The following is a 144,179-nucleotide window of genomic DNA, read 5'->3' as shown; positions in this document are numbered from 1 at the left end:
GTACTTTAAACTTTTATGGTCTAAAATATTTCACATCTCTCACCATACAAGTAATGTCTCCAAATCTTTAGTGCATGTACCACTATAGTCAATTCCAGATCGTGAGTAGGGTAGTTCTTTTCATATTCTTCCAACTACGTGGAAGCATACGCTACCACCCTACCATGCTGCATCGATACACAGCCAAACCCTTTCAAAGATGTGTCACTGTAAATTACATAATCATCACCTCCTAATGGAATCGTCAGTACTGGTGTAGTGACGAGCCACTGCTTTAATTCCTGAAAACTCTACTCGCATTCATAATCCCATGCAAATCTGGAATTTTTCCTGGTCAAACGCGTGAGAGGCCTTGATAAAGCTGAAAACCCCTCAACAAATCGACGGTAATAACCTGCCAGCCCTAAGAAACTTCTGATTTCCTGAATGTTCTTCGGTCTGACCCAATTCACCACTGCATCAATTTTTCTGGGATCCACAGAAATACCATTCCCTGAGATCACGTGACCCAAAAACAACACTTTCTCTAGCCAAAATTCACATTTACTAAACTTGGCATACAACTTCTTCTCCTTGAGCGTCTGCAGTTCTTGCCTCAAGTGCGCCTCATGATCCTTAAAACTCATCGAGTAAACCAGTATATCATCAATAAAAACCACAACAAATTGATCTAAATACTGGTGAAAGACTCTATTCATCAAGTCCATGAACACAACTGGGGCATTCATCAAACCAAATGGCATAACGAGGAATTCATAGTGCCCATACCTGGTCCTGAAGGCTGTCTTCGAGACGTCCTCTGCTTTTACCCTCATTTGATGATAGCCTGATCTGAGGTCAATCTTGGAATACACTCGTGTACTTTGGAGTTGATCAAACAAATCATTTATACAGGGTAGAGGATATCTATTCTTAATAGTTACCTTGTTTATCTCCATGTAATCAATACACATCCTCATAGACTCGTCTTTCTTCTTTACGAACAACACTGGAACTCCCCACGGCGATACACTGGGTCATATAAATCCCTGATCCAGCAAGTCTTGCAACTAATCCTTTAATTCTACCAATTCAGCTGGAGCTATACGGTAAGGAACCTTAGAGATCGACATTGTCCTTGGAGGTAAATCTATAAAAAAATCTACCTCGCGATCAGGAGGCAACCCAAGTAGCTCTTTTGGAAAAATATCTGGAAATTCCCTTACCATTGGTGTACTATCAAGCTTTAATTCATTTCCTGACACTTCCTTCACAAAAGCTATAAACCCCTGACTTTCGTTTAGGAGTAGTCTGCTCGCCTGCATGACTGACACTAACTGCGACAAAGCACGTACATGTGAACCAACAAATCTGAATTCTTGCTCGCTAGGGGGTCTAAAAATTACTTCTTTCTGATGACAATCAATACTGGCATGATTAACTACCAACTAATCCATACCTCGTATTACATCAAACCCATACATATCTAATACGATTAGGTCAGCTGGTAACACTCTCCCTTGAATTTCTATTGGATAACTCCTAAGCACTCTTCGACACCTCATCACTGACCCTGACGGTGTAGCTACTGATAATTTTACTTCTAATAACTGGGTCTTATTTCTAGACAATTTGACATAGGTTGCAAGGACAAAGGAATGAGTAGCATATGAATCAAATAAAACAATAACTTGATATGGTAGAACAGTAAAAGTACCTGTCACTACATCTGCGGCAGTCTCAACATCACCTGGCGTCAAAGCATAAACCCTCGTCGGGGCTATATTCCTCTGCTGGCCTCCATGAGGTGCTTGATAACCTCCCCAATAGGATTTGGGAGTTGGGACCTAGATCGGCGGTCCTGGGCATGCTCGTTCCATGTGGCCGGGTCTCCCACAACGATAACAAACATCTCTCCCTACCTAGGACTCCCCCAAATGTCGTCTCCCGCATGTCTAACACACCGGGTAGGTATGCATACCCTGATTCTCACGAGGTCTTGTTGTTTATCTCTGATTTCCCTTATAACAGTCTCCTCTCCATGGGCCCCGACTGGAACTTGCCTGAAAACCCTGAGGCGTGGGCCTTTTTATCTAACTCTGAGCTGCAATACCTATCTGCATGCCACTCTCAATAACCATAGCCCTATCTACGACCTTCGCAATTGTCTGAGCCCAAAAACCAATAACCTGCTCAAACAAGTTCTACCTCAAACCTTCTTCAAATTTTCTTGCCTTTTTCTCTTTGTCTGGTGCCAAATGTGGGCCGAACCAAGACAACTCAATAAATCGAGTTGTACCACTGCTTCCTGGGTCCATCCTAAAAACAAGAACACACTTTAAAGACCCTATCTCCCGTGCAAATCTATTCCATTTCATTCAACTGAAATCTCATATTCACACTTAACTACCCTCCTTGATCTTAATTCAAAATTCAATTCTGCAACCTAGACACACGACCCGAAAATAGTTTACTATGACTTTCCTGAAATCGTAACCCCAAGAAAGACACAGAAACCATTACGGAAATCATGTATCCAGACCACAGAACAAACCTCAATCCTTTCCTATACTCAGGTATTGCTTCCGCTGCACTTTAAAATCTACAGAACCTAGAACCTATGCTCTGATACCAAACTGTAATGACCTGATTTTTTTTCCCTATATATATACTGTGAAATTTCATTGATCTGATACCTTTTAATATAAATCAAATGCTTATCACGATCCAGATAAGACCCATGGAATATGAAACACAACAAACCACCTAAGCAGCGAGAAGCTGAATTCATAAACCATAACCATATATATACAATACCAGAGTGTCAGAATATTTCACCAAAATATACATACACAACTATTCCCAAAAATACCCTCAACTAAAACTAGGGCTTACAAAAATAACCTCCCAAAAAACTTACCCTACAGATAGAGTAGTACTGTAGCCCCCTCTATCTGCGAGCCTAATTTGCTCGCCTAACTGGATAACTTGAAAAATGTTAAATCACTGGGATGAGACAACGCTCGGTAAGACGAAATATGTTATTGCTAGTGTGTGGCAAATGAGTTATATATTTGTAAAATATGATTTAGAAATACCATAGATAACTGAATTTGAGAAAACATGTATGCATGACGTACAGTATAGCTCATACTTATGTTACTTAACATAATTGTATTTATGAATTTTCTATTCATAATACTTCTAATATTCATAGATACATCTACTGTTTCTGTAAATCTAGATATACATATAATAACTGAGAAAATTTCCCTAGATGGATATTGTATGTTATGATTTAACCCCTCGTGAGAGGGTTGTGTGGCCCGTAGGCAGGACCTATCACTGGCTAGCCTACGAGCATAAGTCACTATTGTAACGACCTGCTTAATTTTCATATAAATTTTTTTCCTTAAATAATACAAATTAGTATAATAAATCTAGCAGGTCATAATCTACCTAAACCCGTGGGTATCAGGGATATATCAGAAACACAATGCAGAAGCCTAAGCAGTAGGAAACATAAAATAACTAGCTTAGTTTATCCCTATACCTGATTCCTGAAAAAGCCCCTTAAACAATCAACTCAACACTCGCTGGGTTCCCTGGTCAACACCCTAAAAACGACATTTTTCAGAACCAAATTTCAGTATTTTTATGTGTACTATGCTTTATACAACTGTCAAGAAGTCAAAGATTGAGTAGAAAACATTATCCTGATTTGAGATGAATTCCGAACTCGACCCATCGACGATCCACCCCAGCAGATATGCAGAGAACTTCCCTAGGAGTGTCATGGTGGCTTTGGATCGTCAATCCAACGGCAGATGGACCCAAAAATTGAGAGAGAAGGAAGGAGAACCGAAGAGGAAAGAGAAAATGAGAGTTGTGCGTGAGTTTTGCAGCCAAAAATGAAGATTTGGCCTATTTATACACTGGCCTTCATCGACGAGTCACGTCACCTCGTCGACGAGGTCAATAGGCAATTCGTCGACATCCCCTTCACTCGTCGACGAAATTCAAGGATGCCCAAAACCCCCTCTTGGTATTTTCTCATCGACGAAACGTACCCTCATCGACGAGCCCAATTGTAACTTCGTCGACGAATGCGAGGCCTGCTGCCTCTTTCTTTTCTTTTCCCATTTCTATTTCCTCCCTCTCTATTATTATTTAAATATTATAATTATTTAGGTCACTACAACTATACTCCAAAAATCATATTAGACTCCTCAACCCTAACTGACGGGGAGCTTGTCCACTACATAGGCACGATCGACTGTTGTAAACCCACATACTATCTGAGTTATGTGGTTGTACTCTGAACTGTAAATAGCTATGGTATTGTGCTCTATAAACTAATCTGTAATGATCCATCAGGGTCTGATACTATATAATACATTTCTATATAAAATCTATTTGTTTTACCACGATCCTATATAAACTGTATTAACCATGACGCTGTAGTAAACTGTATTTCTGTATCAATTGTATTTTTGTATGTCATGGTTCTATGATCTGTATATTATGGTTCTATAAAACTATATAATCATGGTACTATGAAAACTATAAAAACATCTTCCTGTCTGTATATACTGTAAATCATGATCCTGAAAATAATGTAAAAATATTTTTTGTATATATACTGTAAATCATGATTCTATAAGTACTATGTAGTCATAGCTTTGTAATAAAATTGTATAATCTGTATATCATGATTCTGTAGAAACTATATAATCGTAATTCTGTAAAAAAAACTGTGTAGAATTCTGTACTATATTAATATTCTCATGCCACACAATAATTAAAACTCATTAAATATAATTGATAAAACTGTATAATTTCCTACTCTGAAAACCCATAAACATATATTACATTTTACTAGTAAAAATCTCTATTTTAACTAGCATAGCATATTTTCCTTACCTGACAACTGGAAAGCCCCTAATATGACTAGTCCTGCACCTGCAGGGTTCCCCGTTTAACACCCTGAAAACAACATCTCCCTAAACAAAACTTCAGTATTTTTTTGAGTACTACATTTTCTACAACTGTAGGAAAGCCAAATACCAAATAAAAAACCTTACCTTGATTTTGGGATGGAATTCAAGTTAACCCTGCCAACGATCCACTCCAGCAGACTTGAAAAGAACTTCCCCAGGAGTGTCGTGGCGGCTTCGGATCGTCAATCCGGCGAAGAATGGACCCAAAATCTTAGAGAGAAGAGAGGAAAATCGAAAAGAAGAGAGAAAATATAATTTTCTTGAGCAATTTGCGCTGAAATCCGAGTTTAGGGCTATTTATACACTGGCCTTCATCAACGAGACACGTCACTTAGTCGACGAGGCCGCGAAGGAAGTTAGTCGATGAATGCTCATTCCTCGTCGACGAAATTCAGAGCTGAAAATAGCCTCTCGCTAATTCCTCATTGAGGAGACATGTCGCTTCGTTGATGAGGACCTGCTATGACCCCTTTTTCAATTTCCTTCCTCTCCTTCCATTATTATTTAATTCATATAATTCACCGGGTCTTTACAGTTAGGTTCGCTGCATTCACTGGATGTATTAGTGGAATTTTTCAATGCAGTCATCTTCTTCATCCTATTATGTTCATTAAGTCTCTCATTTATAGCTAATTCTTAGGTGATCAGTGAACCTATCAATTCATCTAATATCAAGGTCTTAAGGTCTCTATCCTCAGAAATGGTCGTAACCTTAGCTTCCCAAACAAGAGGCAAGCCTTTAAGGATCTTCCTAATCATCTCATATGTAGGATAGGTCTTACCTAATGGATGCAGTGAATTTATAATGTGTGCGAATCTAGTGTACATACTCTGAATGGACTCATCTACATTCATCCTAAAAGCCTTATATTCACTAGTCAGCATATCTATCATACTATCTTTTACATCCCTAGTCCCTTCATATATGACTTCTAATTTATCCCAAATTTCTTTTGCAGTAGCACATGCCATTACTCTATTAAACTTATTTACAACAAGATCACAATACAAATTATTCATAGCAGTGACATTCAAGCTAACAACTTTCATATCATCATCATTATATTCTTCCTCAGTTTTAGGAACTCTAGTCTCACCCTCTGTTTTCATAGAAACATAATTTCCCTTAAAGACAATCCTCCACACCTTCCAATCTATATTTTGAAGGTAGATGTGCATCCTCTGTTTCTAGAAGGTGTAATTAACACCACTGAAAATCGGAGGTCCCGTGGAAGATGGTCCCTTAGGGAAATAGGTCACGGTGCTATGAGTCATCTAAGATCTTTTGCAAATTAACTATTACGTCTATGTTACGTGGCTCTGATACCAATTGTTAGCTTTACCGTGAACCCAAGAGGCAGGGTGAATTGGTATTTTCAAAAATTAATGTCCTAGGTTAATCCCCTAATAGCAGTATTACACAAACTTAAGGTTAATTTATTGTAGATAAATTAAATTAATTTAAATATGCAGAGGAAATTAAATCGCATAATAAGATTAACCAAGCATGCATCAGAAAGCGATAAATACGAGATGACACCCAGAAATGTTATCGAGGTTTAGAAAATGGCCTATGTCGCCGCCTTGGCTAACAAGCACAAGGATTACCACTATAAGGCTCGCTTAAACGGGTGGAGCGACACCTAATATACGAGGTCAATTAGCAGGGCTGACCTCAACCAAAACAATCCTTCCGAGCTAGATTACCGCCCCCTCAGGCCATGCTTGGAATACAACAGTATTTTCACAATATGAGAAGGTACAATGATTATGCTTCTTAGTAAAGCAGATATGTACCAAACGTAATCAATCACAAGCACATCAACAGTATAGAATATATAAGCTCAGTGATGTGAATATTTGTGCAAACAACACTCAACAAGATGTGATCATTATAATGTTCAAGAGTATTTTAAACAAGCTATATCTTTGAAACAAGTTATATCAAATCTCAATAACAAACCAAGGTTTCAAAGATGCTAATCAGATAATCAAATTATCTTCAAAAGATTTCCTTCAATGAAATGAGCACAAGAATAGTTTGAAAAATATTATAGTTTGTAGGAAATATTTTTACACAACAAAAACAAAGCTATAGGAATCTTACAATGACAATGCAAAGATCCTTAAGCTTGCTAGTTTATCCCAACACAAGATTTATAAAGTTCAAATCTGTGAGATAAAACTTAGCCAAAATCCCCAAAATCAATATCAAATAATCAATCAATACTATGTGAGTATTAGCAATATCTAATAATCACAAGCACAATCAATAAGCTCTCACACTACTTAAATGTATCAAGAGAGTGAGAATATGAGAGTATTTGAGCAAAGTAGGATTTTGAAAATAAAGAGAATTTTTGGCTAATGATTTTCTTAATTAGTTGCTAATCCACACAAATGAATCCATATATATAGACCAAGGTCAAATTATGACCGTTTAGGACATGTAGGGTATTATTAGGATAGTTTTAAAACACATTAGGACTTTTAACCCGGTTTAACCCTTTTATCCTCAGTAAATAATTAAGTAACCCAAGAAAATTTGGGTGCCTGCACTTCAGTTCGGTCGCCCGAATAGACTCGGCTCAAAAAGGCCTTTTAAATGGTTCGGGTGCCCAAGTTTAAATTTGGTTGGCTGAACAAAAGTCAGAAAGTTTTGGTGCACGGTTCGGGTGCCCGAAAATACGTTCGGTTAACCGAAAAGAGGGATTCGGTCGACCGAGGCCTGTTTTGAACTGAAAAGTTTGGCAGCCTGAGTTGATGAAAAGTCACTTTCTAAGGGTTCGGTTGCCCAAAGGAGATAGAGTCAGTTTAGGTTCGGTTGCCCGAAGCCTGATCAAACTGTTGACATCCTAACAGTTCGGGCGCCCGAGGTAATTTTAACACCTGGGGTTCGATCGCCCGACCTCTCTCATTTTGTGCCTATTATGTTCAATCCATTTCAATTTGATCCACTAATTAAGCAAGTTATTATGGGGAGTGATTGCGCATTTGTGTTGGGACCTAAGGTCTCACTAGGGTTTTACTAAGCTTACAGTATATCCTATATGCATGATATGCAAGTAATTATTACAGACCTTATATCTTAATTACTATTACAGACCCATATTACATAAAATGAATTACAACATGAAACTAATCTTCAAGGTCATCATGCTTTGCTTTCATGTGCCATTACTTGATCTGCTAAATTGAACCTGCACATACACTTGAAAGCCATCAAATACCTGAGTATTTGTCTTTATCGAAATCAGGTGTGACCTATAAGGTCAACATAATATTTATCAATGAAATAATCTGGGATCAACTCAAGCTAATTCTCTAAAAATAATTTCAATAATGAATGGGAGAGTATACTAGTTATAAGATAATGTATGAAGCACACAAATATATTCACTCTTCAAGTTGCAACAATAATGCCAATGAAGAGAATGCAATAAACAATCTCTTATCAAAGATGATTTTTGCAAATAAGTGTTTGAGAGAGTGAAAGTGGAATAGTGAACCCAAGAGGGGGGTGAATTAGGTTATTAAAATTTTAAGTTCCTTTTTAATTTTTTTTACTTACTTGTTTGATATACACAACAAGGCTTAAGCAAACCAATGAATTCACAACTAAAACAAACCACAAATTAACTGAAAACTTAAACAACCAATCAATTTAAGAATTCCAACCACAAATACCAAACCAATCACAATTTGGAGACCTTTATGGAATTTCAGCTTTTGCTTTTGTAAGCAGCCCTATAAGTAATTTGAGAGCCCTGTTTTTGAATTGATTTTTATTGCGTTCTCTTAATTAAGATTTTCGCAAATTAACCAACATATTCCCTTATGAGTTTCCGCAAACGGTTAATTGAAACGTACTTTCGTTAAATTAAGGGTCTTCTTTTTAATTCAACATTTTAGCCCTACAACCTACACTTAGCACATACACACGCAATATATGAAGTACTGAAATTTAAAAGAGTAGGGCAAAAAGAACACCACGATTTTACGAGGTTTGGCTTATCCCCAGCTTACGTCCTCACTTTTAGTCAATACTGTTGACCTTATAGGTTAGATCCCTTTTTGATTATGACAAATACCTTGGTACCTAATGTTTGATGAGTTTGTGTGCAGGATCAATTGGAGGTTTCTATATGATGCTCATGGACTTGAAGAAAATAAAGACCATGAAGGCTACTTTCATGTTGTAATTCATTTTATGTAATATGGGTCTGTAATAATTACCTGCATGTCATACATATAGGTTAAATTGTAAGCTAAAAAAGACTTAGAATGACCTTAGGACCCACATGCATGCATAAACAAATGTGCTTATATGAGCAAGGTTATTGTATAAGGGGATTAGAACCGAAATGCATGTTTGATCGACCGAACCAGAATGTATAAGAACATTCGGTCGACTGAACTGATTAGAGGTCAACAGTTTGACCACAGTACGGTCAACCGAACCTTGCCAAGTTTATACAGTTTGGTCGACTGAACTCCCACTAGGTTAACGTTTTGACTCCTCGGTCGACCGACCAAAAATGTGAATTAACTACCTGGTCGATCGAACCCCCACGTGGGAGATTCCAACCGCTCAGTCGATTGTACCTCAAAGTTTAAATTGACTTAGTTAACCGAACCGCGTGGATTTTGAAAATCGCCCTTAAACCATACATGTACGGTCGACCGAATTCTCAGTTCATTTTTTGCACAGTCGACCGAACTCTGTCACTCGGTCAACCAAACCTTAACTTCAGTTAACCGGTGCTCTAGTGTTGGAAAATTTTTTACCGAGGTTAAAAGTTTTTTAAATGGGGCTAGCTTTGCTAAATTGTTTTAGAACAATTCTAATAATTTCCTATATGTCCTAAACGGTCATAATTTGGCCTTTGTCTATAAATATGAGTTCATTTCTGAGGATTAGACACGGATTAGCAAAAATCATTAGCCAAAATCATCTCTATTTCAAAATACTATTTTGCTCAAATACTCTCATTTCTTCATTCCCTTGATACATTTTAGCATTGTGAGAGTTCCTTTGATTGTGCTAGTGCTTATTAGATATTGCTAATACTCTCATTGCTTTGGTTGATTGTTGATATTGATTTTAAGGGAGTTTAGTGAAGTTTATCCCACAGATTTGAATAAAATAAATCTTGTGTTGGGATAAACTCATAAGTTTAAGGATTCTTGCATTGTCATTACAATATTCTTAGAGCTGCATTTCATTGTGCAAAATATTTCTCACAAGCTATAATATTTTTAAACTACTCTTGTGCTTATTTCATTGAAGGAAAATATTTTGAACTAGTTTGAATATTTGATTAGCATCTTTGAAACTTTGATTTGTTATTGAAATTTTATATAACTTGTTTCAAAGATATAACTTGATTAGAACACTCTTGAGCATACTTGGTATCATATCTTGTTGAGTGTTGCTAGCTCAAAGATACACATCACTGATCTTACATTTACCTATACTATTGATGTGCATTGATTGATTGATATTGGTACAAATCTTCTTGTTAGAGAAGTATACACTTTGTACACTGTTTGTATTGTGAAATCTGTTGTATTCCAGGCGTGGTCTGAGGGGGCGGTAATCCAGCCCGGTAAGGATTAGTTGTAAAGGTTGAGGTTAGCCCTGTGTTAATTAACCTGGTTGTAAAGGTTGAGGTCAATTCTATGCTAATTGACCTGTTTGTATTAGGTGCCACTTCACCCGTTAAGTGAGCCTATAGTGTAATTCTGGTGCTGGTGAGCCAAGCCGGGGACGTAGGCAGTATTGGCCGAACCCCGATAACATTTCTTGTGTTGCATTTAATTTTCGCACTTAAATTTACGTACTTGAATTTTTTCATTTTAATTATGGTGAATGGTTCAGAAATACTGAGATTGCTTCAATTACTTTACATTCTTGCTCAGTTTGAATTATGCTAAATTGGTTAATGGTTAGAAAGACCCTAGGTTGGCAAATACTAATTGTAATTTGAATTTGACCTAGGAAAGTTTGAAATTCCAGTTCACCCCCCCCTATTGGGAATACGCCAAAGCTATCAAATACCATGAAAGGATTCCACTAGTAACACTCTTTCCGAGTAGAGCAAACCTTTTGCAATTTTCCCTCCTTAAGGGCAGAGCACCCTCTCCAAGCGATTCTCCTCGCTCAGTCCAACGATCCAAACACCTTGGAATCGTCAACAATCTACAATAAAATAATCAAGAGATTTTGAACACAATATACTCTCAAAAGAGCTGATTAGTACAATTTCAAAACTATATACTTCAAAGTAAATCAATATGAAATTGAAATTGAAGCTCAAGGAAGTTTATCGCCGATTAATTCTTTTAATGATTGAAAGATTCAAATTTGAAGCACAAGATCAGTGATTAAAAGTCAGCAACACTCAGTAGAATTCGTGCACAATATGGTAGCAAAAGAGCCTTTGAATGATGAGAGCAGTTGAGAGAGATTGAGAGCTAAATTGTATGATTGGGTGTTTAAAATCATTGATCTTGAGGATTTATAGACTTGATAAAATGAATTTACTTGATCCCCAAGTTGACTTGGAGTAGTGCCCAAGTTTTAATTAAGTTTAAGCCCCAAGCAATCTGATTTGTAAAATCTTTCCATTATAAAAATTTAAAATTTCCCGCATGGCAGTAGCCTATCACCTTTTGGTCAGGCGCCTATCACTAAATACACAGTTTAATTTCAAAGTTAGTAGGGTGGCAGTCGCCTAGTAGAACCCAGTCAGGCTTCTCAGTTTGTCTCATTAGGTGGCTATCAGCGTTTAGGCAGTAGCCTAACGACCTTCTGTCTATGCATTTTAAAAATTTTTAAATGGTCAGCCGACTGAGGATTTCGATCAGGCTGCTGTCAAGTACAAGAATACTGTTTATATGATATTTTTGTAAGAACTCTCTTTGCTTCTCAATTCTCGGATTTTTAATTTGTTTTCTTAAAAAATATGTTCCAAGATTAAGTTTTAGGTCTCTAGGTCTCTTACACCTAATGAGCTTCAACGAATTTCATATTTGAGTATACTTGAAGTACTTACAAAATATGTCCTACAGACTCATTCAACTCTTCATTTCTTGAACTCCTTGAAGTCTTAAAGTTATTGCTTTGAGCTCTCTTGGTCCTGAGCTTCATTATTCTTCGAGCTTTCATTCTTGATCACTTGTACTAATGTGAGCTTTCAAAATGTTCCTTGTGATCATATGAATTATGCTGAGTTCCAACATCTAGTTTTCTTGAAACATCACAACTTTGAAGTATATTAAATTACCTTACTTTGTTATCATCAAAATTAAGAATCGTAAGCTTTGTTAGGCCAACAGAGAGAATGAACAATATTTGCTTGAAAATTTTGGGAGTATAAGCAAATAGGAGTGTAAAAATTTGAGAGAACTTTTTGCTAATCTATTTGCCAATCTTGTTACTAATCAAAGCAAATGAATGAGTATTTATAGGTAGTCCACAAATTATAGTAGTTGGGGACTTATTTGGTATTTTTAAAATGTTTAAACAAGTTTTAACCCTAATTACCGTATTAAAAATGTGACAACACGAGAGTTTTGGTCGTCTGGTCCTTAGGGATGGTTGCCCGAACAGACACATAGAGAAAAGGTAAACTTTTGGGTTTGGGTGCCTGAGGGAGAGTCTGGTTGGCTGAAGCCAAGGCGATTTTCCAAACGATCAAGGTTCAGTCACCCGATGAGTAGTTCGGTTTGCCAAACCTTATAATTCGGTCACCCGAGCCTATTTTGAACTAAACGTTCTGTCGCTCGGGGACAATGGAAAAGTAGTTTTTAAGCGTTCGATCGACCACGGATAGTTAGTTCAATTCAAGTTTGGTCGCCCGAGCCTCATTCAACTTTGTTGACTCTTACCTATTCGGTTAACCGAGACATTTTTAACGCGCTAAGTTCGGTCAGTCGAAGCCTATTCAAAATTAAAGGTAGGTCCTGCTTTTGATTAAAATTCACCCATGTTTGCATAGATATGACTTGTGAGTTTAAGGGAATTTTGCAAGTGATGTTTTAGGGACCTAATAGTCGATCTATGGCCTCTTGAGCATTTAGTCCTATCATGCATGCAGATGCATTATTACAGATCATATTATACTACAGACCTAAAAGAATTGAATGCAAATACAATAACAAAGAGGTCTTCATCCTTTTGCTTCTTCAGAGCCATATATGAACATGATCTTTGTGGTCCATATGGCTTTCTTGAGTTCCTACCATCAGTGCATGCTAAGGATGAACCCGTTCAATATGCTCAGTGCATAGGTGAGAAACATTGGTTTTGTTATTATCAAAACGGGATCAGGCTCATAGAGTCAACACAAATCCACAAGCAGTATATCACAACCTAGGGTCTATCTAGAACATATACCAATTCAATATATAAACAGTATAATCAGAGTAATGAAAAATATCATATAGGTGCGAAAAAAAAATTGCAGATAGATAAAGTTGACACCAGATATGATATCTCGGTTCGGCCAATACTGCCTACGTCCCCGCCTTAAGTCACAGCTCAAGGATTCCACTAGTTGCTCACTTCACGAGTGGAGCGACACCGTTTACAACACCTTACTAGAATGGTGCACCTAGTTCTCTTAATCGGGTCTTAACTAGTACAGTGCTCTCCTAACCGATTCAGAGCAATACGGGACTATTCACAGGGCTAGTCTCCCTCTTCCAACAACCTGTCGGGAATATAACAGATAATCAATAATTTTTGTGTACAACCAGAAAGCTTCTCAAAAGCAAAGGTGTACAACAATAAAGCACAAATACACTCACGTATAATATGCAAATAAGTTCAATGTGAGAATGGTGATTTTTCTCAAAATAACTTTTCAAAATCTTTGAGTAAAATGTATACTGAGAATATTTCAAAGATTCAACCCCCAAAGATCTCTTCCCAAAATATTTTTAAAAATTTGTTCAAAGGAAGCTAGGGTTTTTGTTTTCTAATGATCTTACAAAATAATGTACATCAATGCGAGAACAAATGCAAGAGGACTTTCCCAGCACAAAATATATTATGATATATATGTGCTCAAGTCTTTTGAAGATTTGACCAATAAAAGTTTTCCCAAAAATATAGGTCAAGAGAAAATAAGTGGGAGAAACTTGAATAATACTGTCAAAATAGGATATGAAAGATAAATGCAATATGAGAGTAAATAAACTTCTATTTTGTAAAAAAAAATGCTCAAGATAAATAAAACACTCTCTTGAAAACAATTTTTCAGAGTAATAACAAAAAGAAGACGAAAAATAAGCTTAGGAAGATGAAAATATGATATGAAAATTTGAGGGGATTTTCTAACTTTGAGTTATGAGGGGGTATATATAGACTTGGGTGAAAATATGACCGTTGGAGACACGGAGGTCATTTTGAAAAAAGATTAATGATGTTTAATTTAAAAATAACCTCGTTTACTATGGTAAAAAATTATTCAACCCGAGAGGTTTGGTCGACCATATTACTCAATTCGTTCGACCATGGCACTTTTGAACTATGGATTCAGTCGGCTGTCTCAGGGCGATTTTGAACCATTCATAGGTTTGGTTGAAATTGGCTAAGGTTCGGTTGACCGCTGATATGGTTTGGTCGACCATAGCCAATATGAACTACACAAACAATCGGCCGAACAGTTGGGGGGTCAGACGCGTTCTAGTTCAGTTGACCAAGGACGATACGTTCATTTTAGAACGGTCGACCGTGAGAAGTCCACTTGTTGACTTCTGACCGGTTCGGTCGACCAAGGCTTATACACTGCGAGGGATTCGATCGACCGACACTTAGTCAACTTTTGACTTTTCAACCATCAAGGTGTTTAGTCGACCAAGCTAGTTATTACCAGAATGGTTCGATCGAGTGGAGCTATTCAAAAACCTAAATTTGACCCCCAAGTTTTATCCCTTTTTGTATAAATGTGATATTTTAGTTTTAAGGGATTTTTCATTAAGTCCATGGGGTCCTAAGGTTAGTCTAAGGCCTAGACTTTTAAATTAAGCCAAAAAATCTGGTGTTGGTCAACCAAAGTTTTTGTAAACTTCGTTTTAACCCTAATATTTGACCCTAACCAATTAGTTATTTAAGAAAAGAGTTTCTATTAAAAGTGCTAGTCCCTAAGGTCAGTCTACGGCCATCCTGAGCTTATCATCGATATCATGCATGTGATGCATTAATTATTATGGACTAAATATAAAACTAAATGCAATACAATGAAATTTAAATGTTTTCTTCTTGATCTTTTGCTCTTCACTTCATGAAGTATGCCAAGTATGTGTGCATTAAGATCCGTTTTGACCTCCATTTCCCTTAAACCTTATGTGTGTGCTAAAATATGAACTTGTTCACAAACTAAATACACATATAAGATACAAATGCTTTGTCAGTATCAAAACAGGGATCAAATTCAAAAATTCAATAATCTCCTACTTTTTGATGATGACAAACGCATTAGAGTAAAATGAGACAAGTCTGAAAAGGCTCCCCCTAAGAATATGCATAAATTAAATTTAAGCAATATAGCACACGCATATTAATGAAAGAAGAAAATTCAAATAATTTGCATCCATTTTTAGCAATAAGGCACGAATACAGACATGCATGCAACACAAATGATTACCCCATTTAGAATATTGCCCTTAAAAAAAATTCTCCCTTTTGGTCAAACATTTTGCTCAAAAAAGTTATCCCCCTTTTGGCATTAGCAAAAAGGGATAGGCTAAATATATAAAAAAAATTTGTCATTTGAAAATAGACTTAGTTTAAGAGAACTCCCCTCCTAAAAAATATTTACCCCCTTTTTAACGTTTAAACACAACAAAAATTCTCCCCCTTTTATCATATAATATTTTGGGCATTAAAACAACTTTAAAGATATAGCATTTAGGCACATAAGTAAGAAAAAAAGATATATCACATGTAAAATTATTTCTTGCCAAATAAAAAAAATATATGTAAATAAATAAATATATATATCCCCCTTATGACATTTTTAGGAAATACTAGGGGTGTTTGCTGAAAAAGAAACTTTAAAGATTATGCAAGCAAAATTTTTGTGGTTTAGCATTTTAAGCGTATTCATAATATAACCAGAAAAATCCAACTATATAGATCCGAAGATATTAAACAAATTCAAAACAGGGATCATATGGCAAACCAATGAACTGTGGCTAAGAAAACAATTTTCAATAAAATTTTTCTATAAAATTATCACATTTACGCACAAGCCACAGGAAATTTAAAAACAGATCTAAACCTAACATGTTGGTGAGCATAACGAGATAGAAATTTGTTTTTAGATGCTCCCCCTTTCAATTGGAATCCTAACTTAGATGTAATAAAATGCTTATACCAGTTAAAGACTAATTTCAATATGCTTAGGAGTATAAGTCATTGAATTTAAATCCTTTAAACCAACCATACCGATAATTTATTCAATTATATTCTGATTAGTATGGTCGTCCCTATAGGCCACAAATGCATCGGAGAATATACATTAAGGTATTTCAGTAGTGCTCATAACCTAGAACAATCTATATACATTTATAGATCTTTAAGCACTAGATATAATGTTCAAGGTTTTTCATAAGAGCCTCAATATTCAAAAAGTGAAGTGATGCATGTGAGTTCTTTACGCTTTTTCCATAGGGATGGAGCTGAGCTCCTTTAAATATTTGATGATTATGACATGATGAAATTTAATATTCAATTAGTTTTCACTCATCCTTTCAAAATATTAGAACATTTATTTTATCATAATCATCCTTAGTACATAGTTTTATTTTAGGAAATTTCCACCAAAATTTCGGCAGCATGTCGTCTGTAAATAAAACATTTCCCATAAAACCTGTACCTGATAGCTAGTTGTTTTCAACAAAATATTCATATAAATCATGCAACAACCTAAATTATCTACAAGCATGCAATTCTCATCACTGCATCCGCTATGCAAGAGGCATTCTAGACAAACATGCAATCAGGTAGCTCAAATACAAATCATGTAAAATAAAACTATCCAACAATTTTTATCAATCAGTGCATTATGGATAGCAATGTGCAATTTAGTTCCCATAAAAGCATATAAGCATATAATATGATATAAGATCAAGAAAACATTTCAAAATTTCGGCAGCATGTCATCTGTAAATAGAACATTTCCCATAAAACCTGTACCTGATAGCTAGTTGTTTTTAACAAAATATTCATATAAATCATGCAACAACCTAAATTATCTACAAGCATGCAATTCTCATCACTGCATCCGCTATGTAAAAGGCATTCCAGACAAACATGCAATCAGGTAGCTCAAATACAAATCATGTAAAATAAAACTATCCAACAGTTTTTATCAATCAGTGCATTATGGATAGTAATGTGCAATTTAGTTCCCATAAAAGCATATGAGCATATAATATGATATAAGATCAAGAGAAAATTTCAATTTATAACCATAAAAGATACATGATCCCCCTGAGTTATACACTTAATCACTTTATGCCTTTTTCATCTCTAAATATTTTAGCCAAGGTTCTTAAGATTTTCAATGTTTTAATCTTGGCGATGAATGCTTTAGGCTTATCGGACCAAAAAGTCACAATGAATATTCGTTAAGATGCTAAGCCTATGTCTGCCTCTTTTCTTATGAATCTCAAAACGTATGAAGCTCAAGTTTGAATGGCTTTTAATTTTAACTGCTCGTGTGTAGGTTTCTTAGACATTTAAATTTCCTTTAAATTGAAACCTAGTGCAATCCTTTTAGCCGTTCAACTTCATCATAGGGATATGAAGCTCTAAATGATTTGATTTAAAGTTTAAGAGCTTAAGAAGGGAAGTTTAAGCACACACCACTTCCCAAGCCTATAGTCATTACAACCCTTAAACCTAGGAACTAAGGAAGAATTAAATAATTATGTAATTTCTTATTGAAACCATCCTTCCTCGTCTCCTACTAGGTTTGCTTTCAAATTACCCACATCATTTCTTTTTCTAAGCCTTTGACACTTTTGGATGAGTAAGTAAACTAAATGTGCCTTTTTCTTTTACAGTGTAAGCAGGTTTTGTAAATATGTGAAAGATTATGCTTACAATTCTTATGATTGCTCGATGAGGCATGACAGTGGGAATCACATGATAATCCTAAATCCTTTTTAAAATGATTTTTCTTTTTAATTTCTAAGGATTTATTATGATTATTCTTTTTATTTATAACTTTGAGTGTAGCTCTAGAATAATCATCTGTTTCTTTCTCTAAGCAAATAATTTTCAAAATTTTCTCTATCTTTTTCTTCTCAAGGGTAGCATAATAATATTTTAGATCTTCTAATAGTTTTGCTAACCTTCTACTTTCATTTGTGAAGACTATTTTCTGCTTAGACACCCTAACTAGAAGTTTATGCCTTTTAAATAAAGTATATTCTAGTTCTTTGTTCAAGGGCATGCTTTCATTTATCATTTCGGCACATGATTCATCACAGAAATTATTATAATCATTATCATATGAATCATTACATACAGTAATATCATCAGAAACAATAGAAGATTCATCATAAGTTATATCATAATTTTTTTCATATGAATCATCGCATACATTAGTAACAGAACTATCTTAATATTCAATAGATGATTCAACACATGAAGCAATACAACATTCAATACATGAATCATCAATTGAGCTAAAGTGAGAAACATATACCTCCTATTCTATTAGTGCACTTCCGAAGTGGTGGTCTCCTTTTCCTAGGTCTATCCCTCGCATTTGTACATGCCATAATCTCAAGCAGAATATTAGAATCCAAAGCGCAATATAGTAGATCACGGCAAGTGAATTTGCATGCATCAAATTAATATCATTTTCATTTACAAGCATACAATTCTCTTATCAATCACTTGTCACGCCCTCCAATTCATAGATTTTATGAAAACGCTCATTTTGATTTTTCAGTGGGTGTAATTGACACCACAAAATACAAGATGCCTAGAAGGTGTGCAGAAACCTAAACCTAAAAAATAAAATAAAATAAAGAGAGAAATAAACAAAAATAAAAGAAAAAGAAGGAAATTCGTTTGGCAAGACCCAAACCGTCGACGGTTTTATAGAGCTTGGGAAAATCGTCGCCGATTTCAGCCAACAAGGGAGGGTCAATGGTCAAACCATCAATGATTTTGTGAGGGCAGGAAAACCATCGATGGTTTTCCTATGAGTTAGCTTACTTAAGCGCTAAGCAACTCATATTTTTTTAGAATTCAAATCTCTCTCTCTCTCTCTCTCTTAGGGTTTTTGGACTCTCTCTCTCTACTCTCACTCTCTCATAGGCTCACTCAGAGCTCGTGCTCGGTCTCTGATCATCTTCCTCTATTTTCTCAGCTTGTCGGCAGTGGATCGAAAAGCTAGGGTTTTTCTTTTTTCTTTTTTCGTAGACCTCTGTAAAGGTCGAGCTAATCAGAGAGAGTATTAAAACAGCACAGAGTTGGCAGAAGAGCTATGCAGATACTCGCTGACAGGAACTCGAGTTCGAGATTGGTGATATGATATTTTGGAGAATTGCTCCGATGAAAAGAGTAATAAGGTTTAGGAAGAAGGGTAAGTTGAGCCTTAAGTATATTGAGCCATTTGAGATCCTGGAAAGATTTGGTCCAGTTGCCTATCGAGTGGCGTTACCCCCAACTTTGTCTAAGGTTCATAATGTTTTCCACGTATCGGTGCTGAGGAAGTACGTGTCAGATCCTTCGCATGTGATAAGTTATAAGCCTTTGGAGATCGTGGATGTTTTGGCATATGAGGAGGTACTAGTTCAGATTCTGGATCAGAAAATATTGGAACTGTGTACTAAGGAAATACCATTAGTGAAAGTGTTGTGGCAGAATCATGCAATCGAGGAGGTTTCTTCGGAATTAGAGACAGAAATACGTCAGAAGTACTCACAGCTTTTCAAAGAGGTTCAACACTAGACAAGTAGGTGTCTGGTTTTGTATCCAGGTTGCGTAAGGTAGGTTTGTTTGGTATTATTAGTTTAGTTTCGGTTACGTATATGGATGCTCTTTGGGAGAGTTTTGTATAGTATTGTAATCTCCCGAGACATTGTGTGTAACCACGGTATTCCTCCTCCATAAGTGAGGATATTTAATAAACTTGGGACGGGACCGCTATATGAGTGGCTACTGACTCTTTGGCAGAGATGAATCGTTATTTAAGAAAAACTCTAGAGGATGTGATCGATAATAGTTAGCAAATTTCGAGGACAAAATTTTTATTAGGAGGGGAGATTGTAGAAACCCGAACCCAAAAAATAAAAGAAAATAAATATAAAAGAGAGAAATAAAGGAAAACAAAAGAAAAAGAAGGAAATTAGTTTGGCAGGACCCAAACCGTCAACGGTTTTATAGAGCTTGGGAAAACCGTCGCCGGTTTCAGTCAACGGGGGAGGGTTAACTGCCAAACCGTCAACGGTTTTGTGAGGGCTGGGAAAATTGTCGACAATTTTCCTACGAGTTGGCTTACTTAAGGGCTAAGCAACTTATATTTTTTTAGAACTCAAATATTTTCTCTCTCTCTCTCTCTCTCTCTTCTCTCTCCTTCTCTCTCTTAGGGTTTTAGGACTCTCTCTCTCTATACTCTCACTCTCTCGTGGCTCTCTCTCTCTCTCTCTCTCTCTCTCTCTCTCTCTCTCTCTCTCTCTCTCTCTCTCTCTCTCTCTCTCTCTCTCTCTCTCCTGTAGGCTCACTCGGAGCCCGTGCTCAATCTCGATCATCTTCCTCTCTTTTCTCGGCTTGCCAGTTTGTTTTCGGAGGCGGATCGAAAAGTTAGGGTTTTCCATTTTTCGAACGGAATCGATTTCTTTTTCAGGAACAAGGGGATTAAGTTAAGTTAGTTTTTTTTATTTATTTATTGAATTTGAATTGATTAAAAGGTGTTATATGTATGTATACCTATAGTTTCAAAGTTATTTCGAAAACCGAAGATTCAAAAAGGAGGTTTATAAACTATGATTATATATTATGGTATTTTGAATAAAATGAACGGTGGAAAGCTTGGTTTATCGTACGAACTAAATATATTAAGTTTTTCCTGGTTGTTTATTGAACTATATTCAAATATTGAAATTGTGTGGTAAGTGAATAATCAATATGGTTATTGTGTAACCGGATTTGGGTATGGTTGTGAAAATACTGAACTGTTTATGAAAAACACTGAAACTACCTTTACAAAATACTGAGATTTGATTTAACGGCTGTGAGTCGGGTTTTATTTGACGGCTGGGGTTCGGGTTTTATTTAACGGTCGGAGGTCAGGTTTTATTAAACCAGAGCACTAATTAACAGTAATACTATAACTTCAAAACTGCTTTTAAAATAAATGTAAATTTAAAATTTTTTGTATAAAACTTTTACCATCAACTACAACAGTGAAATTTAATAATCATATACTGTAACTGTTAAATTAAACTTTTAACTTTAAAATTGTAATTAAAATATTTAATTATATACGTATATATATACTTTTCCTTATACGTTTCCTTTAGATCATCATTGAGGCACAAGCATGACCATGTTCATATAAACATATGTTTTTCCTTCAAATCATCAATAATTCTGTACACGTAATTAAATATATATATATATATATATATATATATATACATACATATATTGTAAAAAAACCACTCTTAGGTCTATTAGTCGCAAGTCATGTTTTTGTTAGTCATAAGTAATGTTTCTGTTAGTCGTAAGTCATGTTTACCCTCATGACTAGGTTGTGTTGTCCGAAGACTGGACTTAACTGGTTGGCCAGGCAAACTAAATTGACGTACATAATCATTAAGTGAGATTTTCCCTATTAAACCCTGGTCCAATCCAAGTGTGTACTCAGGAGAAATTCACTATCATATAAAATCACTCTGTAACAGTGTGGGTGCACTCTGATCCGTTTAAACTTTAAGCTGTACTACCAAACATTCGTAATTTTCTATATCGTCTAAGCTATAAAGGGTTTTGAAAACATCTTATTATATAATTTATACAATTTAAATAATATCATTAAAATCTCATCTTTACTCATATTTTCGTGAAATATGTAATGTAAAAATCAACTCATTTCATCTTTACTTATATTTTCATAAAATATGCAATGTAAAAATAAACTCATGCCACACAATTTTCATGTTAAAAATATTCTCTTAAATAGAAATTAATGTTGTAAAATATCCGAGGGGTTTAGAACATTTCTTAACTAAAAAATAAACGCAAGTATATTAAAGATAAAACTGGTATAAATAAATATGCGTAAAAATAAACTCGGGAGAATTTTTATGAAAATAACTAACATAATCAAAATTTATTTACAAATAAATTTGGGTATAAATTTCAAAAAAAATCCAACATAATCCAATTTACTTACTTCTTACTTAACCTTGTGATCGATCACAACGAATATCTCTAAAAAAATGAGATCATAAAGAGTAGATGAGTGAGAATTTTAATTATAGTAAAAATTCTCCCTCCGCCACTAATTCTTTCACTCACTAATCTTTCTCTTCCTTTGGAAATTTTTTGTGAAAAATGAAGGTTGAAAGTTTCCTATTTATAGAAAAATTTTGAGAATGAAAATGGAATTTGTAAAAGTGTAGGGAGAGGGGTGAAATTCTAATTTTTTTAAAATAAAGGAATGGGTAAGGAATGAGCATGGGATGGGCTTGGGATGGGAGGTATGGGATGGGGATGGGGGTCCATGTGGGGAAAATGAGAGTGCTTGCCAACACTCTCATTTAATTAATTTTTAATTAATTTACTTAATTAATTATTTATTAATTTATTTATTTTTAAATCATTATTATTATGTTGTTATTATTTTTAAGTTATGTTTTAGTATGTATATATATATATATTTGAAAACGAATTAAGTTTGACTTTTGAAAACTCATGTGGACCCCATATGTTCTTATGGGTCCCACACAATTTTGAGACCCAAGTGGGTCTTATATAACTCCAATAGTCCTCACACGATTGCATGGGCCTAACACAACTTTGGGACTCATATGGATCCCACACGAGTTCATGACTCAAGTGGGCCTCACACGGTCATGTGGGCCCCGCATAGGATACCTATATTATTATTATTATTATTATATATTTCTACAAATTATGTCAATCAAAACATTATTTTATGTATATGTATTTATTTACATGTACAAGTGGTGTCTACCATGTTTATCCTATGAAATTTCATTTTGACTAGATTGACCTCCAAGGATCGACTGAATCGCAATGGTCTCTGAGCACTCGCTTAGATAAGGTCCTTCTTAGACATAAAACATGGAATCAAGGATCCTAACAAAGAAACACTTTCGTTTTGATGACCATTATTATTATTCTACATTTTTTGGGTTATTACAGTTAGAGATACTGGATTTGGTACATTCGGATGTGTGTGGCCCTATGAAGACGAGAACACTTGGTGGCTCCACATACTTTGTGACCTTCATAGATGATCATTCAAGGAAGTTATGGGTATATACCTTGAAGTCAAAAGACCAAGTGTTGGCTGAGTTCAAGCAATTTCAAGCCGAAGTTAAGAGACAGGCTAGGAAGAAACTGAGGTGCATCCGGACTAATAACGGTGGAGAGTATTCTAGTCCATTTGATAAGTATTGTAGACAACAAGGTATTCAGCATCAAAAGACTCCTCTGAAAACTCCTCAATTGAATAGCATAGCAGAAAGGACGAACAGAACAATGGTTGAGAGAGTGAGATGTTTACTTTCACAAGTTCGGTTGTCAAAATCCTTTTGAGGGGAGGCATTGAGCATTGTTGTTCATGTGTTGAATCTTACACCCTATGTTCCTCTATAGTTTGATGTGCCAGACAGAGTTTGGACAGGTAAGGATGTTTCCTATAATCACCTGCGTATTTTTGGGTGCAAAGTATTTGTGCATATTCCAAAAGATGAAAGGTCCAAACTTGATGAGAAAACTCGACAGTGTATATTCCTTGGCTACGGTCAAGATGAGTTTGGATACAAGCTTTATGATCTAGTTGAGAAGAAAATTTTGAGAAGCAGAGATGTCGTGTTTATAAAAGATCAGACGATTCAGGATATTGAGAAGACACAGAAATCTATGTCTCAACAGGGTGACAATTCGACTGATGTGGATCTAGTTCCTTTGAAAATTTTTCCATCTCAGGTTGAGAAGGATGTTCAGGATGACCACCAGGGTAGATGTGATGTGGATGTTCCCTTACAGGTTCCGGGAGATGTTGAGACTAATAAGCAGTTGATAGTGCTAGAGATTCCATCCAAGAGGTCAGCCAGAGACTGACATCCTTCCACTCGGTATCCAGCAGAACAATATGTGTTATTGACTGACGGGGGAGAGCCCCAGTGTTTTGCAAAAGCCATGGAAGATGAACACAAGACATAGTAGGTTGAGGCCATGCAAGATGAGACACAATCATTGCATGATAACCACACCTTTGAGTTAGTGAAGCTACCTAAACGAAAAAGAGTTTTGGAGAACAAGTGAATTTACAAGAAGAAGCCAAACAAGTTCTCTTCATGGCCATGGTACAAAGCTAGATTGGTTGTAAAAGGGTTCGGTCAGAGAAAAGGTATTGACTTTGATGAGATCTTCTCTCTAATTGTAAAATGTCATCGATCCATACAGTACTCGGCTTAGCAGCTAGTCTTGACTTAGAAGTTGAGCAGATGGATGTGAAAACTGTCTTCCTTCACGATGATTTGGAGGAAGAGATATATGAAGCAGTCATAAGGTTTTAGAGTGAAAGGGAAAGAGGATTATGTGTACAAGCTGAAGAAAAGCCTATATGGTTTGAAACAAGCACAGAGACAGTAGTATAAGAAGTTTGAGTCTGTTATGGGGGAGCAAGGCTACAAGAAGACAACTTCATATCACTGTGTATTTGTTCAGAAATTCTCTGATGATCATTTTATTTTCTTACTGCTTTATGTGGATGACATGCTGATTATTGGCAAGAATGCTTCAAGAACTGACCAGTTGAAGAAGCAATTGAGTAAGTCATTTGCTATGAAGGATTTGGGGCCAACAAAGAAAATTCTTGGCATAAGAATCAATCATGATAGGAGTGCCACGAAGTTATATTTTTCACAGGAGGAGTACATTGAGAAAGTGTTTCAGAAGTTCAATGTGGACAAAGCTAAAATGGTTAACTCTCCTCTTGCTACCCACTTTAGACTAAGTACAAAGGAATGTCCTTCTACAGATAAGGAAAATGATGACATGGAAAGAGTTTCTTACGCCTCAGTAATGGGAAGTTTGATGTATGCAATGGTTTGCACAAGACCAGATATAGATGCAATTGGTGCAGTTAGCCGATTCTTGTCAAATTTAGGAAGAGAGCACTAGAATGCAGTGAAATGGATCATGAGGTATCTTCGAGGCACTTCTAGTTTGAGACTTGGTTTGGGAAATGGACAACCATTGTTAGTTGGTTACACAAATGCAGATATGGTTGGGGATGTGGATACTTGTAAGTCTACTTCGAGCTATTTGATAACTTTTGCATGTAGGGCTATATCTTGACAATCGAGACTTCAAAAGTGTATTCATCTTTCTACGACAGAGGCAGAGTTCATTGCAACAACAGAAGCGACTAAAGAGTTACTATGGGCAAAGAAGTTCTTGAGAGAACTTGGTTTCAAGCAACAGAGTTATGTGTTGCTTTGTGATAGCCAGAGTGTAATTCATCTTACTAAGAATTCCAGTTTCCATGCAAGATTGAAGCATATTGATGTACGATACCATTGGATCAGAAATGCGTTGAACAATAAGTTACTTGAACTTGAGAAGGTTCACACTAATGATAATGGTTGTGATATGTTGACAAAGACACTACCAAGGGAGAAGCTTGAAGTTTGTTGTTCAATCACTGAGATGGCGATTCCCTCCACATAATCGGAAAGGGGGAGATTTGTTGGGTTATTTCCTTCCATGTGGAGGAAAGCCCAAGTGGGCTTTATTAAAAACCCAAAGCCCAGCCCTTTAGTGTGATAACTTAAAGTAAGTTATAAAAAAAGAGGGGAGAAGGGAGGAGCCGTCACTTTTCAAAAAAAAAAAAGAAAGAGAAAAAAACGTGATTTTTCTCATGCTGCTCAGATCTCATCAAGACTCTGATCCCACCTCATCTGTAGTTCGATCGAACTGAAATTTGGAGGAGAGGTTCACAAATCAAGGAATTAGAATCTGAACGATGGAGATCGGATTTTGAGCTTAGGAGTTTGGATTTTTGCTCGTGAACAATAACCGCGATTTTGGTATATTCTCTCCAATTCTCTTTGTATTTGCCAAGATTGTTGATATCTTAATGAGATATATTTGTAACCTCTAATTGCAATTAGAGAAGATTAGGTGTACCCATTATTTGGTTGATAGTGGAGGTTTTAACTAGACTAGATCCCGTGATTTTTTTTGTTTGTTAATATCTCTCCAATAGAAGGTTCTAAAGCTCTTCAAACAAAATAGGCAGGAAAGGAATGTTGATCCCCCATACTTTGAGAAGCAGAATCAGAAAACGTTAAACAGGAGAATCATCATTTCGTAACAAACGTGACTGCACCCACATTTACAAAAATCAATCAATGGAATGCGAATTGGAACATGGGGCCTGAATTCCAAACTTATTTCCAGCCCCGGTACCACAAAAACCAAATGCCAAGTGAAGAGCAACACGCTATTACCAGGACGAAGATGCGTACCGCAAGGCATAATATGATTTCCTACTCATATGCCATCAGAATAATCGAATCCCTATGCAATTGGCTCTTAAATCCTATGAATATACCACCTGAACTGAACATTCTAGTTTCCAATTCAGCCATTCTTACATCCACCTAGTAATTTTTTTTTTTTATTGGGAGAGTTCAGCATCTAAAAATTCATCATGCTACTTTGAAACCACAGTTAGTTATCAACAAAAAATTGAATTTCGCGCCAAGTTTTCAACAAAATAAAAAGAAAGACTATAGTAAGCCAGAAATATCCCTGAATTTTCTGAAACAACAGTGCACTCCTAAGCATATGTGCTTAATTTTATCTTGTCTTTTACAATTGCCTATGTCAATGCCCTAGCAAAGAAAATATTCCAAGACAAAATATCTTCCATCATCCAAGCCTGGGATGTGCGCAATGTAACATAGTAGCAATACATGAGGAAGAACGTTTCAGAGGCAGAGAGTCGCAAGCACTTGATCTTATCCTAAACAGTAGAAAAAGTAGATTAGAAGACGAGCGGATCACCTTGAAAATGGCCCTACTATTTCTTCCACAATCTTCATGACTGGAGGATGTCAGCATATTGCCATATTTCTAAGATTTCTACAGTTGAGATTATTGGATATCTAATGGTGCAAAAGTTCACCATCAATTAAAGAAGATAAATCTAAGAGTCACAAAGAACTAGCAGGATACAGTTGCAGTTTTGAACCTCCTTTGTCCCACAGAAAACAATTACGTTTTTACAACTAAATAATTATAAAAATAAAGCCATGTTATGTGCTGATGGGCTGATCCAAGTTGAGATGTAATTTTCCACATAAAAACAATTAAATTTCCAACAGAGGGCACTAGTCAACTGAAACAAACCTAGTTCAATGTCAACCACCTTTACTAGTGTAAACTTGTTCAAACTCTTGTTCAAAGATCTTGTTATTTAAGATGATATGTAATGTCTGTTAAAGACAAACTCCAAATTGGGAGCTTTTGTTAACTGAAACCAAGCTAAAACTCAGTTCATAGTCACTTATCTCAAACGGTATAAATTTGTTCACAGATCTCTAACACTGGAGAGAACGTGTGGTGAACTCCAAGGGTTGGTGGCAACATTGATAAAAGAGAAAAGCGTGCCAACAGAGCTTGAGGCCGCTGAAGAAAATCCTAGAGAAAATCTCTATAGGGTATCAAAAGTTGTAGAGAGACTTGAGGAACTTGAAAAATTCATTCCACACGTGAAATCCCTGGAGAAACGGCCAAAAGAGCTTGAGGCCTTCTAGAAGAGTATCAAGCAGTTAGAAGCCTTTGAGAGTAGGCTGGAACATATTGAGGGCATATTGTCATCTCTTTCGTCCCAACGGAGAGAGCCAATAGAGCTTGAGACCTCCTTACGGGAGCTAACGGATAATTTTAATTTCCTTGCAGAAGATGTTAAGGAGTCCATTACTGCTTTGAAGGAAGATTTGAAGGAGATGGGCAATGTCCAAAGTGCGATGGTTCCAAGTCCAGAGGGATTTACAAGAGATCACTGTGAAAGTGAATGCAATGGCACAGATAGCCCGAAGGCTGGTTGCAGATCCAATTGAGAGTTTTCGATTGAAGGTACCGGAACCTAAAAGTTTTGGGGGTACGCGAGATGCCAAGGAGCTGGATAATTTCTTCTTTGATATGGAGCACTACTTCACGTGCTCACGAGTGGATCTAGAAGTGGACCGGGTAAATCTGGCAACGGTATACCTGGTAGGGGATGCAAAAGTGTGGTGGAGAACTAAATGGAATGATATTCAGCACAATAGATGTGTTATCAACACATGGGAGGGGTTGAAACAGGTGTTGAAGACTCAATTCTATCCCGAAAATGTGGAGTACATAGCAAAGTGCAAAGTAATGGAATTGCAACAGACCGGCTCAATAAGGAGCTCTGTACGAGAATACCAATCCTTGATGTTGGACATTATAGACATGATCGAATCAGACAAACTAATTCATTTTCTTCGGGGTTTGAAGACATGACCAAGGAATGAATTGCGTCGGTAGGGTGCTGGTGATCTCTCTTCTGCCCTCGCTGCTGCCGAACGGTTGGATGATTTTTCAGATAATTCTAAGAAGCGAAATTTCCCTACATCCACCAATAACAATTCCAGACCCAGTAAAGTGTATAAGCCCACAAATGGGGGAAGGGATAGGGAGACAAATAGTTCTTGGAAAGATAAAAGAGCGCCCATGGTTAAGGAATGGAGGGCGGACGAACGGGGGGTGGAGAGCGTCGACCGATCTCTTGTTTTCTTTGCATGGGACCACATCGAGTGGCGGAGTGCCCTGAACGTAAGGCTTTGAATGCTATAAAGGCCCTTCGAGGGGAAACCGAAACCCCGACAGCAACCCCAGCAGAACAACCAAATATGGTGGGAGCATTGAGATTTTTTGGGGCATTAGAGCGTCAAGTGATTAACAACAAGTCTCAAGAGAAGGGACTAATGTACGCTGATCTACTTTTGAATAGAAAGAAAATCAAGGCCATGATTGATACAGGGGCCACCCATAATTTCATTGCTGATTCTGAAACTCAACGGTTAGAATTGCAAGTAGATAAGGATGTGGGCAAGTTAAAAGCAGTGAATTCTCAAGCGTTAACCACGGTGGGGGTGGCACCTAAAGTGGCATGCCAAATGGGATCATGGTTTAGAACAATTGATTTCATTGTGGCACCCCTTGACGACTTTGATGTGGTATTGAGGATGGATTTTCTTAAAGTGACACGCTCAATGCCGATCCCAGCTGCGGATTGTCTTGTGAAAATGGGAAGTGCACCTTGTGCGATCCCCGCAGCCTACAAAAATTTTGATGAGAGGAAGTTGCTTTCAGCCCTCCAATTCAAAAAGGGAGTAAAAAGGGGAGAATCTTCTTTCGTGGTTCTACCGATAGTCTCAAAAGATGCAAAGGTAGGGAAATATCCACTTGAGATTAAGGAAGTTTTAGAAGAGTACAAGGAGGTGATCCCGGAACAGCTACCGAGGGTTTTACCACCTCGACCACAGATTGACCACGAAATTGAACTTTTTCTAGGAGTAAAATCGTCAGCACGTGCCCTTTATCGAATGGCGCTGCCGGAGTTAGCTGAACTTAGAAGGCAACTGAATGATCTTATTGCAGCAGGGTTCATCCGTCCTTCAAAAGCACATTTTGGGGCCCCAGTGTTATTTCAGAAGAAACAAGATGGTAGTTTGCGCTTGTGTGTAGATTATCGGGCTCTTAATAAGGTGACGGTGCGCAACAAGTATCTCATTCCACTGATTGCTGATATTTTTGACCAGTTAAGTACAGCTAAATATTTCAGGAAATTGGACTTGAGGTCGGGATATCATCAAATGCGCATTGTTGAGGGAGATGAACCGAAGACCACTTGTGTCACCCGGTATAAAGCATTTGAATTCCTTGTCATGCCTTTTGGGCTAACAAATGCACCCGCTACCTTTTGTTCTCTAATGAATCAGGTTTTTCGGGACTACCTTAATCAGTTTGTGGTTGTTTACCGACATAATGGTTTTTAGCGCATCCTTAGAAGAACATAAAGATCATCTTCGGAAGGTTTTTCAAAAACTCAAAGAAAATCAATTTTATGTAAAAGAGGAGAAGTGTGCTTTCGCTCAAAAGCGTATTAAATTCTTGGGGCATATCATTGAGGAGGGCCAGATACGGATGGATTCAGTTAAAGTAAAAACCATCAAGGAGTGGCGAGCACCTACATCCGTTTGAGAACTACGATCTTTTTTGGGCCTAGCCAACTACTATCGAAAGTTTATAGAGGGGTACTCCAGAAGAGTTGTATTGTTAACAAATTTATTGAGGAAGGGGGTACCATGGGGGTGGTCAGAAGAGTGTCAATCAGCATTCGTTGAATTAAAGGAAAATATTGTAGGAGATCCTGTGCTAATCCTTCCTGATGTGACAAAGTCGTTTGAAGTTCAAGTAGATGCCTCTGACTTTGCATTAGGGGGAGTTCTCTTGCAGGAAGGTCATCCAGTTGCTTTTGAAAGTAGAAAATTATCGGGTGCCGAACGGAACTATACAGCACAGGAAAAGGAGCTTCTCGCAGTGGTACACTGTCTTCAGGTGTGGAGGCACTATCTCTTGGGGTCCAAATTTGTGGTAAAAACCGATAATGTGGCAGTTACTCACTTTTTGTCACAACCTGGACTAACGTCAAAACAAGCCCGTTGGCAGGAGAAGCTAGTTGAATTTGATTTTGATTTTGAATATAAAGTAGGGAAGACGAATGAAGTGACCGATACTTTAAGTAGAAAAACTAAATTGGCAGCATTGAAACTCATCAGTCATCTATCAACTAGTAGGGTGGTGTTACCTTTGAAGAATCTTATCAGGGAACATTTAAGTACAAACCAGCAGGCGCAGTCACTAAGCAAACTAATAGAAGAAGGGAAGACACGACAATTCTAGGTAGAAGATGGACTGATAATGACTAAAGGCAGGAGAGTCTATGTGCCCAAAGCTAGAAACTTGAGGAAAACCTTACTAAATGAGTGTCATGATACGTTGTGGGCTGGTCATCCGGGATGGCGAAGAACTCAGGCATTGATTACACAGGGGTACTATTGGCCGAATATGCAAGATGATGTGATGAGTTATACCAAAACTTGCTTGATCTGTCAACAAGACAAGGTAGAAAGAAAGAAGACCTCAGGTTTATTGGAGCCATTCCTAGTGCCTGCCAAGCCATGGGAGAGTGTCTCTTTGGACTTCATTTCCTCGTTGCCAAAAGTAGAGGAGTATGACACAATTTTGGTGGTGATTGACCGGTTCTCTAAGTACGCAACTTTTGTACCAGTCTCGAAGCCATGTTCAGCAGAGAAGACAACTCAGCTATTCTTCAAGCATGTGGTGAAATATTGGGGTGTTCCAGAAAGCCTAATCAGTGATAGGGATGTTACATTCACGGGGGGATTTTAGGGTGAACTCTTTCGCTTGATGGGTTTAAACCTTAATCTGTCCACCAGCTATCACCCACAGACAGATGGTCAGACGGAACGTTTTAATGAGATGCTAGAAGAATACTTGCGACATTTTGTTCATTCCAATCAGAAGAATTGGGTTACTTTACTGGACACGGCACAATTCTGTTTCAACTCTATGAAATCTTCTGCAATTAATAAAAGCCCTTTTGAGATTGTGACAGGTCAACAACCGACTCTCCTGCACACTTTAGATGGTCCATACAAAGGAAATTGCCCGAAAGCATACCAATTCACGAAAAATTGGTTGCAAAATATTGAAGTCACCCGAGCTCAGTTAGAAAAAGCATCGAAGCGCATGAAGAAGTGGGCTGACAAAGGGAAACGACCACAACAATGTGAAGCTGGAGATCTGGTTCTTGTAAAAGTGCTGCCGGAGACATTTCGATTTCTTCGCGGCAAGGATAAAAGGTTGTTACGCCGTTATGAAGGTCCAATTAGAGTGATCGAGAAGGTGGGACATGCATCTTATCGGCTTGAGCAACCCGAGTGGATGAAAAGCCACAGACGTCCAGTTCATCCCGTGTTTCATGTAAGCAATTTAAAACCATTCCACACAGATGAAGCAGATCCGCACCGACAAAAGTTAAAGAGATCAACAATTTCCAGAAAGCAGCCTGTCAACAAGGAAGTCCAAGAGATCATTGCAGACAGAGTCGTCAATGCAGAAGGTCGTCAACAACAACAATTTCTGGTTCAGTGGCTGGGGCTGCGGGAAGAAGAGAATAGTTAGGAAAAGGAAGAAAACTTTCAACATGCCATACAGAAGATTGAAGATTTCAAAAATTCGTAGTCAACGACATCTACTTCGACATCAGCAGAGTGAGAAGCCCTTCTACAACACATCGACGAGGACGTCGATAAAATGAGTGGGGGAGGATGTTAGGAAGTGACAATGTAATGGGGAAAATGGGAAGTGAGATACTGCTATAATTGTATTCTCCAGAGATTTAGAATGAATATATGATTATCTGTGTTATCGTTTGTATGATTATTCTCTTGTCGTTGAATAATACAAGTAGTCCTTTTCATTGTGGTGTTTTGTTGCCTTGGATTGTGATGTCTCTGATTGTTATAGTCTTATTCGGTGTATAAAAATATATTGCTCGTGTGATATCCTATTGTTCCTTGGTTTTCTTGAGTATTGAGACTCACCAGGTGCTCGTGATTGCAGGCGTGAATGTGTGAGACTTGACTGACTTGTCGAGGGAGAACTCTCAACGAGTGCCACACGGCCCTTACTTGAGTTCCATTTTGGGGGTCCATGACACTAAGCAACCCATGAGCTTTAGCATTGGAAAATGCTTAGTGACATGGGCTCACATGGACAGCAGCAGACTAAGTGACACAGGCTCACATTGCAGTAGTAGACCGGGTAGAACAGGTGAGCCCCACTCTGCTTCGTCCAGTCTAATGCTGTCATGTGGGCCTATGGGACCATACAAATAGCATTACTGCTTAGTATTAGTTTTCGAAGAGCTAGTGCTGAAGAGTGTGTGAGCCCCACTCTGCTTCATCCAGATGCTGCCATGTGGGCCTATGAGACCATACAAATAGCATTACTGCTTAGTATTAGTTTTCGAAGAGCTAGTGCTGAACAGTGTGCGGTCAATTCAGTTGGTACATGAAACATAGAGTTTTGTTTATTCAATTTTCAGTTTGGGTGAACCGAACATATATACAGTCACTAATACATAATATACATGTTTCCGCTAGGTTTTAACCAAGTTCACTATTCACTATTTTAGGTAATTAAATATTTTAAGATTTTCATTTATTGAATATTGCTTGAAGCTGAAACATCAATAGGTTGACGTAGAGATTTATTGAACACTTCAGCAAAGAGTTGAACACTGAATCAATTTGGTTAATATTGGTGAACTCACTCAATTACCATTTGGTCAGTTAATAGTTCAGCTTAAGAGTATGTCTTTGGTAGGTCTCAATTGAAATTTTTTAGTTAATTACCTGAATTAACCTCACTGACCGAATATTCATATCATAATATTTTAGGTCCCTCTGCACGTGAAAATATTTTAAGCATTTCTATTTATATTTAATAAGCAGGCATGAACTAATTTCACTCTCCAAAGAAATTTAAAAAAAAAAAAACATTTCCATTATGGAACAAGTAACAATCATTAAAAGCATAGAAATCAATATTATGTAACAAAGAAGAACCATCAAATCAGTGTTTTTGTTGTGTAGTATTATTGTCATTGCAACATGTGCCTGACCCAAACATGGGCATTATTTCTAACTAGCATTGTAATGAGAAAATATGACCTTAAGATTATTACTTAAAATCATGACCCAAACAAGCGTGGGTCAAATGCACGAAAGCATTCTACTCTTAAGGAAAGTCGATAAAGGGGTACACAACAGCAAGCTGATCAAATATTAAATCAATTTAAAAATATCACAAGTCACTAAAATTTTTTAACTAATGGAAAAAGTGAACTACTTAAGAAATACTAAATTAACGAGCAATTCTATACACTGACAAAAATCTGCACACTCAAAAAAATTATCTTGCCACATTAAAAAAAAGGAGGGAAAAAGGGGAAAAGAGAACAGGTAAACCTTTCTGCTGAACTTACAGTTCAAGTTACCAGCTCCCAAAAAAGACTAGCTGAATCCAAAATATCTAACATGGAAAAAAAACAAATTCATGCAAAAACTTACAAATATGTCTAATGGTGTCCAAAAACATTTTGAATAGAATAAGATGCGATAACGCTCTAGGCCTCAATTTAGTACAAAAAGCAAGAAAATATATTGTCTGAACTGAAACATAATTGTAAACAAGGACTAATCCTAGATATGACTCATGATGCAATTGGTGAAGAGAGAAGTTAAAACGCAGATAACATAACTGCCCTAACACTAAAAATAAATCGTCTTGAACTCATAGATAAAGTAGCATTCACCAGAAATTGACCACTGTAACCATATCTTAATTTCACCACATGTTCCATCAGAGTAATCAGTTTGCAGTAAAGATACAGCTCTCTCATAATTTACAGCATAAACAAGAAGCACATAAATTATGATCGACAAGCTCTGAAGAGGAAATTTGTAATGAGTTTGAATAATTTTAAAACTATAGGGTTTGTCATTTCTTAGAGAGAATTTGGGGGTTCCGAAATCATCAAGTTTTTTGAAGAGTTTATGAAATGGGCAACTTTGTGAGTGCAAACTCTAAATCAACTGGGAAGGGTAAAGCAGAGGTTTGTATTGAATCAAACTTTTTCTTGAACTTCTGGTTTGGCTGTGCTTTCTTCTGCTTTCTTCACATTTGGGATGTATCTCCAACAGCGCTTGTGAACCCCACTTATTTTCTTGGCACTGTCAGCTGCTGGCAAACCTGATTAATGCATCAGAGCCATTAATTCAAGGTTCATATGAAAAATAACATAAAAGGTTCTAGCTCAACCAAGAACACTCATTGTGACACTTTTACTAACATGCTGACCCAACATAATTTCAAGCAACGAGAGCCAACAGATGATGCCATACAGTATAAAGATCTACCAGAAGTACGAAGAATGTTCATAGTTAACAGAAAACTGCTAACACCCTAGCGAACCGCATGTTGGTGCAAACGTTTCAAAACATAGTACATTTTCTTTCCGAAACACTAAATCTCGCAATCCAAAGAGTTAATTCAATATTTTTCACATAGTATATTTCTTTATCATTAGTTAAAATGGAGAATTATTGCATTATAATTCCACTTCCACCTCATTGTTGATTGATTCCACAAAAGAATATCTATTCTAGATTTTGAACACTTTTAACATCCTCCCCAAAATATACAAGTGCCATTGTACATTTCTCACCAATATATTGACGTATGTATACCCTAATGTTCCATGTTTTAGAGGGTGTTTGTGCCACAATTCCATTCCCATACCATGAACCAGAATGTTCCAGGTTCTAGGTAACATTACTTCCTCTCTGTGTCATGAAAGCAAAGGTTCACAGAATAAACCTCGTCAAACTCAAACAAGCTTAATACAATCCATTTTGGATTCTTCCCCTGAGCTGCAATTTTAGATTTTTTGAAGGAATCCACTCAGTTCTCCTCTATTTAGGGCCACATATTTCATAACCATGTGCTACTGTATCTTTTCTGGCCAACAAAACCAACATCCTTTTCAAAACCTCCTTTGTGCATGCAACTTGGACAATCCCAGCAGAGGTGAAAAGTCAAGAGGACAACTAATTGGAATGAGCAACAAAAGTAAGATTCTGGCTGTATGTGTGGTGCAAAGACAATACCTAAAAAGGATTTGTTTCCAGCCATATGCAATATTTTGAGAAAGAAAAAAGTTTATGTTAGCTAACGTGCTCTTTAAAAAGGTGAATGGTGCTTAGAATAGGCTTTTCGGAAGGGAAGTGCAGGATCATGAATTTGAAGAGATTGAGAAGTTGCTGGCCTCATTGTATAGCACCAGAATTAATGCAAATAGGGAGAAACCAGTGAAGTGATCATGCAAAAAACTTAAAATTGTTCAATTAATAATTTCTCCCTTGGAAAGCTGCTCGCAAAGCCATAGGCCCCAAGAACATTGCATTTTTTGAGATGGAGTGTGCTTGTGAAGCTATCTTCACTGAGTGCAATCATTGTAAGCAAGATGTCTTTGAGAGGCTGAAAGGGCCTTCATGTGCAAAATAGATTGGGAAAGATCAACTATTTGTTGCTCCACTGCCCTGTTGCCTAGAATGTTTGGAACCTTTCTGCATGGTTGAAAGTGGCTTGGGTTATGCCAGGGAAGCTCAAGGGACCTCCTTCGCTCTTGGAAGGCTAAAAGGGAGAGAGCATTTCTGAGACAGATTTGGAGTCTTTGGAAGGGGGGAAACAAGAGAGCTTTTAAAGGAGTGCAAACTTCATTTTTCTAGAGTTCTGGAAAATTTTCACTAGACCTCAACTCATGGATTGATTTTTTATCACAGTTTTTTGGTATAATTTTGTCCCTCTTTGTTTCATTTTTGGTTTGGTGTGGACCCAGACCTATGTTTTGAGGAAAAATATGATTATTCTACTTAAACAGAATTTGACTTTAGAGTCACTATCTACTTTTCATTTCATTTTTTTCTTTTTTGAGAATAATGTGATAATGCTATTTTGAAAGAAAATAAAATAGGAAATAACCCCTACAAGGCAACCACAAAAATTCCAAAAATATTCCAAAACATTCCATGGCAAAGCCTAGTTTCTTGAACTACCAAAATGAGTTTGGGGGTCTGGTTACCCATGTGGAAAGGTGCTACGCACTATACATAGCCCTAAACAGATTCTATCGATGAGAGGCAACCATGGTATTTTCCATCCTACCTGGCGAATATGCACAATTTAATTATCCAACAACTAGTTAAAAAAAACTCAAGTCAGGTGCTGGCAATCACATACGAAGCATTGGTAGCACCAATTCCAGGTTCACTTACAGAATACAATAAATTGTACAACAAATCTAGCTAAAGCAGAATATATATTGTCAAAGTTCATTGTCAAAGTTAAAATATATATATATATATATATATATATTATATTATATATTAGTGATATGAAGAAACCAAGTGTAATAAGTAACACAACACAAATAATGTCGTAGAGCATTAAGTTCCACCATGACTAATCAGTTCTCAAATGAGCCCCCAAGATATCTTACATGCTCCACAGAAGACAGTGATTTAACATTTTTAGTACAAAATACTATGGGAATATGGGAATGAATAGAACCTGCATAATATTTTTCACTACGCAAAAAGGGCAGTACAAAATACCATGTAAAGTTCGCACAAGATATTCAGGAAGATCATTTTCTTCAATGCATTTCTACAACTATACATAACATGAGACTAATCTTGGTACTTTCATCAAGCGTAAGTGTAATAAGTCTAACACAAAAAATGTTGTTAAGCATTAAGTTCCACCATAACTAATCAGTTCTCAAATGATCCCCCAAGATGTATTCACAAGATTAGAGTTAACAAAGTTAAGTTTGCACTAAAAAAAAATGAAAAATAGAAATTCTGTAAGACCAAATAACATCACAATTGAAGTTTGTAAATGCTTAGGTGATAATGGAATTATATGATTAACTAATAATTTAACACAATTATAAAAACCAAGAAAATGTCAAATGAATGGAGGAAAAACTCTTTAATACCTATATACAAAAATAAAAGAGATATTCAAAATTGTAATAACTATCGTGGAATTAAAATTACGAGTCATACAATGAAACTATGGGAAAAGGTAGTTGAACAAAGATTAAGGCTAGAAATGAAGGTCTAAGAAAATCAATTTGGTTTTAAGCCTAGGAAATCTACTACAGAAGCTATATATCTTTTAAGAAGATTAATGGAAAAATTCATGGAAAAGAAAGGGGATTTTCATATGGTATTTATTGATTTAGAGAAAGCATATGATAGGGTACCTTCAAAATGATTTTCTTCCCACTGTAGTGGAAGACATGTGTACCCATGTCCTTGAGTTGCACTAGAATCATCAAACCAATGAGAACCAAGATATACATGGCCAATCTTCATAGGTAGAATATCACACCAAACATCTTTCATAAACATGTTCAATAGAGTTATCAACCCAAGACATCTCATAAGGCTCTGGGTGAGGTTCTGCATGAAGCGGCATTCGAGTGACTCCATTTATGGAAAACCATATTCATTGGACATCTTCCATCAATAATGATTTTGCAAGCCTTTTCTCCGCATTTGAGGAAGGTGTTGAAGAGCTTGAAATTGTGCCCAAGGTATGTTAATGCAAATCCTTTGTCCTATAATTTGTCACCATGTTGCTGAATTTATGCATATATATATATATGCTGCAGCTATATATCACAACCCTTTAACAAAATATCCCACAAGCCTTACTCCCAATTTCTCAAAAACTATCTTCAATTCACTTTTGATATTGATTGTCCTGCTGAAATGAAACAAATTCAAAAGAAAATTCACAAACGACAGCAACAAAACCTGATTTTTAATACTGGAGTGACAATTTCTAGGGTTTTGTGCCAAAAATTATCGCATTTGCTTGCAATGAAGTGTCCACAATCAAAATATCTTGCAGCATATCAAAATATCATGGAGAAAACACCAATTTCTCATTGTGAGAACCAATTTCTTGTGATTATGGTGCCAAGAGGAAGTCTGGCAGAATCGTCGCTTGCAGTCACCGGCAGTGACTTTCTGGCAATTATTTTATGGGGAGTGGTAGATTGAAGGGTAGTGAGTCGAATGGTGGTGGTGGTGTGTCAAAAAAAGCTCTGGCAAGGGTGGATCTTGAAGGGGCCGGCAGATGGATAATTTCAGATGACGCGCGGGGCTTCATAGCTGGTCTGTTGGTGATACAATTTTGAGGGGGAAGCATTTTGGGGGGTTCTGTTTTTGGTGGTGTGGGTGGTGTTGCAGAACCTAGGCTGGAAATTAGGCTTTCGAAAAATAGGACATGAATGGAATTTCTGAAAAAGTTCAGAAACTGCAGAATTGTTTTTTGTTTTTAAAAAAATTTTAAACTGAAATTTCAGAATATAAAAGTATCAGAGAGAGAACGATGGAAGGGAAATAGACAAAAAGACAAGAAGGAATAACATAGAAGAAGGAGAAGGAGAAGGAGAAGAAGAAGAAGAAAGAACAGAGAAGAGAGGGTTAGATACGGAACACAGAGTGAGAAAACAGAACAGAAGCAGAGCAGAAAACCAGAGAACAAGAATAGAAGAAGGGAGAAGTAGCAGCAGAGAGGGAGGGAGAAGTTACAGAACAGGGGAGAAGGAAAGAAGAAGAAAGAGAAGGAGAAGAAGCAGCAGCAGAGGTGAATAGAAGTTGCAGAACCGTGGGGGGGAGGAAGAAGAGAAGAAGAGGGGGAAGACGAAGATTGAAAGGAAAATATGGAGAAATTGAAATGGAAGAAAGAGATTGTGGTTGGGCTCTGATACGAGATGCAGGGGCAGCATCAAGGTTCTGCCATGAGAGTGACTAGAAGAAATAGAAGAGAGGATGGGAAGGGAAGGAAGGAGAGAGGAGATACTAGGGGGGAACCCACGTTCAATCAACAATTCAAATTCATCAACAACTAACTCACAACATGGCTTTCACATACTATTTATAAGAAAGCCTAAACACATAAAATTACACACGTACCCCTAAAACTTCATGAATTACAAACATACCCCTACTGCACACAAATAGTACAAACAAGGCCCCAAAATACACACAATATTATACTAAATAAAACTAAATACATAATAAACTACTAAGTAAACCCAACAATCCCTTAACCCAATTCTTCTTAATTATTCTCCAATATGGCTCTTCCCCAAAGATCTTGCTTCTTATCCTACATCACTAGGAGTATCTAAAATGAAGTTCCATGGTTTATGTTGTTTGCAGATGATATTATCTTGATTTGATGAAACCAGAGGTGGACTAGAATCTGAGTTAGAATTATGGAAAGAAACTTTAGACATTAGAGGTTTTAGTACAAGCAGAAATAGGACAAAATATATGAAATGCAACATCAGTCATGGTAGGAGGAATATTTGAGAAAAAACTTGAACTTGATGATGAAGAAATAATTAGTACTAGTAGATTTTGATCCTTTATATCTATCATGCAAGATGTAATACACAGAGTGAAAGCAGACCGGGTAAAATAGAGAAGTACTTTGGGCATATTGTGCGATCGTAGTATACCCATACCCTTAAAATTATGAGGAAAGTTTTATAGGAGGGCTATATAAGCTATGTTATATAAATCTAAATGTTGGGAAACTAAGAAGCAACATATCCAAAAAGTAAAAGTTTCCTAAATGAGAATGCTAAGGTGGATGAGTGGTATTATCTTAATGAACATTTTTGTGTTTAGTTAGACACAGCACTTGCAAAGATAAGGGAGGGGCAGCTGAGATGATTTGGGCACCATGTAAGCCAAATAGTATACTAGGAGTGGGCTAGTTACTATTAGTGACAATAGAAAGGGAAGAGGGTAGACCTAAAATAACTTGGGATGAAATAGAGACTAAGAATTTTCCGTCAAATTGCCCAGGAAAATTCCCAATATCTTGTAAATTGGGAAAAAAAGGATGCATGTAGCAGCCCCCACCTAGAGGGACTTAAGGCTTGGTTGGTTGTTGTTGCTTATGGCATAACTGATGTAAAATTTACTACCCTTATTAAGCAACCTTGACCTTGAAGATCCAAAATACATTACAATTTTTATTAAGAAGAGTTAAGGGCTTAAAAATGCAAATATACCATTATATATAAGGTTGTGTGCTTCTAAAAAAATTCACGATTGTTACACCTATTTCCCTCAATGTAACACCTGCTATTCCCACTTCCACTATGCCCGTTGCTGTTATGCTAATGCTATGCCACTTGTAACATTGTCCATGTGCATTAAATACACTGCACTTGAGACTTATGTGTGGATGTGTTGGACTGCCTTTTGTAGTTCTTGGATATTTCTTGTATGGATACTGTATGATTGTTGTTTATTGCATGATGTGCATTTGGATGTGTTTGAGGACTAATTTTAATTTATCATTGCAATTATCTATCATTCTTCTTCTGTATATTAAGTTGGAAAATTGTTTTCAAATTCTGATACCTCAGTAGGTATGTTTTACCCGACCTGCCCAACCTGATCCAACCTGCACCAACATGCCTGTTTATTTAGAAGAAAAGGTTTAAAAAATTCATAAAAACAAAAATATTGGGTTGGTTGGCAGGTTTAAATATCAAATATGGTCCACTAACTAACCAGAACTAACTCCAAATAAATGTTGTTGTCCTATATTCCTCCAGCTATAATGCACAGGCCTGGGTTTCTCTCCTTCCATTTTCATCTTCCAATCCCCAAAATCTATTTAGCAGCTCACCTGGGCATCCCACCACTCTGCCTTCTGCAGCTAACCACCTCTCTTTCTCCAAGGATTAAGGCATTACAAACCTCGATCTTGAGGCATGCAGAAGCTCCCCCTAGATCTATATATTTAATAAGCTCCACAAACAGCCTCTTGCAAAAATGCAAGGCAAGGCTGCATGCAATAGACCCATTGTGGTCCGCCCCTTCCCCGGACCCTGCATATGCGGGAGCTTTATGCACCAGGATACCCTTTTTATGTTTTTTATATGATAGGGTACCTAAAAAAGTTCTATGGTGGGTTTTAGAAAAAAAGGTGTATGTAGTAAGTAAGCTGATGTCATTAAGGATATGTACGATGGTGTAATAACTAGTGTAAGGATTATATGTGGAGAGACTAGAGAATTTCCAATCAAAATAGGTGTACATCAAGGATCTGCTTGAGCCCTTATCTTTTTGCCTTAGTGATGGATCAACTTACTAGGAGTATCCAAAATGAAGTTCCATAGTGTATGTTGTTTGCAAATGATATTGTATTGATTTATGAAACTAGGGGCGAAGTAGAGGCTTAGTTAGAATTATGGAGAGAATCTTTAGAATTTAAAGGCTTTAGGATAAGTAGAAATAAGACAGAATATATGAAATATAATTTCAATAATAGTAGGAGGAATATTGGAGACAAAGTTGAACTTAATGATGTAGAAATAAATAGCACCTATAGATTTTGATATCTTGGATCTATTATGCAAGCTGAAGGAGAAATTGAAAAAAATGTAATGCATAGTTAAAGTAAGTTGGGTAAAATAGAGAAGTGTTTCAACTGTGCTTTGTAATTGTAAAATACCCTTAAAATTAAAAAGGAAAGCTTTATAAGACGACTATAAGACTAGTTATACTATATGAATCAAAATGTTTGGCAACTAAGAAACAAAATACAAAAAGTGAAGTTGCCGATATGAGAATGCTTAGATGGATAACTAGTATAGCATTGAAAGATAAATTTTAAAATAAACATATTCGCAGTAAGTTAGGCGTAGCTCCTTTAGAAGATAAGATAAGGTAGGGGCAACTCAAATGGTTTGGGCACTTGCAACGTATGCCACATGACGCGCCACTAAGGAAGAGTGAACTAGTTGTTGTGAGGGGTAGTAGAAGGGGTAGGGGTAGATTTAAAATAATTTGGAATGAATTAGTGAGTAAGAATTTAATAGCCCTGAATTTGTCTAAAAAAATTGTCCATGATAACATAAATTGGCGGAAAAGGATTCATGTAGCTGACTCCACCTAGTGGGACTAAAGGCTTGGTTTTGTTGTTGTTGTTGTTGTTGTTGTTGTTGTAATACAAAATGCCATGGGAATATGGGAATGAATAGAGCCTGCATAATATTTTTCACTAGGCAAAAAGAGTTACAAAATACCATGTAAAGTTTGCACAAGATATTCACAAAGATCATTTCTTCAATGCATTTCTACAACTAAATATAACAAGAGACTAATGTTGGTACTTTCATCAATGCTGGAGAAAGAGAAAATATGTTATTTTTCCTTTTTTTTTTTTTTTGGTTGGGGGCTGTTTGGGGGTGGGGGGGTAACCATTCAGGCCCATTGGTTCACAGCATCTTTCAAAATTCCCACAAATCCAATGTGCATGGCATCCCACTCCCATGTTTACTTCACAGCTGTGACGGTAATTTCACGTATCACGTATTATGTTATAATAATATAACATGATGGTTGAAATTTTGAGACTATATTGCCCCCATTATTTTTGGTTAATTGGACATTTGGATTATTATGTGTTGAATTTTTATTTTATTTTTTATGATGGTTGAAACTTTTAGAACATGGATTTAATTTGGTATTATTCTTAGTGGGTTTTTTTGCTAAAAATATTATTATTCTTCATATATTGTTCATACACATCTCAAGTGAATAATGGTAATTTTTTTAAAATACCTACCAAGATTCCCACATTGAACCAGAAACATCCTGTAAAATTCCTGGGAATCTTAAAAAGTGAACAAACAAACATATCCCATGAGGCAGGCATCTCATTCCTTGGAATTAGACTCCCACAAATGCCATTTCATGGGAATATCTTAGATCCCACAAACCAAACGACACCATAGGATTATTCACAAAAATTCCACTCATTTCTACTCTATTTAGGGCCACACTTTACATTGGCATGCGTCATCAATCATCATATCTTTTCCGGCCAAAAAAGCATCCTTTCCAACATACACTTTGTGCATGTGACCCTTCAACGTGGACAATCTTAAAAACATTGTCATTTGTTTTTACTATCTCCAAGTTCCCAAAATGCAAGATGCTATGTTTCATCCTGTGAGGGTACGATGGGTATGGGGAAAGTCAAGAGGACGAAAAAATCTTCATGATTGAATAGAGGTGATGAAAAAGCAAAAAATGCAAAATTTTGCATTTCTTATCAACCTATTTATCTCAACATTTCCACTCCAACTATATTTCATTTCATGAACAATTTATTTAACTACACCATTGTTTTAAACAAAGTATATTAAGTCTTGCTGCTATCTCATGAAGTTTCACTTGGAGTCTTAGTAGGCAAACATCAACCACAATGTTCCAAAACCACTCCCCATTGCATCCTTTGAGCTCAACATTCCAACCACATTTATCCCATACAGATAATTGAAGCAAAATAGTTCTATCTTAAGAATATATTAAAATTTCTCAGCAATATATATATATGTTAAAATTAATGCCTCTCAATCAAGTTTGTAAACATGATATCATAAACTCCCTCTTCTTAGTATCTATCCCTACCGGCCAGTGCTTGTTTTGTCTGATATGATCACTCGCTGGATCAGCTGCAGAGATGTTCAACAGCATGCATCTACAACTAGTGATCCTAGAACTGATGGAATTCTTCCCTAATTGATCTCCCCCTAGCTACATATCTGTCATAAATATGCTTTTAACTCCTTAACTTTCAACGAACTCATCTACCTCACCATATTATCTATTGATAGACCCAAGCATAATTTTTCCACAATAAACAGAAACCAAATGGAGGCTCCTATCCTTTGCAGTACTATCGAACTGTACCTATATTCAAAACTAAGTTTAAGTTGACCTCAATTCGACATGTGGTGGGTCTAAGTGGGGGTCTAGGTAGGTTTGAATCACCAAGGTGGGTCGGGCAAGTTGGCCTTTTGTGTTTGAGTTGATAGGGGTGAGGATTTGCGCTTAGGTCAGTCAAGATGAGGATCAAGACGGCCAATTTGGTTGGGTGGGTAAATCTTTCAGGTCATGGTTTTGTTCTAGCTACGCCGTATTTTTTTTCCCCTTTTCTTGTGTCCTTTCCTCCAGATTTTGTATTTTGTTCTACGATTTTAAAGAAAACATCATGACATCTACTATGATAACTTTTTGGCATGAATTGGGGTGAAGGGTAAGCACTTTTTTCTAGCTTTACGATAAAAAAAAGCTTTCTTGGTTCATATTATTAATATTATTTTTTTTTTTTAAATGCAACTTACAATTCACAAAGCACCCACCTTAACCGGGGTTTGGGGAGGGCATGATCTGTGCAGCTTTACCTTCACAACTAGAGAGGCTGTTTCCCTAACTTGAACCTGTGACCTTCTAGTTTGAGTGTAACGGCCTTACCATTGGGTTAAGGGTCTCCTTCATGGTAGATATTATTATGGACAAAAAACCTTAAAGAGTCTTTTTACTTGTGGAAAATAATCTTATTTTCCATTTCCAAATTTTCAAAAAAAAAAAAATACAAAATGCCATCTTATTTTCCAATTTTCCAATATTTGTATAGAAATTCTATAAAAAAAAAAAAAAAAAATTTATTGTTTTTCAGATTTTCTACATAAATGTTGGAAAACTAGAAAATGGTTTGGCATTTTTGTAATTCTTCGAAAAAACTGAAAATTAAAAATGAAAAATCGTTTTCCACAAACTGAACATGCCCTTACAGATTTTTTTGTACTACCACTTCATGCCTTGGTTACCAGGTTTAGTCATTGTTCCAAAGTATCAACGCAAGAAAACCAAGTATTAAAGTTTTCTAAACCATATTTTGTAGAGAAATCAGTTTTACAAGGTTACATGGTTTTAAAGCTGAAACTGCAAACTCTATAAGAACTCAAACTTTAGGCAAAAACATGAGAAATGTGACTTAGGGTGGGGGGTGAGTGTGCGAGAGAGAGAGAGAGATAGGAGTCTATGTTTGTGAGCACGTGTGTCTTTTTTTGGGGAGTGAATAGGACAGATCAAACCTAAAAATCTACACCTGAAAGAAGTTTAAAAGAATCAGCATCATCAAATGAACTTTAGAATCACCACAAAGGAGCTCTCAAACAACTCTCAAATAGATGGAAAATTTTTTATTTGTTGTACTAAATTCAGTCATTGCATGACCACAATAGGCTCAGAACCAACTAGAAAATAGAAACAGATAGCATATCATGCATATCAGCATGCATGATGCAACTAATATTAGAAAACTACATAGGTGATATGAATACAAGATTCAAATTATTGGAACTTCAAAAATATTCAATGTACCATTGTGGTAACTCCAAACTAAAATGTTATTTAAAATTTAACATACCAAAATAAGATAGATTTGAAACTACTTACAAATTTGGGGCAATCTGCATCTTAAAGATGCAGACAGCTCAGGCCCGCTTAAATAAGTCTTGCATTTGTCCCTAATGCAGCAGAGGTCATTCAGGACAGTGAAGGCAATAAGAAAGTGGTCAACAAAGGAGAGGAAGAGGATGATGAGGGTAAGCATGAGCAGGCAGGGGAACTTGTGCCGACCAGCTTTCAGTTTCCATAAAACAATGGAGGCCCGAGTGAAGAAAGTAGGATTCTGAAGCTGGCTACGCCTCATTGAAGGCTCACTGAAAAGAACAGGGTCATGGTCTCTCCTGTTGTTGGACACAATGGGTCTCCATCGTAGTAAGTGATGGGATAGCCATAGAAACCTAAGCAAAAGGGGAGCCAAGGATTCTCATTTTCTTTTCTTAGCTCCACCATTGTGCCTCTTCCACCTGTGCTCTTATTTTTTAGCTTCCCCAGTGTGTCTGTGTGTTTGGAGGAAGGGCATTTGCACCTGTGTGGTGATTGTGGACTGTGGAGAGGCACAGAGGTGCAGCTGCTTGGGGTCAATGGAACCATGGGTCAGGTTATGCTTGCGCATCATGAAATATGGAAATTTAATTTGAAAGTTGAAAGATAAAATCCTGTTTCATCATCTTCATGAGCTCATGAGTATTCACAAAAATGAAGCACAGAAGGACAGAACAAGAACGAGCTCAGCAAGGTCATCTCTTTCCCCCACCAAAATCCCAACAAGGGTGGCTAGAAATCTGCCATTTTCATCATTTATAATTCCCCAACTCCTTAATTCTCTAACACATTTCATTTCAATCTCTCAATATCAATTTTCAATTCCCCAACCCATTTCGTTTAAATTTCTAAATCCAATTTTCAACTCTCTGACCCATTTCACTTTAATTTCTCAAACTTAATTTTCTCTTTTGTATATGCATTCATAGAAATTACAGAGCAATACTACAGTGTAGTGGCAAACCTTGTAATGTACCTCACGACTGCTCTCAAGAGCCACTCACCGCCACTGCCAAGAATGTCAACAACTAGATCAGTTTCCTCCATCTTCCCCCTGCTTGGAGCCTTCGCCGGCGATTCCTAACTCGGCTGCTTCAGTACCATCCCCATCTCAGATCGTTGCAATGGTGGGGCCTATGGCTGCTGCATCTTCATGATGCAGATTGCCCCGTATTTGTAAATAGTTTCTGATTTTACCCTATTTTAGTAATTTAAATTTTAAATACCACCATTTTGGTTAAAAGCTCCATTTGGTTAGTAACCAAACGATTTTAAAAATTCAGCATTCAGATTCATAGACAATTCCAACAATATTCATAATCCAATTCACAGAACTACAACCAGCATCCAGAACTTAAAGCTTAATTTTATCAAACACCCCCTCAGCTTCTATGTTATTCTTATATATATGCCACAATCCTGATTTTCCTTTATTTTTTCTTTTCAGTTGTCTAACATTATTTAGTGGATTTACAGATGGATCATTGAAAACTTTAGTTCATTAATTTGGTTTTAACATTACATTTGAATGCACGGGTCAGTAATTTGATCAGGAGACTAAAATCACCAAAATACATTAGAAATCTAGCCAATTACTATAACACCATATTTCCTCATTTTAAAAGTCAATAAGACCAGAACATACTCAATAGAAATCTCAAATAAACATGATTTACATAATCATACAAAATCCTCATTAGTCCTTACCAATCAACAAAATAATGTGATCAACCACTCATCTCTAAAGGATACCAGGTACCCCTCAACTAGGAGATTAGCAACATTAAATATCCTATTCTAAAGGAAATGCCCATGATCTCTTTTCTCACTAAGGACTCAGCAAACTACTCTTAGACTTAAGGTGCCTCAAAGAGTAATTGTTGTTAACAATGCATTACAGCTCGGCACACTCAATGAGAGTGATGCTGTCAACGGTCTCACCAAACCGTCGACGGTTTTGTCTGCTGCAGATTTAAATGTCGAAGGTCCGAGGCTAATCATCACAATAAAGTCTGAGGAGCATCAAAGATCCATGGTCAATTGTATGAGGATCATATATGCTAACAAATCAAAATCTATTGATTCAAAAAATATATAAGGAGCATATATGTCAACAAAGCAGATTTTATGGACTCCTAATAAAATCTGTGAATATTTCAGATTTTATGGGACTCATATTATCTCAGATTTCATGGGATTTAAGATATCTCTTATATCATGTAATCTTGTTTAAATACCCCTTCTTGTATCCTCCTTAAGCACTTAGTGTTTATGGTTCAGTCATTGCAATAAAAATACCATTGGTTCTTCATGTTTCAGTTTTTCTCTATGGTATCAAAGCCATTGTGAGCACTATGTCAAAAAAAAAAAATCACATCTCCTGCATTATCCATACACCTCTTGCTTATCTTATGTTCTGTTCTTTTTCCTTTCACCATGGCTACACTATCTCTCAATGCTACACCATAGCATGGTGGAAGTTTGACCGTCTCCTTCGAGGGTGGATCGGACCCGTCGCCACCATTTCTCAATTAATAGATGCTTTCGTAGCATGGCGAAAGTCTGACAGTCTCCTTCAAGGGTGGATCGGACTCATCGGCACCATTTCTCAGAACAAATCCAACCTCGACACAACTCATGCAGTGTGGGAGGCTCTCAAGAATGCATATGCTCACAAATCACAAGAAAGTGAATTTTCTTTACGTCTACCTTCGGAAAGAAGATCACACAACAATCACAATATTCGCACCTTCAAAGGTCGCTCTTCATTATTTTTCACAACAAACTTTGCCTCCAGCCACAACAAAGTTTTGCAAGAGGGTGTTAACAATGCATCACAGCTCGGCACACTCAATGAGTGTGATGCCGTCGACGGTCTCACCAAACCGTCGGCGGTTTCACCATAATGTCGACGGTATCATCAAACCGTCAAAGATTTTGTTTGCTGAAGATTTAAATGCCGAAGATCCGAGGCAAATTATCACAACAAAGTCTAAAGAGCGTCAAAGATCCAAAGTCAATTGTCTGAGTATCATATATGCTAACAAATCAGAGCCTATTGATTCAAAAAATATCTAAGAAGCATATATATCAGCAAAGCAGATTTTATGGACTCCTAATAAAATCTGTGAATATTTCAAATTCTACGGGACTCATTATCTCAGATTTCATGGGATTTAAGATATCTCCTATATCATGTAATCTTGTTTAAATACCCCTTCTTGTATCCTCCTTAAGCACTTAGTGTTCACGGTTCAGTCATTGCAATAAAAATATCATTGGTACTTCATATTTCAGTTTTTCTCTAATTGTTCCTTTATGTTGTCCTACACTGCAACTCTCTTAATTGTTATGATCCAGTCGGACACATTTTTCAATATCTGTCTTTCTAACAATCCTCAGCACATAGTTTAAAAAAGGGGCCATGTACACATTAACGTAACCCCTTCTCAACTTTGTTTCCACTGCCCAGGACAATTCATCTATTTATATTTTCTTTATTTACTGCCCTTGGGACCATAGGCCTAGAAAAATTGAGGATGATTTACAAACTCAACAGTAATCCCTTCTTCAAATGCCAAAATAGTCTTAGTTAAACATCTAACTGATGACCACTGTAGTGGGGATAACATATAGTGATAAAAAAGGAAGTTTCCAAACAAAAGGTTGCAACAACAATGATAACAATAATAATTGACCAACAAATACATATAAAAAAATCTAATTAACAATTTGCAACCATATACTACCAAAGAGATGACAATATAGCCTAATGGTTCGCAAAATTAAACTGAAGATTCCTACCAGAGGAAAGGATACACACATTAAAAAGAGAGTGGAGAGTGAAGGTGTTTGCTGATCTTTTACAGCACTCTACTAACTGCAGACAGATTAATAATTCATAACTCTATTCTGCACTCATTTTTATTTTTCTTCTATCTAATTCGTCAAGCCCTCATCATTCTTCTATCTGGAAAAAGAAACTCTTCAACATTCTCATTGAGTTAGATTCATTGCCGAACCCTGCTGATTTTTTTTATCTGTTGATTTTTTTAATTCAAAAACCAATGCAAATATTGCATTTACATGACACCTATACGCCATAATTTTTTGCAATGATGTTCTTGCTCTAGCTGCAATGAACAGATTGTCACAAGGGTTGAAGTTGAGGTGATTTTGGAGCTCTCACTTTCAGAGACCAGATGTCAATCAGCTTCTCTTCCTCGCACATTTAGTATAATTTCGAATGGGCAACTCTTATGAGCTTCTCAGACTCTTCACTCATTCACACACAACTATTTTCTAGTTCTCGCCTCTTTTTCATAGTGCAAAAGTTAAAGAAGCCAAAGGGGGGAAAGCAATATAGAAAATGAAACTCACCTTCTTTATGAACAATTCCCCAAGCCTTGCCGTGCCTACCATCCTACAACAAACCCAATCACATTAAACCCAAAAACCTCAAAACTATTTCAATGAATACAAAATTAAAAATGAATAATCAAAAAGGAAAGTTGGGACCTTGTAGAGGTTGATCTTGGTGATCTCGTAGGAAACGCCAGTCCAATGAGTCTTGGCCATCTGATATCCGATTCCCCAGTTAGGAAGGAATTGAACGACCTCGAACAGGTTCTTCTTCTTTTTTCGCTTGGGTTTCTTCGACGCCGGGGCCGCAGGGTTTGAAGAAGAAGCAGAGGAAGAAGAAGACGAAGAAACACTGAAACTTCTGAGGAATCTAACTGAGAGCCTCAAGAAGCTTGCTGTTCGTTCCGTTGCACCTCTGTTCGCGAGCGTCGTAGTCGCCATTCTCGGAGTTTCGAGCTTCGTTTGCTGCCCCCGGAAATTGCAGCCAAGAAGTTTTCGTTTAATTGTGAAACAGCCCCGATTTCTTAAGCATATTTCGTGGGGTGCATCTCCAGTTCTCCACCTTCTTGTATTTACATTTTTCGGTCTTTAACCGATTTTTTAAATATTTTATCATTTTTCGGTATTTCTTACGCATTGTGAGTGAAACTAAAAAATTAAGAAAGCTACGAAAAGAAATTGAAGGATGGAAGGAAAGCAACGATGTAATGGAATGCAAAAGACAAAAAAAAAATCCACAAAATAAATGTGAAAAATTAAAGGAAGAAGAATATACAAAAAAAAAAAAAAAAACTCTTTTCAAAATTGTATATCTTACAACAATTTACAACCTCTATTTATACTTGTAATTGGGGAACAATGGAATAAATACAAAATAATCCTAAATTAATTTCCACATTCCTTTCTATTATAATAAGGAGATTTGTTGACTTTTCTCAAAAGAAAATATCACATAATTGGGGCATCATGTTTGCTCCTTGATTCGTGGTCTTCCTCAACATTCCCCCTCAAGTTGGCGTGGATATTTATAACACCCAACTTGCTAAGTAGGTAGTTAAATTGTGCAACTCCAAGAGCTTTGATAAATAAATTAGCGGGTTGTTGGATTGTGTGCATATAGATTGTTTGAATGATCTCATTTTGGAGTTTTTCTTGAACTACATGACAATTTGTCTCGATATGCTTAGTTCGTTCATGAAACACTGGATTTGACGCTATATGTATAGCAACTTTGTTATCGCAATACAGTCTAACTGGTTGAGAATATGTCATTGCAAGATCTCAAAGTAAAGATTTTAACCAAGTGACCTCACAGCATGTAGAGGCCATAGATATATACTCTGTTTCAGCTAAAGAGCGAGAGACCGTTGTTTGCTTCTTTGTCTTCCAGGAAATGAGTGATTTTCTTAGCAGGATGCAATACCCGGTGATTGGTCGTCTAGTGTCCCTGTAGCATGCCCAATCTACATCACAATATGCATGGAGTTGAATTTCACTAGAAGCCGACAAGAAAAGCCCCTGGCTTGGAGATTTCTTAATGTATCTCAAGACTCTGTGTGTTGAATCCAAGTGTGGTATACGTGGTTTGTCCATAAATTGACTTAGTACATGTACTAAATAGGCTAAGTCTGGTCTTGTGACAGCCAAATAGATCAGTCTTCCAACAAGTCATCTATATGACGAAGGATCTGTAATGAGTTCACCTTCACTCTCGCTGAGTGCATGGTTTTATTCCATGGGAAAGTTGCTAGGCTTAGCTCCAAGGAAGCCAACATCTTCTAGTATCTCAAGGGCATACTTCCTCTGAGAAAGAAATTTTCCCTTGGCTGAACGAGCGACTTCAATTCCTAAGAAATACTTGAGAATTCTTAGATCTTTGAGCTTGAAGTGATCACTTAGAAGTTTCTTGATTGCACTGATCTGCTCTAAACTGTTTCCTGCAATGATAATATCATCCACATATACTAAAATGGCAGTGAAATTGTTTTTGTGGGATCAGACAAAAAGTGAGTAATCTGCCTTGGACAATGAATATCCTACATCAATAAGGATGGATGAGAGCTTGGCATACCTGTAACGACCCAAAAAATAATGATATTTAAATATCAAGAGAGAGGGAAATAGAAACAAAAACAGAAGGAGGCAGTAGGCTTCGTCGATGAACACTTCGCATTTGTCTACGACATCGCATTTTGGAGATAATAATAATTGGGGATAATAATAATAATTTCAAGGAATTTCCAGAACTCATCGACGAATACAGGGTTTCGTCCACGAGTACATAAGAAAACTCGTCAACGAATACAGGGCTTTCGTCGACGAGTACATAAGGAAATTCGTCGACGAATATAGGGTCTCGTCGACTAGAAAATACCGAGAGGGGTTATGGGGCAGCCTGAATTTCTTCAACGAATACAGGGATTCGTCGACGAATCTATTGAAAAATTCGTCGACGAGATGACGTGTCTCGTCGACGAAGGCCGCAGTATAAAAGTGGAAAACCTGAATTTTTATCACTTATCCGCGCCCCTCTCTCTCTACGACTCTCTCTCACTTCTCTCTTCGTTTCCGGGCCTGTTTCTTACCAGATCAAAGATCTGAGGCTACCACGACACTCTTGGCGAAATTCTTTGCAAGTCTGCCGGAGCTGATTGTTGGAAAAGTTGGGTTGGATTTTGTCCCAATCTCAGGGTAAGGCATTTTATTCAGTATTTGTCTTTCCATCACTTATAAGAAATGTTGTAGGTAAGAAAATACTGATGTTTTGTTCTGGGGGATTGTGTTTTCAGGATATTGAGTTAGGAACCCTGCGGGTATAGAGCCAGAATTTTATAGGGTCTTTTCAAAGTGAAGGTAAGGGAAATATGCTATGCTAGAAATTTTAATAAAGTTAACAGAGATTTAATAGATATATATTCATACCAGTTTATTATACAGTTTTCATAGAATATGAGTTTAAATGCTTGTGTGGCCTGAGTAAATTTCCATGTGATGAAGAAATGTATATAGCTTTTATAATATATCATACTATACTGAATACACAGATATTGACGGTATATACAGTTTATATAGTTTTTCCCATTGTATGGAGATATACAGAATATACAGATATAGATATATATATATATATATATATATTCACAGAAATTATACAGAAAAATGTACATGCATATACAGCTTTTATACGAATAGTTTCATGAAACAAATATATATATATATATATATACATATACATGTATACAGTGTTATTCATATCAGTATTTATATCACAACTTTATACAGAACAGTATGTACAGAGTTATAGTATGTCATGTTTCTTATTACGATAACATATAGAGTATACAGACAGAGTATATAGATAGATATACAGATACAGTATACAGAGATTACAGTATTTACAGTACAGAAAGATAGCATTATGGTAATTTTGAAAACATGGCGAAAACAGTAAAAAAGTATATATGTATATAGTATCAAATCCTTATGGAAAGATTATAAACAGATACAGTATAGATATAGATTATAGAGTATGGTACCATTGTTATATACAGATAGAGTGCAACCACATATCTCAGACAGTATATGGGTACCATCAACCGTGCTCGGAGAGGTTGCAGCTCCTCAGTTCATTGGGTGGAGAGGGTCGGTTTAACGAGGTAGTAGCTAGTCCCGAGCCTAGGAGTAGACGCAGTTTGGCCGGGCTGAGGTAGAGTAGAGTATATTGACTTATCCGGAGGGCCGACCAGATGAAGTCCCGCCTATGGGCCGCACAACCCTGTCATGAGGGATCAAATCATGACATACAGAGTCCCAAGGAATAAGTACAGTTATGTATATGTATACAGTTTTACAGTATATGATGAGTATAGTATGATATTATCAGTATGAAAAGTAGAAAATACAGACGATACAATATATTTTAAATTGAGAAAGAAGATATGCTTTACATATTATTTATTGCATTACAGTTCAATTGCTAATTTTTAAGTATTCTTAACTTAGTTGTCACACACTAGTAATAGCATATTTCCACTTACTGAGCGTCGACTCACCCCATTACTCTAACATTTTTCAGGTGAGCCAGTTAGGCAAGCAGATCAGGCTCGCGGATAGAGAGTGTTTGATTACCCTGGTTATAGGGTGAGTTTTTGACAGAGTTGTGTATATTTTTGAGTAGATGATGTTGGAGTATTTTTGTATGACTATAGTCTGTATACACTGAATTCTGGTATTGTATATACATGTACATGTGGTTATGTGATTTATGATTTTCCGCTGCATAGGGATGCCCATTACATGCAAGTATTTGAGTAATTTAAATAAAATATATATATATATATATATAAGAATTTTGAGGATGTTATAATACCATTGCCTCGAGGCTTGTTTAAGGCCATAGAGAGACTTAATGAGTTTGCATACTCTAGTCTCCCCCTTTCGTTCGAATCCCAATGGAAGTTGCATGTATACTTATTCTTCTAGATCTCCATAGAGGAAGGCGTTGTTGACATCAAGCTAATGAAGATGACAGTTATACACGGAAGCAAGTGCCAGAATGGTGCGAGCGGTGGTCATCTTGACGATTGGAGCAAATGTTTCGGTGTAGTCAATGCCTTCTTGTTGACTATAACCCTTGGCAACAAGGTGAGCCTTGTATCGTTCCATGGATCCATACGGATTGTATTTGATCTTATAGACCCATTTACATCCAATAGGCTTCTTACCAGGAGGGAGAGGAGTGAGGATTCAGGTATTATTGAGCTCGAGAGCATCAATCTCAACATGCATAACAGTATGCCAGTTTGGATCGGTCATGGCATGCAAGAAAGATTGTGGTTCTTTGGCAAGAGAGATAGTTGTGGTAAAGGCACAGTGAATAGGAGTTAAGCGGAAATAAGAAAGGTAATCAGTGAGAGGATAAGGAGTACCTGATGAATGGACCAGCACAGAGTCAAATGATTGAGTGGGCAATCGAGATCGTAAAACCTATTCCACATGAAAATCCTTCAAGTATGTCGGTGGCTTAATGGGACGACTAGATCGTTGAGGCATTGGAGAAGGAAATGTTGATGGTGATGGTGATGGAATAGGAGATCGTGATGGTGATGGTGACGGAATGGGAGACGGGTGATCTAGAATATGGTCAAGGGAAAATACAGGACAAGGTAGGACAGGTTATGTAGGTTCAGGTTTAGAAGAGGCAAAAGCAAAAGGAAAAATATCTTCATGAAAAATGACATCTCGGGAAACAAAGACTTTGTGTGTGCTAAGATTATAGAGCCGGTACCCCTTTTGACCATACGGGTAACCAAGGAAGACATAATGGATGGCTCGTGGGTCGAATTTGGCTAGGTTTTGAGAGTGAGTGGAAGCAAATCACAAGCATCCAAATACTTTTAGGTGAGTATATGTGGGTTTGACACCATGCAATTTTTCATGAGAAGATAAACCACCCAAAACAAAAGAAGGTGTGCGGTTAATGAGATAGGTAGCAGTAAGAATAGCATCCCCCCAGAAGCGTGTAGGCTTATGTGCTTGAAAGAGTAAGGAGTGGGCAACATTGAGGAGATAGCGATGTTTGCGTTCAACCACTCCATTTTGTTGAGGAGTGGAGACATAACTGATTTGGTGGACAATACCCTTGGGTGCATAAAATGTGAGCATGTGAAACTCTGGCCCATTATCACTTCGTATGATTTTAATGGTGGTAGAGAATTGGTTTTCAATGAGATGAATGAAAGATTGCAAGAGAGAACGGGTGTCAGATTTGTGGTGCATTAAATAAACCCAAGTACTACGAGTAAAATCATCGACAATAGTGAGAAAATAACGTGCACCAATAATAGAAGGGGTGCGATAAGCCCCCCACATGTCAACATGTAGTAATTCAAAAGGTTTATGGAAAGAAATATAACTAATTGGAAATGGAGCACGAGTCTGCTTAGCCAATGGGCAAATTAAACACAGTTGCAAATCAGAATTACAAATTTCTGGTTCTTTATTGGAAAGAAAAGACAATTTTTTATTGGACAAATGTCCTAAACATTGATGCCAAATATGAGAAGTCGAAGTGGAGGTGGCCGCCTGACAACAAGCTTTTTAGGTGTTTGCAAAGTGGTTGAGGCCGTGCCGCTCAGTTCTCATCCCAATCATCTTCATCGAGCGCGGGTCCTGAATAAAATAGAAATCAAAAGAAAAGATAATGAGACAATGGTATATTTTACATAACTTACGAATGAAAATTAGGTTGAAATGAAAGGTTAGGACACAAAGAACATTATTTAAAGTGAGAGTAGGAGAGAATCGAACTGATCCAATATGAGTAACGGTGGCATGGGAGCCATCTGGTAATTGAATTTTCCAACCATGGACTAGAAAGAGTGGGCCAAAATAGTGGGTGTGTAAACCATATGGTCAATTGCAACACTGTCAAGAATCCACATATGATCACATTGGGCGTACTTGCCAATAAAAAGTCAACACTACCTACTTTGTGTGCCATGGATTGTGGAGGGGTGAAATTTTTTAGAATAGCCAAGAGCTGCTGGCATTGCTCAGGGGTAAAAGGAAAACCGCTGGTAGTAGAGGAAACTTGATTGGCGCTATGCTTGAAACCTATGCTAGGCTTAGAGTTACGAGGTCCCGGAGGGAAGCCATGGATGCGATAATAGCTATCAATAGTGTGCCCATCTTTCCCACAATGACTGCATTTAAGGGACCTTTTAAGTGGACCTAGTCGGCTGCATTTCCGTGGTAGATAGTTGGAGGTGGCCAAAGCAATGCCTTCAATGGATGGTGGAGTCGAAACATTGCGGTGGCGTTCTTCTTGCATGACTAGGGCATAGGTACGATTTTACAGTTGGAAGCGGATCCATCAATAGTATCTATCCACGAGTTGCAGCGTAGGATTCATTGAGGCCCATAAGAAAGGTCAACACATTGTCAGATTCTCGTTGGGCCAGATTGTTCTTACGGGCACCACAAGTGCAGGTACCACATCGGGGATTGAATTTCAACCAACTCATCCTATAAGTCCTTCAACTTGCAAAATATGTTGTAACTGAAAGAGAACCTTAAACAAGATTACTGATATTGGCCCATTGACTTGAGAATACCGTTCCTTTAAATTGGTCCAAATGAAATAAGCAGATTTGCAATAGATTACGCTGGAGGAAATATATTTAGAAGTGGAATTGAGAAGCCAGTATATTACCATGATGTTGCATCATTTCCATTGTCGTGCCTCAGGTGAGGAACTAGAAGTTGGTGGAGAAATCGTGCCATCAATGAAGCTAAGATTGTTTTTGGCCTCAAAAGCGAGAAGCATTGCTAGACTCCATGAGGCATAGTTGTCTTTAGTAAGTGGAGTGGTAACCAAGACCATGTTGGGGTGATCCGAAGGGTGAAGGTACAAGTGATGGGTAGGGTTATCAAATTTCTCTTCCTTTTCAGCCACGAGGAAAAATGAAACCTCTCAAATGAAACACTTCTTTTTCTATTTATTTATTTTTATTTATTTTTATTTTTTTGGAAGAATTGATTCTCCACTTGGTTGAATATTTAAAATATTGATTTGCCTTGATCCTTTGGAAGAATTGATTCTCCACTCAGTTGAATATTTTAACTATTTAAAGTATTGATTTGCCTTGATCCATAAAGCTGTCAGTGGGTCACTTTGGAATTGCTTTTCAAAGTTAAATGGAAGTAATGGTGGGATTCATAGCCCACTTTTGGTGTGGGTTGGTTGGGCGTAGATCTGTAGAAGGTCGTCTTCAACCTCTGATTCAAAAAAACCAGCGTGTTTTCTGCTTTGTTGAAGACGATGACATAGACGATCAGGAGATGACGTCAAATCTTACGGCAGATCTGCAAAGGCGCAGATCAGAAAGAGTAACAAGCTAATTGAGGAAGACAACGTCCGATGACAATGTCGAAGACTTCAGTGAAGAACAACAATAGAGACAACAACATCGGAGGTCATTGATAGCAGAGACGAAGATCAGATAGGCAACGAAGGAGTGACAGTTCCTTCATTGTCGTCGATGGCGGAGCTAGTGGTGAGCTCACCGGACAATCGGAGCAAAGATTCGACGAACTAGTTCCGATAACATGTGAAAAATTAAAGGAAGAAGAATATATAATAAATAAATAAAAAGATACTCTGTTCATAATTGTATATCTTACGACAATTTACAACCCCTACTTATACTTGTAATTGGGGAACAATGGAATAAATACAAAATTAATCCTAAATTAATTTCTACCTTCATTTCTATAATAAGGAGATTTGATGACTTTTCTCAAATAATTGGGGCCTTTGCTCCTGATTTGTGGTCTTCCTCAACAATAAAAGATAAATTACTGATAAAATCGGCGAGGAGGTCGGCGACGACAGTGAGGTAAACTATACTTCAGTCTTCAGGTTCTCAGCTGCTTCCTGCCAGTGCTTGAGAGGACAGGGGAGGGAGCCAAAGGTAGGGCCGCCAGCCACAACGACGCGTCGACGACAGCGACTTAGCGCAGCACAGCTACACAGAGGGCAGAGGCAGAGGTAGAGGGCAGTTGCCAAGTTGGGAGTTAGGACTGAGAGAGAGAATGAGACAATGAGGGGAGTCGGGAGTCAAGACTTAGAGTTGGCTTCACTGAAGAAGTCGTGTAGGATTTTTCAAGTGTCAAGAACTTCAAAAGAAACCCTAGTCCCAGATTCATATATATTGAGGGACCATATCCTGGACTAACTCATTGTATGGACCAATCATAATTAAGTAACCATATTAATTTATATATATAATTTAAATTAAAATCGGTTTTTCAGTTTGGTTATACTTTGGAAACCGAAATCAAAATCGAAACCAAAAATTTGTACTTTATAAGACTGAAACCAAAACTGAATTCCAAAAAACCGAACTGCTTATAATTTTGATACGGTTTTCAATTTTTTGATAATTTTTATACACCCCTAGTGGGCACCACCGGACACCATCCATGGCCCAACTCTACATAATCTTTATTAATAATTACTTAACTGAATATTAAAGCATTTATAGTTTTGGGAGTTGGGAATTTTAATATCAGGTAAATTTAGACAAATTTCTATATAAAATTATATAGATTTTGTTCAATTTTAAGTAAATTTTAACTTTTCAACTTTAGTTTTGCATTTTCAGATGCTATTTTAAATGCAATCATGTATAAAACTTCAATCATAATCTCAACCATTACCATAATCTATGTTAGCTCCATGCGCAATATTTTTACTTCTTTCTTTAAGTCATTAGGGGCTTCCATTTTAGAGTTTGGGTCATAGAAATATATAGTACATATCAACCCCTCATCAACTTAAGAGGTGTTTAAGATGGCCCATGTGACATATAAGTGACAACAGTATGAATTATACCTCGTCAATGTTAGGTGTTACGGTCTCATGTTCTTACTTTCATAACATATATACGAAGGTCATTGATGTAGCTTCAAAAGGGGCATCCATGTGCGTGCGAGCATGTTATTAATAAAGTATAGGTTCAACTATTGAGATGTTATATATATCTATGTGTTAGTGAGAGAATATTTTAACATATATCACTTCTAGAAAATAAGAGGGGTGAAATTATTTAGACACAATAAATTTTTTATTTATTTTCATGCTAGAGTTGGAGCAACATAGAAAGCTTTTTATAAGAGAAACACCTTATGTCTCGCCCAATAGTAGTTAAGCACCTAAGAGGGGCTTGGGAAGGGGCTCTTGACTAAGGTTGCAAACAAGTTGAGTCGAGCCAAGCCAAGCTTTAGCATGCTTAGGCTTAGCTCAACAGAGTGGGAGCTCGGCTTGAGGTTGGACTAGGCACAAGTTCGGACTCGACTTTATTCAAATTTAGGAAGTTAGGTCAAGCTCAACTCAATATTAAAAATATTGACTCTAGCTCAAGCTTAGGTTGAAATTTTATAAACAACCTAATAATAAAAATTTCTTCCACATATTTTGTTTGGATCAAGATTATTGCCTTTCTCCTTGGGCAATTGGGCCAATACTAGACTATTGGGATTGGGCCAACTTAACAAGCCTAGTAAACAAGCCCATTCAAGTTAGTTATCAAGTCACTCACAAGTTGAAACAAGTCAAACTCAGCTATGCCTACACTCGACTCATTTACAAAGTGAGCCTAAAAATTGAATTTGAGATTCACTCACTTAGATAATAAACAAGTCCAAACAAGCCCTTACTGAGCCAAACTCCTAAGCCGCTCATGAGTGACTTGACTCATTTGCAGCCCTACTTTTTACATTCATAAAGAGGTGGCTAGGAATTTTATAAGACGATTGGAAGTCCCGTGAATGGACATTATGGAGTATTATGTTGTGTTGCTCTTGACGGAGATGTTGAGATATGCATTTGTTGCATACGTTCCCTAAATTCATTACTAAATAAGTGTTGTACTAATTAGGATATAAAGGAACACTTAAAATTTGTTTGCTTATCTGTAGTGTAGGATGTTATGACACATATTCTTACACAAGAATTATATTGTGGAGACAAAAGTGAACTTTTGGTACTTGTGAAATGTGAGTGAGCACAACACCTTTACCATTGAAGGCATGACTCCTCAACAATCATCCTGATGGAACAAGAGCTGTCATGGCAACAATTCTTAGCCACTAAAAAAATATAGACTTGAACAAAAATGGTGTTGTCATGTTTAGGAAAATGCTTGATGAGATGAGTATGTGTCATCGCATGACCATGTGGTAGACCCTAAGGGAATAGAATAGTGCATGCCCCATGCCATTTTGTTCAAATAGCCCTATCACACGGGCTGTGATGACACAAGTTCATGACATATAACATTACTTTCATGTTTATGCACATGCATGCCTCCATGAATATTTTTTTTAGACCAATACAAAGGGAGTAGTGCAGTGCAACACAAGCCGAGATGACCCCATGTAGCAACTGTTGAGGGGAGCAATAGTATGGGCCCACACTGCTGTTCCCACTCAATACTTGTCACAAGGGCTCATCTCATCACGGGCCCGTGTCCTCCATCTTTTTCCATACAAATGTGATTTTTATGAGTTCGTATGTTCTTCCAACACCAAGTCATAAATCACATGAAACTTGAAAAATTAACACCAATAACTCAAAAAAAAATTTATTTATGTCAAATTTTTTCTTTATAATATAACTCATAAAAAATACTCTCTAGGTCCAAATGAAATTTGAATTTATGACCACCAAAATAAAATTAAAATTCAATATTAAATATCCTAAAGTTCAAATATCAATGCACACATGTAACCACAACAAGAGTAGCACAATGCCTTTTCCTCACTACCACAGACACTTCATACTGCAGTTTGTACACCCTACTAATGCAATCCTTTTGCCAACGATGCATTATCTATGATTTTTTTTATATTTATTTTGTTATATTTTTATAATCATAACCTTTGATATCTTTTGAGTGGTGACTAGCAAGAAGGTGCATAAAGAAGCAAGGAAATTATGCAATTTAGCTTTTGATTATTTAGTTCCAACCTCGAAACATAGACTTTTATTAAAGACAAATCATTAGCATTAACTTTTTTTTTCTAGTTTTCAATTTTAAAAAGTAGTTGATTTTTTAGGCTTTCACATATGCTTTAAGTTCAATTTTCAAAAGGATTTCAAAAGTAATATAGTGTTAGATTATCGTCCTTTGTGCCCCTACATTTTATAAAGTGATCTGCTTGAATGTCTTCCTTAATGGCCAAGTAAAATTCATTGCCTAAGTGAAACTTAGTTGTCATGCATGGTGTGGTTCTTTAATTGATTAGTTGTGACCTGTTTGGAAGATAAATGGTCATCTTTGGAAGTTAAAGACAATAATTTGGGAAGTTATTGCTAGAAGTTAGGGAGTTTCGTGCATCCTTGGGGGCAGCCAAGAAGAGAGTGAGGGGGAGAAGAAAACTTGATGAAAATTTAAGGTTGAAGGTGTTTGCACAATCAATTTGATCTTGACAACCAAATGGTAATTTTTGGTCGAATTAACCTAAAATTTGACAACTTATTAGTAACACATTGGTCTTCATTCTGAATGGTTTGTTTGTCATTTGGAGTTATATAGACATGGTTTCATAGTTATGACTGCAACCTCTATTCTTTAGGTGAGATTTTTGCATCTCTTATTTTAGATTAATTCCACCTTGTTGGTGATGACCTTATTTTGCTTGTATTCCAAAAATTTGTTATTATTAATGATTGTAGTTGATGCATGTCTCTAGTTTTAATTAGAGAAAACATATTGTAATCTACTATATATATAGTAAAAGTTTAAAAGCATACTTTGGTCACACAGTTTTTCCCTTCACGCGTCGAAGGGTTTTTCCATGTAAATCTTGACGTTCTTGATGATTGCAATTGATGTACGCTTATAGCTTTAAAAAATAGAGAACTAATAACTTACTCTTTTGATATAAAGGAAGATTAAAAGTAGACTTCGGTCTTATGACTTTTCTCTTCTTATCAAAAAGTTTTCTTGATGTTCACTTCCTGATTGCATGGATAATTTGCGTTGTTGATTGCTAGTTACTTATGTAAATCGTGTTTGGTTTGGGAGTAGAAAAGAAATGGAATGAAAATTCAAATGGAAAGCATGATAAACTCCAGTAATAAATTTGATTCCATTTCCTTCAATTCTATTTATGGGATGGAAATTATATACCCTCATTAACGTTATATTTGGCAAAAAAAAGAGTGACAAGTAAATGTTAGAGGTTTCCTTTTAAAACACTGTATTTTGCACTGAACCTAGACTGTTTAATTATGAAAACAGCTATCAATGAAACAAATCAAGACAGTTCAATAATTTTAATATGCAGCCTGTTGCGCCAAAGCAAGGCATTTTCTAGAAATGTGGAAGTATGCTGCTAGTTCTCACAGCATAAACTCATTCTGAACCAGAAACAAGAATCTGCCAACTTTGTGGGGAGCTGTAAATGAAATTCAAGCCTAACAGAGATCAAATTTGAAAACAAGAGAGCATATTTTTACAACCCAAAATGTTTAAATAGCAAGGAACAACTACAAGCAATGCAGAGAAATTCTTCTACTTCTAACTCTCTTTTTTTTTTCATACTACAGAACCAGCAACCGGAAGTTGAGGTTATTCAGCCAGCTTACAACATGGTAAATCAAGAATTGCCATTGGCAACTTCCCAATTTCCAAGCATACCACAATCATTCCTGATACTCCTCTTCATCCTCCTCGTAATCTAGCTCCTCATCCGCCGTTGCATCTTGATACTGCTGGTATTCCGAGACGAGATCATTCATATTACTCTCAGCTTCCGTGAACTCCATCTCATCCATTCCTTCCCCCGTGTACCAATGCAAGAAAGCCTTCCTCTTAAACATGGCTGTGAATTGCTCACTCACTCTCCGAAACATCTCTTGTATCGAAGTTGAGTTGCCAATGAAGGTCGATGCCATCTTCAGACCAGTGGGTGGAATATCGCAAACAGTGGACTTCACATTGTTGGGAATCCACTCTACAAAATAGGAAGAGTTCTTGTTCTGCACATTAAGCATCTGCTCATCCACCTCCTTGGTGCTCATTTTTCCTCGGAACATAGCTGAAGCTGTGAGATATCGGCCGTGTCGAGGGTCAGCTGCACACATCATGTTCTTTGCATCCCACATCTGCTGAGAGAGTTCAGGAACTGTGAGGGCTCGATACTGCTGAGACCCGCGTGAGGTGAGGGGGGCAAAACCAACCATGAAGAAGTGAAGGCGAGGGAACGGAATGAGGTTAACAGCCAGCTTCCGGAGATCAGAGTTAAGCTGGCCTGGGAACCTTAGGCAACACGTCACCCCAGACATAGTAGCAGATATTAAATGGTTGAGATCACCAACTGTTATTAATTGTTGAAAGACAACGAAGAAAAAAATTAGTCAGTTTGGATGAATATTTTCAGAGAAAGGCTAACCTATGTATAGAATGAAAAATGAAACCCAAAGAATAACATTTTGCAAGAGTGGGGAAGCAAATGCTTGCATTTTATACTGAATCAACCAGAATTGCTGAACCCATTCAGAAGAAGTATGCATTAGTGTACAAATTTTTCTACCCATTTGCTAATAATAACTTTAAATTTTCCAGCATTGCAAAAATTCAGTGATTTTGTGAGTAAGAATACTAGAAATTTGATATTGCGCGGCTGAGATAGAAAGAACGATATGCTAAAATCATAGTGCTGAATGGGACTGAGAAGTAGGAGACAAAATAAAACTTACAACTAGGAGTAGAGAGTTTGAGGGTTCGAAAGCAAATGTCATATAAAGCTTCGTTGTCGAGAACCATGCACTCATCAGCATTTTCAACGAGCTGATGAACAGACAAAGTCGCATTGTAAGGTTCAACAACCGTATCAGAGACTTTGGGAGAGGGAAAAACCGAGAAAGTCAGCATCATCCTGTCTGGATACTCTTCTCTGATCTTTGATATCAATAGCGTCCCCATCCCAGAACCTGTTCCACCGCCTAGAGAATGGCACACCTGAAACCCTGCAAATTCAAATCAAACGACTCCTATAAATAATACAAGAAGGGGATTCCCATTTTAGAAAAAAAAAAAAAAAAACATAAAACATTTCTATAAATTTTTTTAATTTCAATTAAAAAATTTAGCATTATCTGATCATATTTGGTTAACAAATTACAATATCAGAGTGAAAAATTTTACAAAAACACAAAAAGACAGATGCGCTCATAACTAGTAATAAGAGAATAAAGGGTTTGAGGAGGGTGTGCATCGTATATTACCCTGCAAGCAGTCACAGTTCTCTGCCTCCTTTCGCACAACATCGAGAACGGAGTCGATCAACTCTGCGCCTTCGGTGTAATGCCCTTTAGCCCAGTTGTTTCCGGCCCCGGACTGGCCGAAGACAAAGTTGTCTGGCCGGAAAATCTGGCCGTAGGGGCCCGATCTGAGGCTGTCCATGGTTCCGGGTTCAAGATCCATGAGAATGGCACGGGGAACGAACCTGCCGCAACTGGCCTCGTTGTAGTAGACATTGAGCCTTTCAAGTTGGAGATCGTAGTCGCCATGGTACTGCCCGATGGGGTCAATGCCGTGCTCGGCGCAGATCACCTCCCAGAACTTGGCCCCTATCTGGTTGCCGCATTGGCCTCCTTGGATGTGAAGAATTTCACGCATTGTGAATCGATGAAAGAAGATCAAAAGTTATGAGTCGGAATGGGGGTGGGAGGATATAAATAGAAGGGTTAGGGTTTAAGTTTTAACGGCTGTATTTGCGTTTGAAACTTGGAATGGCTCCTAAGGGATCAACGATCGGATGGGTGGCTCATCGGAATTCAGGGTTTTAAAAAAATAAAGGATTAGTTGGAGGGAATCCATTTTTGAATTCAAAACTGTGGGTACAGCTGGATTCAACCCAGACCGCGTATCTTTATCTATCAACATTCAACGACGGCGTCGTTCTATCTTGCTGACAAATAGGGTTTTTATTTTTTTATTTTTTCAAAAAATTTATGAAGACTTTACTTGACATTTTCATCTAAAGGGTTCGTCAAAAATATAATTAAAATAGTAAAAAAAATAATACAAATTAAACATATTATGTAAAAACAAACATATTATAGCAATGTCAACAGGAAAACATAAAAATAAAAAGATGCATGGGTAATTAGAGATTCTAAAAATCCAACAAATGGTATCTAAATTTTGGATAAAAAAATGAAAATTGTATTGATAATTGTAAAAGAATCAAATTTATGAAGCGTTTTAAGTAGATCAAATATCAATAATTTATAAAATTTCTATATTTCAAACCTGTTTAGTTGTTAAAAGTAAGCTATTTTTAAAAATTTTAATTTTAAAAAAAATTAGAAAAAAGTATGTTAATTTTTTATTTTCACAAAATTTATATTTAATAAATGACTAATGATAAATAAAGTTGACACTATTTAGTAATGAAAATATTTTATTTTTAATTTTTCATGTCTCGTGTTTGATTTTTCATCCATGAAGGTTAGGACAATTACACGTAAATACTCTTTAAAAAAGCCATAACACCAAACCATAAGAAAAAGAGAAGATAAAATGGGGAACAGCAGCAAAACCAATATTCCAAAAAAAAATTATTCTTAATTGATTATACAGTCAAATGTAAAATTAACAATACAACTAGGTAAGAACAATAGTGACATTTATTGTTTCAAACCAAGTCTGCCAACCACATCCATAGCTGAACATCACAAATATGCAAGTAACTTCAAAAGAGGCATCTCAATCAATAGTCATAGATATCCGCCAATGCGCGGGCAGGGCGGCAAGAACGGAGATTCCTTGGATATCTTGGAGCAGAGGAAAGCCACTGCAAATAAGCTAAAGACAAGTGGCCAAATTTACCAAATACAAATATCATAAACTATATCCTCGCAGCCTACACCTTGCAAAACACAACACACGCACTTGGAAACAGAAAGCATTAGCGGGATACCAACAAACCAATAATCAACTACATAAATTAAAACCTTGCGCAAACAATGTGCCAGACAGAGGAAGTGCCAATTTACAATTTTTCAAATTTTGTTTTTAAGGTATTTACTAGATTACAACCTCATTTTGAAACTTTTTAACATTTTTACATAAAAATTGTAAAACCTTCTAACTAGCTTCTGTATACACATGCTGAAAATTTTAAAAATAAAGTAACAACATAGCATTCATTTAAAATAATAAAAATAAAAAAAATACAACCTCGACATGTGATCAAGAAAATTTCTTAGAATAAAAACTTTCGAAACTAGGTATCCCATAAGCTTAAATCTAGCTCGTTTATTTACTAATTCATCTTTTTTAAAAAAATATTAAAAAAAAAAAAAGGCAGCCTTTCAATTTACAAAAGAAAGCTTTTCAATTGATACAATTATGAATTGCACAAAGAGTCTTTTTTAATACAAAGGGCACAGCATAGAGTTCAGAAAAGTTGGTTGCACAATGGTGTGGACCAAACCAATTAAACAGTTTAGATTTTTTCTTTAAGAGACAATTTGGAATCATTTAGAAAACATTATTTAAACTGTTGTTGAACAAATTTTATGAACCAATCCAAGTTGCCAAAACAAGAACTCGGCTGGTACATCAATTATTAAAAAAATTTGTGAATAGATAATATATATTCTATGGTTTTTATTCACCAATATATAAGAAAAATGAACTAACAATATATGCAAAGCACACTAAATTTATCACTGCTTAGTTCAAGACATTCACACCTATTTAGTTGCAGAAAATAACTTTCACTCATTATTTTTTTAATTTTTCACAGAAGAATAAAAAACAATTGCATCAATTTTCAAGTCCTACAACTGTATAAAATACAAAGGTTCAAGGTTAAACGTAACAAAGCTATTTGTCTTTAAAACAGCTACCAACACCTCCAAACATGGCAAGGCAGCTGGCTACCATCACTTACCATAATCAGCGTTTCTAAATGTACGTAACATTTCAAATCTTAATAAATGCTACAAAAGTTTATTAATTTATTTAGGAACAGACGTCTATCACAAACTTGTTAATGCCAAATACTCCCACATCAAATTCAACCCACTGAACCTACCAATTTGACAATGCGCACAAGCTAAACCATGTTGATCACGGAACTACAAATAAAATAAGCCTAGGCCAGTGTCCCAAACCAATCATACGTTTTAAAGAGCAAGGAGTTTGTTTAGATTGCATTCAATAGGATTATCATTTGTAATTTCTCCAAATCAAGGATCACTTGGTTTCATAAACCAACAAACAGGCATTCTCACCAAATTTTATTTGAAATCATTTCCTACATTAAACATATGCACAAAGTTTTCTTGAAAATGGAGCCTAGTGCTGGTTCGAGACAACACACTAGAATACACTATTTTCAGCTAAATTCATTTTTAAAAAATAAAATAATAGGAAAGGCTGTTTTCTAACCACCTCCAATCCACAAATCATACTTCATGTTAATATATTTAAACTAAAAATATTGTTTGAACAATTACCGAAGGAAACAGGAGACAAAAAGCTAACAGAAAAATGTATCACATTGAAAATTCCCTCTACAGTCTACATTAACATTTGAAAGAAACATTAGTTTCCCAATTAATATATAGAAGTCCGCAACCCACAAAAACAACCAGAGTTTTTACACCAATAAAATAAATTTGTAAATCGGACAAACCAATGGGATCTAAGGCAAGGATAGAATCAGCTTCAAAAAGAGATTGCATTTGGATACTCACATAGAAATTGCAGTACTCATTCCCAACGTTTGATATCATTGACTGGTGGCAAAAATGGAACAAATTCGTAGTTCATGATTTGTGTTTAATTCCAAAAATTAATCTCATATAAAAAATTTTCCCGCAGCATCTATTAAGATTGAACATCCACCAGAAAAATTAGAAACTTAGTTTGTAATAATAATAAGACACAGTGATACATTTGCCACCAAGAAAAGGGGCAAAAAATTACAAGACTCTAATATCAGAACAGGATAACTAAAAATATCACATTAACCTAAAATCTTTTGGCTCAACTCATAATCTATCTCAAAACTTCAACAATCCAAGCATAAAACAATCTAACGCATTAGAGGCTCTTGCGCATTCTTAAGTTGATGAACAGTAGCATGCAAGACCACAAAATCTCAATAGATTAACAACTGCTTAGAAGGTGGTAACTAGAATAATAGTGGATGAGTGAAGAAGCTGAACCATAGGGCATGCATTTAAAGAGACCATTAAAGGCGGTTACTAGAATAATAGTGGATGAGAGAGTGAAGAAGTTGAACCATAGGGGGCATGCATTTAAAGAGATCATAAAAAGAGGGAGCTTATCTAGTAGGTTTTAAGGGCGTAACCATTGAAGGTCTAAAGCTCTTCAAACAAAATAGGCAGGAAAGGAATGGCGTGTTGGGATATAAATCCCACCCAAGATCAAATACCCCACACAAAAAATAACACACAATATTTACGTGGTTCTGCCAATTTTGCCTACGTCCACATGAGAGAAGTAACTTCACTATATATATATATATGGGTATACAGTGAATGAGGAGGAGGATTACAATTCACTCAACTCACTCACCTTAATACACACTCCTGTGTACTAATAATTATATCTTCACTCTCACTCTCAATTTGTGTTTTTTTAAAGTACATCACAACATAAGGTAAGTACCCTTTTTATAGGAGGAGATTCCCTCCAAAAATCAGCATTTTTTACTTGTCAAAAGGTTGGTGGGAGTTGCTGCACCAAACAACAACCACTTTTGACAAATTGCAATCAACTTCCCTTTCATCTTCATCATCAAGTTTGGATACCCTTTCTCCACAAAGAGGCCACCGAATTGCAGCCAGACAATTTTGACATTGGCATGCCCAGCTGCAACAAGTATTCTTGCCTCCTTTATTAATAAATAAGGCGAGCCCCAAAAAATCTTCCTCGCCCGACTCATGCGAAGAGTTCCACCAAACCTGTTGCGATTCCACAAGCTTTGAGCTTTAACTTGGACGTTGTCTTAGTCATCATGTCTGATGCATTGTCATTAGTATCTTCTCTATACTTATCTACTTTGATTCCAACACTTCACAAATCCAGTTGTATCGAACATCAACATGCTTTGACTTTGAATGAAAACTTGGATTCTTGCTGAGATGAATAGCACTTTGACTGTCACAATAGAGAACATACTTCTCTTGCTTGAGGCCAACTTCCTCTAGATCTTTTTCATCCATAGAAGCTCTTTGCCTGCTTCAGTGATGGCAATGTACTCTGCCTCAATAGTGGACAATGCAACACATTTTTGTAGCTTTGATTGCCACGACATTGCTCCCCCTGAAAATGTCATCAGGTCTCCCGAAACAGACTTTCTGGATTCAACGTCATTGGCCATGTCTGCATCTATATAACCTTCAAACATAGGTTTGTCATGACCAAAACATAAACATAAATGAGAAGTACCTCTAAGATACCTAAGAATCCATTTGACCGCTTCCCAATGTTCTTTGCTAGGATTAGAAAGGAATCAACTGACTACTCCAACTGCATGAGCAATATCATGGTGTACATTAAGCTACCCACAACTAAAGAGTAAGACACTTTCTTCATTTATTTTTTGTCATTTTCACTTGTAGGATATTGCTTGAAAGTAAACTTGAAGCGTCCTGCAAGTGAGCAACTGACTGGATTTGCTTTGCTCATGTTAAATCTTTCTAGCACGTTCTCAATATACCGTTTTTGAGATAACCATAACTTTTTATTTTTTCTTTGTCGAAAGATCGTCATTCCGAGAATCTGTTTTGTTGAACCCAAATCCTTCATTGCAAAGGATTTGCTTAGTTCTTTCTTCAATTTTTCTATCTTCTTAGTATCACAACCAACAATCAACATATCATCCACATAAAGCATAAGAATAATGAAATCATTGTTAGAAAATCTCTTAATAAAAACAGAGGGATCAGATGTGAACTTGCTATACCTGTGCTCCATAAAAAAGGAATCAAACTTCTTGTACCACGGTCTTGGTGCCTGCTTGAGACCATACAAACTCTTTCTCAATTTGCACACCAACTATTCTTTTCCTTTGACGTCGAATCCTTCAAGTTGTTTCACGTAGATTTCTTCTTTCAAATCACCATGGAGAAATGCAGTTTTTACATCAAGCTGCTCAATCTCCAAGTTCATACTGGCAGCCAATCCGAGAACAGCTGGAATAGATGACATCTTTACCACAGGCGAGAAAATTTCTTCAAAGTTGATGCCTTTTCTTTGATCGAAGCCCTTCACAACTAGTCACACCTTGTACCTTGGTTGTGAGTTTCCTTCTTCATTTTTCAATTTAAACGCCCATTTGTTATTAAGTGCTTTCATTCCCTTTGGTAGTTTTACCAAATCATAAGAGTGGTTCTCATGCAAGGATTTCATCTCTTCTTGCATGGCCTTCAACCACTCAGTCTGGTGCTCATGTGACATGGCATCCTCATAACATTCTGGTTCTCCCCCGTCAGTTAGCAATACATACTCATTTGTTGAGTATCCACTAGAAGGTTGACGCTACCTGGCAGATCTTCTTATTTGGGGCTCTGCTACTGGAGCTTCTTGATCACCTTCAGTTATTGGTTCATCAACTTCCCCGTTATTGTCATGCTCTTTTTGTGGCTATGGCGGTGAATTTGGATCAACTTGATTGGATTCCCAAGGACATGTTTTGGATTATCGGCCTTCTCATAATCGTCAATAGTTTGGTCTTCAAAGAACACCACATCTCTACTTCGGATGACTTTCCTATTCTTTGGATCGCATAGTCTGCAGTCGAACTCATCAATACCATAACCGATGAAGATGCACTCTTTTGTCTTTGCATCAAGTTTGGTCCTTTCATCTCGAGGAATATGGACAAAAGTTGTACAACCAAACACCTTTAAGTGTTTATAGGATACATCTTTCCCAATCTAGATCCTTTCAAGAATGTCATCTCCTAAAGGAACTGAAGGAGAAATGTTGATAAGATTAACTGTTGTAATTAACGCCTCGCCCCAGAAGGATTTTGGCAGCCTTGAATGAGAGAGCATGCAGATAATCTTGTTGCAGATAGTTCTGTTCATTCTTTCTGCAACACCGTTGTGTTGAGTCGTCTTGGGAACGGACTTCTCAAGCCTGATACTATGGACTCTGCAATGCTCTTCAAATGGCCCAATGTATTCACCACCGTTGTCTAAACGAACACATTTGAGCTTTCTTCCACTTTGTCTTTCAACATTGACCTGAAATTTCTTGAACATATCTAACACCTGGTCTTTACTTTTTAAAGGATAAGCATACCTTCCTAGAGTGATCATCAATGAATGTAACAAAATACAATGATCCACCAATACTTTTATCATTCATAAAACACACATCAGTAGGAACCAGATATAGAATATTCTTTCTCCTAAATGGGGGGTTCTTTCGAAATGCAACTATATGTTGTTTACCAGCTAAACAATGAGTACAATTCTTTAAAGAATTACCTGAGAAATTTGGAAGAAGCTTTTTCCTTGCAAGAATCTAGAATCCCTTCTCGCTCATGTGGCCAAGTCTGCTATGTCATAACTCAGTGGTGACTTCATGTTCTATAGCATTCATATCACCTACACAGAGTTGCTTAGCTTGAGTGTAATATAAGCTAGCATCCTTCTTTCCTTTGGCCACCACCAAATTCCCTTTCTTAAGCTTCCAGACTCCATTACCGAAATAACTTTCACAACCAATGTCATCAAGTTGACCTGTGGAGATCAAATTAAGGCGAACGTCAAGTACATGCCGAACATCCTTCAATAGTAGCTTGCAGCCAACATTTGTTTCTATCAACACATCTCCTTTACTAGCAATTTTGCATTTGACTTCATTTCCCATCTTAACAAATCCATAATCACCGCATTTGTAAGATGAGAAGAAGTCTCTCCGTGCTGTTACATGGAATGATGTTGCAGAGTCAATCGTCCATGTTGTGTCTTGGCAAGTGAGGTTAACGCGTCCTTCCCCGCACATCACGTAAGTTTCACCTTAAGTCACAGCTGCACTACTTTTGTCGTCCTCTTTCTTGTCTTCGCTGGTTTGTTTTGCCTTCCATTTCAAACGGTCCTTCTTTACATGTCCAAACTTGTTACAATAATAACAAGTGAAGTTACCCCTTGACTTTGATCTGCTTTTGGACCTGCCTCAGTTCTTCTTGTCTCCTTGAGAATATCTGCTTCTACCCCTTTCAATAACCATCACTTGTCCTTGAGAGTGAGTGGGCAAGCCTTGCTCAGCTCTTCTCTTGCCTTCTCTTGTGATGCTATCCTTCACCATGCCCAAGGATACCTTTCCATTTGGTGTTGAATTACTGAGAGCTACCACCAGTGACTCCCAGTTATCTGGTAATGAACTTAGGAAAATCAATGCTTGAAATTCATCCGCAATAGTTAATTCCATACTTGCCATATTATCAAAAATTTCATTAAATTTATCTAAGTGATCTGAAACATTTTGTCCATCATATAATTTTAAATTCACAAATCTTCTTATCATGAAGGCTTTGTACTGGGCATTCTTTGGCTCGTACATCTCTCCCAGATGTTGCCAAAGTTTGTAGGCATTCGTTTCTTTGGCTGTATCACGAATTGCCCTCGTCTCAACCCATTGTCTTATAACACTTACAGCTTTTCTGTTGAGCTTCTTCCAATTAGACTCAGTTTTTCCAATTAGCATGATCCATTTGCATTCAATGAGATCGAACAGATTTTTACAGTACAACAAATCTTCCATCATTGTCTTTCAGATGGAATAATTTATCTCTGTAAGTCTGATCATGGAACTGCTCCCAAGACTTGAACTTTCCTCCATTTAATATGTTCTAGTACTGTACATGAACAACTACAATGAACAATGTTGCTGCAGTATAATCTCAAAGGTTAAGAATAAATCCAGCCATGAAGGCGGTATCAATACACATCAATAAAACCTGTCATTAAGGCGGCATTGATACACAGAAATAAAACTTGCCGTCAAGGCGATATTAATATAAAAAAAAAAGTAAAACCAGCCAAAGAGACGATAAACTAGTAGCTCTGATACCAATTGTTAGGATATAAATCCCACCCAAGATCAAATGCCCTACACACAAATAACACAATATTTACGTGGTTCGGCCAATTTTGACTACGTCTACGAGAGGAGTAATTTAACTATATATATAAATATGGGTATACAGTGAAGGAGGCGAATTACAATTAACTCAACTCACTCACCTTAATACACACTCACAGTGTACTAACAAATATATCTTCACTCTATTTTTTTTTTTTTTTTTTTTTGTGTACACCACAACAGAGGGGAAGTACCACTTTTATAGGAGATTCCATCTAAAAATCAGCATCTTTTTCCTTATCAAAAGGTTGGTGGAGTTGCTGCACCATACAACCACTTTTGACAAAATGCGGTCATCTTCCTTTTCATCTTCATCATCAGGTTTTGGATACCATTTCTCCACAAAGAGGCCATTGAATTGCAGCAAGCCAATTTTGACATTGGCATGCCCAACTGCAACAAGTATTCTTGCCTCCTTTATTCATAAATGAGGCGAGACCCAACATAGCGATCCCCCATACTTCAGAAGTAGAATCAAAAAGCGCTAAACGGGAGAATCATCATTCCATAACAAACACAACTACACCAACATTTACAAAAATCAATCAATGGAATGAGAATTGGAACTTGGGGCCTGAATTCCAAACTTACTTCCAACCCTAATTCCACAAAAACCAAATGCCAAGTGAAAAGATGATATAGGGCAACACACTATTACCAGGATGAAGATGTGTACCGCAAGGCATAATATGATTTCCTACTCATATGCCATTAGAATAATCAAATCTCTATGCAATTGACTCTTAAATCCTATGAATATACCACCTAAACTAAACATTCTAGTTTCCACTTCAGCCATTCTTGCATCCACCTAGTAATTTTTTTTATTGGGAGAGTTCACTTTTTACTGGGAGAGTTTAGTATCTAAGAATTCATCATGCCACTTTAAAAACAAAGTTAGTTATCCACAAAAAATTGAATTTCACACAAAGTTTTCAACACAATAAAAAGAAAGGCTATAGTTTTGAGTACAAGCCAGAAATATCCCTGAATTTCCCGAAAGAATAGTGCACTCCTAAGCATATGTGCTTAATTTTATCTTGTCTTTTACAATTGCCTATGTCAATGCCCTAGAAAAGAAAACATTCCAAGACAAAATATCTTCCATCATCCAAGCCTGGGATGTGCACAATGTAACATAGTAGCAATACATGAGGAAGAACGTTATATCTAAATAACAGTATTTAAAACTAAGAAAAAATACAACACTGGAAAAAAATTAATCCCCATTAACATAGAAAAACCACACGCAGAGGCAGAGAGTCATAAGTACTTGGTTTTATCCTAAACAGTGGAAAAAGTATATTAGAAGACAAGCGGATCACCTTGAAAACAGCCCTACTTTTTCCTCCACAATCCTGATGACTAGAGGATGTCAGCCTATTGCCATATTTCTGAGATTCCTGCAGTTGATATTATTGGATATCTAACGGGGCAAAAGTTCACCATCAAAAAGATGAATCTAACAGTCACACAGAACTAGCAGGATAGAATTGCAGTTCTGAACCTCCTTTGTCCCACAGAAAACATTTCCGTTTTTACAATTAGGTAATTATAAAAATAAAGCCATGTTATGTGTTGATGGGCTGATCCAAGTTGAGATGTAATTTTCCACACAAAAACAATTAAATTTCCAACAGGGGGCACCTGTCAACTGAAACAAACCTAGTTCAATGTCAACCACCTTTACAAGTGCAAACTTGTTCAAACTCTCGTTCAAAGATCTTGTTATTTAAGATGATATTTAATGTCTGTTAAACACAAACTCCAAATTGGGAGCTTTTGTAAACTGAAACCAAGCTAAAACACAGTTCACAGTCACTTATCTCAAATGGTATAAATTTGTTCACAGCATAGTTACCAGAAAATGCTGAAACCCTAGCAAACCACATAAGGTACAGACATTCCAAAATATGGTACATTTTCATTCTGAAATCCTAAATCTAACTATCCAAAAATTTAGTTGAATATCTTTCACAAAAAAATTTTATTAGGTAAAAGTGAGGAATCATCACATTTTAACTCTATTTCTGTCGTCAATCTATTCCACAAAATAAACTCTTTTCTAGATTTAGAAATAGCTCAACATCTCCAAAATATACAAGTGCCATTACACTTCACTAATATATCAAATTAAATATACCTCTAACATTCCACATCATGTGCCATACTGCAATCCCGTTCCTATTCCACAAACCAGGACATTCCACGTTCTAGGCAACTTTGGTTCACACTTTTGTGTTCAAAGATCCCACTATTTAAGATGACAAATAACAAAACAAGCAAGAACATAATACTTCAATTTTTTAAAGATCATTTAAAAAAAAATACCTCATTTTCTATTACAGTCAGCGGTAACTGATACAAAATTTTGAGTATAAAGATCCTGATATTTGTGAGAATATAAACAATAATTGCCTGCACTATTCTAATAGAGCTAACACTAATAGTCTGTTGCCGGCTTGTAGGCCATAAAAGACTCCTTCCCCAGGTACTTGAATAGTGTTATGATAATAATGAGGATCCTGCGCATCTACTCGCTCAATGTTTTGTCGCTTGAATATTATGTGGTAAGCTTTTAAATTTAATGGGAGAAAGTTGGAATTGTCCTCAAGACTTTAGTGGTGGTATTTTAAGTTCATTTTGATGGTTCTGCGCAGGTATGCAGGTGCTATTTGCAAATAAAGCTAAGCAACAAAAAGAGACCGCGAGCTTCAGCATTGGAAAATGCTTAGGGATAGGGGCCCACATGGGCAGCAGAAGACTAGGTGGAACAGGCCCACATTGCAGTAACAGGCTGGGTAGAACAGGTGGGCCCCACTGCTTCACCCAGTCTGATGCTGTCATGTGGGACCATGAGACCGTACAAATAGCATTACTGCTTAGTATCAGTTTTAAGAGAGTTAGGGCTGAACAGTGCAGGGTCAATTCAGTTGGTTCATCATGAAACATATAGAATTTTGTTTTTTCAGTTTGCTATAAATAATTAAAAAAATATGTGGCGAACCGAACATATATACAGACACACTAATACATATTATACATGTTTGTGCTATGTTTTAACCAAGTTCACTATTCACTATTCTTAATTAAATGTTTTAAGAATTTCATTTATTGAATATTGCTTGAAGCTGGAACATCAATAGGTTGACACACAGATCTATTGAATACTTCAGCAAAGAGTTGAACACTGAATCAATTCAGCTAATATTGGTGAACTCACTCAATTACTATTTGGTCAGTTAATAGTTCAGCATAATGAATATGTTTGTTTGGTAGGTCTCAATCAAAATTTTTTGGTCAATTAACTGAATTAACCTCACTGACTGAATATTCGTATCATAATATTTTAGGTTCCTCTGAGCGTGAAAATATTTTAAGCATTTCTATTTATATTTAATAAGCCCACATTAACTAATTTCACTCCAGTGATCAAAATAAATAAAAAAACAATTCCATTATGGAACAAGTAACAATCATTAAAAGCATAGAAATCAATATTATGCTATAAAATCATTGTGCGTTGTGTTGTATTATTGTCATTGCAACATGTGCCTGATTGTTATTTGACATGCCTTCTATTTAGGATCAAAATTATTATTGTCACATGCTGCATTCTCAGCACATTCACAAATCTCTACCCCTCCCTCCGTCAACTGTAGATATTGCAAAACAAAATTTTGCTTTAGCAATAATTTTGTTATTGTTCATGTATAGTTACGTAAAATGAGTGTAGTTTATGCTACAATTGTACATGAGCACATGGAGAAAATTGGTCAAATTGGTCAAAGTAGGTGAATATCACCTTTATTTGCATTATAACCATTAAAAGCGAGAAAAAATTGGAAGGAAAAAAAAAACATTTCACTTGAGTCGACCTTTATTTTTTCATCATATTAGTGCCCATACATTAAATATATCAGAAAATACAATTATTGGCATTATTTCAAACTAACATTGTAATGAGAGTATTCAACTCCAAGGAAAGTCAATAAAGGGGTACACAACAGCAAGCTGATCCAATATTAAATCAATTTAAAAATATCACAAGTGACTAAAATTTTTTAACTAATGGAAAAATTGAACTACTTAAGAAATACTAAATTAACAAGCAATTCTATACACCGACAAAAATCTGCAGACTCAGAAAAAATTATCTTACCACATTCAAAAAAAGGAAAAAGGAGGAAAGAGAACAGGTAAACCTTACTGCTGAACTTACAGTTCTTAAAGTTGCCAGCTCCCAAAAGAGACAAGCTGAATCCAAAATATCTAATATGGGAAAAAAAAATTCATCCAAAAATTTTCAAATATGTCTAACGGTGTCCAAAAATATTTTGAATAGAATGAGACGTGATAACGCTCTAGTCCTCAATTTAGTAGAAAAAACAAGAAAATACATCATCTGAACTGAAACATAATTGTAAACAAGGACTAAACGTAGATATGGCTCATGATGCAATTGGTGAAGAGAGATGTTAAAAGGCAGGTAACATAACTGCCCTAACACACTAAAAATAAATCGTTAGCAACTTGAACCCATAGATAAACGGAGCGTTCGCCAGAAATTGACCACTGTAACCATATCTTAGTTTCACCAGATGTACCATCAGAGTAATCAGTTTGCAGTAACAATAAGCTCTCTCATAATTTACAGCATAAGCAAGAAGCAAATAAATTATGATCAACAAGCTTTGAAGAAAAAATTTGTAATAAGTTTGAATAATTTTAAAACTACATGGTTTGTCATTTCTTAGAGAGAATTTGGGGGTTCTGAAAACGTCAAATTTTTTGAAGGGTATGAAATGGGCAACTTTGTGAGCTGCATTAATAACACTACTGTTGTTTTGGTTCCAAAGAAAGTGGGAGCTATGAAGATAAAATTAGACATATTAGTCCTACAGCTCAGCATCTTGACACTTCAATAGAGGTATTCCCGCATGCTCTAGGGAAATCCAGGTCATAAGGGCGGTTTAGATTTCAACCTTGCAAGATACCTTTTATGAGGCAAAGCCTTGAGGCCTAATGGGTCGGAGCAAAAAAATACAAATGGAATTGGGCCAAGATCATTAGTGTCAAAGACATGATATTGCCATGTGGGTGAGTAGATGAATATCAGTGTTACTGGTCAATCTGAAAGGGTTTAGAGTTAGAAAAGAAAGCAAGTCACGATCCCCTATTGAGCGTGTACTAGGAACAATATAAGAACATATTAGGTTTCAACCTTGAGAGGAACCATTTATCATGCAAATTCGTGAAGCTCAATGGGCAAAAAGTATACAATACATTACTAGAATGGGACCTTTCAAAATCCTTGTGTGGGGGATAGTCAAATCTTTAGTGCAATGCTTATAACAAACTGTAGTGATTGATTGTTAAGATAGGAAAATAATGAGGTCAAGTAAAAATTGGATGACAAGCATTTCATCATTTCCGCATTTTCCTTCTCCTAACTTTAATGGCAAAAAGATTGAAGGACATTCAGAGAATGTTCATTTGGAATAGCTCTGAAAAGACTTTCAATTTTCACTTGGTCAATTGGGAAGTAGCTAAACCAACCCTTTGACATAGGTAGGCACGGGGGTTCAAGGAGTCTCAAAACAGTTTTAATATTGAGTAAGGGGCCAAGGGTTTGTGGAGTTCATGATGGAAAAGAATCAGGTTTGTGGGAACATCCTGGGGGTTACTTATGGCCAGGAGGGAAATGCCTAGATCATGAAAGAACCTTCACAGGATGGGCGTGTGAAAACAGAAAAAACATAAAGCTAGGGCAGAGCTTCTTTTCAGAAGGGGGGGGGGGGGGGGGCCTTTTTTTTCGAGTAAAGACAAATGGGGTGGAGAATTAATTTCCAAATCTTTTTGTCTTGGTCAGGAAAAATGAAGTTTACGTAAGTTTTCCCGATCCTGTTTATGAAGGACAGTCAGATGGAACATGATCTTCGTTAGGAGAGCTCGTGATTGGGAGTTTCTCAAAGTTCTTCAACAATTATATGAAAGATGTACGAAGACAAGATATGGCGCACTGGAAACACGCAAGCAGAGTTAAAATGGAGGAAGTTTCCTTTACTGGATCATTCATAGTAACAGTTCTGATCACAACATTCCATCCCCACCCGACAATCCAACCCTGAAAATACACCCAAAAAAAAAACACAGAAGCGTGTTCAATCACACATATCAAGGTTGCTTTTCAAATGGGAATTGCTGGGAAAGAAATTTACCGCCCAACAACCAACAAAAAAGGCAAAAAATGCTATGTCTTCCAAAAACAGGTTTACTTGTATATTTTGGAGAGCATTTGAAGTGTTTTTAAGTAGGTCAATTCTGACTGAAAAAACATTTCAAGTAGAATCTTACCACCCCTTGCCAAACCCATGATTACTTCTTTAACAATAAAGCACTGCTCATTAGGGTTGCTGACAATGCAAAAATATGCAATACCTTTGCTAATTAAACATTCCAGCTTCCTAGAATTGTTTATACTAAAAAATATACTCTAAAATACATGGCATGCCAATATTGGGGAATGGATACACTTCTTCTAACTCCTTCAACGTAGGGCAATGCCTTCCTTTCTTGCAAGGTTAGCCTTCTTCTCTTTCGGTAGTATTTTCACTGGTATTACAGTGACAGCCATAGACTCTAATGATGCCTTGATGCCTTCAGAAGTCTAATCCACTTTATTAACATCCCATTTACCGTTTCGTGGCACTACCACACATAGATTAACCATGGTTGATGACACTTAATTTCCTTACTGTGGGCACACGTTGCTATGTCCTCAAAGGTGATAGGCTTGATACCTTGAAGGATGTAGAGCAGCTCTCAATGCATACCATGCATATACATCTCTACGGTTGATACTTCTAAGAGTCTATCTAGACTCAATATCCACCATATGCTGGCGAGGCTCATCCTTCTTGTTTAATGCTCACTCCATCATGCTCGCTGCTCGTCGAGCACTATAGAATCAGTTCGAAATTCTTGCTCCATTTTTTCCCAACCATCAATAGGGTTTCAAGTACATGAGGACTTGGTGAAGCACCCCCTATACTGTGCCCATCAACTCTATTTATCTTTTCACATCAAGGGGGGTACGCATTGAGTAAAAAGCTTTGTTAATGAAATGGAACTTCACACAACTCTCTTACATTTTGAGCTTCAAGCATATTCATCATACACACTATTTGTAGACCTTTACATTGGATAGTTTTGGTGAGCTTTGAGACAGCTTTCTCCATCCTGCTAATCCTTCCATTCATGTATGTCACATTATTCACTAAATTAGGCATAGTTATCACATAAGAATAGTCTTCAAACAGCGAAATTAGGCATTAGTCTTTTTACTGTTGTAGCTTTATGCAGTGGGAAAGAGCCAAAGCTGGGGCTGCTACTAGTTGAAACTAGGTTGAAAAGCAACTTTCTCGGTTTTTACTAGCCTGACAAGAAACTTGAATTTTCTTTGGATAGTAGGAGGGTAAAATGTGAGGTGAAGATGTTCCATAGGACATGCCAAAAATTTGTGTACAAAATTTGTGTACACAAATTTCATGAATGAAAAAAATAAGTAGAATAAATATTCAATTTCTTGAATAATAAAAATAGTGGATACAATTCTATGTGGTTTTCCATTTGTTGCAATAGAATGCCTCTGATTTTGTCTCATAATTTGATGTGATTCAAAGGCAATTAAACCTGTGATGTTGGTTCAACAGCTAGAAGCATGTTCTTAAATGCTCGAGAATGATTCTTCAATTGATCATATGCCTCAAAAGAAGAAATATTTTCAAACATAAATTCTCTGTGTCATTAGAGAGAAGATCAATGGAAGTTTGTTGGAAAATTCTGTGGATGATCTTGTGGAGCGACACAACTTTGGCTTTGTTGGATGAACTTTACTAAAGCCTTGACATAGCATTTTGTACTTGGTTGACTGATTTCAACTTACCCCAGTTTCTAAACCCAGTTGCCTTGAATTTAGTCCACAATGAACTAAATTATTGGGACTCTTTTGATCTAAGCCAAATTCAATTAGAGTAAACTAGGTTTGCCCTAATATTATATTAAAATTTACTTTAATGTTGAACTTAGCTCAGTTCAATTGACAATTTTGCACCCCTATTTTTAGTGCCTCCAAATTTGGCCACTCTTCAAAACGAGGCTTGCACAAATAACACATTGTTAAATGGAAATCACAAAGTAGTGTGAGATCTACACAACAAAATCTACACTCATTGTGTTGATTGACAATTGTTTATCCTCTTGCATTTCAAAAAATCATAAATGTGACGATATCTTCGCCCTTATAATCCAGTCTTATAATTGAATAAAGTATGAGGGAGGGAAAAAGATTTATATCTACTTCTTTATTGAAGATTGTACAGCAAGGTAACATGTCCTTTAACAGACTACAATGCTATCCATCTTGAGGATTCTTTTTTCTCACAAGTTTTAAAGATATGTAGCAAGCTTGGAACTTTGTGCACAAGATTCAAAAGTGTTCAATCTTTTTTGGTTTCTTGCTTCATTCATGTCTATTAATGTATAGCCTTCCCTTCTTATTTAATGTCTCCACCTCATCTGTGTGCGTGAACAGAGAGAGGGAGAGAGCAAGAGAGAGGGTCGATGTTCAATCCAAATAATGCCAAATGTTGTGATGACTTGTTATATAAACTTTATTTATGGGCCTTGAGCAAACAGTTTATACCTCATTGGTTCATTTCAACATAGCTGATTTCTCAGCCCATCTATCTTGAATTCAGTCCATTTTGAGCTAAATTATTTGGACTTCCAATTTAATCCCAAGCCAAATTAGGCTCAATTTAATTTATTCAAATATTAAATTAATATTTGCTTAAATATTTTACTTAGCTCAATTTAATTGGTGTGGATGTTCAAGACTAATGCTCTATTGCAATGCAAAATAGTGAATCATGGAAAGGAGTAAAACAATGCGGGGAGGGCGATTTGCTAGGAAAAAAATTAACATAAAATTAACAATAGAATGAAAATGCACTCCCAAAGCACTATAGTAAGCTCTAGCTTCTTGTATCATTTGTTGCTCCTCACTCAAAAGAACAAATGAAGCCTAAAAGTACACGTAGCAAAAAAGAGTCATAAAATGAAGCCAACCACAATGCATAAACGGCAACTAAACCAGCATAGGCATTAAGATTAACTCCTCTATGTGTGGTTGGCCATATGAATCTCTTCAACTAATCCACTAGATCAAAGGCCTGCCCCTTCCCCTGCAAGCAAAAATGAAAGGCAATGAAATCTTTTTCAGACATCCCAATACTTGTTCCTCCATACCTGCCCCCCTCCCTCCTAGTGCCTCCTCAATCATATAATACCACACATTAATAAAATCATCAAATTTTGGAATTATGCAGAGAGAAGGGAAAAAAATTCATCCTTGATCCCAATCAATAACTTTTGAATTAAATGGAAAGAGATATGCTAAAGCTCATGAAGGAAATTATACTTCTCTGACAATACTCAAGGATAGTTCGCTCTCTACGGCCTACACTTTCCTCCCAGTTTACTTGCCAATACATACTAGACACACTCAATTAATGATCTCAAGGATATACTGCCAACTGGGCAATACATACTAGACACACTCAATTTATGGTCTCTTGAGTATACTGTCACACTGTCATTTCTGCTCTTTTTTCCCTCGCTCCTCTCCTACTTTTAATTCAAAAGAATTTTTTATAGGATCTCTATCTACCAAACTTTTGACTTCTAGTTCCAACAAACAAGTAATTACTGAGTCTTCTTTCCAGGAAACACATACAAAGAGACCTGCTAGGAGTCAGGTAACTGATAAAACTTAGAACGACACCTTTAATTTAGTTAATTTAATAAATTTTTCTCTTCTATCTCCACTCTATCTATTTTCTTCAGTTATTCACTAGAGCAAGTCTGAATTTTCTCTAACCCCCCCCCCCCTCCTACTTGTAATTGGGTGGCAACCCCTAGGTGCCTTTCTAATGTACTGTTTTTTCCTGATCAAAGAAAAAAAATTTATCAAAATTTCTCATTTCCTACACCAACCCTCCCCCCAGGTCTGGGAAAAAACACACAAAATGAGCTTCTCGCAAACATTTTGGATATAACGGTAATAGTGTGACCATACAAATAAAAAAGGGTAATTTTGTAATATAAACATTACAAAGTGCAGCAGAATATTCCAAATCTTAACCCACCCCCCCCCCCGGCCCACAAAAAAGAATAATAATAAATTATTAAGCAAGAATAATAAACAAAAACTATTATAATACCTATGCGTGTTCATTTATACTAAGTACTAAATTCTCATTAATATGAGAACAAAAACTGTATATTCTGTAATAAGTGTCTGACAACAGTGTTGTCAGTATTATATGAGACATGCTTGATGTACAAGACATTGGAGGGTCCTCAGTACATAAGGACACCATTAAAAAAGGAAGGATGATATTGATTATATTTGTCATGCTTTGATATTTAGCTCATGATGAGCAAGTCTACAGAATTGGCTATACTGGCTGTGGCTAAATGCCACTGAACTGCCATCACATGTTGTCCGCACGGTAATTCATAGTAAAGACAAAAACAAAATAAAATTACAAAGGTACCCCCAAAAGACACATCTATTATGAACAAGCCCCTTAAACACATAAGCCTAACCACAAATTAAACTAAACCCACATAATAATTAAAGAAAACACATTTGGGCATACAATTTAACAATCCCCGAACCAATTTTTTGAAATCAGTCTCCAAATTGGGTAAGATAACCCATTCAATTACCTGCTTCCCATCCTGCATTAGTCCAAGTCATAATACTCCGATTCCCTATCCTTTTGTTAACCCTTCAACATCTTTCTTTAATGACTAATTGTAATTGTGGTCTGTGAACTCTGGTGCAGCACCATAGTGGTAAAATTATGGGAGTAAAGGAAAGAAATTCATTGGTTCGTCGGCCACTTAGCTGTACTAGTATTACCATGGGTCGTTATATTAGAGCTCTTTCAATCATCTCTGTTCCAATAATTTTGGAGCAAGAGAGACTAAATTCTCTTGTTTCTGTCAGGTATAACATCAATTTGAGGATTACAGTCCACGAGGATGATTCAGATAATTGATGGGAAATTTACAAATGATGACTCTTTACTCCTATTTTCGACGTAAAAGTACAGCACTAAATAACTTATGATAACTATGAGGGATTAATGCTCATAACTAGAATTCCACTAGATTAGCCATTGGGCAAACTTGATGTGTGCATAATATGTTGATTTGATTTTTTTAAAATTAATTAATAACTTACATTTTTTATTTCTATTTGGTTCTATAATTTGATTAAATTCCTTCTATGCCTCTAATGTTTCCTCTCTATCCCACTATGAATCATTGTCAATTTTTGGATAAATATGGTCTAGTAAAATTTTTTCTCACTAAAATTTAAAACTTGCATACGAAAATTTAAGACATTAAAAAATAGACACAAAGGGTCATGCAGTTATGGGTTAGCTATTAGTGACTTATGAGACATATACAAATTAGTTATGAGTAAATTTTGTAGTAATTTAAGATATCTATAATGTTCCAATGTCAAAAGTATGGTGTCCAAGCAAATTACTTGTATAGGATCTTCTAGAAACCAAAGCGGGACAATATCTTTCTGTGTATAGAGGTTGTGTTTAAGTATTGTCCATACGTTACAAGTATATTCAAACTAGTACATACTTATCAACTTGTTTTGTGCGTACATTGACACATGAGAGAAATAGAGGAAAAGGATTTCAATCTAATATATTTTTTGTCCACTCGTGCAGTCATGTGCTTTTTGACTCTTCACTATTTTTTTCATAATTTCACTAGGATGAGAAAACTCGCACAGCAAAGGCCCCACTCCAAGCGTCCACCTAAATAGAGGTTTGATCCTGTGAGGAAGCACAAAGCCATGACATCTGAGCTTACAACACTCTAAGACCTTGCCCCTCACTCTCAATACCATATAAGGTGCATACTTGGATCCAGTCATCAATGAAAGGGCATTATATGTCATTTTCTACTTCTTTATTGCCATCTATTTTTTTTTTTATCATCTAATTATGTTCTTGTGAAGGGGAGCTTAGGCGCAACGGTAAGGTTATCGCTATGTGACCTGGATGTCACGGGTTCGAGGCGTGGAAACAGTCTTTTACAAAAATGCAAGGTAAGTCTGCGTACTATAGACCCATTGTGGTCCGCCCCTTCCCCGGATTCCACATACACGCGAGCTTTGTACACCGGGCTGCCCTTTATCTAATTATGTTCTTGTAGATTACTACCTTTGTTTTTCATTTGTTCTTGCACATGCATCCCCGCCCCACCTTTCCAAATCTGCAAGGTGGCAAACCACGACTTCTACGAAATCCCAAAGTTTGCAGAGCATTGCTCGAGCAAGATTTATTTTCAAAAACATTATCTAGAAAGCTTGAAATATGATACTCACAAAAAACGAAAACGTATAAGGGCAATATTATTCTATATTTTATTAAAGCTTCTTGTCGATATTTTTTATTAAAAATATATATACCTTTAACATATACAATTTTTTTAGGCCAATTTTTTTTGTTCCAGAATCTCCCTAGCCCATCCATTTCCCATTTGCTCAGTTCCCCCAAAACCCAAAAGAATCATCATGATAATTATGAAAGCATAAGTCATTAAAATTTAACCCACGTTAACTAAAAACATATTAAGGGAAGATAAAGTTCAACCACCAGTTCATGTATTCAGCTTTAGAATATATATTTTATTTATTTAATCAATTGGTGATATCATGTTACAGCTAATTATCTCAAAAGTGGGTATGCGCAGGCTGATGTCTGCAGATGATTTATTATGAATCCCCAAGAGACCTTGATTCGTGGCTAACACAAATTTTTTTTCATTTCATATTCCTGACTATTAAGGATGTTTCTCAGATAAAGTAACAGCTGCCTACCAACATACTAAAGAGAAATAGAAATTAAGAGTGAAACCCATTAACTTGGCTCCCCAAAGTTTAAGTTAATCACCACAATATGCGCCATCTATGTAAATTCATGGTTCAGAATAAGGTAAAAAAATAAATATAATTCGTGGGAAAAACAGTATTTTTGACTTACAACTGCAAATAAAAGGACAAACTAAAGAAAGTAACTTTAAAAACACCAAGATTTAATCATAATCAAGTTACCGTGTATATTAGACAACTTTTGCACTCATCCTCTGCCAAAAAGAATGCCACTTCCTAAACACAATTCATGAGATACCAATGTCAAATGTCAAAATTTGCAACTAGTATCACCAAGAAACCTTTCAATACACAAAATCATCACTACAGCCCAGTGACAGTAGAAGACGAAAACATGTAAAGCCATCGCAAACTAATGCTTTCAAAAAAAATAAGGATAACCTAAGAAATTAGGCAACAATGTTTAATCTTCCTCTTGAACAAGTGAAAATTTCCCCCACCATCCCCAACCGCATCTGATTTTACTTTCTATGTTAGTGACACTGTTCTCCATCCTTTCCTATATGCGCATCAAAAGATATTATCTTCAGATATGGGTCGCATTGGGATCCCACTACTACATACAAAAGAGTACCTCTACAACTGGTAAGGCAGAACAACCAACAGGAAATAAACTAGATCTAGAGATCAGAATCTGATAAGGATTTTAGATGTTAATAAAGCTGAAAATAGGTTTAGGCTTCCCTTGGATCAGGAACTTTGTTTGAGGGGAGAAATAAAAGAAAATAAGGAAATCCATTTTCTGTTGTATTTTCTCTCTACTTCAAATACTATTGAAAATGAAATTTTATCAGAAATATGATTTAAAATTAAGAAAATTCAAGAGTTAATGATGCGAAAAACAAATTTCATTCATTGATTACTAACATTGTAATTTCTCCCTCATTTTCCTTGATAACCAATCATGTTAAGGCGCATTTCTTACTACTTTCTTTTATTTTCCTTACCCTGCATGTTGCATTCCAGGCCTTGGGAATTTGGATTTTTGTGGACATGGACAAAATATCATACAAAATTACATTGAGTTTCATCCAAATCCCAAGGTTACAACTTATAAATACATACTCCCAAACAAACCTTAACGTTTCCCTAGTTCAAAATGGACCTAAGTTTGTAAGAAAGAGACGTGGGTGACGAACAGTTACAGTCCTAATTATTGTTTTAGAGGATGAAATCCGAGGCAGAATCTTGGAACTCAAGGGGGTTTTGCAGCCGGTAAGCCAAAAATTTGGCCTATGAACTCTACCAAGGACAGAAACAAGTTTAAAAGGCCTTTTTGGTTCTAAACTTGTGGAAGATTGTGAGCTTTGACCTGGGTCTTATCATTGGGGAAGTTGCTGAATTTGGGTCGTATCAAAATCTGAAGTTAAAAGGAAGGAAGAGGACAGAGAAAGAAACGCACCAAGAAGATGCACCTGCCGTTAGTGAGAAGTCCACTCGCCGCAACCATGAAACTCACATGGCCATAAGAAAGCATTAATGCTAGTTCTCATCATTCAACTATTCAAATTTTAGAAATTAAAAGAAAACAACATTTCTAACAACCACTCATACACAAGTCTGCAGTCACTAATCCTAGGACGGCATTCACCAAGAACTCTAAAAATTTTTCCAGGTAACATAAAAAATCATTAAAACATCTCTAACACCTGGAAAACACAATTATGCTTCTGCCCCTAAGATACTCCAGAAACCAAGGGTGTACAAAAATTACAGCAAAACCAAAAATTGGACCGAAACCAAACTACTTTACATTTTGGTTCAGTTTTTTAAGTTTTCGGTTTCAGTTCCAGTTTTGAATTTTATAAAACAATTGATTTTTAGTTTCAGTTTTCTTGTGAAAGCAAACCAAAAAACCGTATTATACAAATTTGTTCTTTTAATATTAAAATAAGTGTATTAATAATTAATTATTATCTCTATTTAGCACTGTTTAATTTTCTCAATTAATAGGAATGTTGAAGGACAAGAGATTTAAGTAGTTATAGAGCAAGGCTCTCCCATTCAGCATTTTGTCAATGTGGGACAACCAGCAAAGCAAGAGGCAGCGACCATGGGCAATGAGCTTGGAAATGCTAACAGCAGTTAGCTTGTCCCACGTTGACTATGTGAGGAAAGAGGAGCCATCCTCACTCTTACAAAAAAAACCCTGACTCCCAATTGTCCACCTTGTGGAGGGTTGAAGCCCATACATGTGTTGCTCGGTGCTCGATGCTTGGACTTGTCTAAGCTCCTTGCTCCAGTTTAAGTATTTATCTTTTTGTTGACTTGAGTCACTCTGTGGGCATGAGGAAAAAGTAAAGAAGACTCGAGGAACATGCAGCAAGGGAAAAAAAATTTGATAACCATTTCAAAAACCAATAAAAATCAAACCAAACCAAACTGATTTACAACAGTTTTCATTATTTCTGAACCACCGGTTTTCAGTTAAAAATTTTTTTTAAACCAATAACATTGATTTGGTTCTCATTTTTGGACAAAATCAAATTGAATGAAACCGATTATGCCTTGGTGAGACAGAACAGAGGGAGAAACAGAAAGAGAGGGGAAGAAGGAAGGAGGGGAAAGTAGAGAAGTGGGGGAGGGTTGCCCAAAAAAGTTTTTTTGGGGAAGAGGGAGGGGGAATCAGTTGTTGAAACCAATTCTGAATTCAAATATTAACTGTCTAATAGAATACTAACAAAGTACTTGGAACACCTAAATAACAATTAAAACAAATAATAACAAAATAACCTCAAAGTTCTTAAAATACACAAAATAACCCTTACCTAAAATTTTAAAATATCCAGATTTACTAACTAAAAACAAAATTCTCAAAATTTTAAATCTTCAAACAAAATAAAAACTATCCAAAAGCAATCATCCATCAAAATCCCCATGTAAGAGAAAACTCCACCTCAAGTTTTACAATGGCACAACAAGAAGAAGGAATATATATCCATGAGCCATTCAACTTGTAGTCTCACATTGTAGTCTCACATTGTCTCAGCTCACACACACAAAATATCAACAAAATTATTGAAATCCCCTTCAAGATTCCAATCCAATAAAGTCGATAGATGGAGAATTGTCACACATGGGACGATGCTTTAACGCTTGAGACCTATGTGTCACAAAACTTATCACAAGATTCAACAATTTCATTCTCTAAAGAGCTCGTGCTTTGAATTCAAATCCCAATTTTAACATAGAATTTTGCTGCCTGCTCCTTGGACTCTTCTATAACTTGAATATTTTGCTCCATAGCATTCACTTGCTCTACAAGGTTGGCATCATGTTGTCTACCGCATCCACACAACCAGTTGAGCTTTTATTTCCAAAATGCTAATCCATGACAACATGTCAGGTCCAAATGAAAATTCCTTTTTATATGATCATGTGTAGTCCACAAAAACAACAATTTGTGTTTTATCCTTGATAGTATGTTTTGAGATTGGAAGCTCACATCGTTCAAACCAACAACTCTTTCTCCCTCAAGTAGAAGATGATTTCACAACATTCCTGAGAAAATTTTCATATAAACAATTTTTTCACTCTAAACCAAAAGACAGTGGCTTGAGTTTTACAGTGTTATCTTTGATGGTATTGTATTCTATCCCAACACTCAGATGCATAGACCACAAATCTAAACATGCAAACCTTGTTCTTATTTCCAGTGTCTCTATACATTTAAAAGTAAATATCATGACCATATAAAATAGCCAAGCTATGAATTATCTCTCAGACAAATTTCCATTGAAGCAAGCAATATCCTCAAGACAAGAGCATAGAAGCCCATGAAACAATTCCCAAATTCATATCTTGCAGAATATTAAAAATGATGACCTCCTAGCTTTTAGTTTCTCCAATTTCTCAACAACAATTCTGAATGTGCTGCATAAATTCCCATAAAAAAATATCCAAATTAAACCTGCCTTTAAGAGTAGACATTGCTGAGTTCCCCCTCAAAAATATATATTGAACACTCCAAGTTGGGTTTTATCAAATCAGCGTCGAAATCTCACAAGTCTAATTTATTGCAGTGTATCTCAAAATATCAAAACTGAGCCCCAGTCTGAATGCTGGCAAACTTAAATCATCCTCCAAACATGAAAATTTGCATCGCATTATGCATCACAAAGCCAAGTTGAAATATTGCAAGAAATCCAAAAATATTGCCTCAACAATCAATTCCATGCAGTTCTGGAAGTTGCAGGAGAATCCACCACTATTTCGCAGCATGTCACCAGCGAGTGGGGTGCAAGCACCACTGGTTAACCAGATATGATCTTCCAGCTGGAAGTAGATCGAGAGGTGCGGCCTATGCCATTGGTGGTGGTATGTCAAAGTAACTCCAGCAAGGCAGAAAAATGATGGTATTGGTGGTCTTCAGGTGTGCATGGGGCCGCACTGCTCATCAGAAGGAGGAAAATTTTAGGGAGGGACTTTTTCAGATTTGTCTGTCTCCAATTGTGGTAATATTGTTGCAAATTGATGTCAAAAAATTGGAGCTCAAAATTGAGGAGCACAGAAGTAATTTAAAAGTTGCAGATAGATGAAGAGTGCTTCGACTTCGTGATTTCCTTGATTACTTCACATAACTTACTGAAATTCTCTTAATAATGTTGGTAGGAAGTGGAAGAATTGCGGCAATTCCATGGTTGTGATTTGAATTTTCAGTTGATTCTTCAGAAGAGATTGGAGTTAGAACATTGATGGCAGATCAGTTATAGAGGAAGAATGTTGGCGATCAGGTTTGCTCTGATACCAATGAAGAAAGAGAAAGAATTAAGGTATAGTACTAGAGAGGGAAGTAAAAAGAAGGGAGAAGAAGAGACACTGCTGCAGGAATAACAGAATAGAAACAGAAAACAGAGAGAAACAGAGAGGAGAATGGAAGGATGAGCAGAAGAAAGAAAGAAGATGAGAAAGAAGAAAAATAAAAGAGGGAGAGGAAAACCAATTCTGGAAACTGATAATGAATTCAAACAATAACTGTTTAATACAATACAAGCAATCATACACCCAACATTACGAGTCAACGACACTAAAACAAATAGTTATAAAATAACCTTAAAATACTAAAATACACAAAATAACCCTATATTAACTCAAACTTCTGAAATATCTAAATTCACCAATTTAAAAAAAAAAATTCCTAATTTTTAAATTTTAAATGAGATATGGATCACCTATTATTCACGAGATCCTACATCATTATGGTTTCAGTTTCAACTACAATGTTCAAACCAGGATTGTCTGAACATGTCCAAAAAGTAGTGAGTTCTTAAGTCCCTATCATCCATGCAAGGAAAAAGGATTGGAACAACCTCTAAAACGCACCAAGGAGTCCAAGATTTGCATATGGTGCAAGAGATTTCATATTCAAACAAACAAATCACACTTCACCTTAAAATTGGGTGCCCCAGACCACACGGCTCCCCGCTTTGCCAGGGTAGGGGGAGAATCATCACACTCTGTGCAGCCTTACCCCTGCTTCTATGCAGAGAGGCTGTTTCCTTGGACTCAAACCCATGACCAACCAGACATACTTGGTCTTAAAATAGCATACCAATAACCAAGAGAAAAGGTGAAGCAATAGGTGATCTCTTTCCATTTTTTTACTACTTATTTGGGGGCCAACGACCTTAAAATAGAAAACCAATATAACCAAAAGAAAAGGTAAAGCAGCAAGTGATCTCTTTTCATTCTTTTACTGTTTATAAAAGGCCAGTAATTTTGAAAGGATGGGGAGGAAGCTTTATAAAAATTATTAAAAAATAGTGAGCAAAATTGGAGCATTCTGACAACAGCACAAACCAGCAACACACTTGATAGAAAAGCTGCTCATTCTAAAACCAGTATGAACATCCAAATTTAACTCAAGGTGCTCTTTGGAACATTCCAAGTCATCACTCGAAGATTTCGACGTCACCTAAATCCAAGCGCCACATTGTTGCATAAAAGGTTTGGATTTTACTTGATCACATGATAACAAATACAGTCTTATGTAGGAATACGGATGTTGACACAAAATTATCCCATTGCAATATAAAGATGCCAAAATCATTTAAAAAAACAAACTTAACTGCCACTGAAAGTTCAGTTCCAAAAACCATCTCCCTTAACATGGCAGCAACCTGAAAGGACAAAGGTAACATAAAACATCCCGCAAGCAGAAAAGAGACATAAGGGTGAATCGCCTATATATCACTAAATGCAACAATACCGAAGGAAAATCTGATCCCAAGGCAGCAACAAAATCACTTCAGTCAACACTGTAGTACACCGCCATAACTCAATGCTTGTTGCTACGACCATCCAAACTGGCATTCCTAGACTTGCTTGCCTCTTCAAGTGAGGAATGGTCATTGGAAGTTCTACAGGATGAAGCAAATATAGCGCACAAATAACAAGAGCGTTATGGCAAATAAATCTAAAATTCTGAATTGTAAAAGAGCAAGAATGGACTCAGTACAACTTACTTATGTTTCTTTGCATTCTGTTGCTTGATGCTTAGGACCATGTCCATAGCCATCTTTTGGTGCTCCCTAGTTTGAGAATGCAGGTCCAGACCCTCAACTGTTTCACAATCAACTTTGCAAATACGGCACCATCCCATGCTTGATGACTTCCTCTTCCTTGAGTTGTCAAAAGGCTCCATGTCACCCTGAAAATATCAACACAATGAAAAAAGAACAGTAAAACCCAACTCTCACCAGCAGGCTTCCACATATCAAAAAAAATAAAAACTGTAATCACAATTACATACTTAGGAAGACTTGCACATAACACAGAAAAGAACATTATAAATATAATACACGCAAACATTAATGCTCACTTTGAAAAATCCACTGTCATTTGAGAATCCCTGGAGGGAATAGCTGCTCCTAAATCCAGGCTCACCAAGACGAGGATGATTTGGCTTGTTGCCCCCTCTAAATGATTCACCAAAAGGCACATTCTGAGGAAAGTTACCAATCCCAGGGAGATCTACCTGTGCATGACCAGGAAAGGCCCCGAAGCCAGCTGGTTCTCCCAAACGCAAATGACTGGGCAAGTTACGGGGACCAAAATGTTCACCCCTCCGTAAATGACTGGGCAAACTATCTTGGCCAAGGGAGTCACTATTCCTCAAGTGGCTGTGAGGACCAGGTGGGAAATGCTCACCCGTACGCAAATTCCCAGGGCCATCCAAATCACTTCTGCGCATACGGCTGGGCAAACCTGCATACCTACTTTCGTTAAATGTATTGCCTATTGGATCTAATGATAGGTTGAAAGGTTTGGATCCTTCCCCAAATCGACCAGATTCCCGGCCATCAACATCATCTGTTCCAGAACGATTGCCAACAGCACCAGTGAGCCCTCCAAATCCACGTGAGGGAGCACCAGGGTATTCTCTAGCAGGGCTTCTCCCATCCACATGATGCCTACCAAATCCAGGAACTTGTTCAAGAAAATCAGGACGAGAGTAAGGATGATCTACTCTCCCACCAATATCAAGAGGACGAGATCTTTCCCCAGCATCATTGGGATGCAACGTACCACTAGGATGGAAAGGAGGATGGAATCTGGGAGGGCCAGTGCTTGCATTAGAATCTAATTTCACTACACCATCATAATTGAATCCATGGGGTGCCTTCTCAAGAGGCCTGAGTGCAGCATCCATGCCCAACCCATGTGGACCCCTGTCAACAGGCCTCAATGAGGAAATGTTACCAGTACTTTTTAGACCAGGCTCCATATCCAAATTAGATGGCCTAGGAAATTGCCGAAGGTCATCTTCATACTCCACTCTATCACTGACACGGCGATTAGGTTCCATTGGGAAGGAATTCACATGGTCCTCTGGCAGAGGCTTGAATCTCCCATTCCTTAACCCAAGTGCAGATGAGGAGTCGGGGCCGGAAGGTCCATTCATTTTACTAAGCCCAATTGGACCCCTTTCCAAAGACCCAGGAAGGTGTGAATCAGAATGTCTGCTGTCAAAGTAACCAGGCCTCTGATTTGGAAACATTTCTGCTTCCATTGGGTTTGTAGGACGCTGCAGCCCCGCATGAGCATCAGGACCATGCTGAGGTGGTCTCGCCATCATCACACCAGGGGAATCAAATGAGCCGCGAGGTGGTGGTCCCCCAAATGGTGGACCTCCCACAAGCTCACCTTGAGATGTCCTAGGCGCCCCAGCATGGGGAGGGGGCATATGACCTTGATTGTAAGGCCCTTGAGGAGTAATAGACCGTGGTTCAAAGTTTCTCTGGTTAGGACCCATATGACCTGGTCCCCTACCAAGTGGTAGTGCAGGGCCCCCACTAGGGAAACCACCACCAGGAGGGATTTCAGGACGAAAAGGACCATGAGGTTGGTTCAACAGAGGGGGCTGCAAATGTTCAGGTGGAGGGAAAGGCTGTCCTGGTTGGGATAAAGGCCCTGGGCCATGAGGCCTTAGCTGCATGGGAGGCTGCAAAGGAACCTGAGCTTGATGTAGGGGTCCCTGGGGAGGCACTGGCAACATTAAGGATGCATCTGGCCTCTGCTGATGAGAAGGCCCATAAGGCATTGGTGGCAGCTGATGCCTTCCTGGATCAGTATGCGGAACAGAATGAGAAGGGTGCGCAAAACCCTTGCCTTGTGCCTGACCAGGTGGAGGAAAGCCTCTGTACTCGTCAACACCGGGACCTTGAGGCATATTCCTTTCCTGATGATGTAGAGTATCTCTACTAAAAGGAGGAGTCTGTAAACTGCCCCCTTCACTCCCAGGAATTTGTCCTTTGGATTGGGCAATCTGCACAGAATTACTAGAAATAGGTGCTGATGCTGGAGGAACAAATTGCAAACCCTTATCGGCCCTTGTGAGAGAATCCACTGCATCATTTTGCAACTTCCCTCTCTTATCTTCCACAAATTCCAGTTGTTTACCTAGAGGACTTTTTGAAAGAGAGCCCTCCTGAATTTCCTTGCCTTCAAAAGAATGCCCTCCTTGTTTAGGTTCTACATCAGAAACAACTTTCTGTTCAACTACACTTTCAACTGATTTGCCGGTGGCTGAAGTTTCCAATGTATTATTTGCACTCTCTCTCTTCACCATCTGCTTGACTACAGGATCCAAACCATATTCAGTTGCATGTGTCTCAGGTTCTGCAGTCTGAGCATGCATAGATTCTACAATACTTGGAGACTTATCATTTTGAATCTCCTGTTTCTTCTCATCACCAACAGATTTAATATCAGATTCAGACTTAAGGCTTTTCAAATCAACTGAATCGGCCCCAGGATCAGATGTCACAACTAAACCACTTCCATCCTTCCTGTCAGTTTTCTGAGAGGCTGAGTCAGCATCTCGCTCTGCCACATTTTTCTCAGAAATGTTATCACCTTGTTTCTCAAACACAGTTGTTTTTGAAGTTGCTGCAGATTGTGAATGAGCAGACTGTTGAATGTAACCGAGCTGTTGTTCTGAAGACGACTGCAATTGACTGTTAGCCCTGGGAGGGTAATTCTGAGTAGCAGGTAGTTGGCCTGAACTAGGTAGCAGTGGCCTCACATGAGCTGCACCAGTAACTCCACCATGAGATTGTGGATATGGCTGTGACGGTAAGCCCTGATTTGGTATCATAGGCCTCCCAATGTGATTTAGAGGCTGTTGAGACTGTAGGCCATGTGATAATGCAGCACTCTGCTGTGACTGCGGATACCCAGGAAGCTGCTGCAGTGATTGAGGCGGCCCCTGGGGTCGTATTGGAGACTGTATAGGCTGCTGCTGCTGCACAAAAGGAGCTTGCTGGTGTAATTGATTCAGCGCCAAACCCAATGGTTGTCCTGGAAAAGCTTGCTGTTGTTGCTGGACAAACTGCGGAGGCAATGGCTGCTGCTGCATCGACTGCATAACAGGACGCTGTTGGGCTGGATGACCAGGTTGCAGACCATGAGGGTAAGCAGGCTGAGGTTGTGCAGGAGGCATGTTTGGGACGGGACCAGGAGAAGGTAACAAAGCTGGCTGTTGCTGGTTTGGCATAGGAACATGGGATTGTGGGGGGCGCATTTGAGGAGGCTGTGGCGGGAATTGACCCTGCATTTGACCTGGATGTTGAGGCTGTTGGTGGGACCCACTCTGGGAGTGCATATGAATGGAATGCTGTTGTAGAGCTCCCGATTGCATTTGCTGGTAAGGCTGAGGTTGTGGGTAAGAGTGGTGGCCTGTCACTGCAAGGGCTGAGGTATGCTGTATCTGAGGATGAGCAGTAGGATTGGGGGTTGGGGTGGGCTGAGCAGGGCGGGGTTGGTTATGGAGCTGGGCATGATGTTGAACCTGTGCTTGTGGGGCAACTTGTGGATGAGGTTGAGATTGAGGTTGGGGAGGAGGATGGTGCTGAGGGTGCTGAGAATGCGGTTGAGGCTGTAGTTGAGACTGAGGATGCTGCATCTGAGGATGTGGTTGCTGGTATTGAGGCATTTGAGGATGCTGAGCAGCATAAGGCTGGACAGGATGGGGCTGTGCATAGGTCTGAGCTTGAGAATATGGCTGAGGCTGAGGCTGAGGCTGAGGCTGACCATGTGGTGGTGGAAGAATCTGCGACGGAATTTGAGAATGTGGCTGCACCACAGGATGAAGCTGCTGTTGTGGATTAACTGGTGTCTGGGTTTGGTTTTGAGCAACCACAGGGGCCTGGACATGTGGATGCGGTTGAGGCTGTGGCTGAGGCTGAGGCTGAGATGGAGGTTGGATTTGGATTTGTGGTTGGGTCTGGGAATGAGCTGGGGGCTGAGGCTGGGCTTGAGGTTGGGCATAAACCTGGGGGGGAGGTTGTCCAGGAACAAGTTGGGGTTGACCCTGCAAATGCTGCTGTTGGTACTGCTGAACAGCCTGTTGTTGATATGGGTAATATTGCTGATAATGCTGCTGATAAGGATCATACCCAGGATATTGCTGGTAGTACTGCTGATACTGTTGTTGCTGCTGATACCACTGTTCTTGAGTTAGCACAGCAGGCTGAGCAACTGCTTGGACCTGAGGATTGGAATTGACCTGTGAATTATTATCCTGCACTGATGTAACGGCCGCAGCTTGAGATATCTGGGCCTGAGAAGTTGCTGCTCCTGCTTGAGTAACAGTCTGGCTCTGATCAACAGCAACTGCTGTACCTGAGGCTGAAGCATCCTGACCAGCTTCTGCCTGTGGCGCTTGAGGCTGTACACCCTATAATTAAAAATATTAAGATCATAAACAAAGTTCACAAAAAATTCAAATAACAAGAAACAAATTAGAACTAAAACAAATTACTCATACTCACAGGACAATTTTGTGCATGTTCCTGTACTTGACGATGTACTATTTGGATTCCACACCTATTGCACACAACAGGGGAATTGCCAAAAGCACAACTGGAACAATGGGAAGTGCAATCCGATAATGGACCCTGCCAAGTGCATCCGCTCCTGTGATATAGACAATGAACAGCTACTTTGCCTATTGTTTCAGCCAGTGCCTTATTTGACTCTACAAGCGGCTGCAAGTAAAAAGGTTGAAAAACACATTCATAAACAGATTGTTAATTAGCATAAATAAATACATATACAGAACACCACAAAAGTATTAGTTGAAACCTTGGAATCTGCCTCCGTCACTAAGTAGCCATCATAGGGACAAGCCCGTGTGGTGCTCACAATATATGTTAAACAAGGTTTGCAGTACAAGTGAGTGCACTGTGATTGTATAGCTTCATTTGGGTAAACAAGCAAGCGGCATACAGGACAGAAATACTCTCCGGCAAGGGACTGGATGTTCAAGATGCACTCGTTATCAAACCCCATGTTGACCAGTTATCGCAGCTTCAAGCCGCAACATACATCAATTCAATCGATCTAAGAACAGAAGATAAATTAGCCAAGAGTGAAAACGGACAACTAATGTCCATTGCATGATTTCAACTAGGACCCAACAGTGTTGCACTGTTTATTGCAAAACAATAACAAAGGTACTGAACACTAAAAAAAAAGACAGTATATAAGCAGATTTTGCAAATCATGTCTACTGGAATCACCTCTGAGGTTTCAAATTTGCAAAATACCAGGAAAGACTACAATGGTTAAAATCAAAGAGCAAGAAGCATTGCCATAGAACAAGCAATAGTCTTCCATGTAAAGAATGACCCAACTTCCTATTTAGATCATTGAAAAACTCAAAAAAATCAACTCCGCACTACAACAGCCAATAATCTAGCATTCCCTTAAACGCACGCTACCAAGAGAAGGCATCAAAACCTTACAAGCATAGAGAAATCGAATTCAGATCTCATCTTCAATTAACAGTAAGAACCAAAAAAAGACCTTAGAATCAACCAAGCGAGTACTAAATGTTCCACTTTGAAAGAAATAATCAGTGAAAAAATAAAAGGTAATACATCTGCATGTCTACAGATACACGCCCTTGAAGAAATAAACATAACATCAACGGAAACAATTCTAGACTTCACCACCGAAAAAAAATATCACAAAAAGTCGAAAAGAGCTCAAAAACCAAGATACGTAACATTCGAACACAAAATTAACAATTCCTGCCAACAAGAAGCTGATGTTAAACATAAGATATCGATCTCGTACCGGAATAAGCTCAAAAACAGTCGGATTCGAACCGAGAGCTGAAAACCAAAGCTAGATGCAACCTGCAAAAATCCAAAAACTGTAAGACTCCTAGGGTTTTAACCGATCGAAATATATGAGTGTATGTGGAGTACATGTGAAGCGATGATCGAAGCACAACAACAAAAACCGATGCTTGAGGGCCGACGATGGCGTTTTCCTCGCAGCACCGATAAGAAATGCTCCGGAAGAAGAGAGTCGAGACACCGAGCGCAGAAGAGCAGCTACAGCAAAAGAGAAATGAAGTAGAACAGTGGGTAGGAGTGCTTATAAGGGGGAGGATGAAACGCTAACTGTGCTTCGGAATCAGGAAAAGTTAACGGCGTTAAGGGTTTTACCCTAACGCCGACTGACGGCGATCGTCAAGTTGTATATGGGCGAACATTTTGAGGCGTAGCACTTGATTTTTTATTTTATTTTTTTTGTTGTTTTTGCCAAATATAGACAAATTTTAGTGGGAAAAAAAAAAGGTCAATATATGCATTAAAAAGACCTTTGATTCGAATTGCTTTTATTTGAATTTTTGACAATTTTTAATTTTTAAAAATACAGATTCTCATATTCCGAAAATATCTTTTAATATGAAGTGAATTTTATTCCTTTGAAAATTACTCGGTATTGCAAGATTAAGTTGTCTTTAATTTTTTAAGGGGATAATTTAATTAAAATTATTTTTTACATGCATGCATGTAATATATGCACTTAATAGGTTTAACGTCTACAGGTACCTAAAGTCGTGTACGTCTTTCAAAATTCGGATGATGTTACATAGATCTTGTACTTATCTCTAAGCAAAAGAATAATTGAAAATAAGATTAACGTAACTCCGTCAATGCATTCAAAGTTCAAAAAGCCACGTATAAAAAAGTAAGATTGTTGGTAGTTTTTTTGGTTATGGCTTTTAGTTTGTTGATCACCAGATGTCTAAATTGCATTTAAAAAAAAAAATTCAGTCAGTCACCAGTTTCTTTGTCGCTTATTGTCTTTTGGATATGATGTTTGTCGTTTTTTGTAAATGATTGTGTGCATACAACAACCTCGTTTCTACAGTTGTCATTAATTAATGATCGAGACTTCACTCGCGCCATTAGTGCTTGTTTTGTTTTTTTTGTTGTCGTGCTCATGTCTATTTTTGTAATTTACGTTCATCAAAATGACGTCATTTCTAAGACTTCCTTAATTGAATAGAATGTTTATTACTGTTATATGGCATCTCTAAAAGATACAATTTTTTTAATAGATTTTTTTCCCACACAATCTTTGTGCATTTTTATAAACCGTGATATTACTATATCACAAGTTTTTCTAACAGATTTTTCTCATACACAATCTTTTTTTTCTAAAGAATCTTCTACCCATGGAGAATGTTGCTGCCAAAGGTAAAATGTAGTTAGTAAAGCTAAAAAATGATCACTCTTAATTTTACGGCACATCAGAAGATTAAACTACATAATGGTTGTTATGACCACAGAGAATTAGTAGCGTCCACTACAGAGTTGCAATTCAATAATACAATCTTCAGAGGTGCATGATGCAATTCAAAAATTACAAGTACATTAAAAGATCATCTAGCTAGTAGTTTTTTTTTGTGAACATGTGTTTATAGCTTTTAGTTAATCGGTCACCATAAACCTAAATTGCATTTTAAAAAATTAAATGATATTTAGTAATTACAAGAAAATTTGTCGTTTATTGTCTTTTGGATAAGATATTTGTGGTTTTTTTTTTTTGTGAATAATTGTATGCATATGACAACTTCATGTCTACCCCTGTATTAATTAATGGTCGATACTTCACTCATGCGACTTGTGTTTGTTTTTGTTTTTTAGTTGTCGTGCACGTGTTTGTTTTTGTAATTTATGTTCATTGAAATGACGTCATTCCTAAACCTTCCTTAATAAAATAGAATGTTTGTTGCTATTATACGATGTTGCTAAAAGATACAAAATTTTCTAAGAGATTTTTTTTCACACACATTCTTTGTATGTTTTCATAAACTGTGACGTTACTATATAAAATGAAATAAAAATTTCCCTTAATGAAACTTCTACTCATGTCAACGCCAAGGATAAAATGTAGCTAGTAAAACTGAAAAATGGTCACTTTTAATTTTACGACACATTGGTGTTCAATTACAATTTTTGAAGACAATTATAGTAAAATAGAAACCTCGAAAATGGTTTTCTTTTAATCGGAAGTTGCTTGGAGCTATTGTCACTTGGAGGTTTAAACTGTAGCATCCACCTCAAAGTTGTCATTTATACCTTCTAGGGTGCATGGTGCAATTTAAAAATAACAAGTACATTAAAAAATCATCTAAGGATGACTTTTTATTTTAAAAAAGTAAAAGTTAGATCTAGCGTGTTTGGGAAACAACTTTTCTAATTTTTAAAAGTTAACTTTTAGTGTTTTTGTGGTGTTTTTAAAAATTACAAATTTGAAACTTTTAAAAGTTAAAATCTAATTTTTTTTCTCCATCAAACTATTATATTTTATTGTTGTCCTTACTTTTTTCAAATATTACAAATATAACAATGTAGTTATTATATTTTTAAAAAATACCTATATATTTTAGTCATTTTAAATACTTTCAGACATTTATAACTTTTTTATGAATACTCAAAATTAAATAATCTCAAATCAATATCCCTTCCAACCATATCCAAAATTCGAACCTTATACCTCTAAAATGAAATTAAGTCGCAAAGTTTAACCATTGGGATGGCCCATTCGGGACAATTTCTAGCTGTTTATTGTTTATAGAATATAAAAACATGTAGTGAATTGAATTGTTAGCATAATAACAATAGAGCTACTATGAAAACAAGTATATTACTTTTATATTTATACTATTCTAATGGATATCATTACGATGAGTATGTGACAATTCTTACTGAATCCAATTCAAAATTTTCCACAATCGGCCCCAAAGAAACAATTGTACATGTTGTATAGAGTTTTGTGCAAATAACTTCAAAATAGTTATTACCTTCTATCTAATTATACTATTTTTATTACATACAAGTCATATTTTCCTATTTATATGAGTTTTAGTTTATTATTTTTCTAATTGCATAAATTTTCTCTTTATAAGTTAATGGACCTTAATCTACAAATACAAAATAAATTCAAACCTACCCAATCAATAAATGAGTTACAAATGGGTTCTTGTTAAGAGAGATATGATATATTTACTTATTTTTATTTAAAAAAAATTCACAATAAATGAGTTAAACTTTTTAAAAATATAACTCATTTATTCATTTCTCATTAATTTCTTAACAAATAAACTTGAAATTTAAAAGCAACATCGGTTTATTATTTTTCTCCTTGATATTTCAACAAAAAGTAGTTTAAAATTTTAAAAGCAACACCTATAACCTATTTGTCAATTTTCTTCCTTAATATTTCAACAAATAGGGTTATATTACTCATATTTTTTTATCCATTCTCTTAACACATACATGATATACCAAACACATACATGATACACCAACATGCATGCATCAAATATAATAAATTCTATGCACGAAATCTATATTTTTTTATTAAAAAAATAAAGAGATGACCTAGAAAGTACCAAACTCAAACCCAGTTAACTCGTTGATTGATTGGGTTGGGTTTAGGCTAACCCATTTATAAATAAGTCATATCCTTTTAACCCTAAACTCAGTTTAAGTAGGTGGTTAATTTGACACTCGCTCTCTAGTTCAATCATTTTTTAAACTCTTAGAGACACAATTTGATATTCATATCAAAACTAAAAGGACTGATAGAGGGGCTGAGTTTGATATGCCATAATTCTACTTTTCTAAAGGAGTCTTACATCAACAAACATGTGTTGCTACGCCTTAAAAAAATGGTGTAGTTGAACGTAAACACCAACATCTATTAAATGTGAAAGATCTCTTAGATTCCATGCCAATTTACCTTTTGTTTTTTGTAGTGAATATGTTCTCACAACAACTTACTTAATCAATAGAACACATTCTCCTCTCTTATTTGATAAAACACCAAATGAGATGTTATTCTCAAAACCACCAAACTATTCTCATCTTAGAGTATTTGGTTGTGTCTACTTTGCATCCTCTTTATCTCATAATCATTTTAAATTTGCACCTGGAGCTCATCCTTGTGTTTTTCTTGGATATCCATATGGCACCAAGGATACAAACTCTATGATTTAGAAACCAAGGTCATCTTCATATCCAAAGATGTCATTTTTCAAGAATCTATATTTCCATTCAAAATTGGTCATGATCTTTCCACTTAGTCAGTAGTCATACTAGTTCCCCAAACAAACAATCTCATTCCTATTGATATACTCACATCTCCTATAACTCAGACTACTCAAAATATTCTTTCAGATTCTATTGATACTCTTTCCAACTCCATAAATGAACCCATAAATAATTCACAAAATCCCAATTCTACTTCTCCACAGTCTAAGTGTAATAACCCAGAGAATTAAATGGAGCCTCATCGAAGAACACAGGAGATTCGTCGACGAGAACATATGAGGGCCTCGTCGACGAGGACATGTTTTGTCAACGAAAATATACCGAGAGGGGGTTTTATCAGCCTGAAATTCGTCAATGGGGGATACAGTTCGTCAATGAACTTTCTTCAGTGAATCCGAGACTACAAATAGCTAAAACTCGGATTTCTCAATAGAAAATGATGCAAAAACATCCTCTCTCTCTCTCTCTATCTAAAATGACCCTCTCCCCTTCTCTCTTCGATCCCGGCTCCGTCTCTCACTGGATTGACGACCTGAGGCCACCACAACGCTTTTGGGGAAGTTCTCTACGAGTCTGCTAGAGCGGATCGCTGGTGGAGCTAGTTTGAATTTCATCCCAATTTCAAGGTAAGGTATTTTATTCAGTATTAGTTTTTCCCACAATTATAAGAAATATAGTATATGAAGAAATAATGATATTTTGTTTTGAGAGATGTGGTTTTCAGGGTGTTGAGTGGAAAACCTTGCGGGTGTAGGGTCAGAGTACGGTAGGGTATTTTCAAAAACTAAGTAAGGAAAATATGCTATGTTAGGAGTTTTAACAATGTTATCAGAGATTTTTTATTTATATTATATATACTAGTTCATTATCCAGTTTTTACAGAATAAGGGTTTTTAATGTTTGTGTGGTCTGAGTAAATATTTATTTGATATAGAACTTATACAACATTTTACAGCATATCATGCTATACAGTATATACAGATATAGATTGATATACACAAATATTTATTCAAATCAGTATAGTACAGTTTTCATTCAGATCAATATATTACAGTTTTTATGCAAATCAATATAACACAGTTTATTTATATTAGTATATATAGTATTTACAGAATGTCATGTTTCCTAATACCATAACACTCAGATTATATAGGCAAATTATACAGATAGATTATACATACAGATTGTACAGTCAGATATATAGATATAGCATCAAGATGCTACAGTTATGATATTTAGATATTACAGTATTTACAATACAAAATTATAGTGTTATGGTTATTTTGGAAACACGATGAAAATAGTAGACAGATTATAGTATTATATATATATATATATATATATATGGTATCAAATCCTTGTGAAATATTACAGACAGATACAGATTACAGAGCACGATATCATTGCTAATACAGATAGAGTGCAACCACATATCTCAGATAGTGTGTGGGTACCGTCAAACTGTGCTTGGAGTAGATGTAGCTCCCTAGTTCGCTGGGTTGAGGGGGTCGATTTGACCAGGTAGCAGTCTAGTTCTGCACCTAAGAGTGGATGCAATTTGGCCAAGCTGAGGTAGTGTAGAGTACAATGACTTACTTGGAGGGCCAATGAGTGTTAAGTCCTGATGATTTTTGTACCCTACTTTCTCGATTTTTCGATCCTGATGATTTCAAAATGAAGGCATGAACTTTTCGGAGTACGATATGCTCCGGCTCAGAGGGAATACCTATATAATATTTTAACTTTTTTGATTTTTGGAAATAAGTGATCTTAAAGGCTTATTAAGTTTGGTTTAAGAGATAATTTTCATTTAATCTGGTACTGTTCATAAGAACGGGCGTGTAAGGGGTGCTAATACCTTCCCCTCATGTAACCGTACTCTCGAACCTAACTCTGATAATGTAGACTAATTCTACCTTTAATTGGGTAGTAATCAAGTGTTCTAACCATACTAAAAGGTTAGTGGCAACTCCATCACAACTGCTTTCTACAAAAATATTCTTTTCAAAATTCACACAATTCTTCCCAATTCGCAGTCGCACCTGTGCCAGTGTTTGGCGGGTCTGGGACGTTGCGACAACAGTGAGTATGTGACAATTCGTACTAAATCAAATTCAAAATTCTCCAAAATCACCCCAAAGAAAATAGTTGTACATGTATAGAGTTTTCAAACACGTGCAAATAACTTCAAAATAGTTATTACCTTTTATCTAATTATACTATTTTTATTACATACAAATCATATTTTCCTATTGATACGAGTTTTTGTTTATTATTTTTCTAATTGCATAAATTTTCTCTCTCTAAGTTGATGGACCATAATCTTTTTTTTTTAATGGACCATAATCTACAAATACAAAATAAACTCAAACCTACCCAATCAACAAATGAGTTACAAATGGGTTCTTGTTAAGAGAGATATAATATATTTATTATTTTATTATTTTTTTGTTTAACATTTCACAATAAATGAGTTAAACTTGTTAAAAATAGAACTCATTTATTCACTTCTCATTAATATCTTAACAAAAGAACTTGAAATTTAAAAGCAACACTTATAACCTATTTGTCAATTTTCCTCCTCATATTTTAACAAGTATGGTTATGTTATATTTTTTTTTATCCATTCTCTTTAACACATACATGATATACCAAACACATACATGATACACCAATATCCATCCATCAAATATAATAAATTCTATACATGGAATCTATATATTTTTTATTAAAAAATTAAACATATGACCTAGAAAGTACCCAACTCAAACCCAGCTAACTCATTGATTGATTGGGTTGGTTTTGGATAGACCCATTTATAAACATGTCATCTCTTCTTAACCCTAAACTCAATTTAAGTCAGCAGTTAATGAAGCATCCGTTGGGCATTGACCCACTTTGTACTCTCTTTTTTGGTTTTTTTTTTCCTTTTTAGTTTATAAGCAAAAAAAAAAAAAAAAAACTAAAACTAGGGGATTACAATTTTAAGCGCTCCAAGCTCCAATAACACACCTTTTATCATTAAAAAAAAGATAGAAGCTTATGTGGCTAAAAAAATCACCACATACTCATTTAATAAGAGAGATGGTTGAAATCTCAAAAGCTAAAAAGGATAATATAATGAGGTGTAACTTGCATAACCCCTATAATTATATAACACATATTAATGGCACTACCAAAAATCTAAAATTAGTGGCATTATTTCACCCGCAATCCAGTGGACCACTAGTATAGTATTAAGTTTTAAAAACTTATAGTCTTCCAAACAATTTATGATGACGAGAAAATATTAGGTGAATCAGGTGTACCAATTGACAAGTCAATTAAAAATGATGTAGTAGAAGTTTTGGCTAATTTATGTACAGTACATACAAAAAAGGCAGCATCAATCTAGATGCATTGAATCTAGATTTTTTCCTTAAAAAAAAAAAAAATCTATGCTTCATATAAGTTCTTTAGACTTGTATTTTCTCAAAAAATTGGATCAATTTTTAAGATTTCATGACATACAAATTTATTTTTTCATGAAAAGCAACATATGTGGTTGAACAATGCAAACTTTCAGTTAGGGGTATTCATGGTTTGGTTACCCAAACCAAAAAATCAAACTGAACCGAAGGTTTCAATTCGATTTTTTTATAAACCAAAACCGATATGAACCTTTCCGATAGTCCGGTTAACCAATGGTTTGATTTGATTATCCAATCTGAACTAATTTTCAAACTATTAAAAAAATTTTTAAAGAAAAAAATAGATATTTTACATGGGTTTTGGTTTAGTGTGTGCATTTACAATTTATTTATATAAATTAATCACCCAAAAATTATTTGTGCATGCTATTGTAATTTTAAGATAAATTGTATCTATTAATATATAATAATATCAAATATAAATAATACATATTGTAAATAAATAAATATATCGGTTTGTTTCGAGTAACCATCGGTTCATGAGCATAAAATTGAGACTAAACCAACAAAAAGAACTGAAACTGAACCAAATAAATCGGCTAACCAAAATTTTGATTTGGTTTGATTAGAATTTTTGGATCAAACTAGTTTTCAAATATTTTTGAACAAATCTACTTTCAATAGATTCACATATATACGTTTTTCTATGAAAAAGAATTTATATTTCATGAAATGTAAATAACTGGTCCAATATTTTTTTTTTGTAAAAATACAATTTTAAAGAACTTATATTTAGCATATAAATTTTTATGAAAATATAGATTCAATGCATCTAGACTTTGATGCATATAAAAGTCAACTTTTAGTTTTTTTTTTTGGGGGAGTTTATTAAAATTACAAATCGAAATTTTTTAAAAGTTAAAAATTAGCTTTTTCTCTATCAAAATATTCTATTGCATTATTATCCTTAATTTTTTCTTCAAATACCACAAAACTATCAATGCAATAATTACATTTCCTAAAAAAAGATTTATTTTAGTCATTTTGAATACTTTAAGTCATCTTACAATTTTTTTTACCAAACACTCAAAGTCAACTTTTTTTTTCTAATAATTTTTTTTTCTCACACACTGTGACTGTAACGCCCCGAACCCTTAAACCCGGGTCTGGTTCGTTATACCTGATCATATCTTCATAAATCATATTCCATAACATACGCAGCGGAAAACATAATCATAATCTCCATATAACATCATACCAGAGTTTACAAATTCTAACTATAATCCATATTAAATTATCAATCACCTGCATTTCCATAAATCTACATAACTCCAAAAATAATTTAGTATTTTCTCAATCATTCCTTATTCAATAGCCTCAAAATATAAAGACATAAAACTTAAATATTTACTTTATACAAAAACATCATTAAAATGTTTATACCTTTTTTCTTATATCTCCCAATAATGCTATAAAAATCTCGAGCTCTCAAAGCTCGATCTCGAGGAAATCCTGAAAAAAAAAATACATTCATATTCGGGTGAGACACATCTCAATAAGGGAAGAAACCATATATTAAAACAGTGTGTGGCCAACATAAGTTTATATATAACATAATATTTAACATTTGAAAATCTTTAATATAATTTCCGAAATCATTCTCTGATCCTAATCAAACACATGCAAATGTTTAACCCACGAGATTACCCGATGATAGGGGTGATTACCCGCCCGTACAAGTAGCACCCTTCTACTCTGATATTTAGGCAACCCAAAGGTCGCAGTTCAAGCATACTAGGACACTCATCTTACTCAGTAAGCCCTCAAGTGATAAATTAATCTCGTACTCACGCTGTTCAACAATAACTTACCGGCAAAGGTCCCAAGGATAGGGAAATCTACCCGCTCATACAAGTAGGTTCCCTTTGCCCTAGTACGTTATGCGGCTACTGCCACATCTGTAGCTACTAGTGCACTCGCCTTACTCAGCAAGCCCTTAGGCGAAGAGTATGTCTCGCCCAATCGTAACATGTTCAACGTACATACATACTTCTATTATCATAATACATCATTCTTTTCTGTCATTATACATTCATGCACATTCATTCATGTTCAAAACTTAACCTAACTTAACCTTGCATTTCGTTTCACTTTAAATGACTCTTTCCCATTTACATCATTTACCTTTGTCATTTCATTTCATCATCATTTCACTGCATAACATTTCATTTCATTACTTCGTACTACAGCTGCTCTTTAGCCATCATCAGTTAGTCTACGTAGAAACGTGTTAGATCTGTTAACACAGCTCCTTTTAGCTGTCATCAGTTAGTCTACACAGAAGTGCGCTAGATCTACTAACATGGTTGTCTTTCAGTTATCTTACATTTACATGGTTGCATTTATCATACACAGGCAACATTGTCCATATCATATTTTATTCTCATTGTTTTACTTACTTAGCCTGCATCTCATACATTTAACATATATTTGCACAGATTCTCATGCCACACAATTTAACAGTAAAATTCATACATTGCCTGTAAAATAAGCCAACCAACATTTAACGTTTATATATTGAAAATACTTTTCATTTCTTACATGATTATCCTGAAAATATTTTTCCACTTTCATCAATTCATTTTCACATATACATATCTAATAAACAACCCTAAACTCGAAAAAAATATAATTTAAATAGTTGGCATTCTACTCATACCGAAACATATACACTTATATATAACACAATTTATTTTTCCATTAAATTCATAAAAATTCTGATTTAATATATATTTTTCCCCTTACTTGATTTCTTGAACTACGCCAACAGGGACTCCGAAAAATACCTACGGCGCTCACCCGGATCCTGAAATTAAATTCCTAGTTTCAATAAATTATTCTTGAATAAAATATTATTTAAATATTTCCTAGGGCCATAATTCCTAAATAAATAACAATATCCTTAAATTTAGCCAAATTCTCAAATCTCACTCTCACTTTGGAGTAGGGCCTAGAAAATCCTTATTGAAAAATTACCTACGCCAAAATGACGATGACGACGACTAGGACCCCGTGGTGGTGTCCGATCGTCGATTTAACCGCATATTAACAGCGAAATTGAGAAAATGGAAAAAAATTACCTTTCCCCAGGAGCAGTGCCTAAGCCGTTCCCACGACAAATCTGCTTTAGTAGAAATGTCGGCAACGAAACCAGGATTCCAACGGCACCTTCCGTTTCCCGATCCGTCCCAAACTTGCCGAGTAATTGAGAGAGAAGAAGAGACGAAGATGGAGGTGGCTGGCGCGCACGCAGGAAATTTTTCAGAGGGGGGGGGGCGTGCTGCCTGCTCCAGGTTCTTCTTCTTTCTTCTTTTATCTTTTGTCAGATACTTTTTATATATATATATATATATATATATATCTTATTATATATAACTTACTTATATATATCATTCTAATTAGTTTTTTTTAATCCAAATGTAAAAAATATTTGATTTAATAACTAATTATTTAATTATTTAATTTATCTTAATTTAATTTAATTTCTTTAATTTTAATTTTTTTTATTTTCCCGCGCCATTCCTTTTATTTATTTATCTGTTATTTTCTTTATATTTTTTTCTAAATTATTTTAATCCTTTTAATATTTTGGGTCTTTATAGTGACGCATATTTAAAATAATATTAACAAGTTCCTTTTCATCAAGTATTATTTTAAAATGTCCTTCTAAAAAGTTACAAGAGGCAAACTAAGGCATAGGTGAATGTAACAAATTGAGACATGCCTTAAAACCTATGTTTAGGAAATTTTCAAGGCATAATATATTTTTTATATTGCTTTTTTTTAGGTTTGTGAAATTTTAGTTGTAGAAAGCAAAGATATGCATGGAAGTCCTTTGAAGCTGGAAGAGGCCATTGAATTGTCTACACCAACTCATGAATATCAGCATAGGGACAACTATGTACTACTTTAAAAAAAGACAATTAGAGGTGCACATTAGGCTTAATCTACTCAATACTTTGAAATTGTTTATCGCCCAATTAGACTTTTACTTGGTCTTATACAACCATGTAGCATAATAGACAATTTGTTTGTTGGGCTTTTGTGGAGCCTAGTTGCGTTAATTTTGGATGATGATCCGACCTTTCTTTGATGAGAGATTTCTATCCTAAGGCTTAGTCCATGGAGCGAAGGCTTGGGTCGTTGGGCTGCACTTGTGGGGGTCCAGGGGCAACGGTCACGAGAAAATTTTTTGGGACTGTTTTGTAGCCTGTTCGGAACCTTGTGTGCAACATATAAAGTGATTGTTTTGGGCGATTAGGGTTATGTGTTCACATTGCGTGAGAGAGCGAGATGGAGAGCATTGTACCGCTGCACTCTTTGTAATTTCTTCTTGATAATAGTGAAATCCCTACAACTCCGTGGACGTAGGAAAAATTGCCGAACCACGTTAAATATTGTCTTATGTGTGTGATTGATTTTTTTTCTCTTTGACGCGTATTGTTTCTCTATTTTGTTTCTCACAGGTTTCGGGAATTTGTTCTTGATTCACAACAACTGGTATCAGAGCCTAGGGTTAGGTTTGAGTGGGAGCAATGGAAGAGGAAGCAAGAAAGGCGTCTGGAATAGAAAATTTTGATGGCACAAACTTTGGATTCTGGAGGATGCAGATCGAGGATTATCTCCATGGGAAGAAGTCACATCTGCCGCTTTTAGGAGAAAAACTTCCTACTATGAAAGACGAGGAATGGACTCTCCTTGAAAGACAGGTACTGGGAGTTATAAGATTAACTCTGTCTAGGTCTGTTGCACACAACGTTGTAAAGGAGAAGACTACAACAAATCTGATGAAGGCTTTGTCTGGTATGTATGAAAAATCGTCAGCAAATAACAAGGTACATCTAATGAAGAAATTGTTTAATTTAAATATGGCAGAGAATGCATCAGTAACACAACATCTAAATGAGTTTAATACTATCACAAATCAATTATCATCTGTAGAAATTGATTTTGATGATGAGATTCGTGCATTGATCGTTCTGGCTTTGTTGCCAAACAGTTGAGAGGTAATGAGAATGACAGTAAGCAACTCTACTGGAAAAGAAAAACTGAAGTATAATGATATACGAGATTTAATTATGGCTGAGGAGATTTGCAGAAGAGATGTAGGTGAAACCTCTGGATCTGGTTCTACCTTAAACCTTAAGACAAAAGGCAGAGGTAATGATCGAAATTCAGATTGGGGTAGATCAAAATTTAGAAACTATAATCGAAACAGAAGTAAATCCAGATCTGGCCAAAAGGGACAATGTTGGAATTACGGGAAAATGGGTCACTTTAGGAGACAATGCAAAAGCCTTAGGAAGAAGAATGAGGAAGACTCTGCTAATGCTGTAATATAAGAGGTACAAGATACACTACTTCTTGCAGTAGACAGTCCACTGGATGATTGGGTTTTGGACTCGGGAGCTTCGTTTCACACCACTTCACACCATGAAATCATACAAAACTATGTAGCAGGAGATTTTGGTAAGGTGTATTTGGCTGATGGTACAACCTTGGATGTTGTGGGTATGGGAAACGTTCGAATGTCGTTGCCCAATGGGTCTGTTTGGTTATTGGAGAAGGTACGACATATTCCTGACCTGAAAAGGAATTTGATTTCTGTTGGATAGCTTGATGATGAAGGGCATGCAATGTTGTTTGCTGGTGGCACTTGGAAGGTTACAAAGGGAGCCAGAGTATTGGCTCGTGGAAAGAAATCTGGTACTCTATACATGACCTCAAGTCCAAGAGACACAATTGTAGTTGTTGAAGCAAGTACTGATACAAGCTTATGGCACCGCAGACTTGGTCACATGAGTGAGAAAGGGATGAAGATGCTACTGTCAAAAGGGAAACTACCGAAATTGAAGTCCGTTGATTTTGACTTGTGTGAAAGCTGCATCTTATGAAAGTAGAAAAGGGTGAGTTTCTTGAAAAGTGGTAGAACACCGAAGGCTAAAAAACTAGAGTTAGTGCACACAGATTTGGTGGGGCCTTCTCCCATTGCATCCCTTGGAGGTTCAAGGTACTACGTTACTTTCATTGATAACTCAACTAGAAAGGTATGAGTTTATTTTCTGAAAAATAAATACGATGTATTTGAAACTTTTAAGAAGTGGAAGACTATGGTTGAGATAGAGACAGGTTTGAAAGTAAAGTGTTTGAGGTCGAATAATGGAGGAGAGTACATAGATGGAAGGTTCAAAGAGTATTGTGTTGCACATAGAATTAGAATGGAAAAGACCATTCCTGAGACACCACGGCAAAATGGTGTGGCTGAGCGCATGAACAGAACTCTTAATGAGCATGCTAGGAGTATGAGGTTGCATGTTGGACAACCAAAAACTTTCTGGGCTGATGCTGTTAGTACTGCAGCTTATCTGATCAACCGAGGACCTTCAGTTCCCATGGAGTTCAAACTTCTTGAAGAGGTTTGGAGCGATAAAGAGGTAAAATTTTCTCACTTAAAAGTTTTTGGTTGTGTTTCTTTTGTTCATATTGATTCTGATGCTCGTACTAAACTTGATGCAAAGTCCAAAATATGCTATTTCATTGGCTACGGTAATGAGAAATTTGGATATCGATTTTGGGATGAATAAAACAGGAAAATCATTAGAAATAGAAATGTGATATTTAATGAACAGGTTATGTACAAGGACAGGTCAATTGTAGTTTCAGATGTCACAGCGATAGATAAGAAGAAATCTGAGTTTGTTAACTTAGATGAGTTTACTGAAAGTACTGTCAGGGAAAGGGGTGAAGATGATAAGGAGAATCTATAATCATAGGCAAATTAGAATACACTTGTAGCTGCGGTCCGTATATCTTCCAAGACCATTAGACCTCCACAGCGTTATTCACCTACTCTAAATTATCTCCTTCTAACTAATGGTGGTGAGCCAAAGTGTTATGATGAAACCCTGCAGGATGAAAGTTCAAGCAAGTGGGAGTTAGCCATGAAGGATGAGATGGATTCCTTGTTGGGGAATCAGACATGGGAACTGACTGAATTGCCAGTAGGGAAGAAGGTTTTGCATAATAAGTGGGTATACAGAATAAAAAACGAACATGATGGTAGCAAGCGCTACAAAGCCAGATTAGTTGTCAAAGGGTTCCAGCAAAAGGAGGGCATTGACTTCACTGAAATATTTTCTCCAGTTGTGAAGATGTCAACAATTAGACTGGTACTGGGAATGGTGGCTGCAGAAAATCTACATTTTGATCAGTTAGATGTGAAAACGACATGCCTTCATGGTGACTTGGAGGAAGACATCTATATGATTCAGCCAGAAGGGTTCATTGTCCAAGGACAAGAGAATTTAGTCTGCAAACTGAGAAAGAGCTTGTATGGTCTAAAACAAGCTCTAAGACAGTGGTATAAGAAATTTGATAGTTTTATGCATAAAATTGGGTTCAAGAGATGTGAAGCTGATCACTATTGTTATGTTAAGCTCTTTGACAATTCTTACATCATTTTACAGTTATATGTAAATGATATGCTCATTGTAGGGTATAGCATTGAGGAGATTAATAATCTGAAAAAGCAATTGTCAAAACAATTTGCAATGAAGGATTTGGGAGCTGCAAAGCAAATCCTTGGAATGAGAATCATTAGAGCTAAGGCTAATGGTACGTTGAAGCTTTCACAGTCAAAGTATGTGAAGAAAATTCTCAGCAGGTTCAACATGAAGGAAGCTAAACCAGTGAGCACACCCTTGGGTAGTCATTTCAAACTAAGTAAGGAACAGTCACCGAAGACAAAAGAAGAAAGGGACCATATGAGCAAAGTGCCCTATGCCTCAGCTATTGGCAACTTAACGTATGTTATGGTGTGTACAAGGCCAGACATTGCACATGCAGTGGGAATTGTGAGCAGATTCATGAGTGGGCTAGGAAAGCAGCATTGGGAGGTAGTCAAGTGGATTCTAAGATATCTGAGGGGTTCATTAGATACATGTATTTGCTTCACAGGTGCAAGTTTGAAACTGCAGGGTTATGTAGACGCTGATTTTGCTGGTGATAATGATAGTAGAAAGAGTACTACTGGGTTTGTATTTACTCTGGGGGGTACAACTATATTTTGGGCTTCAAATTTGCAAAAAATTGTTACTTTGTCTATTACAAAAGCTGAGTATGTTGCAGCAACTGAAGCTGGAAAGGAGATGATTTGGCTACATGGTTTCTTAGACTAAATGAGTAAGAAGCAGAATTTGAGCATTCTATACAATGACAGTCAGAGTGCAATTTTTCTTACAAAAATTTTGGCTTTTCATTCAAAGTCGAAACATACACAGACAAAATATCACTTCATCTATTACCTTGTTGGAGATAAGCTGGTAATACTTGAGAAGATCTGTGGATCTAAGAACTCGGCAGACATGTTGACTAAGGGTGTTACTATTGAGAAGCTGAAGCTGTGTGCAGCTTCAGTTGGTCTTCTAGCTTAAGGACAGAAGGATGAGTTGCAGGGATGAGGGATTGTTCATTTGTAGGATTGCAATCGATATTGGTGATTGAACTAGTCTCCAAGTGGGAGATTTGTTGGGCTTTTATGGAGCCTAGTTGCGTTAATTTTGGATGATGACCCGACCTTTCTTTAATGAGAGATTTCTATCCTAAGGCTTAGTCCATGAGCACTGCGGCTTGGGCTGCATTCATGGGGGTCCGAGGGCGTTACCCCTGGGAACATTTTTTGGGCCCGTTTTGTAGCCCATTCGGAACCCTGTGCGCAGCATATAAAGTGATTGTTGTTGGGTAATTAGGGTTATGTGTTCACACTTCATGAGAGAGCAAGAGGGAGAGCATTGTACCGCTGCACTCTCTGTATTTTCTTTCTAATAATAGTGAAATCCCTACAACTCTATGGACTTAGGCAAAATTGCAGAACCACGTAAATATTGTCTTATGCGTGTGATTAATTTTTTTTTTCTCTTTGGCGCATATTGTTTCTCTATTTTGTTTCTCACAAGTTTCAGGAATTTGTTCTTAATTCCCAACATTGTCATCTTTATATGAGCTTTTCTTTATTATTTTTTATAGTTGCTTAAATTTCTTCTTCCTAAATTAATGGACCGCAATCTATAAATGTAGATTAAATTCAAACTTTAGCAATTCGTAAATAAATTATAAATGGGTTCTTGTTAAGAGAAATATAGTATATTTATTTTTATATTTTTTCTTGAACATTTCACAATAAAGGAGTTAAAGTTTTTAAAAATATAATTCATTGAGTGTAACGACCTCAAAATTCTATCATTTTATATATATATATATACAGTAAACATTCCTACGCAGCGGAAACATATATCATGAAACCATTTATACATAAACTATACAATACCAGATTCTAAAATATACAGACCATACACAAAAGTGCCACTCCAGTATTATTTATCCAAAAACATACACATCTCTGCCAAAAACTCACCCTATAACTATGGTGACCAAACACTCTCTCTATCCGCGAGCCTGATCTGCTCGCCTATTTGGCCCACCTGAAAAATGTGAGGAAAAAGGAGTGAGTCGACGCTCAGTAAGTGGAAATATGCTATCACTAGTGTGTGATAACTAAGTTAAGTATGCTTTTAAAATAATAACTGTTTTGTAATGCAATAAACAATCTGTAAATCATATCTTTCAAACATATCTTTCCTTCTCAATTTAAAGTACACTATATCATCTGTATTTTTCTATTTTTCATACTGATAATATCATACTATACTGTAAAACTGTAAACATATAAATATCTGTACTTTATCCTTGGGACTCTGTACGTCATGATTTGACCCCTCATGACAGGGTTGTGCGGCCCGTAGGCAATACTTTATCTGATCGGCCCTCCAGATAGGTCATCATACTCTACACTACCTCAGCCCGGCCAAACTGCATCCTCTCCTAAGCTCGGGACTAGCTACTACCTCGTCAAACCGGCCCCCTCAACCCAGTGTACTGAGGAGCTGCATACTCTCCAAGCACGGCTGATGGAACCCACATACTATCTGAGCTATGTGGTTGCACTCTATCTGTATCTAGCAATGGTACCGTGCTCTGTAATCTGTATCTGTCTGTGTAACTTTCCTCAGGGATCTGGTACTATATACATATATACATATATATACTCTTTTATTGTTTTCATCGTGTTTCCAAAATTACCATAACTCTGTCTTTCTGTATTGTAAATACTGTATTTGTAGCATCTTGATGCTACCTCTGTATATCTATCTATGTATTTTGTATATATACTCTGTCTGTGTTCTGTATATTATGGTAATAGGAAAAACATGGCATGTTATAACACTGTCTATATATATATATACTGTTCTATAATAAACTGTAATATAAAATACTGATCTGTGTATCTGTATACATGTATATGGATATATGTATATAACTGTTTCGTGAAGCCATCCATATAGAATCTGTATATGTATGTACATTTCTTTGTGAATATAAATCTATATCTGTATAATCTCATATGCTAGAAAACTATATCAAATATATATACTATCTATATCTTTGTATCTAGCATAGTATGATGTTTCATAACAACTGTATAAATTCATTCTTTACATGAAAGTCTACTTAGGTCACACAAACATTTATGCTCATTTCCTATAAAAGTTGTATAATAAACTAGCATAAAAATATGTTTATAAAATCTCTATTAACTCTATAAAAACTTATAGCATAGCATATTTCCCTTACCTCAACTTTGAAAAGCCCCTATAAAAACTTTGGCTGTATACCTGCAGGATTCCTAACCTGACATCCTGAAAATGCAATCCCCCATAACAAAACGTCAGTATTTCCTAGTCTACATCATTTTTTATAACTGTCAGGAAATCAAAAACTCAATAAAAGACCTTACCCAAAATTTGGAATGAAATCCAACTTCGTTTTCTTGACGATCCGCTCCGGCAAACTTGTAGGGAATTCCACTAGGAGCGTCGTGGTAGCCTCAGATCGTCGATCCGGCGACTGGTGGGGCCGAAAATGAAGAGAGAAGGAGAGAGTGTCGTAAAGAGAGAGAGAGGAGAGAGAGAGCTCAGAGGAAAATGATAAAAATCTCGGATTTCAACTATTTATAGAACAAGGGATTTCGTTGATGAGACCCTGTATTCGTCAACGAGTCCTTCACAAATTTCGTTGACGAGGCCCTGTATTCGTCGACGAAATTCAGGCTGCCTCAAAACCCCTCTCGGCATTTTCTTGTCGACGAAGCCCTGTGTTCGTCGACAAAATTTCTTAACCACTCGTTGATGAATCCCTGTATTCGTCGACGAGTCCTTGTAATTTCTTGAATTTATTTTATTCTCCAAAATGTAATGTCGTCGACGAAGTCTACGGCCTCCTTCTATTTCCGTATCTATTTTCCTCTCTCTTTAATATTTGAATATGGATATTTTCTGGGTCGTTACATTGAGTCTTCCTCGTCAATATCTTAAGTAATAAACTTAAAATTTAAAAGCAATACCTATTTATTATTCTTCTCTTTGATATTTCAACAAAAAGTAATTCAAGCATTTAAAAACTAACACTGTCAATTTTTCTCCTTAATATTTCAACAACTATTGTTATATAACTTATATGTTATCTCCATTCTCTTAACACAAACATGATATACTAACGTGCATCAAACATAACAAATTATATAATGGAATAAATATATATATATATATATATATATATATTGTGTGACTCGATAAGTACCCAACTAAACCCTGGCTAACCTACTTATTGATTGAGTTGGGTTCGGGCTAACCTATTTATAAACAAGTAATCTCGTCCTAACTATAAACTCAATTTAAGTAAGCGAGCGATGAAGCACCTTTTGGGCATTGACCTATTTTGCACTCTCTTTTTTGGAGGGGGGTGGTATGTTAACAATTCCACTTGTGAGCTTGTCCCACATTGGAAAATTATAGTGGATGATGGGTGCTTATATACATCGTTGGGCTCAAGACCCAATAGGCTTAAGCTTTTGGGTCAAGTTGGTGTTCACCTATGTATATCAAGCCCACCCATTGGCTCCTCCGGTCCTAACAAGTGGTATCAGAGCCAACAGTTTGTAAATTTGGGTGAGCGACATCTTAAAAGTCAAGACATGAAGTTAAATCTTTTGATGTGCTAACAATTGGAGGACCAAGTGTGTGACCGAGGCCAATAAGGACCATCTAGTCTGAGGATGAATCTAAATAGGGTCAATACGTGGGATGTAGAATTGGTTCGGAGGCATGTGGAATGCAATCTGAGACACGTAAGGCACCAGTGGTATGACCAATTTGAGCAATTGTTGGGAAATTGGGCTTACTTCCATAAGGGAGATGGTTTCCGTTCAAGGGAGAGCGGTTGGAACTCACAAGTGAGGGGGAGATTGTTGAAAATTTCACTTGTGAGCTTGTCCCACATTGGAAAATTAGAGTGGATAATGAGTGCTTATATACATGGTTGGGCCTAAGACCCAATAGGTTTAAGCTTTTGGGTTAAGTTGGTGTTCACCCATGTATATTAAGTCTACCCATGGGCTCCTCCGGTCCTAACATGGTATAGGCAAAAAAACAAAGGATTAACATTTTAAGCACTTGAAGTACCAGTAACACTGTTTTTATGTTTTAAAAAAAATGATAGAAATTTGGGTGGGTAAAAAAATCACCACTTGCTCATTTAATAAGAGAGACCATAAAAAAAAAAGAAAAAAAGAAAAAGAGAGAGACCATCAAAATCTCAAAAGCTAAAAAAGATAATACAGACATGTGTAACTTATATAAATCCTATAATGACATATAACTCATATTAATGGCAGTACAAAAAATCTAGAAGTAGTGACGGTATCTCACATATCACTAGTATAAAATTGAAGTTTATTAGTAGTTTTAATAATAAGAAAATATTAGGTGAATCAGGAGTACCAGTTGATATTGTAGTCTAAGCCAATAAAAAAATAATGCTATAGAAGTTTTGACCAATTTATGTACAATGGATACAAAAAAGGCTGCCTTTATGCATCAATCTGGAGGGCCCCCCCCCCCCCCGAAATCTATGCTAAAAATAAGTTCTTTAAAATTGTGTTTCCCCAAAAAATTGGACCCATTTTTTAGATTTCATGAAATTCAAATTATTTTTTGTGAAAAACAGCATCCATGGTCGAACAATGCAAGCTTTCAATAAATTCACACCTAGAAGAGAAGATGACTTTTGATTAATCGAGGGATTTCAAAAGGAAGCTTTTTCTATTTAAAAAAATGTAGCAATATATGCAAATAACATGTCTTTGCTAAAATAATGAGGGGAGGATGGCGTAAAACAAAAATCAAGAAAGAAGTCGAAAACAAACAAAAATTGGTACAAGAGAAGTTCTATTAGGGGCGGCTTTGCATTTAGGCAATTGAGGCACCCGCCTAGGGCCCCCAAATTTTTGGGGCACCTCAATTTTTTCTTAATATAATAATATAGTTTTTGGGCCCCAAAAATTTGTTTAATTTAATAATATTAATATTATTTATTATGCTCTATTCCCATAATTAACTTCCTAACTAACAAATAAATTAAATTATATTTTAAAATATAAAATAAATACAATTTAATTCTTTTTTTTTTCAAGTTTTATACTTCCCAACTAACACCTTTATTGTATTTCAAATTATCTATTACTCCCATCTCTCCCTCTTAGTCTCTCTAAAATCTTTTTTTCATTTCTCACACTCTCTCACTCTCATCTCTTGGTCTCTCTATGATTTTTACTCAAACTATTGTATTCATTATCTCTAAGCCTCCGATTCTCTGTAATTTTCATCAATTCTAATTTTGATTTCAATGTTTGTATATTATTTTTCTATTATTTTCATTCTGAATTTCTTTTTTCTATTTTTTCTTAGATTTTGGAAACTTTGAGGTTAGAGCGTTGTATCCGGTAAGAATCCGATATCTCTAAAGTCTCACTCGCCGATCGATTTGCAATAATAATAATAATTAGGTTATATTATTTCAATCTACTATTTCTATAGATTTATTAAATTTATTTTTATTTGTTTACCTAATTTGTCAATTTATAGTATTAATTTTGAAATTTAATTATGTCAACGAGAAAATATGAATCCGAATATGAAAAACGAATAAAGAAAAAAAGAAGAAGAAGAATTAGTGTCATCTCAAAAGGGAGCTTTTGATAAATTTATTTTTAGTTCTAAGTAAAATATAAATGAGCAAGATGAAAATCCTTCAAGAAACGAGCAATCAATTCCAGAGATGGAATTAGAATCGAATATAATAATAATAATAATAATAATAATAATAATAATAATAATACTGATAAAGATAACATTGATATATAGGAAATGTTCACTAATGACATTTCTTTTGAAATACATTTTAACAATATAGAAAAAATAATAATAATGATGATAATATTTATGATCCAAAATATTGGGAAAATATAGATACCAAATTACAAAATTTACTAGTTGAAAAAGGTCCTATTAGGGATAATGATTTAATTTTTCCAAAAGATGAAAATTCAAGACATTTTTTTAATATATATTATATTCAAAAATTATCAAATTGAGAGAAACATGATAGAAAATGGCTTATATATTTTAAGATTTAGATAAAGTATTTTGTTTTTGTTGTAAGTTATTTGTCCAAAAAGTAAATAACCAACAACTAGCTAATAAAGGGTGTAAAGATTGGAAACATCTTAGTACTAAACTTAAAAGTCACAAAATTAGTGAAGAACATATTTTCAATATGAGTAAATAGGCTGATTTAGTGTTAAGATTGTTAAAAAATATAACAATTGATAAAAATATAGAAGAACAAATTAACAAAGAAAAAGAACATTAGAAAAAAGTATTATTGAGAATTATTTCTGTTGTGAAAACTCTTGTTAAAAATAATTTGACATTTCGTGGCAAAAATGAACAAATTATCAAGAGAATAATGGAATTTTTTTAAGTTTAATTGAAATGATAGCAAAATTTGATTCAATAATGAAAGAACATATTCGACGTTTTCAACATGGTGAAATTCATAATCATTATCTTGGTCATAATATGCAAAATGAATTGATAAATTTATTAACTCTTAATATTAAAAAGAAAATTATAAAGCAAATCAATGAAACAAAATATTATTCAGTCATACTCGATTGCACTCCGGATGTAAGTCATCAAGAACAAATGTCTTTAATAATACGATATTTGAATCTTTCTACAAGTCCAATTAAAATAGAAAAACATTTTGTAGAATTTCTAAAAGTAGATGATACGTCAGGAGAATGACTCTTTAATGAATTAATAAATGTCATAAAAAATTTGAACTTGGTATTGAGAATATAAGGGGGCAAAAATATGATAATGGATCTAATATGAAAGGAAAACAACAAGGTGTACAAAAGAGACTATTAGATATAAATCTTAGAGCATTTTATACTCTGTGTGGTTGTTATAGTCTTAATCTAGTATTTTGTGATATGACTAATTATTGTTTTAAAGCTATAACTTTTTTTGGAGTAGTATAACGAATATATACATTATTTTCTTCTTCTATGAAACGATAGAAAATTTTAACCAAATATGTACCAAATTTAACTGTAAAATCATTATCACAAACACGTTGGGAAAGTCGAATAGAGAGTGTTAAGGCAATAAAGTTTCAAGCTTCTCAAATTAGAGATGTTTTACTTTAATTAGAAAAAACTAGTGATGATCCAAAAATAAAGAGTGAATCTTATTATATACCAACTTATGAAATGGAAAATTTTGAATTCTTACGAGGAATGATTATTTGGTATGACATACTATTTTCAGTTAATTGTGTTAGTAAAAATTTACAATCAAAATATATGAGTATTGATGTCGCCATTAATCAATTAAAAGGTCTTATTATTTTTCTAAAAATTTATAGGGAGAATGGATTTATATCTTCTATGATTTCAGTAAAAGAGATTGCACTTGAAATGAATATTAGACCTATATTTCATAAAAAAACGTGTAATTAATAGGAAAAAACAATTTGATGAGAATGCTAATGATGATACAACACACTCAAACTGAAGAATCTTTTAGGATTAATTTTTTCTTATACATAATAGATCGAGCTTATTTCATTTGAGAGTAGATTTGAACAATTTCAAACATATGAGAATATTTTTGGTTTTTTATATGATTTAATAAATTTAAAATCATTAGATGAGAATAATTTGAAACAAAAATGTTTGACATTTGAGAATATTTTAAAATGTCAAACACATTCAGATATTAATGGTTTTGATTTATTTTTAGAATTGAGAATTTTAAAAGAAAGTTTGGAAGAAACGAGTACACCAATTGAAACATTGAACTTTATAAAAAAGGTAGATTATTTTCCAAATGCATTTATTGCTTATAGAATTTTATTAACGATACCTGTGATAGTAGCTTCTGCAGAAAGAAGGTTTTCAAAATTTAAACTTATAAAAAATTATTTGCGATCAACTATGTCACAAGAAAGATTAAATGGATTGGCTATGTTATCAATAGAAAAAGAAATACTTGAAAATCTTGAATATAAAACTTTAATTAGTGATTTTGCATCTCAAAAAGCTATAAAAATTAATTTTAAATAAAAGTAAAAATTAAACAAAATATTAAGGATTTTTGATTAAATCATTCGCCTAGGGCCCCATATTGTGAAAAGTCGGCCCTGGTTCTAGGTGCACCAGGTTTGTCAGTTGCTACTAGAAAGTTGAATATTAACTTGTGCACATAATAATTTATAAATATTGACATTGTTTCCACTTGCAATTGTCACCTTAAAGGTTTGAATTAACACGGTGATTTTTTGGCCATTGCAACATTGTTTAAGCAGAGAGGATGTATTGTATGAAAAAAAAATTATATTTCATGAAATTTTTTTTTTTTTTTGGGAAAAAAAATCTAGATTCAATGCATCTAGATTGATGCATAAATGCTCCCTTTTTTGTATCTATTGTACATAAATTAGCCAAAACTTCTATTGCATTTTTTTTGTTTAAAAATTTAAATAGGTGACCTAGTAAGTACTTAGCTAACCCATTGATTGATTAGGTTGAGTTTGAGTTTGTCCATTTATAAAAAAGCCATCTCCCCCTAATCATAAACTCAATTTAAGTAGGTGGGTAATGAAGCACCCGTTGGGCATTGACCCATTTTGCACTTTTTTTTTTTTTGGTATAGGCAAAAAATAAAATAAAATAGAGGATTAAAATTTTAAGCGCTCGAAGCACCAATTACACAATTTTTATCATTAAGAAAATGATAGAAGTTTATTTGGGTAAAAAAAAATCACCAAATAATCATTTAATATGAGAGATCGTCGGAAACTAAAAGCTAGAAAGGACAATACAAAGAGGTGCAACTTATATAATCCCCATAATGGCATATAACACATATCAATGGCATTATAAAAAATCTAGAATTAGTAGCAATATTTTGGTCGTAATGTCTCGGAGAAGGGTTCGGAACTGTGAGGAAATAATTATTTTGAAAATTTGATTTAGAGTTGCCACTAACCTATTATTTTCCTAGGTGCTGTTAGAACATCTAATTTGTAACGACCCAAAGAATAATGGTATTTAAATAATAAAGAGCAAGGGAAATGGAAACAGAAACAGAAAGAGACAGCAGACTTCGTCGACAATGTTGCGCTTTGGGTGTAATAACCCAAGGAATTTTCTCATGGACTTGTCCATGAACACAGAGGATTCATCGACGAGGGTACAAGAGGGTCTCGTCGACAAGGACATGTTTCGTCGACGAGAAGATACCGAGAGGTTGTTCCTAAGCTCTAAATTTCATCGATGAGAAGATGGTGTTCGTCAACGAACCTCCTTCTTGGTCTCGTCGATGAGATGACGTGGCTCGTTGACGAAGCCCGCAGTATAAATAGTGCTAAACTCAATTTTTCATGCAGAAAATTCAGTGGAACACTCTCTCTCCTCTCCCCTACGACTCCTCTTCCCTGTTTCTTCGATTTCGGGCTCGTCGTTCGCCGGATCGATGATCTAAGGCCACCACGACGCTCCTGGCGAAATTCTCTCCAAGTTTATCGGGGTGGATCGTCAGTGGGATTGAGTTGAATTTCTCTCCAGGTTCAAGGTAAGGTCTTTTATTCGAAATTAGGTTTTCTAGTAGTTGTAGGAAATGAAGTAGACAGAAAAATAATGATATTTTGTTCTGGTGAATGTTGTTTTCAGGGAGTTGAGTGGGAAACCCTGCGGGCGTAGGACCGATATCCAGTAGGGGCTTTCCAGTAGTCAGGTAAGGGGAACATGCTATGTTAGGAAACTTCATTATGATTTCAGTACAAAATATAGGTTGTTATCAAGTTATTATTCAAATTATATATATGGTTTTCAGAGTCTGATTATAATAATAGTTGTTAGTGTGCCTAGAGTTGATTAGAGTATAGTACCATATTTATACAAACCATGAATACCATGTTTACAATTTATGAACATTAATACCATGATATTTACAGGTTTATAAAATAAAGGACTTTCAATATACAATATACTCAGAAAAATATTTTTTCAGTAATTTCAGAATAATCAGTTTTTCAGTACCATAACGCCCCAATATTTAGTTATACAGATAATAGTTCAGTTATATAGAAATCAGATTTTCAGTCAGTTAATTAGAATTTCAGATAAATTCTATGGGGTTATGATTATTTCAAAAATCATGGTAAAATAGTATGTTAAAGATATCAGCTACCTATATAGTATAAGACCCCGATGGATCAGATTCAATAGAGCATGACACCGTAGTTATAGACATTCAGTTCAGAGTGCAACCACTTTACTAAGACAGTAAGTGGTATGAGGTTGATCGTGCCCACGTCGGGACAGACTCTCCATCAGATATGAATTGAGGGGGCCGATCAGACTATCGGAGTTCAGTTAACTTACCCTGGTCGGCTAGCCAGGATAGGTTCCGCCTTTAGGCCGCACAACCCTGTCATGAGGGGTTAACTTATGATATACAACCATCCAGGGAAATTTTCTCAGATATTATAAGTCTATGTAGATTTCCAGAAATAATAGTAGTATTACGATAAGTAAATTTATATAGTTTTAATATATGTTATTTATACCAACATTTACAATTTTAGTTATCCATGATATTATTTTAAAATCAGATTATTTATATAGAAATATAACTCAGTAGCCACACATTAGCAATAACATGTTTCGTCTTACTGAGTGTTGTCTCACCCCAGTATTGAATTATTTTTCAAGTGAACCAGTTAGTCGAGCGGATCAGGCTCGCAGGTAGAGGGGTTGTTAGTCTACCATGTTAAGGGTGAGTAGTATTTCTAGGTAGTATTTTTGTAAGCCCCAACGTTAGTAGGGAATAGTTTTGAGGAGAACAGTGATATATGTGTAAATTATGGGATATTTAGACACTCTGGTATTGTAATTTATGTGGTTATGTTTATGTATGTGGCTTTATGTTGTTTAGGTTAACGTTTGATATTAAAATAGGAAAAAATATTTTATTTTATTAGCAGAATGGTACATAATTACTACTCATTTGATTAGTTACTAGACTAAACCTAAGCCAAGGAATCAGTGGTCTTGGTCTGCTTTTGTCAAAATTGGGATCGGGAGTTCACTTATGCTAGGGGAAGGTATCAGCACCCCCTACACACCCATTCGATGAATGGTATCTAATTAATTTTGAATTATCCAAAATTGAATTTAATAACCTTTAATTAACTCCTTTAAAAACAAACAGACTAATAAATAAATAAATAAACAAATAAAATTAACAGGAGGTTAAAAACCTCTATGCGATTTATGAATGTCTAATAAGATCTCAAAATGAGGGGATCTTGTTAGATAAACTCCCCTTAGGGTTAAAACAAGTGAGGTCTAAAATACCTCATTACCCTTTTTTTAAACCATAGGAATGTACACACACAAAAGTAAGTAAAAATCATCAAATTATAAGAAAAATAATTTTTAAAAACATTCCCAAATTTTTCAAAATTTTTGTAGAAATTTTATGGATTTTTTAAACATTTTTCTAAAATTTTTTGGGATTTTTAAAAACTTTTCCTCAGTTTTTTTTTGGCAATTTTCACTTTCCATTTTCCTTAAATTTTGAGCCAAAATAACTCAAATATGTTTCCTAATTTTTTTTTTAAAAAAATATTGTTTTAATGATTTATTATTATCTATTTTTAATTAAATAATGATAAATAATTAAAAAAACGATTCAAAAAAATTAGACCAGTTCAATTGGTTCAAAAAGTGAGGGTCATGTGTCAACCTAGAGTTGTGACACATTACGATTTTTTTTTTCAATTTACAATAGCAGGGTGATGTCGCCCTGCCACGTGGCATTTTGGAGTAGCACAAGGCAAATGACAGGGATTGCTGACGAGGCCGCAATCCAACCATCTAAATAAAACACCGGTTGGACGATCCAGATGAGGCCATGTCACCCCCAAAATACTTGAACCAAAATGTGACACGTGTCACCATGCGGAGGTGACACGTGTCCCATTAACTCCTATATTAAATCACTTTTTTCTTCTCTCTTCCATTTCTCCCGTGTTTCTTCTCTTTCTTCTCTCTTTCTATCTCCCCCTCTCCTTCTTCTCCCTATGTTCTGCTCGCTCTCTCTCTCTCTCTCTCTCAGCACGTTCTACTATTTTTCCATTACTTCAATTTTATTTTTAAAATAGTGGGTTGAGCTTTGTTTTAAAAATGGCTTTGAGGCTTTTGTTTTTAAAACAGTAGGCTGGGTTTTGTTTTAAAAATGGGCTTGGGGCTTTGATTTTAAAAACAATGGGTTGGGCTTTATTTCCAAAATGGGCTTGGGGCTTTTATTTTAAAATTGGGCTCAACCCACTGTGGGTTGGGCTTTGGTCAACGGGTCAATGGACTGTATCTTGACTCACGGGTCGAGTCAATGGGTCGGATCTTGACCCATGGGTTGGATCCAGATTGGATCAATTTCAAGGCATTTTTATATTTTCTGTTTTTGAATGAAATGAAATGAAATAACCCAAAATATATAAAAATAAATCTAAAATAACTTACCTACCGTCTTCCACACTTTCGGTCTTTGAACAGAATGTTGATGACCCTTTCAATAGAAATTATATGATACTCTTGTCCTTCCTTTTGGGTGTATGTTTTTTAAGACCATATTCTTTCTTATTGCTCTTGCCTCCTTTGATAGCTTATGAATCTCTCTACTTACGAATTTTTGTGATTATGAATTTCTCCGTTTGTGGGTTGTTCTGTTTATGTGTTGTTACTCCTCTCCTCTCCATAAAAAAGCCTCAATTTATAGGCTTGGGGAGCATTGATTGAACATTTCGACTTATACAACCAACTTAATTTGTTAATGCTAATCTCCCGCCTGCCCATTTAATTTTAACAGCTAACCAACCACCTTTCGGTTGTATGCATGTAGGTGCTTGGAGAATTGGGACTTCCACCTTTTCTTTTGTATTTTGTACTGCTATGAATTTCCTTGTATTTCATCTTTTGTTGTATTCTTCGTCTTTTTTTGTTATATTCTTCTTATTATATTTGTATAAATAGTGTAGTAATAATAATAATAATAATAATAATAATAATAATAATAATAAAAATGTATTCTTTTGTTATATTTAGTCTTTGGATAAAATGAGGTGTCTACAATTTCATTAGCAATCTAGTGCACTAATATAATATTAAGGTTTATTAGTAGTTTTCCAAACTACAAATAATGACGAGGAAATACTAGTTGAATTAGGTGTACCAATTAATAGTACACCAAGCTAATAAAAAATGATGCAATAGAACTTTTGACTAATTTATGTACAATAAATACAAAAAAGAGAGCATTTATGCATCAATCCAGGTGCTTTTAAGATAGTTAAAAAAAAAAATGCTAAATTTAAGTTTTTAAAATGGTATTTTCTAAAAAAATTTGACTCATTTTTTGGATTTCATAAAATTCATTTTTTTTTTCTTTTTGTGAAAAACAACATCAATGGTTGAACAAATGCAAACTTTCAATAAATTCACAAATATATATATATATATATATATATATATATATATTAATCATCTATTTTCCTTGATTTTGAACACATTTTCTAACATTTTATGAATAGTCTTATTACAGTGTTTATCGAGGAAGTATATTTGCTTAACTTAATTTATCAATTTGCATGATAATCTTAACATTTTAAGATTTTTAAGAAAGTTCTACTATTTGAAAGTTTGTAACTCCCTCATGTGTCTTGGACTTTTTTTTTTTTTTTTTTATAATTTTTAAAAAATAATAAACAAGTTAAATTAAAAAAAATCACAATGAAAAATATAAAATAGATAAATTTCAAAGGGGAAAAAAATAAAGGAAATCTTGTGAGAGGAACTATCTAGAACAAGGAACATGAAGAAACAAACAAAAAATATGACACCAAGAGATGTAACTTATATCTCTAATAAAGGCATATCACGTCTTAATAATAGGACATATATAACCTTATTTTCAATTTCAGTGTCAATAGTTTGATGTCATCAATGGGAAATTTGTATCCCTTATGATGATCCTTGTAGCCAAATATATATATATATATATAGAGAGAGAGAGAGAGAGAGAGAGAGAGAGAGAGAGAGAGAGAGAGAGAGGGAGGTTGATCCCCCCCCCCTCCCCCCAAAAAAAAGAGGAACAACCAGTCAAAAAAAGGAACGACACAGTCTGAAAGAATTGCCTTGTTTTTCTTTATAAGTATTTAGTTGCAATCCTTCATTTTTTGACAACAATAGTTTGGTACCCATCATTGGGCTAAAAGAAGCATTGCTAACACACTAGAATAATGATATTGAAGATTAATTTTTTTATTTTTTATTTTTAAGTGGGAATGGAATGAACCTCAAGATGGAAGTGTCGCCTGAAGAGGCTAGATATTAATCAAAGACCTTAGGTATGTTCAACATGCACTAAGCAAATGATTGATGATGGTAATTGTTTGCAAGTACTTTGAATCATTCAATGAGTTTGAAATTTTCCTTTATTCTATTTAAAACGTTGATATTTTTTTTAATTTTAGTACGATATAATAAATAGAATAGCCATTTGGTCATGCTATTATGTTATGATATACACCAACATGTATCAAATATAGTAAATTATATAATGGAATATATATATATATATATGTATTAGAGATATATACACTTTCCATTTTAGCACAATATTTACTTTCCATTTTTTCCAATTCTCTTATGTATATATACCCTTGTAATCCTTGTATTCAAAACATCAATACAGAAAATCATTCTTCTCCAATTTTAACATGGTATCAGAGCTTAGGGTTTCTTAATTTTTTTTGGGCACCGCCGCTCCATTGTTCTCCCGTTTCCTCCAGTTTCCGGCTCGTCACAGTCACCAGCGTACGCTCTCCTCTCTTTCTAAACTCGATCGCTGCTCGCCTCTATTCATCATTCTCCGGTAGCTCCCCACATCTCAGTTCGTCCTCACGTCTCTCTGTTCAGGTTCTCCCGTCTTTTCTGACAGTCATCTTTAGCTGGTGTACCTCTGACGTTCGCGTTCGGTTCAATGTCCACTCTCAGTCCCGGCTGGTGCTTCTTCGGCGCTCTCTGGTTCTTCTCCAGTTATCCTTGTCTCTCAGATTTTCGGCATTCCACTGTGGATCTCTATTCTCTGGCTCTCGTCTCTTTTGTATCTCCGGCTCATCTCAGTGTCTCCGCTCATCTCTTGTTTCAATCGTCGTCGTCTTTGGCACTCGCAGCAGTCTCAGGTTGCCTTCTCTGGCAACATCTCTTCTTGTAGCTCCGACTCTCGGATCCTTTTCTGCCACTGTCGTCCACTTAAGAACTTCAACAGAAGCTATACCCTTGTCGATTTCTGGTTATCTCTCGGCTCTCTCGTTTTCTTCGGTGTCGTTCCCGTTACCTCCATTTTTTCCGGCGAGAGCAGCAACGGAAGCCCTCTCGGATTCTTCTTCTAATTTCAGTTGTAGCTGCAATATCTCATCTCTTCCCGACAAGACCTCCTTATCCAAGGCTATCTCTCTACCCTTGTCCCTAGTGGCCAGACACTACCGCATCCACCGTCGCTCCCCGTCCTCTCTAGCGGCCTTCCAGCGGAGCTCCAGCGAATTTCCAGCATCTCTGGTATTCGTTCGTTCATCACCTCTTAGTCTTTCGGATGTTCTCAGTCTGGCAAAGTCTCGTCTCTATCATTCCTCAGTTATTCGGTGGTTCTTTCCCATCTTTGGCATTATCTCAGCCATGTTTTCTTCTCCGATGCCCATCTTCTTCGGTAGTTTTTTTGATTGACCCTCTCCGGTTTCGGCTCGCCTTTGTGGTCTCAACACTCCGATGGCACCTTTGGCTTCTCTACACTCGAAGACTATTAAATTGAAGGTTTATATTTTTGGTCGTTGCAAAACTCGGATTTGACCCAATTCGGCGGTTTGATTCCTCTGAACTGAACTAATCTGACATCATGGAAGTATCTGGTTTTTTAATGGCGGCACCTACTATCACCGGTTCTTCAACCTCTTATGAGATTGCTATGCCTAGTCTCACCAACGAACAATGTTGTCAACTATTGGATCCTCTATTGTCCTTGAACACCAACTTTGCCAATTTTGCTGGTAACCTCGCCTCTTGTTATTCTGCTTCTCTTTCTAACACTGAATGGATTGTTGATTCAGGTGCCTCCGATCACATGACTTCCAATTTGTCTTCTCTTGATAATATTCAACTTCTCAATCAGCCATGCCCCATTAAGCTTCCAAATGGTGACATTGTTCTTGTAACTCATATGGGCACTATGCGATTTTCTCCTAATTTCTCTCTTTCTAATGTTCTTTATGTGCCTTTATTTAAATTTAACTTATTATCCATCAGCAAACTTACAATTGATCTCAATTGTGTCACTATATTTTTTCCTACCTTTTGTGTCTTTTAGGACCTATCAACGAGGAGGCTGATTGGAACGTGTGAAGTACGTGATGGGCTTTACCACTATAAACCCCCCTCCGCCTCAGTTTTCCACTCTCAACGTGTTTCTGACACTACTCTTTGGCATCAATGTCTCGGTCACCCTTCCATTTCACGTATGCCGAAAACCTTAAATATTTCCTCTCCTCATTTGCCTTGTGATGTTTGTGCTAGAACAAAGCACACTTGTTTACCTTTTTCCTTGAGTACACATAAGAACACATTTTGTTTTAATCGGATTTATTATGATATATGGGGTGGTTATCCTACCGCTTCACTCTTTGGTGCACATTACTTGTTAACAACTGTGGATGACTACTCACGTGCTACATGGGTCTATCTTATGCTCAAGAACTCTGACACTTTCACTTGCCTTAAAAATTTTTGCGCCATGGTCAAAAATAATTTCAATTGCATTGTTAAGCATGTACGCACTGATAATGGTCGAGAATTTCTATCCACCCCGCTTCAAACTTTTTTCCATGATCAAGGCATTTTTCACAAGCGCACATGTGTGGATACACCACAGCAAAATGGTGTTGCTGAGCGTAAACATCGTCATCTTCTTAATGTGGCTCGGTGTTTACATTTTCAAGCCAATCTTCTCGTTTCCTTTTTGGGGTGAATGCATTCTAACAGCCACCTATTTAATTAATCGCACTCCTTCACCTAGCCTCAATCATAAGTCCCCTTATGAACTTCTTTTTCAGAAACCCCTTTGTATACACACTTGCGAGTGTTTGGGTGCTTGTGCTATGCCCAAACTACTTGCCAACATTGCGATAAATTTTCTTCTCGTGCTCTTCGATGTGTTTTCTTAGGTTTTCCTACTCATCATAAGTATTATCGTGTCTATGATCTTGAAAACAAAAAAAAATTTCATCTCTCGTGATGTAACTTTTGAAGAAAATGTTTTTCCTTATTATCTCGTCTCTCCAACTCCCACATCTTCTCCAGTCTTTCCTCTTCCTATTCCTTATATACATCCTTCCTACACTTTACCTTCTCCACCACCCATACTTAACCCTAGCCCCTCCTCTCTATCTCCTTCTCCCTTGGTCCCCTCCCCGACACCCCCACCCTCACCCCATTCCCCTCCACCCCCCACCACCCCCTCCACCTCCCTCTTCATGGCCCAAACGAGCTGTCACACATCCCTCTCACTTAGGTTATTATATCTGCCCTACTTTACCAAAGTCCTCCACAGCTTCACAAGTTTCAAGATGTCCCTTAGGTACGGCTCATTGTCTCTCCTTCTTTTTATCTTACCATCGTTTCTCTACTCCACATTTGGCTTTTCTTTCTATTATGTCCCAACATTCCGAACCCACCTCATATTCTCAGGTTGTGCTACACTCTCATTGGCGTGATGCCATGACTTCTGAAATCCAAGCCTTAGAAACCAATAATACATGGGTTCTTCAACCCCTCCCCCCTGGAAAAGAACCAATTGGCTGTAAATGGGTGTTCAAAACAAAACTTCGGGCCGATGGATCCATATAGTGACACAAAGCTCACTTGGTGGCCAAGGGCTACACTCAAGTAAAAGGTTTGGATTATCACGATACTTTTGATCCTGTTGCTAAACTCATTACTGTCAGGTGTGTTCTTGTAGTGGCGGCCGCTCGAAATTGGCATCTTCTTCAATTGGACGTCAACAACGCTTTTCTCCATGGTGACCTCGATGAGGAGGTTTATATGATCCCCCCCAGGTTATTGCAAACAGGGGGTGACTCGTGTTTGTTGTCTTCATAAATCCCTTTATGGCCTCAAGCAAGCTTCTCGCAATTGGTTCTCTAAATTATCTTCTATTTTACTTGTTGTGGGTTTCACCCAATCTCAGGTTGATCACTCTTTTTTCACCCGCTATGGGGGTTAGTCTTTTACTCCTTTACTTGTTTATGTTGATGACATTCTCATGGCAGACAATGATCTCTCCGCTATTAGCACTTTCAAAGGCATGCTTGCTCAAAAATTCAAACTCAAGGATCTTGGAAAATTGAAATATTTCCTTGGCCTTGAAGTTGCTCGCTCTCTCACTGGCATTTTTCTCAACCAACACAAATATGCTCTTGACATCCTCACTGATAGCGGTCATCTAGGTGCTCGTCCTACCCACTTTCCCATGGAACAAAATCTGAAGCTCAATAATACTGATGGTGCTCTTCTCTTCGATCCAAGCTCGTTTCGGCGACTTGTTGGACGTTTGATCTATCTCACCATCACTCGTCCCGACCTTGTATTTCCAATCAACATTCTCAGTCAATTTATGCACTAGCCCAGACAACCACATTATGATGCTATTGTACGTGTTTTTCGATACATTAAGGTATCTCCAGGTCAAGACTTATTTTTTCCTACTGCCAACACTCTTCAAGTCTCAGTTTATTCTAATTCGAATTGGGCTAGTTGTCCCCTCACTCGCCGCTTCACCACTAGTTTTTTCATTCAGTTGGGCACTAGTCCCATTTCTTGGCGCACTAAGAAACAAACTACCGTCTCTCACTCCTCCGCCGAAGCTGAGTACCGAGAACTTGCTTCTACTACCTGTGAACTTACATGGCTCAAAACTCTTTTACATGATCTTGGCGTACCGCATTCTCAGCCTATGCTCTTATATTGTGACAACCAAGCGGCTCTTCACATTGCCCAGAATCCTGTTTTCCACGAACGTACCAAACATATAGAAATCGATTGTCATATTGTCTGTGAAAAGTTACGAGCTGGCCTCTTCTTCACTAAGCATGTTCCTACCCACATTCAGCTTGCCGATATCTTCACCAAAGCTTTGGGTCGTGAATATTTCCAAATTTTATCACGCAAGTTGGGCATTACGGATCTCCATGCTCCAACTTGAGGGGGAGTATTAGAGATATATACACTTTCCATTTTAGCACAATATTTACTTTCCATTTTTTCCAATTCTCTTATGTATATATACCCTTGTAATCCTTGTATTAAAAATATCAATACAAAAAATCATTCTTCTCCAATTTTAACAATATGTATTTTGTGTGACTCGATAAGTACCCAACTAAACCCTGACTAACCTATTTATTGATTGAGTTGTGTTCAGGCTAACCCATTTATAAACAAGTAATCTCATCCTAATCATAAACTCAATTTAAGTAAGCGGGCGATGAAGCACCTTTTGGGCATTGACCTATTTTGCACTCTCTTTTTTGGAGGGGGGGTGGTATAGGCAAAAAAACAGAGGATTAACATTTTAAGCACTTGAAGCACCAATAACACTGTTTTTATATTTTTTAAAAAATGATAGAAATTTAGGTGGGTAAAAAAATCACCACATGCTCATTTAATAAGAGAGACCATCAAAATCTCAAAAGCTAAAAAAGATAATACAGACATGTGTAACTTATATAAATCCTATAATGACATATAACTCATATTAATGGCACTACAAAAAATCTAGAAGTAGTGATTGTATCTCACACATCACAAGTATAAAATTAAAGTTTATTAGTAGTTTTAATAATAAGAAAATATTAGGTGAATCGGGTGTACCAATTGATATTGTAGTCTAAGCCAATAAAAAAATAATGCAATAGAAGTTTTGACCAATTTATGTACAATGGATACAAAAAAGGCTACCTTTATGCATCAATCTGAACCCCCCCCCCCCCCAAAAATCTATGCTAAAAATAAGTTCTTTAAAATTCTATTTCTCAAAAAATTGGACCCATTTTTCAGATTTCATGAAATTCAAATTATTTTTTTTGAAAAACAGCATCCATGGTCGAACAATGCAAGCTTTCAATAGATTCACACCTAGAAGAGAAGATGACTTTTTATTAATCGAGGGATTTCAAAAGGAAGTTTTTCTATTTAAAAAATGTAACAATATATGCAAATAACATGTTTTGGCTAAAATAATGAGGGGAGGATGGCCTAAAACAAAAATCATGAAAGAAGTCGAAAACAAATAAAAATTGGTACAAGAGAAGTTCTAGGTGCACCAGGTGTGCCAGCTGCTACTAGAAAGTTGAATATTAACTTGTGCACATAATAATTTATAAATAATGACATTGTTTCCACTTGCAATTGTCACCTTAAAAGTTAGAATTAACACAGTGATTTTTTGGCCATTGCAAAATTGTTTAAGCAGAGAGGATGTATTGTACGAAAAGAAAATTATATTTCATGAAAGAGTTCCATAAATGCTCCCTTTTTTGTATCTATTGTACATAAATTAGCCAAAACTTCTATTGCATTTTTTTTGTTTAAAAATTTAAATAGGTGACCTAGTAAGTACCTAGCTAACCCATTGATTAATTGGGTTGAGTTTGAGTTTGCCCATTTATAAACAAGTCATCTCCTCCTAATCATAAACTCAATTTAAGTAGGCGGGTAATGAAGCACTCGTTGGGCATTGACACAATTTTCTTTTGGTATAGGCAAAAAATAAAATAAACTAGAGGATTAAAATTTTAAGCGCTCAAAGCACCAATAACACAATTTTTATCATTAAAAAAATGATAGAAGTTTATTTGGGTAAAAAAAATCACCAAATAATCATTTAATAAGAGAGATCGTCGAAAACTAAATGCTAGAAAGGACAATACAAAGAGGTGCAACTTATATAACCCCCATAATGACATATAATACATATCAATGGAACTACAAAAAAAATATCAATGGCATTACAAAAAATCTAGAATTAGTGGCAATATTTCTGTTGCAATGTCCCGGAGAAGGGTCCAGAACTATGAGGAAATAATTATTTTGAAAATTTGATTTAGAGTCGCCGCTAACCTATTATTTTCCTAAGTGCGGTTAGAACATCTAATTACCACTCATTCGATTAGTTACTAGACTAAGCCAAAAAACTAGTAGTCTTGGTTTGCTTTTGCCAAAATTGGGATCGGGAGTTCACTTATGCTAGGGGAAGGTATCGGCACCCTCTACACACTCGTTCGATGAATGGTGTCGAGTTAATTTTGAATTATCTATAAATTGAATTTAATAACCTTTAATTAACTCATTTTAAAACAAACAGACAAATAAATATATAAATAAATAAATAAATAAATTAATAGGAGGTTAAAAACCTTTATACGATTTATGAATGTCTAATAAGATCTTAAATGAGGGAATCTTGTTAGATAAATCCCCTTTAAGTTAAAACAAGTGAGGTCTAAAATACCTTATTACCATTTTTTTAAACCATAGGAACGCACACACACAAAAATGAGTAAAAATTATCAAATTATAAGAAAACGAATTTTTAAAAACATTCCCAGATTTTTCAAAAATTTTGTAGAAATTTTCTAGATTTTTTAAACATTTTTCTAAAATTTTATGGGATTTTAAAAAACTTTTCCTCAATTTTTTTGGCAATTTTCGCTTTCCATTTTCCTTAAATTTTGAGCCAAAATAATTCAAATATGTTTCCTAATTTTTTTTTTTAAATCTTGTTTTAATGATTTTTTATTATTTTTTAATTAAATAATAATAAAAAAACGATTCAAGAAAATTAGATTGATTCAATTGGTTCAAGAAGTGGGGGTCATGTGTCAACCAAGAGTAGTGACACATTACGATTTTTTTTTTTTCAATTTACAATAGCAGGGTGACGTCGCCCTGCCACGTGACATTTTTTAGTAGCACGAGGCAAATGACAGGATTGCTGATGTAGCTGCAATCCAACCATTTAAATAAAACACCGATTGGACGATCCAGATGAGGCCCTGTCACCCCCAAAATACTTGAACCACACATGTCACCATGCGGAGGTGACACATGTCCCATTAACCCCTATATTAAATCACTTTTTTTTCTCTCTCTCTTCCATTTCTCCTATGTTTTTTCTTCTCTCTCTCTCTCTCTCTCACCTTCTTCTCTCTGTGTTATGCTCTCTCTCTCTCATCACGTTCTACTCATTTTCCATTACTTCGATTTTATTTTAAAAATAATGGGTTGAGCTTTGTTTTAAAAATGGGTTTGGGGCTTTTATTTTTAAAATAGTAGGCTAGGCTTTGTTTTAAAAATGGGCTTGGGGCTTTGATTTTAAAAACAATGCTTTGTTTAAAAAATGGGTTTGGGGCTTTTATTTTAAAATTGGGCTCAACCCACTGTGGGTTGGGCTTTGGTCAACAAGTCAATGGATTGTATCTTGACCCACGGGTCGGGTCAATGGGTCGAATCTATTGTAGCTGGATCCAGGAGATAGCCAGGAGTTGAAGCTGAGTTGGAAATGCTCTCCATTTATTTTGATTTTATCCTAATGGATGAAACTCTCAAATTTGTAATTTAATGTATTAATTGTGATTTAAATATCAGCCCTATAAATAGAGAGTTGAGGAATGTGATATGTACACAAGTGAGAAGCTCAAAGAGTAGATATAAGAAGAGAGGAGGAAGAGAGGGAGAGAGAGAGAGTGAGAGTTGTAATTTTTTGGCAAATAGTGAATTTGCAGTGTGTGCTCCATGGACACAGGTCGATATTGACCGAACCACGTTAAAATTCTGGTGTCACATCTTTCTCGTTGCTCACAGGTTCCTAACAAATGGTATCAGAGACCGGTTGGAGCAGGAAAGCCAAATCAGAAGTGATCCCAAAATCAGAGCTCTGTCCAGTGGCTTGAAACTGAGTTTTGAGGCCACCATCACATTTAGCTCACCTAGACGAAGAGAACCGTGCAAGCCGGAGCTCGAACAAAGTTCAGACGAAGGCTCACGCACCCTACCAGAGCAAGACGCTTCGCCATGCACCAGACATGCGCCGGTGACTAGCTCCTCACGTACCGCACACGTCTACCTCACTTGGATCGCCTCAACCCAACCGGAAAAACCTGACCCGACTCGGATACACCCTCAGACCGGTCCTGACCCGGATCTGACCCGTCGTCTTAGCGCCATGTAAGTGCGCCATGTCATCAGGTGCCACGCCAGTTGGGTGCCACGTTAGTAGGTGGACCCCACTGCCATGTCAGCAGGTAGACCCCACTGCCACGTCAGCATTGCCATGTCAGCGTTAAGCAGGTTTAACTTGAAACTTTGTCTGAGCTTTTCGGAGTCGTTTTGGGTCCGTTTTTTGAGCGGCTTAAACCATTTCTAAGGTTTTTGATCATTCTGGATCTAACCACGCTATACATTTGAGCTAATTCCATCTCTAGATTAGAAAATTGAATTTTTGAATGAAAAAAGCTAAAAAATCGAAATGTTTAATGGCAACAATTTCGGTTTGTGGAAGATGCAGATAGAAGATTATTTGTTTGGGAAGGAATTGCACTTACCATTAAAGGGTAAGCCAGCATCCATAAACGAGGATGAGTGGGAGTTGCTTGATCGAAAAGCTCTCAGAGCCATCAGAATGACGTTGTCGAAATCTGTGGTGTTCAATATCAAGCATATAATATCCCCCAAGTCTCTAATGGATGCGCTATCTAATATATACGAGCAGCCTTCAGCCGCAAACAAGGTACATCTTATGAAAATACTATTTATGATGAGCATGTCTGTAGGTGATAGTTTCAGCAGACATTTGAATAATTTCAACGAGTTGTCGGATCAACTTGCCTCAGTCGGGATAACGTTTGATAATGAGATTCGGTCCCTACTAATTCTCAGTTAGTTGCTTGAAAGTTGGAATGGTGTCGTTACTGCCATCAGTAGTTCCGCAGAAAAATCGAAGCTTGTATACGATGAGGTCGTTAGCATGATTTTGACAAGGAAAATCAGAATGCAGTCGAACCATGACTCCACTTCGAGTTCAGCTTTGAACATAGAGAGTCGAGGCAGAGGAAAGAGGTATGGACGATCAAACAATCGTGGCAGATCTAGGCCCATGTGGTCTAAATCCATAAATCCCAGAGGTACTCAAGATACATGTTCCCAGAGCACAAAAGTTATTGAGTGCTGGAACTGTGGAAAAACTGGTCATTACAAGAACCAGTGCAGAAGTCAAAAGAAATAATATGAGACGAGGGCAAAGATAGAAGCAATTATTGCTTCCGAAAATGATGATTTGTTGACCTACTCTTTGGAGAGCAAAAAGGAGTCTTGGGTGTTAGACTCTGGAGTTTCATTCCATGCCACTTGCTGTAGAGATTGCTTGGAGGAGTATACATTAGGTAATTTCGGTAAAGTTTATATGTGCAATGATCAACTGTGCCACATTGTTGGTAAGGGGACAGTAAAGATTAAAATGAATAGGTCAGTATAGAAATTGAGATATGTCAGGTATATTCCAGACCCGAGGAAGAATTTGATCTCAGTAGGTCAATTGGCAGATGAAGGTTTTAACTCATCTTTCATTGGTGATGAATAGAAGATTTCGAAGGGTGCATTGATAATTGCTCGAGGTAAGAAAAGCGGTACTCTTTATGTTATTCCTGATGTATGTATGTCTATTACAGTTACTACAGGAAATGATGATAGCAACCTATGGCATCAACGACTCGGACACCTGAGTGAGAAGGGACTCAGGGTAATGCACTCAAAGGGTAACTTGAGTGATTTACAGTTGGTGAAGATTGATACATGTGAAGATTGCATATTTGGGAAACAGAAGAGAGTCAGTTTTCAGAAAATCATTAGTACCCCGAAGAAGGAGAGACTTGAGCTAGTCCATTCAGGTGTATAGGGACCAACAACCATTTCGTCTATAGGAGGAAAACATTACTTTATCACGTTTATAAATGATCATTCACGGAAGGTATGGGTTTACTTTCTGAAGTATAAATCTGATGTTTTTGATGCTTTTAAAATTTGGAAAACAATGGTAGAAAACAAAACCAGTTTGAAAATCAAAAAGCTGAGAATAGATAACGGTGAAGAGTATGTTGACATAGAGTTCAAGAAATTCTGCTATGAGCATGGTATAAGAATGGAAAGAACTGTGCCGGGTACGTCTTAACACAACGGCGTAGCCGAGCAGATGAACAGAACGTTGACAGAGAAAGCCAGAAGAATGCATATGCAGTCAGGCTTGCCAAAGATGTTTTGGGCAGAAATAGTCAACATAGCAACTTATTTGATTAATAGAAGTCCTTCAGTACCATTAGACTATAGTCTACCAGAAAAAGTTTGGAGTAACAAGGAGGTAAGACTTTCACATTTGAAAGTTTTTGGTTGTGTTGTATATGTACATATCAATGATCATGTCAAGAATAAGTTGGATCCGAAATCCCATAAATGCACTTTCATCGGTTATGGAGGAGATGAATTTGAATATCGCATTTGGGATGATGAAAACAAAAAGGTGATCAGAAGCAGAGATGTGATTTTTGATGAAAAGATGATGTACAGGGATAGACACACAACAGAGTCTAAAACAACCTTTGTAGATGTGGATGATGTTTTAGAAGGTGTAAGGACACGTCAACAGAACATAGAGAATCCTTAGCAGACTACCGAGATTCCTCAAGTAGAGGAATATGCGGAGCAAATTGTTGCACCACCACCTCCTACTCCAGCACCAGAGCTTAGGAGATCTTCTCGATAGCACGTACCAAACAGGAGGTATGTGAACCATTTACTTCTTACAGATGGAGGAGAACCTGAATGCTTTGTTGAAACATGTCAGGAAGAAGATGCGAACAAGTGGGAGCTTGCAATGAAAGATGAGATGAAGTCTCTTATCTCCAACAAAACATGGGAACTAGCTAAGTTGCCCAATGGTAAAAAGGCTCTTCACAACAAATGGGTTTACAGGATCAAAGAAGAACATGATGGATCCAGGAGGTACGAGATTCAGTTGGTAGTTAAAGGCTTCAAGCAGAATGAAGGAATTGACTACACCGACATCTTTGCACCAGTTGTGAAGCCGACAACCATCAGATTTGTTATGAGTATTGTTGCCTCAGAGGGTTTACATCTTGAATAGTTGGACGTGAAGACGACATTTCTTCATGGTGATCTTGTTGAGGAAATCTATATGCAACAGCTAGAAGGTTTCTCAGAAAAAAGGTAAAGAAAATTTTGTATGCAAATTGAAAAAGAGTTTGTATGGTCTCAAGCAAACTCCTAGACAGTGGTACAAGAAATTCGACAGTTGTATGCAGAGGAACAATTTTCATAAGTGCAATGCCGACCACTGCTGCTATTTCAAAAGGTATCGTGCTAGCTATATTATTCTATTGTTATATGTTGATGATATGCTAGTCACAGGATTAGATATAGAAGAGATCAGAAAATTGAAGCAACAACTATTAGAGGAATTTGATATGAAAGACTTGGATCCTGCAAAGCAGATTCTTGGGATGCGGATCTCTAGAGATAAGCAACAAGGCACGTTGTAGTTATCTCAGTTAGAGTACATCAGCCGTGTTTTACAGAGGTTCAACATGAGCAGCGCCAAGGCTGTAAATACGCCATTGCCTGGTCATTTTCGTCTCTCAAAGGACCAGTCTCCCCAGACAGATGAACAGAAAGACTTCATGGCTAAGGTACCATATGCCTCAGCCATTGGAAGTCTAATGTATGCTATGGTTGGTACCAGACCGGATATTGGCCAAGTAGTGGGAGCTATCGGCAGGTATATGTCAAATCTAGGGAAGACACGCTGGGAAGCAGTGAAGTGGATTTTGAGATATTTTCATGGCACTATTGATAAGTGCATATGTTTTGGCAAAAGTGATCTAAAAATTTGAGGATTTGTAGATGCTGATTTTACAGGTGAGATTGATCATCGCAGAAGCACCATAAGGTACATATTCACTATTGGCTCAACAGCTGTTAGTTAGATGATACAGAAGATTGTTGTTTTATCCACTACAAAAGCTGAATATGTAGCAGTGACAGAAGCTAGTAAAGACATGATTTGGCTTCAGGGTTTGTTAACGGAGCTTGGATTAAAGTAGGAGAGGAATGTTTTGTATAGTGACAGTCAGAGTGTGATATATCTGGCAAAGAACTCAACATTTCATTCCATAACTAAAAATATTGGATTGCATTACCACTTCGTCAGATCTCTGAAAGAGGACGGTGTGTTGATACTTAAAAAAATCCAAGGTAGCAGAAATGAGGTGTATTTAGTCCCAAGATAAAATGAGGTGTCTACAATTTCTTAGCGATCTAGTGCACTAGTATAATATTAAGGTTTATTAGTAGTTTTCCAAACTACTAATAATGACGAGGAAATACTAGTTGAATTAGGTGTAACAATTAACAGGTACACCAAGCTAATAAAAAATGATGCAATAGAACTTTTGGCTAATTTATGTACAATACATACAAAAAAGAGAGCATTTGTGCATCAATTCAGATGCATTTGAGATACGCTAAATTTCAGTTCTTTAAAATGGTATTTTATAAAAAAAAATTGACTCATTTTTTTGATTTCATAAAATTCAATTTATTTATTATTTTTGTGAAAAACAACATCTATGGTTGAACAAATGCAAACTTTCACTAAATTCACACCTAGAAGAGAAGATGGGTTTTGATTAATCAAGGGATTTCAAAA

At 36.3% G+C, this 144,179-nt stretch overlaps 3 protein-coding genes across 9 annotated transcripts; all 3 read right to left on the bottom strand.

Moving 5' to 3' along the window:
- Nucleotides 1-34,720: 34,720 nt before the first annotated feature.
- LOC131149590 (uncharacterized) lies at nt 34,721-51,322 on the bottom strand. Its single transcript, XM_058100173.1, has 3 exons — nt 50,829-51,322; nt 50,691-50,733; nt 34,721-35,151 (listed from the first exon to the last, which is right to left on the bottom strand). The coding sequence occupies exons 1-3, from the start codon at nt 51,111-51,113 to the stop codon at nt 35,027-35,029; spliced, it is 453 nt and encodes a 150-aa protein (XP_057956156.1). The 5' UTR covers nt 51,114-51,322; the 3' UTR covers nt 34,721-35,026.
- A 12,350-nt stretch (nt 51,323-63,672) lies between these two features.
- LOC131149589 (tubulin beta-2 chain-like) lies at nt 63,673-66,771 on the bottom strand. The gene is made up of 3 exons (XM_058100172.1): nt 65,470-66,771; nt 64,942-65,211; nt 63,673-64,559 (listed from the first exon to the last, which is right to left on the bottom strand). The coding sequence occupies exons 1-3, from the start codon at nt 65,861-65,863 to the stop codon at nt 63,886-63,888; spliced, it is 1,338 nt and encodes a 445-aa protein (XP_057956155.1). The 5' UTR covers nt 65,864-66,771; the 3' UTR covers nt 63,673-63,885.
- Nucleotides 66,771-100,311, bottom strand: LOC131149588 (uncharacterized). Of its 7 annotated transcripts, none has more exons than XR_009135257.1 (10): nt 100,157-100,303; nt 100,023-100,084; nt 99,027-99,284; nt 98,714-98,929; nt 94,261-98,619; nt 93,905-94,089; nt 93,649-93,799; nt 93,509-93,559; nt 87,603-87,656; nt 66,771-76,640 (listed from the first exon to the last, which is right to left on the bottom strand). XR_009135257.1 is itself a non-coding variant. In XM_058100170.1 (7 exons), the coding sequence occupies exons 3-7, from the start codon at nt 99,231-99,233 to the stop codon at nt 93,718-93,720; spliced, it is 5,049 nt and encodes a 1,682-aa protein (XP_057956153.1). In that variant the 5' UTR covers nt 99,234-99,284; nt 100,023-100,084; nt 100,157-100,311; the 3' UTR covers nt 93,373-93,717. The 7 variants fall into 7 exon arrangements, 2 of the variants coding, with proteins under 2 accessions (XP_057956153.1, XP_057956154.1); XR_009135258.1 differs by having other exon boundaries at nt 66,771-67,054; XR_009135259.1 differs by having other exon boundaries at nt 66,771-67,043.
- Nucleotides 100,312-144,179: the final 43,868 nt, after the last annotated feature.

Source organism: Malania oleifera, chromosome 2 (genome assembly GCF_029873635.1).
Source record: "Malania oleifera isolate guangnan ecotype guangnan chromosome 2, ASM2987363v1, whole genome shotgun sequence".
NCBI classification, from domain to species: domain Eukaryota; kingdom Viridiplantae; phylum Streptophyta; class Magnoliopsida; order Santalales; family Ximeniaceae; genus Malania; species Malania oleifera.
This window is presented reverse-complemented; position numbering and strand designations above follow the sequence as displayed.

Bases quoted from the DNA above. Each gene is read 5' to 3' on its own strand.
- LOC131149590 (XM_058100173.1), bottom strand. From the start codon at position 51,113: ATGGCGACTACGACGCTCGCGAACAGAGGTGCAACGGAACGAACAGCA. The intron at 50,734-50,828 runs GTCCCAACTTTC...GGTTTGTTGTAG, and splicing joins CCAAGATCAACCTCTACAAG to GATGGTAGGCACGGCAAGGC. The intron at 35,152-50,690 runs GTGAGTTTCATT...TGCATTAATCAG, and splicing joins GGGAATTGTTCATAAAGAAG to GTTTGCCAGCAGCTGACAGT.
- LOC131149589 (XM_058100172.1), bottom strand. From the start codon at position 65,863: ATGCGTGAAATTCTTCACATCCAAGGAGGCCAATGCGGCAACCAGATA. The intron at 65,212-65,469 runs GTAATATACGAT...TTGAATTTGCAG, and splicing joins GAACTGTGACTGCTTGCAGG to GGTTTCAGGTGTGCCATTCT. The intron at 64,560-64,941 runs GTAAGTTTTATT...AATTAATAACAG, and splicing joins CAAACTCTCTACTCCTAGTT to TTGGTGATCTCAACCATTTA.
- LOC131149588 (XM_058100170.1), bottom strand. From the start codon at position 99,233: ATGGGGTTTGATAACGAGTGCATCTTGAACATCCAGTCCCTTGCCGGA. The intron at 98,620-98,713 runs GTGAGTATGAGT...TTTTAATTATAG, and splicing joins AACATGCACAAAATTGTCCT to GGTGTACAGCCTCAAGCGCC. The intron at 94,090-94,260 runs GTGAGCATTAAT...TGATATTTTCAG, and splicing joins ATGACAGTGGATTTTTCAAA to GGTGACATGGAGCCTTTTGA.